This window comes from Magnolia sinica, chromosome 18 (assembly GCF_029962835.1).
Source record: "Magnolia sinica isolate HGM2019 chromosome 18, MsV1, whole genome shotgun sequence".
Classification (NCBI taxonomy): Eukaryota; Viridiplantae; Streptophyta; class Magnoliopsida; order Magnoliales; family Magnoliaceae; genus Magnolia; species Magnolia sinica.
The window spans coordinates 41310800-41454978 of record NC_080590.1 but is presented as its reverse complement, the minus strand read 5'-3'; the positions used below and the strand labels follow the sequence as shown (position 1 = coordinate 41454978).

General features: G+C 41.3%; 2 long non-coding RNA genes and 1 pseudogene across 3 annotated transcripts; 1 reads left to right on the top strand and 2 right to left on the bottom strand.

Moving 5' to 3' along the window:
* Window positions 1-32403: 32403 nt before the first annotated feature.
* LOC131232449 (uncharacterized) lies at window positions 32404-124029 on the bottom strand. Of its 2 annotated transcripts, none has more exons than XR_009164839.1 (3): window positions 123804-124029; window positions 123485-123718; window positions 32404-32425 (listed from the first exon to the last, which is right to left on the bottom strand). It is a non-coding gene; the product is annotated as an uncharacterized LOC131232449 (long non-coding RNA). The 2 variants fall into 2 exon arrangements; XR_009164840.1 differs by lacking the exon at window positions 32404-32425 and adding an exon at window positions 60097-60118.
* On the top strand, window positions 123969-127485 carry LOC131232451 (uncharacterized). The gene is made up of 2 exons (XR_009164842.1): window positions 123969-124073; window positions 126718-127485. It is a non-coding gene; the product is annotated as an uncharacterized LOC131232451 (long non-coding RNA).
* A 1664-nt stretch (window positions 127486-129149) lies between these two features.
* LOC131232448 (putative pentatricopeptide repeat-containing protein At5g40405) lies at window positions 129150-135321 on the bottom strand (annotated as a pseudogene).
* Window positions 135322-144179: the final 8858 nt, after the last annotated feature.

Below are 144179 nucleotides of genomic sequence, written 5' to 3'. Positions count from 1 at the left end.
TATGTATCCAAATGCACTCTTCAAGGCCTGTTTGCGAGGGAGGAAGCTAATTTCAGACCCTTTTCAGATACCAAGTCCCAAATGATTTAAATCTAGAAAAGACAAAAAAAGAGGCCGTTTGGTTCTTCCTAAAGTTTCCTGAAGGAAGCAACAAGATTCAGAACTTCCATAAAAATAAAAAAATAAAATAAAATGGCATGGTTTCATAAACAGATGAATCCTAATCAGACAATATCAATAACAGAAATAAAAACAGCACCAACTCCTATAACCGCTCCCTAATGCGGAGGTGGTGTCAAAGATGGAGTCTTTCCTTGCAAGATTCCAATCAAGGACTCTCTAAGACAAGAAGAGCACCATTGGATTGAAGTCACCAGCCCTGAAATAGAACAAAAAAAACTATTTTCATGTATTTCATTAATTAAAACCGGCCCGCCATCTTTACAATTCAAAATATGCTACATCATATATAGAGCCATGACAACCTACAACCATAAAACTATGTCAATAGCCCTGCTTGTAGACATAAAAAATCGAAGGCTGAGATGTGTTTGTTCCATCAAGGCTTGTAGACAAAAAAATAAAAATAAAATGAAGGCTGAGATGTGTTTGTCTAATATGTTCTGCAAAAGACTGTCGTGGCGGTTTACATCGCAAGTGATGCAAACAACACAAATTTCTGCTTTTAATTTCGATTATTCTTGAATAGTTGGATTGAAATTAGGATTCTAAGACTTCCGTAATCTTGATTGGATGATCTGGATTTATTTCTTAATGATTTTTACCAGCGTACATAGTTTTCAGTCATTGATCTAGAACCATATATAACTTATTCATCATGTTCCAATTAGTTATAACATTGCATATTGAGGCCAATCAAGTATGCATATTTGGGTCCTATTATGACTCAATCTAATGGGGTCTTGAAGAATAAAACCGATACATAACCCAAGTTAAAATCGTATTGGCACAATCAGGTCCAAGTTGTGCCCTAGGCCTGACCCACAAGAGCACTCAACCTAAAAAAGGAGACATAACCCTCATACACTATCAAATTCACCATACCAAAATTGAAAAAACTATAACAAAGGCACTAAATTCCCTTTTTTACTCCAAGACGATAATAACAATGTAAAGCAATGCAACCCAGCAAGGATACCCCAAAAGCAACTAAAAAACAAAAAGAATGCAAAGCAAAGGCAAGAACACCATCTAAATCCAAATGAAAATGAAAGCAAGGAAAAGAAAGTGGAGCAGAGATTCTTGCAAGAACACCATCCAGTCATGTAATGGAGAAGGAATGCAGGAATGGAGAAGGCATGGTGGGGCCCAAGTCTCAACTGCAACTCAGGTGATTCATCAGTTGCATTTTTAGAGAATCAGATATATTAGTTGTGTTTGTATGTGTGTTTTATTTTCAAGTCTTCGAAACAGTGTTATCCGAAATCAGATATGGTTGAGAGGAAAGCATCAGAAAGTAGGAAGATTATCAACAAGCAGCAGGATAACAAGTCTAATCACTGCAAACAACATTGTTTTATGTGGGACCGAGACTGGATTGATCAAGGTGAGTTTATCTGATATGCATCTAGTGTTAGGCTATGTTTGGATGCACTACCCAATTGAATTGCAATAACTAGTTCAATTACTGCATAAATCCAAGAAGTAGATTTGGAAAGGAAAACTCAACATATGAGGAAACTATGGAAAAGACTAGTTTTTTTTTTTAGTTTCTATGATTTCTAAGCATACCATCTACATGCCACCACATATTTCAGTGTGGCAAACAGGTACAATATCCAAGCTGTCAATTATGTGGGTCTCACCACATGGATGTTCTCACCCAAAAATAAATCCAGTGTGGCAAACAGGTGCAATATCCAAGCTATCCATCAGATGGGTCTAACCCAAAAATAAAGCCAGTCCACTCAACTGGTGCACCATGATGTTAGAATCAGGTAGATAGGATAGAAAACTTCAACCAAGTTCATTTCTCAGCTATTAGATCTCAAGCTTCTATTTTCCAAGCCGCACACACACGTGGGCATGTACATGAACTGCCTCATTAAGACTTACAATTCAGCATTGGAACTAGCTATCGCAATTCAATTCAATAGTTCTTCCAAACACAGTCTTAAGGTTGACAAATACCTATGTAGTTTTTTTTTTTATTTTGTTTTTTGGAGGAGATTTTTCCCATAGACCACTTGTAAAGGGGGAAGAGAGAGAGAGAGAGAGAGAGAGAGAGAGAGAGAGAGAGAGAGAGAGAGAGAGCATTTTCTTTTGTGACTAACATACTTCTTCTTATACATCAAGCAACCATCAAAAGAAGGTCCAACTGCCAAACGTGCACAAGCTGTTTTCATTGGAAAACAGAGTTATACATCTAAAACTCATCAAATAACCCCAAACATCACAGAAAAAAAAAAGAAAAAAAGAAACACACACCTAAAAATCATCAAGTAACCAAACGACCTACCTGCTTGTTGTGTTTCACCCTGACCTAGAAGCAGTGAATTGATCTTCAAGTTAAACTACGTTTTTCTGCCATTTCCTGCAATAACAGACATCCAAGAAGAGTAGGAAATGTCACTTATCAGAAAGCCATTTTCACATTTACAAGGGGTGTAAATCTATGCCATTGGTAAAATATAAAAAATACATGAGAAGGCCAACCGAAATTATAAAACATAATGTAATAACCATTAGACAGAACCCAACAGAACCGAACAAATGACAATAACAAATTAAGATTGAAAAGAAAACAGATCACTGCCACCTTTTCTTTTCTTTTTTTTGATCCAAAGGGCATCCCTTAGACACAATCATGTATATAAGTGAGTTTTAAGAAACGATGAATTACAAATCGTAAACAAAGCAAGGAAAACAAAAGAAAATGCACGTCTAACTACCCAATTGGAAGTCTCCAAAAATTGCAACTGTTTGTACAGTTTCAGTAGAACTAAACCCACTTGCGTTTGGGCTGGGTGGAAAACTGGAACCACACCCAGTCCATTGCAAATCATGGAACATCCAAATAGTCTCCTAACATAAAACGAGGTATCGATGCTTTAAATAAATTTTTTTTTTTAAAAAAAAAAAAACCCTCTCATGACATGGATCAATTTCTGCTCATATCAATTTCTGCTCATATCAAATAAGATCAGGTAGAAGTTTTTTTGTTGAGGACTCTATTTCTTCTTCTTTACTCTGGAGAGACACTGATGAATCCATCCGTGGCCCTTCCATTGAAATGCTATGAATTTGGTTGTCCTGAGAGAGCTTCTCAAAGGACTTAAACCTCCAACCGTCGCTCAATGAAGCAGGCTTCATGGTCGGGGCTTGGATGACAATTTGTCCCTCAAGCATGCTACCCACAGAAAACATAATGGGGACAGGATTCTGAAAACCAACCTTCCGATTGCAAGGATGGCTGATTGCCCAGGGTAAGTTCCTCCTCCATCTACGGCGAATCCTACTACGGGGGTTAAATAACCCATGCAATCCCGCCATTTCTACCCATTTCCTACAATTACGAGTAAGACAGATGCAGGTCTTTGCAGCAGGCAAGAAGATAGGCTGAAACCCAACGCGCTAGCTCTCGATGACGTATTGGGAAGGAAATGGTTGCGGCTCGAGGGTTTTCGATATCCCACCGACTCCATCGCACCAGTCAGACCACCTTAAATCGTGGAGAGACATACGCCATCCAAACACGCGTCCGTTCGTCTTCTCTGGGATTAACGGATTCCATCCACCCTAATACGCCTAACCGCGAATACCCAAACTGGCCCTTAATGTAATTCCGAGCTTTTCCATTCTTCCCAAACATGGAGTGGAATTGGCATAGGACCAGATGAATCCCATCCTGCCTAATCCTGTCTAATCCCACCGCCCAAACAGGCCCTAAGGCCATGTTGGGACGGGCCCATCCCATGATAGATTGTATTAGGGTGGATGGCAGATAATGATAACTGTGTCAGTGGATTGCTAGCAATCTCATGGGATTGTTATATCTAGGGAATCTACCGCCAAGTATGTTTGGCCCGCCTGGCCAATCCCTGGATTATGCCTGGACAATCCTTCCAATCCGTCCACCCAAACATGTCCCAGGCAAAATAGATGGGATTAGGAGGGATTGGGTGGATTTCAAGGTAATAATGGTGATGTCAGTGGATTGCCGGCAATCCCATGGGATTGCTCCAATCCAAGCAGAAGTTCAACGTGCCCGTTTGGCACGCCCGCCCAATCCTGGGATTGCTCCTTCCAATCCCTTCCAATACAATCTATTCCCATCCTGTCTGCCCGGCCAAACAGGCCCTAAACGGCTCTAATTGAACTAGTTTTTATAACTTGGGTAGTTAGGATTGCTCGAGCCATCTTATTTGGCAAATTTGAGTTAGAGACATTAGATTTCATAATTTAATTATTTTAATTTGAGTTCATGTATAACAGGTGTCACGCTCCAAACCCGAAAATCGGATTCACAGGAATCCCGATCGCCGAATCCGGTGCTGACAGCCTCTATAGTACCACATTCTCGACTCCCAGCGTCCATATGCCAGATTCCGATCATAGGATCCTACAAGGAAGATTTTTTTTTAAACTGGCAATAAGCATAACCACAAGATTACCCAATTCACAAAAGGCAACATCATCATCACATATCCACTAATATAATCAGTTGAGTACAATGCTGGAAAGAAATACATAAATAAAAACCAAGCTCCAGAAGACCGCCGCACGCTCCAAGCTCAACATTACTGCAACGTAACATCACCTGCACGCATCTATCGTGCATAAGCTTATAGAAAGCTTAGAGGGTGGTGTAAGTGTGTGTACAAGGTAAGTATCAAGTATTCAACATAATGACATCATCATATAATACCAGAAATACCGGTAAACCATAAATCATACAATATCGGAATAAGCAGAAATATTGATATGATCATGAATTATCAGAGTAAGCAGGAATATTGACAAGATCATACGATGACAGTAAGCGAAAATACAGACAAGTCCATGAGTCAATCAATGTCAGAATACGCAATATAGAACAAATATGCAAATGAGGGATCATAGATAGCCAAATATCAGATGCAGAGGATGCAATACAATATACATTCCTGATGAGTAACACAAATAGCGTCAGCCATACCTAGACCATATAAATGCAGAGACACAATAGCCCAAAATGCCGTATGCCACGAATATCATGCAATATGCGGTGTGAATGGAATGACCATATTGGAGTGCGAAGTCGGGATGATAGTACGTAGTATCGCAGGCTATGAGGTCTATCACAAGAGACTTCTATCCAAACTAGTCCCATACCTAAATTTGGATAGTCAAACTCAATGTGGTAAACTCCTGATCTCAGGTTAGTCGCGCACCCCAACCGAAATCCTGGCCATTGCGAAGGCACACGTAACAAATAGGTGCGCACCACCAACCCAAGTGGATAGTGAATGAATGAATGCATGAATGAGTATGCAACTCCTGCTCACTAAATCCACATATCAATACAGTTCATCTCTGGGATCATCACCGGGGTTTAGTACACTTCAAATGGCACTGTCGCTCTTCCAGCCGCACAGTCCAAGTGAGCGTAAGAAACTTCACTATCCGCCTGGCCAATAGTCTGCCAATACCTATCCGGCACATCGATAGCGGACCCATTCACGAGCTGGTCAAACTCAGCCTAGTAATGCCCCTACCCTCGGGCGGTGTAAGACCCGTGTCCTAATCCGTACCGTTCCGTTGGCTTCCGCGGTTCTTACGGTCAAATTTCGGCAACCTTCGCACCATATCCGACGTTTGCGCTATCTTAAGCCAGGTCCTGCACACCGACGTTGGCTCGATCCGAAACCTATGTCTTGGCGATCGCGTCGTCGCCGTGGTTCTAACGCCGCGACTTGCGCACCGAACCGATACCCAGGCAAGAAGATGTCGATCTGCGTTTATTCCGAAGAAACACCGCGTGTTGCGAATTTCGAGGGAATCTCTACACAATTAGTCCCATCAATCAACCATAAATGCAACCATACCTCAAGTACTTCAACCCATTCCCTCCTTTTTCAAAAGTCTACCCTCTTTCCACCTCACCACTCCTCTTTTTCCAAATTTCAACCTCAACCATACTACTTTTACAAATTTTCAACCCATCACCCATCACACCTCACCCATCCATATCACCTCTCTCTCTCTCTCTCATTTCTCAAATCTCCAAGCAACCCAAGCCTCACACGTCCAAGCTTCCCTCTCCCTCCCAAGTGTGGTCCACCTTCTCATCTCCCATCTACACCCTCTCATCTCTCATCCACACCATTAATCCCCCATCATCCACCATCCAAGGCATAAGCAAGGAGCATTTGAGGCCAAGGGAGCAAGGAGGAGGCTTAAAGGTGGGTGACCCACCGTTGAAATCTTGATCTTTAGGGCCCACTTGTTGTGGGACCCATTTTGATGTATATGTTGTATCAATGGAGGGCCCATAGTGGCGGGGTCCCTCCTCTCTATCTCACCGTATATTTCTCTCTCTCTCTCTCTCTCTCTCTCTCTCTCTCTCTCTCTCTCTTTCTTTGTGATGGTGTGGATCCCACCAATACGTGTTATATCTACCCCGTCCATCTACATCAGACGGTGTGGCCCACCCTATTACAGGTGATGATCCACACCATCCACTGTTTGGATGGGCCCAATGCATCTTTTTATATATATATGTATATATATATGTGTGTTATATTTTATATAATATATATATAATATATAATATAATATGTATTTTTTTTTATATATAATATAAGATATATATATTATATGTATATGCATATATATTGGTGGGCCACGTCCACGTGGGACCCACCACAATGATGTGATCATGTAATTCGTCCAGCATCCCTGGACGCTGGACGTTGGCAACGGTGAAGTGTTAACTGACGTGGGTGCGTACTATCAAAAAAGAGGGAAAAGTTACTTTTAGGGTGGACCATTCATGTAGGCCCCACCTTGATGTATAGACACAATCCAAGCCGTCCCTCCTCCTCAGATCACTTTAGACATTGAGCCAAATTTTGGGATCAATCCGACTCTTGGGCGGGCCATACCATAAGAAACAGCGGTAATACCGTTAAGAAAACATTTTGAATCTTCTATCCGCCGGGACTACATTACTTTTTTGTCTCATTTAGCCAATCAGAGGCCGTAGAATCCAATGAACGGATTGGATTTTTCAGATGTGGGCCATACGTCTGAAAAACTTCAGATTTTAAAAAAATAATAATAATGAAAACAGCATGCAGCAGCGCTGCTGCTGCTGTCAGAGCGCCACAGGCGCTGCCTGCGCCCGACGACTGACGGACCGACTGGGGCTCACGGCCCCAGCTGTGGGCCCCACAGTGATGCGTTTCGAACATCTGCTCCATGCATTTGATGGGTTCCCATGTACCACCCATCCATCTCAAAAATCAGCCGTAAACAGAACTCAGGCGGGCCATACCATCTAAAATCATGTGAAGACATGCCTAAAACATAGAAAATCGTTTGGTGGGGTCCACCTGAGTTTTGGATGTTATTGAAATTTGGTCTGGACCGTTAGTCCAGTGGGACACACAAAATGGGTGGGCTGGATCGTGTACCACATCACGGTGGGCCCCATATTTGGGTGGCTCCTCAACCATTTGAATGGCAAATAAACATTACCGTGGGCCACGTGACTCCCACGCCACCGTATTAACAGGTTGGGTGGAAAATAAATAGTATGGTGGGCCCCTGGTCCACGTGGTCCTATAAGCAGGTTGGGTAAAAACTAAACATTACAGTGGGACCCCCTGCCTAACCGTGTGACCCTGTTAATGGGTTGCATGGCAAATAAATGTTAAGGTGGGCCCTAGTTTCCCAAGGTCCACGTGACCTTATGAATAGATTGGATTGCAAATGAATATTACAGTGGGCCCTAGCTTGGTCCACGTGGCTTTATGATCAGTTGGGTGGGAAAATAAACATTTTATTGGGCCCTAGGCTGGGTGGAAAATAAGCATTATGGTGGGCCCCACTTATGTATGTATTGTAAACCACACCCTCCATTAGTGTGGGCTCCATCATGATGCATGTGTTTCATCCAACTGTCCAACCATTTTGGAGATAATTTAAGGCCCATTGAGGCCCACCTTGATTTGTATTAGGCCCATATTATGAGGCCCATTTGATGTACCCCACCTTGATTTGTATTAGGCCCATATTATGAGGCCCATTTGATGTACTGGAGGCCCATAGGTCAAGACCTAATAGGACGTACATAAGGCCCACTGATAGGCCCATGCTTGTAGTGTAATTCCACCATGGTATATGTGTTGATTTTGTAACGGGTCACGCCTAAGGAGCAATGCTGGTTTGACGTTCACATTGAATGGGTAATGTTGGTTAAATGTCCGCATTATAACTCTCCCTAAGGCCCACTGATAGGCCCATACTTGCGGTAAGTAGGCCGTCTAGGCCCATCTCCGTTATGCTCAGAGCCCATCTCTTTATATATATTTAGTATAGATCCATGATTCATGATCATTCGCATCATATGTATGCCTGATGTGAGGAGTGACCGATCATAGCATATGCCTTCGGGCGGACTGTTTATGGGCTCCCTGATAGGCGGAGTTGCCCCATATAAGTGCATGGTACACGCAATACTGTTGCATGACTGATAGTGTGATTCATGCACTTGCATTTGTGTGATTGTAGTTACTGTATGCCCTAGCCACATCAAGGCCATAGCCTCCACAGACACATCGTGGATGGCAGGATTGGATACCGAAAATATTTGGTTCTAGCATACGGGCGCCATAGATGTCCCTGGGTGAAAATCTCTAAACCCGATGGTATCAGAGGATGACTCCAATGTCGAGACCGAGTGGATATATGAGTGCACGAGGGCCGAATACCAGGAGGCCGCGTCTCCCACTGTGTCGTAGTCGGTTGGAAAGGAGTGTGGCTTTACTCGCCCGAGGGTAAGGGGCAATACTAGGCTGAGTTTGACCAGCTCATGAATGGGTCCGCTATCGACGTGCCAGATAGGTATTGGCAGACTATTGGCCAGGCGGATAGTGAGGTTTCTTACGCTCACTTGGACTGTGCGGCTAGGAGAGCGACAGTGCCATTTGGAGTGTATTGAACCCCGGTGATTACCCAGAATGAGAACTGTACTGATATATGATGAGGTTTGGCATGCTTGAGTTGCATCTCGCATCGCATGGCTGTGTTATGGCCGATAGCATTCATATCTTGCACTGCATAACCTTGGTACGGCTGATTGCATTCATGTGCTCATCATCATAATTCTGCATTACTCTGACCTTGCATTTTGAGCACGCTTATATTGCGCACACCACCCTCTAAGCTTTCTATAAGCTTATGCACGATTGATGCGTGCAGGTGACGCCAGGACGCAGTTGCAATCATAGTCTTGCCGTAGTTGGAGAGTGCAGCCGAGCTTCTGGAGTTTTGTTTCTTTCGTTACATTATATTTTCCCTTTCAGACGCATTGTACTCAAAAGTTTTTTATCATAGTGGATTTTGTAGTGGTGTTCTTTTGGTTATTATTTATAGGTTATGCTTTTGTTATGCTCATTATGAATCAAACTGATGATTTGAAATCCTCCTTGTAGTATCCCAGGATCGGAACCTGGTGAATGGGTGCCGGGATCCGAAAATGGGGTTCTACGGAGGCTGTCGGCGCCGGATTCGGCGATCGAAAATTTTGTGAGCCCGATTTCTGAGTTCAGGGCGTGACAGAAGTTGGTATCAAAGCATAACTCGGGAATAACCAAGAACAACATTACATATCTGCTATGAATGATTTAAGTCCTAAGTTCGGATAGCCTAGCGATCTTTTATTACAGATCCTTAACGTGCGTGCCTTCGCGAGCCTTTAAGTTGATAGGCACCTTCGCTCTTTCCTGTAGGACATGGCGCGCAGGAGAGTGACCCGATCGACTCCCGCACCACCACCGGATACTTCAGCTCCACCACCTGCGGCTCCCGCACTACCACCTACGATTCCTGCTCCACCACCAGAGATTCCTACTGCCCAGCCTGAGGATGTCGCTCCTCTACCAGAGATTCATACCGCCCATCCTGAGGATGCTGCTCCTCCACCAGAGACCGGTGCGGATCCGACCGTATCCGTGAGTGCTTCCCAGTTACAGCAGATGCTGCAGGCTGTGACGGCCGCACTTCAGGGGCAGAGCAGACACCCAGTTGTTTCACCGGCCCAGGCAGAGCAGGAGCGCGCGAGTGCCCTACTTCGAGAGTTCCGACAGTTTGATCCTCCTCGTTTCCAGGGCGAGCCAGATCCGACAGCAGCTGAGAGATGGCGCTCCGATATGGAGAAGATCTTCGATACCATGTCATGCACGACCGAGCAGCGAGTTCGGTTGGCAGTGTTTCTTTTTCAGGGCGAGGCCGAGCACTGGTGGACCTCGGTTACCCGCGTCGTAGGACCCGACTATGTCTGGACATGGGATGATTTTATAGACCGATTCGAGGAGCAGTATTTCTTTGACCATATTCGATGTCAGAGAGCACTAGAGTTCGAGACTCTGGTGCAGGGAGACATGACCGTGGCACAGTACGCAGCTTGTTTCGTGGCGCTATCGAGGTTCACGCCGTATATGGTTGATGATGAGGGGCGGAAGACCCGCCGTTTCGAAAACGGCTTACGTTACGGTCTTCGAGGCCGTGTGATTGGGCATGAGCTTCCGACCTTTCAGGTAGTAGTGTGGAGGGCTCAGATTTATGAGACTGAGAGGGCCGATGCGCAGGCCGACAGAGATCAGAGGAGGGGTCAGAAGAGGCAGACCCCCTCCAATAACTCCCAGCAGCAGCGACGACCACAGAGGTATAGGAGCCACCCACCTGCTAGAGCACTAGCAGCCCCAGCAGCACCTCCAGTGCCACCCCAGCAGCTATTTACAAGGACTTATTTTGGATGTGGTGAGATGGGGCACCGCTTGTCTGAGTGCCCTCGCTCTCATCTGCAGCTGCCGAGAGCACCACAGCAGCCTCATCTACATCCACCGCGAGCACCACAGCAGCCTCTAGCTCAGCAGCGACTTCAGCAATAGCCTCCAGCACAGCAGCGACCCCATCAGCAGCGACCACAGCCTCCGAGACCCCAGCAGCAGCAGAGGCAGCAGTATAGGCCGCCGCAGAGGCAGCAGCAGCACCAGGGACCTCAGAGGGGACAGGCACCTCCCCAGTCAGTTCAGGCTAGATTTTACGCGGCTCAGCAAGACCCGTAGTCATCCGGAGGAGTCGTTGAGGGTACACTTCCTGTCTCTTCATGCATCGCCTGAGTATTATTTGATTCTGGTGCTTCTCACTCATTCATGTCCGAGGATTTTTGTCGATCGACTGGATTGCTGACAGAGTCTTCTAGTGAGGGATTGACCGTATCGACGCCCTTGGGGAGGACCACAGTATTGGGCCGTTTCTGTTCATCTTGCCCTGTTCTGGTCGGAGATATCTTTTTGCCCGCTGACTTATTTCTGCTGCCGATGACAGATTTTGACGTTATCTTGGGCATGGATTGGCTTGCCGAGTACCATGCTATCTTGGACTATTCTGCGAGGACAGTCGCATTCTCATACCAGGCTTTCTGCAGTTTCAGTTCGTTGCAGAGCCTCAAGGAGAGCCGTTATCTTGCTTGATGTCCTGCGTCGTGGAGGAGCCTGTTGCCATTTGTATTGATCGATTGCCGGTGGTCTGCGACTTCCCCGACGTGTTCCAGGAGATTCCAGGATTGCCTCCGCGCTGTCATATTGAGTTTCAGATTGATCTTGTGCCCGGTACCGCGCCTATCTCGAAGGCCCTATACCGTATGGCATCGATGGAGTTGCGTGAGCTGCAGCGTCAGTTGGACGAGTTGCGTGAGTTGGGATTCATTCGTCCGAGCAGTTCGCCTTGGGGAGCACCGATACTCTTTGTTAGGAAGAAGGATGGCTCATTGAGGCTCTGCGTGGATTACCGCGAGCTCAACCTGGTCACGATTAAGAACAAGTACCCACTCCCAAAGATAGATGATTTATTTGATCAGCTGCAGGGTGCACAATTCTTTTCGAAGATTGACCTGCGTTCTGGTTATCATCAGATTCGTGTCCGAGAGGAGGACATTCCGAAGACAGCTTTCAGGATACGTTATGGTCATTTTGAGTTTCAAGTTATGTCCTTTGGACTGAGCAATGCACCTGCGGTCTTCATGCAGTTGATGAACGAGGTCTTTCGTCCATATCTCGATCAGTTTGTTGTGGTCTTCATTGACGATATTCTGATATATTCGAGGACCCGTGAGGACCATATGCAGCATCTAGAGATCACCTTGCAGACCCTTCGTGCCCACCAGCTATATGCGAAGCTGGAGAAGTGTGAGTTCTGGAAGGAGGAGGTGAGATTCCTCGGTCACGTGGTGACGAAGGAGGGTGTCGCAGTGGAACCCTCGAAGGTTGAGGCAGTGCGTCAGTGGGGCCAGCCCACGACTGCGTCCGAGATCCGCAGTTTCCTTGGTTTAGCGAGATATTATCGGCGTTTCATTGAGGGCTTCTCCCATATTGTAGCCCCGTTGACCAGGTTGACTCGAAAGGGCGCAGAGTTTATTTGGAGTGACGCCTGTGAGCAAGCATTTATGGAGCTGAAGGACCGTCTGACGTCCGCTCCTGTCTTCACTCTTCCCTCTGGGAGTAATGGATTCGTGGTATTTACTGATGCTTCGCGTATTGGATTGGGTGCTGTCCTGATGCAGCACGACAGACCTGTAGCATTTGCGTCTCGTCAGCTCAAGGTTCATGAGCTGAACTACCCCACGCATGACTTAGAGCTGGCAGCAGTCGTCTTCGCACTGAAGGTGTCGAGACACTATCTCTATGGGGTTAGGTTCGAGCTCTTCTCTGACCATAAGAGCTTGAAGTATCTATTTTCTCAGTCTGAGCTGAACATGAGACAGAGACGCTGGATGGAGCTTCTGAAGGATTATGATTTTGACCTCCAGTACCACCCAGGCAAGGCGAATGTAGTGGTAGATGCCCTTAACCGTCAGCCACGAGGCCTAGTGGCACATATGATGATTCAGGAGTGGAAGATGCTCGAGGATATAGCAGAGTACGACTTTGATTTTGGTCTGCGGTCTTCTATCGTTCAGTTATCGAGCCTGTCGATTCAACCCTCTCTTGTCGCAAGGGTGATCGAGGCTCAGCAGACAGATGAGTCGTTACAGGATTACCGAGCAGAGGCAACATCTGAGAGTCAGATAGATTGGCAGATTGGTGCTGATGGTGGACTTCACTTTAGAGGACGATTGTGTGTCCCGGATATTCCTGAGTTGCGCAGAGATCTTATGACCGAGGCACATCGATCGCGGTTTTCCATCCACCCTGGCTCAATGAAGATGTACCGTGATATGAGGAGGCAGTATTTTTGGGCGGGGATGAAGTGCCAGATTGCTAGTTTTGTGGCCAAGTGTGACATATGCCAGCGTGTCAAGGCTGATCATCAGAGACCCCTTGGTCTATTGCAGCCGTTGAGCGTCCCGACGTGGAAGTGGGAGCACGTATCTACAGATTTCATTATGGGTTTGCCGAGGACTCAGCGCGGTCATGACGCCATCTGGGTTGTCGTGGATCGCCTGACGAAGTCGGCACACTTTCTTGCGATTCGTGCGACTTGGCCCTTGGACCGGCTTGCGAGGTTATTTATTGAGGAGATTGTGAGACTGCACGGCGTCCCAGTCTCGATCGTTTCTGATCGAGATCCGAGGTTCACGTCTCAATTTTGGAGGAGCTTTCAGAGAGCTATGGGCACTGATTTGCAGCTCAGTACCGTGTATCATCCGTAGACCGATGGCCAGACCGAGAGGGTCAACCAGATCCTTGAGGATATGCTTCGGGCCTGCGTGATTGACTTCGGTGGTAGCTGGGATGAGCATCTACGATTGGCTAAGTTCGCATACAACAATAGCTATCAGGCGACCATTGGCATGGCTCCTTTTGAGGCATTATATGGCAAACCGTGCAGATCTCTGAGTTGTTGAACCGAAGTTGGAGAGCGGCGTCTCCTAGGTCCCGAGCTTGTACAGGAGACATCAGAGGTTTTTGATATCATCAAGCAGAGGATGCACACAGCTTAGAGCCGGCAGAAGAGTTTTGCTGATTGCCGGCGTCGTCCCTTGGAGTTTGATGTAGGGGACCACGTGTATCTCAAGGTCTCGCCCATGAAGGGCGTAGTTAGATTTGGAGCGAAGGGCAAGCTTGCCCCGAGATTCATAGGACCTTTTGAGATCACTGAGCGCATTGGCGCTGTGGCCTATCAGCTTACCTTACCATCTCAGTTGTCTGGCGTCCACAACATTTTTCATGTCTCTATGTTGAGGAAGTGTGGGTCAGACATAGTTCCTGTTATTGATTGGCAGCCATTGGAGGTTTGTGAGGGCGCTTCTTATATTGAGCAGCCAGTATGTATCCTTGATAGGAAGGAGTAGGTCCTCCGAACCAAGGTCATCCCCTTGGTAAAGGTTCAATGGGACCACCATTCTGTGGATGAGGCATCTTGGGAGCGCGAGGCTGAGATTCGAGAGCGCTATCCTCATCTCTTTGATGATTGATTGTATGTTGTATGTTGTATGCTGTCTCTGATATTTATATGGCGATGCCTTGCTTCCTCTTCTATTATGATTTATGTTTTCTTGTGATGATTATTTAAATTTTGAGGATGAAATTTTTATTGGAGGGGAGAGCTGTAAGACCCATGTCCTAATCCGTACCGTTCCGTTGGCTTCCGCGGTTCTTCCGGTCAAATTTCAGCAACCTTCGCACCATATCCGACGTTTGCGTGCGATCTTAAGCCAGGTCCCGCACACCGACGTTGGCTCGATCCGAAACCTATGTCTTGGCGATCGCGTCGTCGCCGTGGTTCTAACGCCGCGACTTGCGCACCGAACCGATACCCAGGCAAGAAGATGTCGATCTGCGTTTATTCCGAAGAAACACCGCGTGTTGCGAATTTCGAGGGAATCTCTACACAATTAGTCCCATCAATCAACCATAAATGCAACCATACCTCAAGTACTTCAACCCATTCCCTCCTTTTTCAAAAGTCTACCCTCTTTCCACCTCACCACTCCTCTTTTTCCAAATTTCAACCTCAACCATACTACTTTTACAAATTTTCAACCCAACCCATCACCCATCACACCTCACCCATCCATATCACCTCTCTCTCTCTCTCTCATTTCTCAAATCTCCAAGCAACCCAATCCTCACACGTCCAAGCTTCCCTCTCCCTCCCAAGTGTAGTCCACCTTCTCATCTCCCATCTACACCCTCTCATCTCTCATCCACACCATTAATCCCCCATCATCCACCATCCAAGGCATAAGCAAGGAGCATTTGAGGCCAAGGGAGCAAGGAGGAGGCTTAAAGGTGGGTGACCCACCGTTGAAATCTTGATCTTTAGGGCTCACTTGTTGTGGGACCCATTTTGATGTATGTGTTGTATCAATGGAGGGCCCATAGTGGAGGGGTCCCTCCTCTCTATCTAACCGTATATTTCTCTCTCTCTCTCTCTCTCTCTCTCTCTCTCTCTCTCTCTCTCTCTCTCTCTCTCTTTCTTTGTGATGGTGTGGATCCCACTAATACGTGTTATATCTACCCCGTCCAACTACATCAGACGGTGTGGCCCACCCTATTACAGGTGATGATCCACACTATCCACTGTTTGGATGGGCCCAATGCATCTTTTTATATATATATATATATATATATGTATGTATATATATATGTGTGTTATATTTTATATAATATATATATAATATATAATATAATATGTATTTTTTTAATATATAATATAAGATATATTTATTATATGTATATGCATATATATTGGTGGGCCACGTCCACGTGGGACCCTCCATAATGATGTGATCATGTAAGTCGTCCAGCGGCCCGGACGCTGGACGTTGGCAACGGTGAAGTGTTAACTGACGTGGGTGTGTACTATCAAAAAAGAGGAAAAAGTTACTTTTAGGGTGGACCATTCATGTAGGCCCCACCTTGATGTATAGACACAATCCAAGCCGTCCCTCCTTCTCCTCAGATCACTTTAGACATTGAGCCAAATTTTGGGATCAATCCGACTCTTGGGCGGGCCATACCATAAGAAACAGCGGTAATACCGTTTAGAAAACATTTTGAATCTTCTATCCGTCGGGACTACATTACTTTTTGGTCTCATTTAGCCAATCAGAGGTAGTAGAATCCAATGAACGGATTGGATTTTTCAGATGTGGGTCATACGTCTGAAAAACTTCAAATTTAAAAATAATAATAATAATAATGATGAAAACAGCATGCAGCAGCGCTGCTGCTGCTGTCAGAGCGCCACAGGTGCTGCCTGCGCCCGACGACTGATGGACCGGCTGGGGGTCACGGCCCCAGCTGTGGGCCCCACAGTGATGCGTTTCGAACATCTGCTCCATGCATTGGATGGGTTCCCACGCACCACCCATCCATCTCAAAAATCAGCCGTAAACAGAACTCAGGCGGGCCATACCATCTAAAATCATGTGAAGACATGCCTAAAACATAGAAAATCGTTTGGTGGGGCCCACCTGAGTTTTGGATGTTATTGAAATTTGGTCTGGACCGTTAGTCCAGTGGGACACACAAAATGGGTGGGCTGGATCGTGGACCACATCACGGTGGGCCCCATATTTGGGTGGCTCCTCAACCATTTGAATGGCAAATAAACATTACCGTGGGCCACGTGACTCCCACGCCACCGTATTAACAGGTTGGGTGGAAAATAAATAGTATGGTGGGCCCCTGGTCCACATGGTCCTATCAGCAGGTTGGGTGAAAAATAAACATTACAGTGGGACCCCCTGCCTAACCGTGTGACCCTGTTAATGGGTTGCATGGCAAATAAATGTTAAGGTGGGCCCCAGTTTCCCAAGATCCACGTGACCTTATGAATAGATTGGATTGCAAATGAATATTACAGTGGGCCCTAGCTTGGTCCACATGGCTTTATGATCAGTTGGGTGGGAAAATAAACATTTTATTGGGCCCTAGGCTGGGTGGAAAATAAGCATTATGGTGGGCCCCACTTATGTATGTATTGTAAACCACACCCTCCATTAGTGTGGGCTCCATCATGATGCATGTGTTTCATCCAACTGTCCAACCATTTTGGAGATAATTTAAGGCCCATTGAGGCCCACCTTGATTTGTATTAGGCCCATATTATGAGGCCCATTTGATGTACCCCACCTTGATTTGTATTAGGCCCATATTATGAGGCCCATTTGATGTACTGGAGGCCCATAGGTCAAGGCCCAATAGGACATACATAAGGCCCACTGATAGGCCCATGCTTGTAGTGTAATTCCACCATGGTATATGTGTTGATTTTGTAACGGGCCACGCCTAAGGAGCAATGCTGGTTTGACATTCACATTGAATGGGTAATGTTGGTTAAATGTCCGCATTATAACTCTCCCTAAGGCCCACTGATAGGCCCATACTTGCGGTAAGTAGGCCGTCTAGGCCCATCTCCGTTATGCTCAGAGCCCATCTCTTTATATATATTTAGTATAGATCCATGATTCATAATCATTCGCATCATATGTATGCCTGATGTGAGGAGTGACCGATCATAGCATATGCCTTCGGGCGGACTGTTTATGGGCTCCCTGATAGGCGGAGTTGCCCCATATAAGTGCATGGTACAGGCAATACTGTTGCATGACTGATAGTGTGATTCATGCACTTGCATTTGTGTGATTGTAGTTACTGTATGCCCTAGCCACATCACGGCCATAGCCTCCACAGACACATCGTGGATGGCAAGATTGGATACCGAAAATATTTAGTTCTAGCATACGGGCGCCATAGATGTCCCTGGGTGAAAATTCCTAAACCCGATGGTATCAGAGGATGACTCCAATGTCGAGACCGAGTGGATATATGAGCGCACGAGGGCTGAATACCAGGAGGCCGCGTCTCCCACTGTGTCGTGGTCGGTTAGAAAGGAGTGTGGCTTTACTCGCCCGAGGGTAGGGGCAATACTAGGCTGAGTTTGACCAGTTCGTGAATGGGTCCGCTATCGACGTGCCGGATAGGTATTGGCAGACTATTGGCCAGGCGGATAGTGAGGTTTCTTACGCTCACTTGGACTGTGCGGCTAGGAGAGCGACAGTGCCATTTGGAGTGTATTAAACCCCGGTGATTACCCAGAATGAGAACTGTACTGATATATGATGAGGTTTGGCATGCTTGAGTTGCATCTCGCATCGCATGGCTGTGTTATGGCCGATAACATTCATATCTTGCACTGCATAGCCTTGGTACGGCTGATTGCATTCATGTGCTCATCACCATAATTCTGCATTACTCTGACCTTGCATTTTGAGCACGCTTATGTTGCGCACACCACCCTCTAAGCTTTCTATAAGTTTATGCACGATTGATGCGTGCAGGTGACGCCAGGACGCAGTCGCAGCCATAGTCTTGCAGTAGTTGGAGTGTGCAGCCGAGCTTCTGAAGTTTTGTTTCTTTCGTTACATTATATTTTTCCTTTCAGACGCATTGTACTCAAAAGTTTTTGATCATAGTGGATTTTGTGGTGGTGTTCTTGTAGTTATTATTTGTGGGTTATGCTTTTGTTATGCTCATTATGAATCAAACTGATGATTTGAAATCCTCCTTGTAGTATCCCAGGATCGAAACCTGGTAAATGGGTGCCGGGATCTGAAAATGGGGTTCTACGGAGGCTGTCGGTGCCGGATTCGGCGATCGGAAATTTTGTGAGCCCGGTTTCCGAGTTCGGGGCGTGACAGGCGGGTAAGCCACACCCCCTCCCAACCAACCACGACACAGTGGGAGACGCGGCCTCCTGGTATTCGGCACTGGGCGCTCATGTATCCACTCGATCTCGACGTTGGGGCGTCTCCTGGCCTCGGAGGTTTAGGAATTTTCATCTAGGGATATCTATGACGCCCGTATGCTAGAACCAAATATTTCCGGTGTCTCATCTGGCCATCTACGATATGCCTATGGAGGCTACGGCCCTAATGTCGTTAGGGCACACAATGCAAGATGCATTAATCATACAATACAGTCATGCATCAATCCTGCGCATACCGTGCACTCATGTGAGATAACCTCAGCCTATCAGGGAGTCTCATAACAATCTGCCCAACGACATATGCAATGGTCAACCACAACTCATAACAAACATACAGATGATGCGTATGGGCATGTATGATGATGCTATGCTGTCACATACTCATAATCAGTATCAACAACTGGCCTCAATAATCGGCTTCGACAATGTGGACATTTAACCAACATTGCCCCCAAGGAATGACCCTCATAGATCCTTACATATAATGGGCCCATAACCTCACACAAGGGCTAAATATACAACACCATGGGCCTCACTCAAGAGCTTAATACATATCACGATGGGCCTAACATACATCACAATGGGCCTCAATTACGAGTCGCATATACACCATATAGGTCACGACAATCGGGATTGATCGATAATCAGAGTCGGCAAATCAATTACGACAATCAGATCGATCGATAATCAAATCGGCAAATCGGTCACGACAATCGGGATCGATCGATAATCAAAGTCAGCAAATCGGTCACGACAATCGGATCGATCGATAATCAGAGTTGGCAAATCGGTCACGACAATGGGATCGATCGATAATCAGAATCGGCAAATCGGTCACGACAATCGAGATCGATCGATAATCAAAGTCGGTAAATCGGTCACGACAATCGGATCGATCGATAATCAGAGTCGGCAAATCGATCATGACAATCGGATTGATCGATAATCAGAGTCGGCAAATCAAACACGGCAATCAGAATCGATCGATAATCAGAGTCGGCAAATCGATTACGACAATTTGATAATCGGCCTTGATCGTTAATCGGCAATTAGCCATGACAATCGGAATCTATCGATAATCAAAATCGATAAATCAGTCACGCCAATCGAAATCGATAATCGGTCATGATAATTGGCCATGATAATAGGAATCGATTGATAATTGAAATCGGCAAATCGGTCACATCAATCGGAATCCGCAATCGGTCATAATAATCAGCCTCGATCGCTAATTGGTAATCAGTCACGGCAATCGGAATCGATCGATAATCAGCCTCGACAATCGAGATCGGTAAGAATGGGCCTAACAAGGCGTAATGGAAGGTCACAATGTGGACATTCAACCATCATTGTCCATCAATGTGGTCATTTAACTAGCATTACTCCCAAGCAGTGGCCTATACAGAGCTAAACATATAGTGGGCCCATGACCTCACACAAGGGCCTAATGTACATCGCAATGGGCCTTGTATACATCAAGTCGACCACGTCAACGGGTCCCATGGATGGGCCATGAATACATCAAGGTGGGCCTCATGGATGGGCCACAAATATATCAAATGGGCTACATAGTTTACCGCATTAGGCCTCATACAAGGGCCTCGTAGTATGTGGGCCTACACAACCAGCAGGTGGGCCTGCACATTTCAAATGGGCCCATTAGATGAATAACATGGATGTGCAACACATCTATCAAGTGGCCACAAATCTAACGGATTGGACGGCGTGGCTAAAACACATGAATCAAGGTGGACCCGTCAGACGGAAGGTGTGTAAAAGGGACGGAGTGTGTATACAATACATACACCAAGGTGGGTCCCACTTGATTGGACCTTGCTGCGGCCCAAACAAGTGGATGGTTTGGATACTGCACACGTGCAGTGAATGGAGTCCACAGAACTCACTGGTGTCCAAGGCGGCAGTAGCTGCCTGCTGCGTGGGACCCAAACCAGATGGATGGTGTGGAGGGACAGATACATCAGAGATGGGTCCCACGGACCTGCTGCGTCAACACACTGCCATACAGCTGGTGTGTGTGGAAACCAACCAATCCATTTCATTTGGGGTGGATGGTGTGGATCAAAACACCCATCATGATCAAGGCCCACAGAACTTGTAGGTGTCGGCAGCAATGGGACACACTGGGATCAAATACAGCAGCTATGCTGCTAGGACCCACCGTTCCTTGGTCGGTCTGGATAAAACATTACATCACGGTGGAGTCCACAGCAGCCTCTAAGCAGTCCAGCACCGTCCAGATGGTCTGGACGGTGTTGATATAAGGCATACATCAAGGTGGAGGCCGCACGTGGATGATGTGGGTATACACATACCTCCATGATCAGACCCACACACTGCTGACATCATACGGCAGGTGGGGTCCACGTCCAGGTGATGGACGGTTTGGATGTAGCACATACATCAGTCGTGGGTGCCACATCTGCCAAAACGGACAGACGGTGTGGGACCACGTACATCTTGGTAACGCCACCACGGTAGCGTATAGTTGGTGCGGTAGACCAGCCAATCAACTTACATGGAAGGTGGGTCCCACGTGGGGCCCACCCCATACATTTGTATATCATATGTATATATAATATTATATTATATTATTTGTTTTTTTTTTTAATTTTATTTTAAACTGCTTCCAGAGTCCAGATACTCACCGTCTAGGATTGGACGGTGTGGATACAATGCAAACATCAATGTAGATCCCACCCCACACGTGCCATACGTGTGGGGTGGGCCCCACGCCTTCAAAACAGATGGATTGTAGTAGATAAAACACATACATCAATCTGGCATCCCACCGTCCCAATCTAGTGGACGGTGAGGATGGAATAAATACATCACAGTTGAGTCCCATGACACCGTCTCTGGACGGTGGGAATATAGAATTTATGCCTTAAGGTGGGCCCATCCCATACGTACGACACGTGTGGGTGAGTCCCACGCCTCAGGAAAAAGGGATGGAGGGTGTTAGATATAACACATGCCTCGTGTCAGCCCACAGAACTTGCATGACGACAATGCTGCTGCGTGTGACCCACGACAGATGAACGGTCCGATGAACCACATGCACTGAGGTGGGTCCAGACGTGTGGGACCCACCAGATCAGCTGATATTTGTTTTTCCCTTTCGTACAGTCCAGCAGCGTTGCTGCTGGATGCCTGAGCCTAGACGGTCAGGATCAGGTGGGCCGTGGCTTAGACAAAATGGATGGACGTGTGGATGTGAAACACACGTCACACTATGTCCAGCACAAGCACATCAAGGTGGGTCCACGCGGTGGCCCACCAAAGCTTTGGATCAACATGATATTTATATTTTCCTTCATATGTGCTGGTTCAAATGGATGGGCAGCAATGGTGGGTCCCGCAATCGGATGGTGTGGATCAAACTCATCATGGTGGGCCACACACCTCATTAACATCATCACCAAACAAAAGGAAAGGAGAGAGAGAGAGAGAGAGAGAGAGAGAGAGAGAGATGGCGTGCGATGGAGGGACCCCGACACTATGGGCCCTCCTTAGGTGGGCCATGCAAGTACATACATAAAAATGGGTCCCAAAAATTTTGTGGACCTTAAATCAAAAATCAAAATCTGACGCTATGGACACCCACCTCAAGATCTATTTTTCCTTCTTCCACCAACGCGTTCTATAGCTCCACAGAATACATTTCAACGGTTAAGATTGATTTTAGAGGGTGGGATTGAGTGGTAGGAAGGTGGGCCACAGCTAGCTTCTCTCCCATGGAGAGCTTGGAGATCCACTCACATGGGAGTTGCTTGGGAGAATGGAGAGAGAGAATGAGAGAGAGAGGAGTGGTGATGGATGGGGTGATGGGATGAGGGAGCATGGTGTATGTTGACTTTTGGGTAAAAAAGGAGTAGGTGTCATGCCTTGTTGGTGAAAAAGGGATGGCTAAGTAAGGTTATGTACTTAGACTTTGATTGATTGATGGATTGATGTGACGTTTAGGGTAGAGATTCTCTTGGAAATTGCAATGCTCGGTGTTTTTCTCGAACTGAATGCGAGCCCATATCTCCTGGCCTGGGTATCGCTTCGGCGCGTAATACGCGGCGTTGGAACCGCGGCGACGGCGCGGTCGCTAGGATACGAGTCTTGGGTCGAGTCGACTTTGATATATGAGACATGACTCAGGATCGCGCGCAAATGCCAACAGCAGATCGCAGGTCGTTGGAATTCGACTGGGAGGACTGCGGAGGCCTAAGGAATAGTACGGGATAGGATACGGGTCTTACAACAGGCATACAATTTATGATTGCTCGAGTATCAAGCACAATAAGCTCCCAGAGTATAAAATAACTCTCTTCACTTTGAGATTATAGGAGGCGTGGATAGGCCTATTTTTTATGGCGTCCAAACTTTAAGATTCTTCTGGACTGGTTAGATAGCCTAATATGCAGACCTTTTAAAATAAGCCTGTTCACCTCCCACACGCCACTGACGTACAGCCGTCCAGACAACTCAAATGGTGAGTACCACCATGGATAGATTGTAAATCCAAAATCAGACTTATCAAGCAATCGTAACTGTGATATTAGTTTCTATCAAATGGATGGTTAAAAGTAGAATGGTGAGTGGCCTAAATTTGAAATGGAAAATCCCAAGTTTGATACCGTCATCTAGGTGTAATTCTTCGGCTATCCTCCATCTACGATTGTATCAGCGATCTGACGGCTTGAATTGCCCACGGGGATGCCACGCGTGCGGTTGAAGCATCACCACCATTTACATTCTTGAATAAACTAACATAGAGATGTTTCACTTGGTGTGGCCCACCTGAATAAGGTATGGGCCTTGGGCCTGCATTTTAGTACGGTACTTTATGGTTGGAGTGGATTTAATATGATCATTATCATGGGCCCTAAAATAATCAAGGGTGAATGCCTATCTCCCTACCCTTTCTTTTTGAAGGTAGGATTCCACACAGGATGTCAGTAAAATTTTAAGTTGTAAATACTTTACACCTTAAAAGATTTTAAGTGTAAATGGTTTATATATATTATTGTGTTTTGGCTTTTAAGTCGTAAGATATTTATAAGTAAATAGGTTATGCGTTTAGCTAACTTTTAAAGTATTTACAATGTATAAAGTAAGCATTCACATCATGTAAAGCTTAAGGCAGTAAATCCTGTCAAAATTGGCAAATCACCTAAAAAGACCTTAATTTTTTGGGGTCATAGCAGAGGATCAAAGCATGTATGCTTTGGATGGACTGAATGTCCTCCACCTATCATGGTGGGCCCTAAATGCAATTTGAAAGTTTTTAATGGTGGACATCTCATCGTTCCGTCTCATGTGGTCCATTTAATAATCAATTAAGTAGATTTTTTTTTCGTAGGAGATCATTAAGAAAAGCACATAATGGACAAAATTGGATGTAAGATACACATTGCAATGGGCATCACACATCCCTGGTGTGTATCATCCATTGTGTTTTATTATGTATAATGTCTGTTTAGTTAGAAAGGTTTTAACTTTAATATGAAACATGAGTTATTTCCATGTTTTAGATTACAACTAACAATTGTAACGTTTTAACATTTATAGGCAGACGTAGCTATTGGTAAATATTCTGAAAATAAAGAATTTGGATGCTAAAAAATAAATTAAAAAATATTTCAAATCAGGATGAAAGCATGTATTAGATGTTGTCTTTAAACCGTAATTTGCCCCCTCCTCTCATATTAGAGATCGTTGACGGATTACTAGCGAATTGCTTCCATGATACGACAAGCCGTGTTTGGTCCTACATGCGACAATCACGAAGGGACCACCTTAGGAACTCTACTAATGCAGTCACTGTCATCTCTGGCAGGCTGAGTGAGTAATCAAACTTAGAACTCAGTGAATATGGATACTCATTGTGTATTGACTTGTTAAAAGAGTAGAGAGAGATACTGTGATCTAATAGAGGAGATCGATTTGATTCCTGTTGCTCTGGACTTAGAGATGTCTAGTTTATATAAATGGAGTGAGTGGACCGTTGCACCTGAGGCCATCATGATCAGAACGTTGTAAGAATGTTTATGATTGTTGGGTCATTAATGCATACATTTCAGACCGTTGCACCACTTGCACCGGGATTTCACCATCTCGTGATGGTTCACGAGGGAGTGCTTTTAATGCCACACTGCCTCACTGCCTACACTCTCACTCGTGCATGTGCATGCGTGTACTTCTTTTCTAAGTAAATTAGCTATTCTCAAAACCATTTATAAACCTACAAGATTTTCCATCTCTAAGTGATGCATGGAACAATGAAATCTAATTTTTTCTCAAATATTTTAAAAACAAATTGGAGGCAAATCAAATTTTAATTTTTAAAAAAATATTTTTTGCATTTATTTAATTTAACTAATATAAGATAAATTCACAACAACAGCTATCCACACAATCTATATAATCTAATTATCTATAATTGCTAGGGGTGTACACCGAGTCAAAGCTAACCCCAGCTCAGCTTGATCTTCGAGCCTTACTGGCCAGCTTGGCTCGGTTTGGTCAATAGTTTGAGCCAATTCAAGCCAAGTTCGAGCCAAAATTAAGCCTCTGTGGCATTTTTACAAACACATGTTGTGCGCTTGAGACAATAGCAATGGTTTTACAGGTATTTTATCAAACACCTAAGCAACATAAAAATCAAGAAAAAAAGGGTATTTGTTTTATATACATACCTTCCGGGCCACCAACCATGCTTTGCGGAGTCATTTCATCAAACACTTGGTGAGCAACATCAATATCAAAGTAACTGAGTCACTGAACTAGTTTGATCCGAGTTTGATTCGAGTTGAGGTTCGATTCGGGTCGAGTCAAGCTCAGGGAAGCTCGAAGTCAGTTCAAAATTTTTTTGAGCTCAAAAAAATCAGCTCGACTTGGCTCGAACTCAGCTTCGAATTGAGTCGAATCAAGCTTTTTTGAGTCGAGCTGAGCGAACTCAGTTCACGTACACTTTACAACTTGAAAATTTTACATACATTCAAACGACTCTAAAAGTTTGGCTTAATCCTGAGTTACTTGTTGGTACATTAAAATAAGTATTTTATGGAATGATTACCTTAATTTTTATCAGGCCCATCATGAACTGAGTGTGAGACTCCCTCCAATCATTAGATGTGTAATCCCATGTTATGCCCATGGCCAAAAAACCAAGGCTAATGTGGCCCATTAACAGCCCTATAAGCTAACCATGTATGGCCCATGTTTCATAAACTCCACCAATAGAATTTCCACCATTCACTCTGTTGGCATGAATTTTGTAATTTGGACCATGCCTGATGAGGCCTACTGGATGGAACATCCTGATTCATACGTACCAACAGCCACATTTATGGTAGTGAGGGGATCTACCATATTCCACTTCAACTGTATTGAAAGCTCCTGCGTGAAGGTTCTGCCTTACGTTTTAAAGTTAGGTAAGTCATCAATGTGATGAGCTTCAGTGGTACCGGACAGAAGTGGAGTCCACCAGACTCATTCACAACATTTAATCTCACAGATCAGCCCAAAAGAAAACTCAGGTGGGCCAAAACGGATGGTACAAATTATATGTAATCTAGACCATCGAAACCCTTCATCTATCCTGAATGAATGAATGAATAATTGGTCAGGACAAAAACAAGTTGTTCTGCAGCTCAGGTGGGCCCAGTGAGAATGTCGGAGTAACCCCCCACCTTGTTACCTATATTGTTGTCCATCAGATTTTTCGATCAGGCTGATTTTCAAGCCTTGGGGGTAACATAAGGGGGTGTATCCTACGGACGGTTTGGATGTGATACATTCCCCACATGGGATCCACATCTACCTGGTACCACTTCAGCCAAGCTCTCATCAATTGCACCCATTGCATACATCATGAATCACATATTAATTATTAGTTCATTGTATTATTGAATCCTGACCATCCCATCGATGCAGTTGCCATCTACTGGACAGTTTGGATTGTTTGATCGATATGATTTCGTGCTGGGCCCCTTCCTCAGTGGCCCACTCCCAGGATGGTCCAGATAACCATGCATACATGGTTCTGTGATCATTGATTGGGTGCAAAGCTGCAGTGGATCTAGATCTCCAAGTCCTCGACAACAAGATAAAAATATAAAATATCAAAGGTGGCCCATCAGCGGTGGCCCTCGTAGCCTCCCCTTGTCCCCCGTTCCAAGCAGACGCGGATAGTACTTGATCCACGTGCAAGAGCGTTGAAGTAGAATCGGAAGCTGATTGGCTGGTGTTACGTGTACTTGCCAAGACGAGCGCTGACGCTCCACAAGCTCCCCGTTGTAAGAACGGTTCAAAGGAAATGAAAGTTACATAGCTCTAAAATGATGTATCTATTATATCCACACTGTTCATCCATTTTCTGAGATCATTTTAAAATATAACCCCAAAAATGAATCATATTCAAAACTCAACTGGACCACACCACAAATAACAACGGTGATAATGACTTTTACTGTTAAAATATTCGTACGGTCCACTATAATGTTTATTTTCCATCCAATATTTTCATAAGGTTACAAAGGCCTGAATGAAGAGTAAAAACAAATATCATATTGATCCAAAACTTCTGTAATCCCCAAAAGGATTTCAATGATAAATGTTCAATCCTTCACTGCTTTTTGCAGTGGTTCACATGATCCTTAGATCTGTATTATTTTTTAGTTCAAGCCTTATGATGAGCTGGCCAAATGGATGGACGGCTTAGATATAACACAGCTTATGATGTGACCCACAGAACTTGCTGTTGTCAACTAATATAATTTGAATCCTCTTGCTTGCTACCATCAGAAAAAAAATTATCTGCTGTTGCAATATAATTAGACTACATTGTTAGTTCTTAATGCTGATTATTTCCAAGCAGAGGACCCAGATTCCGAGGCAAAGTAAAGATTCTAATTGTGCAAGAGTCCGAGGCAAAATAAAGATTCTATGGTGCAAAATGTCTAGGGCGAGTGAATTAGGGATCGGCACACACGTATTGCGTCATAAAGTAATGGAAACACGTGAAGCTCTGAAAGACAACGGGCTCTGTGAAAAAACAACCTTCATGCAAAAATCTCACGACCTGCAGTCCAAGCAAGGTCCAAGTCAAGGTACATTTTTTAAAAGGCAAAATCTCACGACCTGCAGTCCAACCAAGGTCCATGTCAAGGTACATTTTTTAAAAGGCCAAATCTCAACAGTAGAAAAAGAGGGTCGATGCCAAGGAACACCCTCTTATGCAAAAATCTCAATTGAAATGCAATTCAGTTTTGCAAAGGAATTGCTTTTCAAAAGAACCGTGCTAGCCTGTCACTGCAACAGTGTTTGCCCATTTCAGACGGACCCGCGCGGAAACACGCCCCGTCCATCACGTGCGCCGATTCATGTTCAAAAACTCACGCCTCATCAACCTAGAAGAATTGAGATGGGATGTAGGGCCCAAAATCAGCCACGTACAAACTGCCATTGGTCACTTGCTCCAATCATCCATTCTCTACAACATTTCAATAGACTTACTTTCTATTTTGAATGGGGAGGTAACTTCTTAGCGGGTGTTTTTTGTTCATCCCTTGTTAAGATGATAAATAGCAAATAAACATTACATTGGCCCTAGGCATTTTTCAATGGTCACATTGAATGATCATTGTTTCCTATGGTGTGGTCGACTTAAGATTTGCATTTGTTTTATTTTTAGTAGCATGCATTAAAATGAGCTCAAAAAACTGACGGATGGTATAGATGTACAACATATAAATTAAGGTGGACCCACAATTAGGAAAACACCCGCTGCAGTGGCACTCGATAACACCGATCTAGCTCCCAAAAATAAAAACTTTAGAAAGGGCAACGGATTTCGTCCGGCCTTTCATGAACGGACTCGGTCTAAGCAAGGCTTTGTGGTGCCCACCATGATATATGTGTTTTATTCCTTTCATTTATTCATTTTTCAATCATATTAAGGTATAAGCCCAAAAAATGAAGTAGATCTAAGGTTTATGAGAACTACAAAGTTAGGCTTAAATGCCCCCTCATCTAGGTCTGTATGACCTTATGAACATGTTGGATGGCAAATAAACATCATGGCAGGCTTCAAGAAGGTTTCAACGATGGACGCGATGGATGCCATTATTACTGTTGCTTCCTGTGGTATGGTCCATGGCGCCTTGGATTTGCCTCATTTGTTGGACTCATAAAAGATGCAAGTGCAACAATGTAGGGCCAATGTTAGCATGACAAAAAATATTTCTTCTGGTGGTTTATGGCACAAGTGATTGGATCACATGGGCTAGAATGGCCTATAAATCCTTGTCAAGAAGCATCTCCTCTAACATTTGGATCACAAGAAACATATGTTTTGAATTAGTTTATTCTAACGTTTTTGGTCCTATAAAAATGATAACTCTAGGTGATATATCTTATTTTCTTATATTCATAAACGATACTTCTATAAGGTGTAGTCATACGGCTTAAAGACAAAAGATCAAATCTTGGATGTGTTTAAACATTTTCATGCCATGGTGGGAAGGGAAATAAGTAAACTGTTGAAGTGTATTCATATAAATTATGGTAGTGAATATATTGGGCCATTTGAACAATATTACATCGATTATGGTAGCGAATATATTGGACCATTTGAATAATATTACAAAGGCCATGAAATTCGACATGCGCAATTCATTCCTAAGACTCCATAGCATAATGATGTAACAGAAAGAATGGATCACACTATTGTGGAGAGAGTTAGGTGTACATGCTAAATTGTCAATATCATTTTGGAGAAAGGCTATGTGAACCACATGTTACTTAAACTTTCTTCTTACGCTCTTCTTAATGAAGATATTGTAAAAATGGTATTGATAGGAAAAAAATATTTCTTACAAACATCGGAAAATGTTTGGTTGTAGAGTATTTATGTATGTTCCCAAAGATGAGTAGTCTAAACTTAATGACAAGGCAAAACAATATATTTTCTTGTACTATGCAGATAAAATTTTTGGCTAGAGGTTATGCAATCCAATTGATAAGAAAATGATCAAGTTAGGATGTAGTCTTTTTTAAAGACCAAATAATTGAAGATTTTGAGAAAGTTGAAAAGCCTCAGACTGGTGTTGATGATTTTATTGATGTAAATCCAGTTCTTCCTCCCATGGTATACGATGATGGAGAGATGCACATGGTTAATAAGAAATAGTTGGTGATATTGAACACGAAGAATATGGAGTAACAATCCCCTCAAGAACTATTAGCTGAACCTCAGTCCACTAGAGTAAGCCAATGGTCCAAAAGGCACTCACCTTATAAGTATGTCATACTTACAAATAGAGGTGAACCAGAAAATTATAAGAAATTCAAACTGATAAGCATAAAGGAAGGTGATTAGGAACTATGCAAGAGGAGATGAATTCTTTTTATAAGAACTACACCTATAACTTGTCAAACTGCCAAAGAATAAGAAAGCACTCAATAATAATGTCACATATCTGAAGGGACATACAAGTATAAGCTTGATTCAAAACTAAAATTTTTAATATTCAATCACTACTATAATGTAGTCTACTTGATATTTCAATCTATTACGGCTTATGCCCTAAAATTATCAGGCAAAACTTGTGAACAATGTGTATATAAGACAAGTGTGAATTCCCTGTGAAAGCCTTTCACAGGAACTTTCTGCGATGAAGAGCTAGGTGGGGCACACTGTAATGTTTATAGGAAATCCACCATGTTCATAAGTTTTACAAGATCATTTTAGGAGATGGGCTAAAAAATTATATAAATCCAAAACTCAACAGAGCCGTGTGTCAAGAAAACGTGTGTAGGTAAATTCCTACCGTCGAAACCTTCCTAGAGTCCATTGTGATGTTCATCTACCATTCATACTGTTCATAAAGTCATTCTTACTAGAATGAACTGAAAACATAAAAATTAGCCTGATTTAAAACTTATGTGGCGCCATGCATGTTTCATGCAGTGAATGTTCAATCCTTAGTCATATGGCCCACCTGAATGGGGATATTTGGCACCATAAAGGGGTTTCAAATGTTCAAAGTCGATGGTTAAAGATTGGATTACATCTATTTTTTTCTCCAAAAGTTGCATGTGTAACATGTGTATCACTAGACTATTAATCTATTAGGCACATGGCCCACTGATGATATCCACACATTTCGATTATCAATTACATCACTATAATTACTTTAATACATTGATCTCCATTGTCTAAACATGGTCCATGTAAATCAAGAGTCTAAAAATCATTGGTTAATCACTTGGGTGTGATTTTGTGCTTGTAACCCATATGTGACTTGGAATTTCATCATTTTTGGGTAAAATATATATTTCATTGGGCTTATTACAGCCATTGCGTGAAACGTTATATACTTACACTAATTAGAAATATTAAAGATAATTTAGTAATTAAATTTAAATCCTCTCTAAATATACTATGCATATAGCTACTTTTGCATCAAGGGTACTGTGAATTAGGGATGCAAACACAACAGGAAAATTTCAAATTCAGAGAAGGGGGTGGATTTCTAACCAACGACATGGAGGGCCCCATCTAGCTTCCTCTCTCTCTCTCTCTCTCTCTCTCTCTCTCTCTCTATATATATATATATATATATATATACCCGCATCCATTTTGCAAGCGGCGTCCATTGGTGCCCAGTATGCCGAAACCGTTTGCAAGACTCAAGACTCTAATTTGCAAAACTAGGATGGAATTCTAAAATACTCTGCATGATTAAGCAATCTCCGCAGAGCGTCCTAAAAATACGTTGCATGATTAACAATCGCCGCATAACTGGACACTGTGATCATATATACAAAACTTACTAGACAAAGGTATTAAAAAAAAAAATACACAACCAGCCTTGCGAAACCGGACGCGGATTGCGTCCTACCCCCATCCGTCCGGGCAGGGATCTGTGGGGCCCACCGTGATGTAAGTGTTTTATCCACACTGTTCATCGTTTTTCTTAGATCATTTTAATGTATGATCCAAAAAATTATGCAGGTCCAGGTCTTAAGTGGACCAGAAAGTTGGGATTTAACGTTCACCATTAAAAACTTCTTGGGAGCTGGAGAAGTTTTGGATCACGCTCATATTTGTGTTTTCACTTCATCCACGTCTTCATGACCTTATTAATAGGTTGGATAGTAAAAAAACATCACTGTGGCCCTTAGAAAGGTTTCAACGGTGAGTGTCATATCACTTCAGCTTCCTCTAATGTGATCCACCGGAGGTGTGGATGTGCTTCAATTTTTATCACATACTGTAAAATAATCTTATAAAAACGATGAACGGCGTGGATAAAACACTTACATCACTGTGGGCCCCACAGATCCCTGCCCGGACGGTAGAACGCAATCCGCGTCCTACTAAACCATCTATAAAAGAACAAATTGGTTGTAATCTTCTTGCACGGCACCTTCGCAGCTTCGCCTCCTGCATACATTTCAGCCGCTCATCGTGTCGGGCTCGTACTGTTGGACACGGTAAAACAGTTCCCCCCGCGACCAAAGTACCCCCACTCAAACCCTATTCAGGCACCTTCTCCGTCATGTCCATATTAGGATGCGGGCGCGGATTAGGTACTACATCCGCCAGTTCAGAGCTCGGGACAAGCGGAGGCTCCAAGGGCTACTGAGGGACAATCGTGATGTATGAATTTTATCCAAACCGTCCATCTATTTTTCAATATCATTTTAGATTATTAGATGAAACCTAAAGGCAAATCCAAAGTTCAAGTGGACCACACCACATGAGTTTTTCAACGGTAGCAATTTAATCCCCACCGTGTAGTTCATTTGAACCTTGGATCTTCTCTATTTTTGAGGTTATGATTTAAAATGATAAGAAGAAATGGATGGACGGTGTGATAAACACTCACCTATGACTGTGAGGTCCTTACCTTAGCGCCACTTTGATATATGTATTCCGTATTCATGCTGTCTATTTTTTATTATTTTATTATTATTATTATTAAGATAATGTTCCGTAGTGTATTCATGCCGTCTATACGTTTTATTCCAATAATAATAATAATAATAATAATAATCGGTTCAATCATTAGGTGGACCATACCATAGAAAACAGTGGTGATTAACCATTGATGAGCCACAGGAATTCTGTATCAAAGCTGATATTTATTTTTTCTCTTTATCAACAGATTGGATAGCAAATAAATACTAGGGAACTACCTAATAAGTTTTTAATGATAAGGGGTTTTCAATGACAACTGTTTCATGTGGTATGATCCACCGGATAATTTCGATCTGCTTCATTTTTGGAATACTGCCCTGAAATGACAAAGAAAAACGGATGGACGGTGTGGATACAGAATATACATAAATCAAGGTGGTCCCAAGATAAGGGTAACAGTAACACTGTTTCTAATGCCAAGTTCGTATTTGTCACGTAACACGGTGTAAGAGGAGACGTCATCACATCCCTTGTCTGCAAAATTCAGACTCCGTGTGTTCCGCAAATCCATCTTAATCAAATAATAGTGCATAAATAAATTAATCTGGTATGAATTTTTATTCAAAACTTATGCTCTTTCACGTGGTTGCATATGTGCATGCCACTATTTATATTTGATTGAAATCTGCATTTTTTTATAAAAAAAAAATTTATTTTTTTAATTTTTAATTTTTATATTTAAAACGTAAAAGATAAAATTACATAAATTCCATTATTCAACTTTGTTGCTACACTCGAACCATCATTGTCACAATTGTTAACTCTTGAAACTGCACCGGTAGAAAACATGTTAGCTTTTATGCAGCATTTTGTATATTCATTAATTGTAGAAATCAAGCCTAACAATGCCTATAATTCATGCCTGATCATGAGGATTTGTGGGTTCCTCAAAGATAAAATCCATCAAACTTGAGTTTGGACATAGCCCATTCATTAGCTAGCCCTAAAAATGAATATTAAAATAATATTCACAATAATAAGTTGAATGATTTCAAATTCATTAAAAAAAATAATAATAAAATAAAAATTAAAATAAGGTAAATCATCCCTCTTTGAATGATCTAGTTGTCAATTAATTAATTAATTAATTATATATAGATATATATATATATATATATATATATATATAGATATATATATATATATATATATATATAGATACGTGCAATGGGGATCAAGAACTATGCTGGTTAAACCCCGTGCCTGTCAAGAATGCATCCAAGCATTGGCACACATGCATTCCAACATGAAAGGCAATCATACAAAATTCAATCATACAACATATTGCCATTTGAGAATTGAGATTCAAAGAAGTTACATTTTAGAATTTAGCAATACATAATTGATTTGACCATGAAGATTACTATTGAGATATCCACAGCAGATTATAGCTTGTTGGAATTGTGGACTCCAATGAGGTGAACATGAACGGTTCAAATCATCAAACCATCTTAGCATGTGGGCTCTAATAGGGTGACATATCCTGCGTACCAACATAGGCAAAACACGCTCTTATCTAAATATCACTTCCTGTTTTTATTACTAGAATAATAGAGATTGAAGAAATTGCAACTGAAAAAACTACTTTTTTAAATTTGCATTTTATTAGAAATACACATGCTTGAAATGTTCTAAAAATACCTGTCCATATATTCAGTACTTTAAAGTGCCATTTAAGCTTGCAGTTGTACAACTAGAATCCATGGGCACATGGTTTTTGGTATATTGGTACCCTCACCTGCTGATGTGTGGGTCCCACCAACTACTAAAATTGTCTAGTTGTGGTGTTTTCTTCACAGTGGCATGTTAACTGTAGGTTCCAAAGCCAACCTGCATTTCACATATGAATTGTCCAATATCTCTATAAATGCACCTACACCCAAAGCCAACATGTATAGCAACTCTTTGTCACCAAGCAAATTTGTTTCAATGTATTGCTGGTAAGCCAGATAAGATAATCCTTGAGATGGGCTTGACTGTAGGTTTGGATTAGGGACAGTTCGTGGGGTGTTCTCAATCCACACCCCTTGTGCTGTTTTGATTGGAGGTGGAGAGGTTATTGCCAGAAGAAAATTTTTAAGGATATTCAGGTGCAACCAAGTGCACTTGCATTTGGTTGAACAGCTACCATGAATAAAATTCTTATTGGTAACCGTCTCAGCGGTGGCTTCTGTTTTGAGTACAGGTGAGTATCAAGTTGTGTTGTAGAAGAGACCATATATCATTTATTCCTCAGCTCACAATTGATTTAGCATTCTTTCATTGACCTGCTTTAGGTGACATGGATGAAACTGGATGGTATCTAATATATGTTGACAACCTGATCTAGCTGGCCTTATCAGTTAAGACTTGAATGACAAAATTTGTAGACACCATCTGCAGCAGTCTGATGGGAATACTGAAAGTAAGGAACAACAATACTTCTAGAAACAGAGTGAAAATATTAGCATTGGCATGGTGAGCCAGCAGATGTGGGACCTCTAATTGTAAGAGGATGTACTTTATGATTAAGGATATCACTTTGGAAGTAGATGTAATGTTAATAAAGTTATTGAGAGATCATTCTTAGTAATTGTCTTTCAAAAGAAAATGATCCATTATAAGAGGGCAAGTTCCCTGTTTGTAAGGAACAAGTAAGATCCCTATTCTGCCCTGTTTTTACATGTGCCGCACGCACGCATGCACACACACAAAAATTCCAAACTTGAAAAATCCTAGTCACTAAATTTTCAATCTTTCCTTTTATAGTTAGCGTACCATGAATATAGCTAAAATTAAATTAAATTGTACAAGGACAGCTGAAACTCCTTTTATAATGGTAAATGCTACAAGTGCAGTTCCTCAAAATTGTGGTAAGCCTCATTAAGGTCATTTTTCTCCAAAAAATTTAGATAATGTATGAAACACGTGATGAACTCTTCTTTAGAACATTTATAGGAGTGCAAGCATCAAGTCAGAGAGAATAACCTACAATTGATGGGCATTCAAGCTTATGGCTGTTGATGCTACTTTGGGTTATTGGGTCCAATTTGAATATCAACCTACACGTGATAAATAATCTACTCTTGCAAACAATCAAAATCCAAACAAACCACAGTTTCAATTCTAGTACAAGAAAATCTTGAGAATCGATACCGATGCAAACTTTGGGTTATTGGGTCCAATTTGAAGGTGTGTTCAAATATACAGTAACCATGCATTCGAATCGTGTGGACCCTGCCTAATATTTATGTGCAGCTTATGGGCTACTTCCTCATCGCCGATGCTACGAAAAATCATTAATTACCATATGCCCCTCGTTTTGCAATTCAATTCGCTTGTCAACCAAATGCATCCAAGTAAAAGCAACAATGATACATGCATGACTGAAATAAGACAAAACACATCAGAAGTTGACGCAGGGGAGGACGTGAGGTCGAGCACCATCTTCCTTAGGGGGATAACTATTCTGAATTTACGGAACTTCTCTGAACTCCTCACAGAGACTTCTTGAATTCATGAGAAAGAAAGCAAGCAAAATAGAAAATAAATTATATAAAATTTGAAATTGATTGATGAATGAATTAAACGAGTTCACAACCCTTTAAATAGGGATACTAAGCAATGAGAGAGAAATCGGAATCAAACTATAACTAAAACTCCTAGAATTTGCAACTTACTATAAATAGTAAAGTTACTATTTATAGACGGTCGTGATGTGTACTAGTGCGTAAGGCTTTCAACCAAAAATAGTTAGTGTCTTATTTGGCTTCACGAAGCTGTTCTCCTAATTATTCTAAGTACTTCTTGTGTTGGGCACAACTCCTAAGCCCAACAGATGAAGAGTTATAATCAAAGTAAAACTTATTATTTATAGTAAAAACAGAATTGAAATAGGAAAATGACCATCGATCTGGTGGTATTTCGTAAATCTGGCTTGCGCAACTTGGCATAGCAGGTTAGGTGGCTAAAGTAGTTCACTCTACCCCAAAATCATATATTTTACGACCAATAACTCATTCCGGATTACGAGATATGCCTAATTTAAGGTCTGATGCTCTGAATCACTTATGTTGTCGACCGGGCCTTTTCTGATCCATCTTGGCCATGAAACTGTCCGCGACCCACTTTACATCATTCCCCTCCACTTTAAAAGAACTTGTCCTCGAGTTCTCATCCTGCTCTAGTTCATGATACTCGGTCAGGTCCGCAACGTTAAAAGTCCATGAGATCGTTAGGTCATCTAGAAGACCAACAACGTAAGCGTTATCATTGATCTTTTGGATGATTGGTACCAGTCCAATCTTCTTATTCTTCAACTTGTTGTACGCCCCAGTTAGAAATCTTTCTTTGCATAGATGGACTATAACGTGGTTGTCCACCTCGAATATTTTTTGTCGCTAATGCTTGTCCACTTGCTCTTTGTACTTTTCGTTTGAGGCACGTAGTTTGGTTTGTACCTCCGCATGAATACCCATGATCCTGTCTGACATATGTTCTATTGTAATGCTCATGCTTGGGAGCTTGGGTAGAGGGACCAAGTCAAGTGTGTGGCGTAACACTCGTCCGTAAAAATCTAGAACGAGGATTTCCCTGTCGAGCAGTTCACCGTGTTGTTGAATGCAAACTCTGCTTGAGATAAGGCCAAATCCTACTGCTTCGATTTTTCTCCTGAAATACATCAAAGGAGGTTTCGTAACATGCAATTCACAATCTCAATCTGCCCATCAGTCTGTGGGTGGTAGGCACTATTGAACTAAAGTCACGTATCAAATCGAGTCCACAAAGTCCGCCAAAAGTAGCTAATAAACTTCGTGTCAGGATCGGAAGTAATTGTAACACCCCGATCTTTTCAATACTCGAGTATTAAAAGTTCTCGAGTGTTACCATGAAGTTTAACTTAGCATGTACATATGCACGATACCAATTTAGTTATCCTAACCTTACATCCATTCTCTAACGTGAATCTAACCGTTAGGAGTAATCTTCATTCTTAGATCAAGCCATTCGACCATTGATTTTAAGACAAGACTATCACATATCTAAGTATCCTCACCTGTTTATCATAACCAACCGTTCAATTAAATATTCACTGATAGACAGAGATATCTGATTGTCCAATTTGATTTTGAACCACCCGATCATAGTAAACTAGCTACTTGACCCCTACATCTGCCTATAAACTTATTAGATTGAGGTTCTGATCCATTTATCTTGTTCACCCCACATGAATATGCTTATCTCATCATTAAAATTACAATATGAGAAACTTACACTTGTGAATAAGACACTTGAACCTAACGATACACATGTTTCACCTGTTAATCACTCCAAAAACCCACTTTATGTCTATCTGCTTACGAAACTGACTGTACATCCACCTACATACATGATCAGAATACTAACCATCAAGTTCTCTTATTTTTAGCCAGTCATCTGACCATCCGTCATGTTTGGATCTGCCAAATGGGTCATCCAAATATTATGAAAATTCAATCATTATAAAGATCTTAGGATATAGGTCCAAACTACATGGTAATTTGTCAATTAGATGTACACAAATGTTATTTTGAATTACGGAGTGTGTTAGTCATAAAAAGAGTATCTTTGTTATCCTTGAGAGATCAAGGCCCAAACTTAATTAGTTGAAAGATCTTAAAAAATAACGATTGGTGGTGAGATTTCGTCTCATTTAGACAGTGCAATCAAGAGGTACGGATGACATAAGTCGTGACAATGGAGAAAGGCAAGATTGTAATTATAAGCTTAGAAATTATATACACAACAGCTTCCGTTTTTCACTTTCACGTAGATTTTTTTTTAGTGTGAGTGAAACTCACATGTTTTTGCAACGTGTGGCCCACCCACAGCTCAGATCTACTTCATATTTGGGCCCATGGCCCAACACGACCGGCTTAAGCTAATGAACGAATTGGATTTCATAACGAATGTCACAATGGACCCCACTTCCTACCATTGTAATTTGTAATTCAGATTGGGGCGTAGCCCGTTACCATGGCCCACTTGAGTTGTGGATTTACACCATACATGGTCCAATAGCCTAGCAGGACCTATAGAATAGGATAGATGGCACGATTCTCATTAACCATCATTATGGGCCCCACACTTGTCATGGGTGTTGAGGGTCAAATATTGCATATTGGACCCCATTTATTACTTGGTTTTATGCACATGAGAATGCCTAATGTTCTATTTTAATCATGTTTGTGTTGCAAGGTGAATTCAAGAGCTTGGATTGAAAAGGATGCTAAAAGCATGGATTTAACGCTCAATAATCACCAAAGCCAGTAGGGATCAGCTAAGAGCCATTGATTTGGGATGGAAGCATATCCAAGGATCGGTTTTCAACCGTTCAAATGCAGGACAAACGGCAGAAAAAAAGATCTCGTGGGCAGCATCAACGGACAGCCAAAACCGTCCATCTCCGACCGAAAATCCTACGCGAATCCAATGGACGGAGTGGATTTCCTTACCAACACCGATCATCATAGCGTAAGAATCTTTGCAAGATGTGCGTCTGAGAAAGTCGGACGATCTGACACTGTAAATGATCAGATCCAGGACCAAGAGGCTGACCCAAACCGTTCAAAATTCCAAGGAGGGGATTTTGACCCTTCCTATGTGGTCGAATTGCATAGATCAGGCAATCTCTTCTCTCAATCTCAGATCAAACACAACTGTCTATGCTTTTGTTTTTGCACAAGAACAGGGTGGCATAACACGATTTCCGCAAGAGGGCTAGCTGGAATAATCTAAAAAGAATATCACCATCTTATAAATAAGGGCTGCCCAACGCTGGAGGGAGGACGTGAGCAAGGGGGGGGGGGAGAGAGAGAGAGAGATAGAGAGAGAGAGAGAGAGACAACCGACCATCCCTAACTAGATGCACGAGGACAGTGTGGAGAAGCCATCGCCTGAGTTTTTTCTTCCCTTTTCTTATAGTTCTGTTTATGTTCTTTTGTAAGAGATTCTAGTTCAATCATGTCTATGATTGTCTAAACCTCTTAGTTAGAGCTAAGAGGTGAAGCTTGTAGCATGATGGCTGGTTTTCTATTGCTTTGATTCATGTTGATTGAACTCTCTATGATTTTAGTTTAATTATAAGAAATACTTTTAGTTTTTAATGATTTGTTGTGACTTTAATTACAATGAATTTGCGATAGCTTTGAGTACGTTCTTTTTATTGAGATTATGAATTTAAGAAATCCTATTGTTCACCATCATCCCCTGGGCATGGTTGGATGATGGAATCCTCCCTAACTATCACAGTTCTCTGAGATTGGTTGTGGATTGGTAAATTCTATTATTTGCTTTGTCTCATGGGGATAGTTTTGTGATGGAATCACTTCTAGTTCTAATACCTTTCATCCATTGAGAACTAGATCAAGGGAAGTTCAAATTTAATTTTTAATGAGATATCCTCCAATTGGATGACGATGGGACTCTGATTCCAGTTGTATTTGTGAATCAAGCATAGATCTCCCTGATCTCTACACGTGGATCCTTGGAAACCCTAGTTTACCACTTTTGAATTTCACAAGTTTTTCAATTATTCTCTCACATGTTTTAGATTAGGTTTTCATCTTCTTCTAGTTCTAGTTCTAGTTACTTTCAGAATACACACAAGATTAGTCCCTGTGGATTCGACCTCGGTCTTACCGAGATTATTACTGCATCGCGACCCTACACTTAGGGTTGTGAATAAGTTTTTAGTACCATTGCCGGGGGCTAACAGTTGCATTTTTCTAAGATTGACTAGTTTTGGAATTAGTTTAAGTTAGGGGATTTTTTTTTTTACTTCCTATTTTTAGGTTAGGATTTTTTCTAAATTATTTTAGAAATTAACTTAGCTTTCTATTTCTAGGTTTAAAACTTTCTTTTTTTGTTTTAAAAACTAATTTATTTTCTAATTCTAGGATTTCTTTTATTTTTAGAAACTAACTCACTTTCTAATTCTAGGTTTAGAACTTTCCTAATCAATTTTTAGAAACTAGGTTGTTTATTTTTCTTTTTTGAAACTTTTCTTTCTAGTTTTAAAAACTAACCCATCTTTCTAGTTTTATTTTTTATTTTTAGAAACTTTCTAATTTTAGAATTTCTATTTTAGAAACTAACTTGTTTTGTTTTATTTTGCAAGATCTTAATTTAGGAGCTTCTAATTTGGTAATTTCTTTCTAATTCCCCTTCTTTTTCTATTTTTAGATTTCTATTTCCTTTCTCTCTTTTAGGTTTAGGTTAGAATCTGCATTGGAAAGCTGAGTGTTTCATGCCTAAGTGGGTCCGTGACTCGACATCTTTTAAGTGAAGGAGGATTGGTTGAGGGGTTATCTATCTATCGCAGGATTAAACACCACTCGAGATCCTCAAAGTTAATTGAAGTGATGGCTACAAATCAACCAGTAAATCAACAACTTCAACTTACGGCCGAGGAAGTTCAGGATGAGAATGAGGTGTATCAAGCACCTCCGCCTCGTACTTTATGAGATTATTTACAACCGGCGGGGGTGAGTACACTCTCATGCATGATTTCTCCAAAAAATATGGAATATATGGATATCAAGCTAGGGGTGATCCAACTCCTTCCAAAATTTCATGGACTTAAATTTAAAAGTCCGTATTTACACTTAAAAGAGTTTGATGAGATCATAGCCACTTTATATTTTCCTAACGTGTCTGAGGACACGGTCAGATTGAAACTCTTTTCCTTTTCCTTGAAAGAGAAAGCTAAGACATGGCTGCATTTACTACGTAAAGAGGAAAATGTGTGATGTAACTATAATATTCATACATTGATATGAAATAATAAAGCAGAAATGATAGAAACTTACCTCAGAGTCGACCCATGAATTTAGGTCATAAACACTTTTCAACTAGATCGATGAGTGAACCTGACTCTCTGACAACTCTCAACTCGTCCTCTTCAGCATCGATTAGAGCTCGATGGGGTTCACTGAGCCCCTGTCGAGGCTCCGTTACAGTTAGAGCTCGGTTGGGATCCACTGTATCTTGACGTGGTCTCCCTTCCTCACTCAATTGTGAGGTAATGATGTTGAGCTGTAATAAAATGACATATTATCTATGGAGTTCATAATATAATGTCTAATTTAAACCACAATTCAAATGGAATTTCACGTACAATTGTCTTATTAACTTCATCCTTTAGCAGGTTTATCTCCTGCTTCATTTGCGCTCGTAGCGCAGCATTCTCATCTTTAAGATGGGTCATCCCAGCTTCAAAACTAGAGAGTTGGCTGATCCCAGCCTCAACATTGGAGTTGTTGTCCTGTTCTAAAATCATATACTAGAAGACACAACATACATAGTGACTTGTTAACTATTAAACAAATGACAAATCACGTACATATTTTATATGTAAATCCTATCTCGTCCACTTTGGGTCGTGGTCAACCACGACCCATGGTGGATGATAACATGACCAATCAAAAATGATAATAACGATCCAGCATTAACAATAACTATGATCCAAGGTGTAACACAACAATGACCAAATAAGATTTAGGAAAAGTTCAATTTTATATACCTTTATTCCTTGTATTTCCTCCCCAAGCTGCCCATCTGCTCCAGCAGTGAAGCATTCTCTACGATCAGAGGGCCGGTCGAAGGAACATTGTCCTATAATAAAAACGTATATCAGAAATGGTTATTACGGCCAATGGAGCTTGTTTGTCGTCCATAGTGGATTGTGGTTCACATCCTTGGAGATTCGTGGATGTTAACCACGATCTACTATGTATAATAATCACAATCCACATTGAATGAGAATAACGATCACGACGGATCATAATCACAATCCACATTGGACGATAATCACGATCCATATTCCGTAAAAACTACGACCCTTGTCTAGATAGATGAGTATGATGTTATATGGACGCGACTCATTCATGATCCAGTGTGCATGTCAACCACGACCCCTGGTGTATGATAACAACGATTCAGGATAGATTCAACTTCATATACCTTCATTGCCTGGATCTCCTCTCTGAGTTGCTTAACTTGCTCTTGCAGTGAAGCATTGATCTACTCTCTGAATTGCTTCACCTGCTCCTACAATGAAACATTCATCTCCTCTCTATATTGCTTCACCTGCTCCTGCTGTGAAGCATTGATCTCCTCTCTATATTGCTTCATCTACTCATGCAGTGAAGTATTTTCTCCTCAGAGAGGGCTGATCAAAGAGAGAATATCCTGTAATAAAATCATATATTATTATGTATTTCAATATGTCTTTTTATAAGGAACCCAACCACGGGTCTCATGTATGTGAACCACGACACACTGTGGATGACAACTACAATGAACTAAGGGTCGTGGTTATTACGAACATCGGATCGTGTTTATCGACCGTATTGGGTCGTGGTTCAACCACACAAACCATCGTGGATGAAAACTACGATCCACTATGTAAGATAACCATGATTCATATTTCATTGAAACCACAAACCATGTTACACGGAAAAATCACGACCCTTCCTTGATGATAACAACGATGTTGTATGGATGACAACCACGATCCATTTTTCATTTACCTTCACAATGAGCTATTAACAAATAGGATAGATAAAGCAAGGCAATTTCACGTATGTGTTTTGTATTAATATCATTTCTCGACTTCACTTCTTCGAATAAAGAAGCATAATCTTCCTTGAGGTGCTTTATTTCTACTCTAAACTCATCAATCCGCTTCAATTCACCCTTTATTCATTGCACTTCAGTGGCGAGGAACTCAATCCACTTATTACATTTCCTTATTATGAATCTTTTTATTATTATTATTTTTCATTTCCAAGAGGGAGGCTGTAAGATCAGCCTCAACTTTATTTCTTACGTCATCCTCAATTGTCTCTGCCTCGGGTGCTGACCACAGAGCCTTGTCCTTCGTATGAATGTCGTCGTCAGTTACACTCCTGACACACTCCTGACAACTTCAGTCTCTGTTTCTTCAACCGTTGGTTGAAGATCTAAAGCTAGCACCACTTGTAGAAGAAAAAATGATTTATTACTTATAAACATATTGCATGATTCAAATTACACTACTAATTGAATAAATCTTATTGGCATAGCTGTGAAGATGATGGATATGGTTTCATATCTGTCAGTTTTCTTAGGACCCCAATTTAGTATTCGAGGAATCCTTGTAAGCTGTCTTCTAACGACCCACCTACGGTCAGCAGTGAGTTTTGAGAACCGTTCGTAGGCCCAAATCTGTTTAAGAACCATTATCATGCATTACATATTGGTTGACATGTATGGAGAAAAAAATTTAAACTCAAAGTATGAATCAGGACAAGAATAACGTACTTGTAGGGCAAATGCGCATTCGCATATGTTGTATGATTTGGGGTACTGGTCACTCACCCTTTCCCCCCGAATAATGCCAGATGTAGCATTAACCTCATTCTTCAAATAATCATACCCCACACTGCCCCAGGAGTAGTTATTAAAATAATTCAAGTCATCAACCATGTCAATAAACGTATCAACACAGTTATTCTTTTGTGAAGATCCAACTAATAGACTCTCGACGCAAATTATTAGAGCCAGCTTCACCGCATCCATATTTTCTTCTTTATCGACGAGTTACTGATAGACTTCTTTTAATACTTGTCTGCTCACGCCACCTGCACTCAGGTAGGTCTCCCTAATGCCTTTTCCTGCCTCTGCTCTTCCGGCCTCGGCACGACCGCCACCATCTATTCTAAGTGGTCCCAACTTAAGACCCATTATTAGCGCAAAATTGAGCTCAGTAAATTTTATCTTGGTGCCCTGAACATCGAATTTTAGATCACCAACATGCCTTTGCATCAGGCAATGCATGATCTGCGATTGTGCCCTCCACTCAGCCAGTGGAAAGTCAAGTAGAAATCCAAAACAAACTGTCTCTAAATAGTTTCTTTCTATCAGGTTTCTTCTCCATATCTTCAACCAAGTCTTTTAGAAAACTGACGGAACACTTGGGAGAGACATGTGCCCTTTTGAAGTTTAAGCATGTAGCTATAATTGGCTTATTTTGACCTACATTCCAATATGGTCATGGATTGTTAATCAATAATAAGATGGTCTTACAAAATCTAACATGGGTTGTAATTGTACTACACTGTGGGTCGCGGTTGTAATCCACGAAGGGTCATGTTTATCACAAGTTCCAGAGGATTGTGGTTATCATGCTACACGGTTCATTATTGTCATCTATGTTGAATCGTGGTTGTCATATGTGCTGGGTCGTGATTGACAATTGTGCTACACGGTTTGTTGATGTCATCTATGTGCCTATCAATCATGATCCATTAGGCAAACCAACCATGATTGCAACAACGATCATAGTTGGTCATGCCATACAGATCGTTGTTGTCATCTACATTAAATTGTGATTTAGAGCCACGACCTACATAACATGTGAGCAACGATTCTCTTTGACTGTCAACCATGATCCATTATGTAACAAACCACAACCACGACCATGATCGTGGTTATCATACCATACATATCATTGATGTTATCTACATTGAGTCGTAGTTCACAGCCACGACCCACATAACATGTGGGCACGATATACTGACCCTGTCAACCACGATTCAGTCAACATATCAAAACCGATCACAACCACGATCATGATTATCATGCTATACATTTTGTTATAGTTATATGTATTGGGTCGTGGTTCACATTCATGACCCATATAACATGATAACCACCATACATCGTCCCTGTCAACCATTACCTTGTTTTGTCATTTATATTGACTAAGCTGCACTGAACTTGTAGATGTGCTTGCTAAGTGGAGATGGAGGGGCCCAGTGAAGAAGATTCAAAACCAGTATATAAAAAAAAAAAAAACAAGGGTTATGGATTAAAAATGAAGGGGTCCCAGAGAAGAAGCTCCAAGATATAGTCGGTGTTCCGTATGAGGACAAGCGATTGATATTCTGTATTTGGAATCATAAGCGTCTGTAAGCATCTAAGATATAGTCGGTGCTCTGTAAGTCACATCGAACTGCAGATATTCTCTGATCCGCACCGTCCATTTTATTTGTAACATCAAGAAATAGAATTACCCAAAGAATGGTCAAAAATTCGAATCCAATGGACCACAACAGTTCAACCAATAGTTTCCGTAAAAGCCTATAATTTGTCATCTTTACATAGTGTGGGCCACTGATGGCTCAATACGTGTCAGTAAAAAAAAATTTCGAAGGAATCCATCATCCATGAACAATTCTAATGGATTACATTCGATTTATGATGGGCCCATAGACTTGAACCAAATGATCGACAATTAATCTTCTGCATTTGGAATCATAAGCAAACTTCCCGTCTTTAGTACGCCATCTTTAATGTATGTACATGCGACATATTAATTCGATACAAACTAAGATATATGGGGTCCACAGTGATATATAAATGTCATCTAAACTGACCATCATATGTAATGTACGTGTATAAAGGAATAACATAAAAATAAATTTTATTAGGTGGATATACAGCACACGTAGTTCTCAACACCATATAACCATTTATTTCGGTGTGATTAACTACGCCTATCAGTAAGGTTCATATTTTTGGATAAAGATTAGTACATACTCTAACAACTAATAATTGGTGTAAATTGAAATTTTACATAAGATCTGTCCCACAACCGAGAGATAACCAACATCTTATGAGACATACCAGTATAGCACAAAAACGACGCCGACCTCATCTTTCATCATTACCTCTTTTTACGTGTCAAGGGCATACTAGTCTATAAAATTCGAATATAACGATCCATAACTGCGGCGATCCATATACAATGAAAACCACGATATATATCGTCATGTCAACTACAACCCATCGAACATTAACACCACGACCCATATAACATAATAACTACGATACAGAGTTGTGAGCTAAAGACTTAGGCTTCAAACTGGATATGGTGAGGGCTTTTGTTATCATAACTTGATCAAAGTCATCTCTACCTAGCACAATGACAAACACAACCCTTCAGATGACAACCACGATCCTTCACGTTGTCAATACACGACCCAGGCAAAGGATCGTTGTTGACTCTTTTTTTTTTTATCGTGGTTTTCATGTAAAATGGGTTGTGGTTGTTATGATATATGGATCGTGGTTGTCAACATATCATAGGTCATGGTATCGGTTGATATGAGTTATGGTTTTCATGTTTTATGGATTGTGGTTGTCATTTTATGTGGATCGCTATTGTCATGTTACAAAATATCTAGTTCGTTTGTCTGGAAGCCAGAATAGGCCATTTCACGTCAGTCTGGAACTCGAAAGAAGCCATTACAAACCTGATCACCAACTCCAAGTAGGTGCTAATCAGATTATATGGTCGGCTCGAACAGAGAGAAGCCATGTAATCACACTCGAGACACGATACATAGGTCGTGACTGTCATTGTACAGAGTTCGTAGTTGTGATGTTGTATAGGTCGTGATTGTCATGAAATATGGATCCTAAATGTCATGGTCTATGGGTCGTGGTTGATGTGAAGCACTGATCGTATTTGTCATTTGATATGGGTTCGTGATTCTAATTTTATACGGGTTGTGGTTGTCGTGTTGCATGGAACGTGGTTGACCATTTACATGCGTAGTGGTTGTCATATTTGTAATAGATCGTGGTTATCATCCGTACCTGATCGTTGTTGACAAGCACAGCACTGAGTAAAGCATGATTGATTAACATGATAACCACGATCCATATATCACGAAAACTACGACCTATGTTATGTACACTATTCCGATCTTTGGGTTCGTGGTTCATATGCATAACGGCTCTTGATTATCATCCACATTGGGTTGTGGTTAACATGATACATGAGTCCCCACATTGTATATGGGTCATGGTTGTGAGGTTGTATAGGTCATGGTTGTCATGATACATGCACCCTGACTGGAATGATATGTGGGTTGTTGTTGTCGTGTTATATGGGTCATGGTATACGTGAATCATTGGTCGTAGTTAATATGGGTCGTGGCTGTAATATTCAATAGGTCGTGGTTGACCATTGTAATGGATCGTGGTTGTTGTCTTTGTTGATCCGTTGTTGACAACAACGACCTTATGAGAAACACAACCCATATAAAATGACAATCACGATCCATTTGTCATGACAACCACGAACCGTTATTAAGTTCACGTTTTCCTATATGGGTCGTGGTTCAAATGCACAATGGATCGTGGTTAGAATCCACATTGGATAGTGGTTAACATGCACCAAAGTTCATAAATCAATAAGTATATTTACAGTTCACATTACATTATCACAAGCAATAAAAAAAAAGTCATCATTAGCCTCGGCCTCATCCTCATCCAATAGGGACGAAAGTGTATCGATGCCGATTGTGACTTATTCGTTTGCATCTCGAGCATCTGGGTGTTGGCCTATCTTCTTGTTGAGATGTAATTCTAACCATTTTGGGTCTCCCATCAGATCTTCTAGTTTCTGGAGGCTTCATATTCTCACATAAAACCTTCACTCTGTCTGGAATGTCTTGTTGTGTCTTGTTAAGTACTGTGTAAACTGACCGCATGTACACTTCATTTCTCTTAGCTTCACTACATCGATTATTCCACGTGCAGTCACTTGGAACTCATCCGCTGAAATCATAACACATTATGTCTTTCGCACTTCCGACTTGCATCACCGTACACAACTTTAATTATCAAATCGAATTCATTTGACGCAATCTTCGTAATCTTATGGTAATGAAGCACACTGGGTCGTAATCTTATGGTAATGAAGCACACTGGATTGTGGTTGTCATAAACGTTGGGTCGTGGTAATGAAACACACTGGGTCGTAGTTGTATCCTGTATCATATTACCTGACAAGAACGACCTATAGCAGCTAATATCCACGACCCGTGTCAGCTAAGGATGACAATCCATGTAACATGACAACCACAGTCGTGACAAGTGGCAGCCACGATCCAAAGACCGTCACAAACATGATGTCATGGTTGTTTACCATCCAATAGTGGAGGTTCGATCAAGGTGTGCCCTACATTACACTCCCTTTCACGTGACAACCGGAACCCTTAGCTTCTTGACTCTGTTCTTCCTTTATCTTGACAAATACCTATAATTAAAACAAAATAAAATACTAACCTCGTAGTGGAAGAAGCTTTAAGACAAGAGAAATGACAAGGAGAAACAACGTCGCTCTTTGACTGTTGGTCCCTAGATCTTTGCTTTTCTAGGAAAACAAAAGAAGAAGAAGAAGAGGGTTTTTCAAAGGTAAATAAATGCGACATTTGTCCCTTCTGAAGCTCGTGGTGTTGGTGATTGATGCTCTGTGGGCCCGACCATGATGTATGTGCTTCTTCCATGCCGTTTATCCACTTTTAAATGTCATTTTATGGCTAGAACCGAAAAATGAGAGTGATATAAATCTCAGGTGGACCACACTGCAGGAAAATTTAATGATTGGATTTCCACCATTAAAATCCTCATAAGGCCCACTGTGATTGGATTATCACTCGTTTTTGGACTCCTACCATAAAATGATCTAGAGAAATATATGGACGGCATGGATGAAACATATATGTAGTGGTGGGGCCCACAGAGTGCCGAGCACCAGCCATTGGCCAGTGTCCCGGAGAGTAGTCAATCCGTCCATTTCTCCAAGGTTGCAACAGCTAGTGACTTCTACTTCACTTTAGGATCGTACAAGTCCTAAACCAAGGTCAAGGGCATTTTCATCCGAAACAATCTCCAAAAGCTGTTTAGGTAATTTGCCCTTCTAAGAATATATGGAGTATCGTAGCTTTCTAGATAATTTGCCCAAACTACAGGGCAAGTACGGTCAATTTCCCATTCAAAATAAAAGTGTGGTTGTAGTTGCATGTGTTTACCAGTTCAACAACTAGCCTATCAAAAAATAACAACAACGTAGAAGTCGTGCTGGAAAATCAAAAGAAGGAAAGAAAGTAGAAGAGAAAACCACAAATTTGCAAAATAAGAACAACCCCCATTGTTTTGCAAGACTAACAATTCAAAAAATTTGAGAATACAACCTACTACTCTCTTTACTTTTCATACCTGCCACATAATTTTGAAAGAACAACTCAGCGGTCACCTTTCATAGAAACTCAGGCCGGGGTCGGAGACCTAGAGATGTACAGGGTTCCAGGGCAACCAACCTGATGGATGGGTTTTATATACTCTGGCTATTCAATTTTAAAAATCATTTTGGATGACAAAACCCAAAAATAAGGTAGATTGAATGCCCAAGTGAAACATATCATAGGAAACAGTGATGATTGAATGCCTATGGTTGAAAATCTCTTAGAGCCACTGAGTTTTAGATCAAAATGATATTTATATTTTCCCTTCATTCATGTCTTTGTGGCTTAATGAATAGGTTAGATGGCCAATAAAAATTACGGTGGGCCTAATAAGGTTTCAACAGTAGATACTTCCTGTGGTATGGCCCACTCAAGCCTCTTCCGGATGTTTTCCCTACTTGACCTCGGGGCTTTTGGATTACCAATTATGATACATTTAAATGTAATTTCGTTAATGTATGTTATGTCCGCACCATTTATCAATTTTATAATATTATTTTATGGTGTGTCTCTAAAAATGAAGAAGATTTAACACTTTCATGGACTTCAAAAAGTTTTCAATGGTTGGCGTTCAATTTCCACTGTTAGTTGTGGTGTGGATCATTTTCGCATTAGATGTATCTTATTTTTTTGTCTAATTCCATAAAATGATCATGTGATATGAATGAACAGTATAAATATAACACATATACCATGATGTAGCTTACAAAACTACGCCACATCAACACACCTCCGCCCTTATTTCTCCCAGCGACTTTACTCGTGTCAACCGATCTTCGTGGTAATGGCCTAAAAGGCGGTCAATTTCTTAAAAGAAAAAAAAAAGGAAAAAAAAAAAAAAAAAACGCAGGTTTTGACGAAGACAGCTCATTCACACGTCCATTTCACTTTGCACCGGTATTCCTAACTGTTTATACCAAGATGGGCCACAACTTTGCACCTTCCTCGTGTCCGTGCCATTTTGCGGATTAGGTGAGACCCGGATCCACCCAAGTGGGTGGGACCCCTGACTGTGGGCCCCACTGCTATGTATGTGACTACATCTACGCCAACCGTCCGCATTGAAAGCTCATTTTAGGGCATTATTCAAAAAATAAGTAGTTCCAAATATCAGGATGGACCATAGTACATGAAACAGTGGTGATTGACTAGTAAAAACTTACTGTGGGCCACAACAGCTTTGGATCAAGATGATATTTGTGTGGTCTCTTCTTCCTGGTGTTTGTGTCCATATGAACAGGTTGGATGGCAAATAAACATTCCCATGGAGACCATGAAGATTTTAATGGTGGGGGTTCAATAACGACTGTTTCCTGTGGTGTGGTCCACCTAAGATTTGAGTCAGGTTCATTTTTAAGATCATGCACTAAAATGAGCTTTGAAAATGGTTGGACAGTGTGGATTTAAGGCACATACATCAAGCCCCGTTGTCAAGCGTCCCACCCACCTAAGTGGATCCCGTGTCTCACCTACTCTGCTTCCTTTACTGAGCACACACGCATACATGTATGGCCATCTAGACCATCCTGAGAGTGGGCCACTGAGGAGGGGGCACAGCACGACATCATATTGATCGAACAATCCTATCTGTCCAGTAGATGACCACTGCATCAATTTTCAGGACTCGGAAATACCATGAACCAAGTAATTTGCGCTTCAGGTTCTACCCCATCCATGATTGACCCTACAATTTTTACTGTATGGATGGGATGGGTGCAATGGATGAGGAGGTGTGCTCCAGTGGTACTGTGTAGATGTGGGCCCCATGTGTATGTATCACATCTAAAGTGCCTGTCGGATACTTGGCCTTACGACTCCCAAATTTTGAAAATCAGCTTGATTAAAAAATCTGACGGGTCACAGCACAGGTAACAAGATGGGAGGGAACTCCCACCCTTGAAACTTACTGGTCCCACCCAAGGGTCTAGATAGTCTAGATTCCATAGGAACTGACAAAATGGCGGGTCCTAATGCGAATCATGGGTGGGCATCCCCTGTAAACTTGTTCCCTTTATTTTGGCCCACCTAAGTGTACTTTGGGGCTTATTTGTAAGTTATAGGGATAATGACTCTCGCCTATTCCGCTCTACTATCCAAGGACCCGCAAACAATCAGCAATCATCCACAGGATTTCTCTCATGACCACACCGTCAAGTAGTCAGGAATGAGACAACAAGAGGAGGAAGGGATTTTTACCTTCCCCTTTTGGCTGCGTAGACATACGGTGCACCGAGAGATCACCCAACAGCCATTAATCAGATAAGAGAGTAGATGGAAAGCAGGGAGAGGAATTCATAGGAACCGACAGAAACGCGGTCCCATTTTTTGAAGCGTGGATTACAGCTGGCCTTACGCATATCCAAACGTAGTCCGGATCCTCTGTTTGCCAAAACCACGACTTCCTCGTGATTGATACACCTCAGTCATTATTCAATGTATTACCCAATCAAACAGTTCAATTAGACTGCAACAACCAAAATTTCGCTGCTTGACGGAAACAGAGGTTCCGTATTCATCCAAACAAAGTTTTTTTTTTTTTTTAAGTAACACATGCTTTTACCGTACATTACGCCAGTACTTGACCTTCCAAACATGGCGTAGCTGTCACGATGAACGATCAGGCTCTACCCCATTTATGATCGAGCCTACAATTTTTAGGGGGCATTTGTATTAGATGAGATTAGGTAGGATAGAATTGCATTTTATCCCAACATTTAGAGAGGATGGGAAAGGTTAGAATTAAGTGGGATGGAATTGCATTTGGTCCATGCAGGATTTCCGTGAATTTTGAAATTTATTACACATTCAGCCCCACATTGATACATGCATGTATCCATGCCATTCATCCAGATACACCGTTTACAAGTGATGTTCTGATTATATATGTGTACAAGTGAACAGCATCCGTTGTGAATTTGATCCATTGATTACAATTCCATGATCCACCAAACAAGATTTTGCTAAATTTAGGATATTTTTGTAGCAAAATCTTTATCCCAAACATAGCATTGGATGACTATAATACCATGATATTTTCAGACATGCAATCATTGTACAATAATGATGTTAATCCCATCTAATACAATTCAATACCATTCAATTCCATGCACCAAACACACCTGTGGATGGGATGGGTGCAATGGATGAGGTGTGGTCCAATGATACCATGTAGATGTGGGGCCTATGTGGTGTATGTATTACATCTAAACCGTCCATAAGATGTATGGTTACCCCCAAGATTTGAAAATCATTTTTATTAAAAAATCTGGTGGGCCACAGCACAGGTAACCAGGTGGGAGGGAACTCCTACCCTTGCTACTCATGGGCACCACCTAAGCTTCAGAATAGTTTGAGTTTTGTCCTGACCACCCTAAGGGTCTAGACAGTCTAGATAACATGGAAACGGATTTGCTACTCCCCAGCCACCAGCCCGATGGCTGGTGGTCGGTGCTTTGTGGGCCCACCATGATGTATGTTTTTCATCTATTCCATTCATCCATTGTTACAGATTATTTTAGGACTTGATCCTAAAAATGAGAGGGATATAAATCCACACCACAGGAAAACAATAGTGATTGAATATTCACCATTATAATCCTCTTGGGGCCCACCGTACTATTTATTTGACATCTAATCTGTTAATTAGGTCATACAGAGACAGATGAATTCAAAACTTTTATGGCCCAAATATTTTTTGATGGTTGACGTTCATTCAATACTGTTTTCTATACTGTGGTCCACTTGAGATTGGGATATACCTCATTTTTCGTCTCATAATATAAAATAAAAATAGATAGACGGAATGAAACACATACATCTAGGTGGGCCCAAAGAGCACCGGCCAGCAGCCATTGGCTGGGGGCACAAGGAGTAGCTAATCCGTTTCCAGATTATATACACAAAATGGTGGGCCAATCAAGAGTGGGCATCCTCCCTAAACTTGTGCCCTTTGTTTTGGCTTTGTGAGTTGTTGAGATAATGTGAAGTTATGCATCCGATGGACAGATTGGATTTATGAATACATTCAGTGGGCTCCACTTCTGTCTGGTATGAAAGGAGCCCATGGCATGAATGAATACATCCGTATATTCAAAAAGAAATGGGAGAAGGAAGTCAAATAATGTAATGTATTATGACCGGAGATGTTTTAGAAAAAAGGAAAAAGTGGAAAAAGACTAATAAAAAAATTTAAAATAGTTGGGTGAGTGAATATATACATGTTGAGACTCAAATATTACATATTTAACCCTTTAATATTATATTAGTTTTCATGGCATTTAATAGATAATTTGATTTAATTATATGCATTTTTGTCATATGAGGTGATTCAGAAGATTATGATAAATATGTGGTTAAAATGATGGATTTAAAGCTCAAAAGAATATAATGAAGAATTGAAAATTTGGAAGTCATTAATGAAGAATTCACATGCTAAAGATCTAAGGAAACCAAGTGAATAATGAAGAAAATCGAAGATTTGAAGTGAAGAAAAGAAATCTTGAAAATTGTCTTTAAAAAATATATTCTGAAATTCCAGGGCTAGAAAAACATAGTCTGAAAAAGTTCTACAAAAGACTTCGATGTAATTGAAGACATTTAGATATCATCAAAGGTGAAATCGAAGCTGGTTCGTTGCAATCGAGAATTTCAGGATTTTTCAAGTCAAACTCTCTGGACAGTTCTGAACAAATTTTCGATGCAATCTAAGATACTTAGATAACATCGAAGGTGCAATCGAAAACACTTCGATAACATCGAAAGAGTTACACAGAGTTTACGTGGAGTGCGTAAATTTAAGGCAGTTTACGAATTTTTTCAACTCTGTGCAAAAGTCGGAGTTCCACAACTATAAATACGAGTCCTTAGGATATTCCAAAGTATCTTCTACGGTTTGGAAAGGGAGAGAATGCCTATACAGAGCGCCGAAAATGTTCTTCTACTTCGATAATTTCTTCACTGGTTATAGTTGATCTTTTTGTTTTTCTTCTAAGATGTTAGTCTTCTTAGGTTAATCTCTTAGTTAAGGCTAATGGATGAAACCTATAGTTTATTTTGATGTTTAGTTTGCTTTGATTCAAGTATATGTTAAACTTCCATTAAGTTTTGGTTTGAATTAAGATATATTTTCAATTTTCTATAATTTATTGTTACTGAAATTACAGTAGATGTTGTGAAGGCTTTTGATATGATCTTATTGACTTTGGAATTGTGAGATGTGTAGAAGTCGTTGTTCACCATCGTCTCCTGGGCATGGTATAATAATTGAATTCCCTACCATCATTGTAATTAGATGAATATTTGGAAACTAAATTAATGGAATATTCAGATTACATTTTAACCACTCTATTATTCGATTGGATAGGATATGACTACGATTCCATTTAAGATTGTTTTATCTTTATTATTTCAAAACTTTTTTCTAAATCGCTAAATTAAAAACCCAAACAACCTAGTTAGACTTGAATTAAATCTAGACTGTGTTCCCTATTCCTTATGAATTCGACCTCGTTCTCACCGAGTTATTACTACATTACGACCCTACACTTAGGGTCGTGAACAAGTTTTTGGTGCCATTGCTGGGGAGTGGCGTTGAACACGATTAGGTTTAAGTTTTTCCTAGATTTGATTTTTATTTTAGGTTAGATTTTTTCTTGTTTTCTAAATTTTTCTAAGCTAGGGTTTTTAGGATTTTTCGATTTTTAGAATTTTGTTTTTAGGATTCACTTTATGTTTTTATTTCCTTTCTTTTTTCTTTCTTCTTCTAATATTGCTAACATAGTTGGATTGTTTTGATATTGTATGATCTTCAATTCTAATTCTTCTTCTTTGGTAAATTCTTTCCTCTACGTACTTTGCATTTTGCTATAGGAATTTTTTTTTTTAAAGGAATAAATTCAGAATTAAGGTTTCAATATGTACATGCAAGAGTGGACACGTAAGTATGCTAATATACTTCTAGAAGATGAGAGGTACCGTGATGGGCTATTAGATGATTATGTTAGGAAAAAACATGTCTCAAAAATTTTTTGAAACTATTATCGAGAATCGACCGGGATATAATGCTCAACCGATTAAGAAGTCTATATGCGATCATAATGACTTTGAAACAGTAGAAGTCTTTGTCGATGATAAATGTTATCTTCTGGTTGTCGTGCGAGTGCATAGTGATCTGGTTTTAACTTGAGTAGACATCCATGAATATGAGGAGCTTGTGCCCTACCATGCTATGAAAATCTAGTCAATTCTTGAGAGAAGAAAACTGTCTTTAGGGCACCCCTTATTCAGGTCCTTGTGGTCGACACACCCACTACTTTCTACTCGACTTCTTTACTAGTATAACGTTTTCTATCCAATTAAGATAGCAAATTTCTTCGATGAACCCTGCTTCTAGAAGTTTGCAGACCTCCTCTCCAATGATGGCAGATTGTTCTGGTTCAAATGCTTATGGCTTGTGCCTCACTGTTAAGTGGTCGGGATTGACGTTCAACTTGTCATTGATCGGCCTTTTCTGGTCCTATCTTAGCCGTGAAATTATCACCCATGCTTTAAAATAAGTTGGCAACCCGGAGGAAATAAAAGACATACATCATGCTGGAACCCATGGTCCGCTACCAGCGAGTGGATGAACACAGTTCAACATAATGCTTTTTCATTAGCATATCTATTTTTTTTACACGTGCTCCGTATGTCAGAAATGACCACTTTTCCACCACACTCATGTTTCCGTGTCAGAAATGACCACTTTTCCACCACGCACCGCATGAAAATCCAGACCGTCCAAATTGTATGCTGCAGAACTCAGGGCACATTAATTATTTAATTTCCTAGCCATTTTATTTAGGCTGTTGGATTAGGGGCCCATCCATTTGATGGCCTTCTATTAAATGGTTGGAATTGTTTTATCTACACGATAACACGCTATGCCTCGTCACCAGTGGTCCACTATTCTGGACAGCCCGGCGAGTCGATCACGGACGGATTAAAAAAAAAAAGAAAATAAAAAGATTATCCAAGCACATGTCAAATTGGGTGCGGAGAAGAACAGGAGGTTCGGCAAAGAAAATCAAACGAAGGGATTTTGTTATGCAAAGAATACCTGATTTTGCAAAAGACTGGTAATACACGAGAAGTAACGCGGCAAAATAGTGATTCCAATTCTGCAAAAATAAGCCCCGTGAATGAATATACTGTTTAGTTCATGTAAAGAACAATTTGGAATGAATATACTTTTCTAGGTTTGAGGCCCACAGAGCTTTTCCTGTATCGTTACTGGAGTGTTCACCACCGAAGCCGAGTCCTATGTACATTACTTTTAATCACAACCATTGGTACTGGCACTAACGCCACGGTAGATAAAGAGGAAGTAGAACCCAAACAAGCTACCACACCCAGCCATGGCCCACACCAAGCACTGCATCGGTGGATTCAGGAGCATTGAAACTCGGTGCCCGAACACAACGTTAACGGTTGTAGCTAGTACCCATATCGGAAGCTTCAGCCTCTCCTTGCTCGTTGAAGTCTCCGGTAATCGACTGTACAGGCGCAAACACCAGAACAGAAGCATCAGACAAACGTACACAGAGAAAACACGCTTGGAAGGCCGTTCGTGCAGTTGTGAAGGTTAGCAAGCAGAGGCTGAGTGTTGGTAGGGATGGTAACCACTCGTTCGGGTCTCGAATCATCCTGATGGGATAAGACGATTTGTAAAAGGCAGAATTGAAAAAAAAAAAAAAAAAAAGTCCACGGAAGCTTCGTAGTGGACACATGGGAAAATGATAATAAGATACAGCAGTTGTAACATTAGTTACGATACATCCATTTTTTCAGACCAACTTCTCATACATATAGTATTCTCAAACCTAAAAAACGGTGGACCAACTCACAATGATCATTTGATATGAAAATTACAAAGATATCTTCAGTTGGGCTACATCATCAAAATAAACGGACAGCCATTGTTACGAGTTAGTGTACACGTGTGGCTCATATAGTGATTGGATAAGCCTGATTTTTATTTAACAATGTAATCATGCAGCGTTCCACCTAATCCATTGATTGGATTTCTTAAACATATGACACGTTCGCATTAACACAATGGCGGTACCGTACATCTGTCTGCTGCATCCTGTCACTATCGCTTTGCGTTAGTTGTACGCAGCTGTCTTTATAAGGTCTTTATCTGAAATTGTAAACTGAGCTGCGACTACGGATCCATCCAGGTGGGTGCGACCCATCTGATTGGGTCTAATAGTGGAGTCCACCGTAGATAAGTCATCTGATTTTTGGATTGACCTTAAATTATTGTTCTTCTTATTTACGAAATTTGTACCATTGGACTTTTCTTCCCCACCATCCAATAAATGTAAAACGTTAAACTATTGAATTTAGAGTACTATTATTCTTTATTTATGATCCATCTAAACTGTTACAAAACATTTGAACAATCTGATTTGGGTTATTTGTATGCCACATGTATAATCTCTTAGTGCCTGCGTTTTAACAACCGCACGCTCAACCTATGATTGGGAGGTCTTTACCTTCGCACCACCTTGATACACGTGCTGTGTTCTGAATTAAAGCCGTCTATCCGTATTTTCCGATAATGTTCTTTTCTGATTGTTCCGTAGTGTATTCATGCCGTCTATACAATTTATTCAAAAAATAATGAATCAGATCAATCATCAGTGGACCATACAATAGGAAACCATAGTGATTAACTATTAATGAGCCACAAGAGAGTAGTTCTGGGTCAAGCTGATATTTGTTTTGACATTATCAATATATTGGATAGCAAATAAATACTACGGCTAACAAGTTTTTAATGATAGCAGGTTTTTAATGGCCACTATTTCACGTGGTATGATCTACCGATAATTTGGATCTGCTTCAGTCTTGAAATACAGCCCTGAAATGATACTGAAAAAATGGATGAACGGTCGATACAGAATAAATAAATCAAGGTGGTCCCAAGGTAAGGGTATATTTATTTAAAAAAAGTAAATATCAGCACGATCCGGAGCTTCTATAGCCTACAATAATCTTTTAATGGTCATCCACCACTGATTTCTTAGGTGTGGTCCATCTGAGATTTAGATAACTTCATTTGCTGGCGTGTGCCTAAAATGATTTGGAAAAAGGGATGAACGGTGTGGATACACAATACATAGATTAAGGTGGGCCCCAAGTCGCGCCGTACCGTGTTTCGTTACGCTTGTGCCGCACCTAATCCACTCTGTCCAAGGACGACTAGGGCAATAAAGAATGTTTCGAGGACGCCGATTGCTTGAACGTAACACTCTCAAGCAACGTGGTGTAAGGAATAAGTGGGGCTCACCCGTGATGTTCTTTTTTAATCCACACTGTCCATCCAGTTTTCCAAACGATTCACTAGCATAATCCAAAAATTTAAGCATATATAAGGCTCTATTTGACCACACCACAAGAAACAGTGGATATTGAACGTTTGCCGTTAAAAACATCTTGGAACCACAGAAGTTTTGGATCAAGATTATATCTGTATTTTCCCTTCGTCAAGGTCTTTGTAACCTTACGAACAGGTAAGATGGCATATAATATTACCGTGGGCTCCAAGAAGGTTTCAACAGTAGATGTCATTATCTTTATAGTTCTTGTAGTGGTGTGGTCTACTTTAGATTTCACTTTAATTATTTGATTATGCCTTAAACTGAAGTGTAAAAACATATGGACGGCATGGATAAAGCACATACATCAAGGTGGGCCCTGCAGAGTCCTGCAATAGTGGAGTTTGCTTGTGAAACGCTCACCCCGCGAATAACAACCAGCAATGCGTTGCCCATGCCACGACGGTTTGCCTATCAAAAACACACTTCCGTGGACCACAATGTTTCTTTTCTAATGCTATGACAACAGTCAGGGTTACCTGGGATGAGAATCTAAACTTCCGCAAGATTGGATGCTCTGATCATCTCTGCAAAACACAAACCACTCTATAAAAGAAGAAATTGGTTATAATCTTCTTCCACCGGTCTGTCGCAACTTTGCCGGCCCCCTGCATCCATTTAAGCAACTTTACCTCCGGCATACATTTCAGCCGCTCATCATGTCAAACCCCGTAAAACAGCCTCTTCCCTCACCCAAAGAACCCCCATCACCCAAATCCAATTCAGGCCCTAGAAATCGGGGGTCGTTTATATACTCGACTCCCAAGTTTTCGGGTATCACTTATAACCAATTTTTACTAATTTATGTTTAATCAGGTTTAGATGCGCAGTATGAAATATCTTGAAACATGAAGCACAATCGCAATTAGTCTACTGGATTGAAAGAGGCTAAACATATACAAGTCCAAAATAATATCAGTGGATTACACAAGGTGTTGCACAACAAAAATCACAAAAAGAATGATATGTCCAAAAAGAATAGCGTTAAGCCCACTGCTCAGTGATCCTAATCTTGCTTATCAAGCCGATGGAAAGCCGCCCATCAGCTGGAAGTAGGACAGCTCGTCTTCCTCATCAAGACTCGCACCGTCAGACTCCTTATACTCTACGTCACCTGCATCTACGGGAAAGTCTGGTTGGTGTTTTAAAACACTGTCCCAGAGTGAGAGTGAGTGATCAACTTAGTGGGTACTATTAGTCTTAAGTTACAACAGGCATCAATTGAATTATGGATTTAATGAAAGGTAATATATTCATAAGCACCTAACGAATCTTATTAATGCGTGTGCATGATGGATGATATGATGCATGCCCTCGCCACAACACTCCCTCGAATGACTCTATCTAATGATCACGTATGACCAACACTCCCTCAGAGTGACTTCGACTGCCGAGTCGCCACCCTAACTAGTGCGATGCAATGATTGTGTTAGCCGAGTTTTTAGTTAAGTCCATTCATCCAGCAGGTTGGGGATACTGGTACACCCACGTATCAATGCCCTAAACCGGTTGCAAGGCCAAGGCTCCTCAACAGGTGAGGCCGAGACCCCGCAATCCTTGATCCCGTCGAATTTTTCCCATCCCCGACTTCAAGCACATAGGGAGTGCTGAAATGTGGGATCGCTCACGGTCACTACGGGGAGGCACATCACCCCAGCGTAGGCCGACAGCTCGACACAGTGTTCCACTCCACCATGCCCGGCTCTCGAGTCAGTAAATCGATTTCAAATGGTTGGCAATGGGCTCCAATGGTTGAAGGGTGTTCCATGTTCCATACAGGTATGGGCAAACATGGTTAACAAATAAGGTTGGTTAGTAAGTAGGCTAGACCGCACGAGTTTAGGTGTACGGGACAGACGACATCGGATACGAGCGACCCATGTAACCTAACTACTGTCGCCCACACGCACCCGCCCAAATCCATGGGTTTAACCTCAGGGCAATCCTACCAACAGGACCACCTTCACTCTCCTCATATTCCTGACCAACCCAAGGATTTGATGGTAATCTATAGCATGCCAACTAACAGGGTTATCATATAGCATACAACAATATCATGTTTCATATTTTCTCAACATACAATTTAGATTTTTCTATCAAGCAAAACTACTAATATCATGAATCAAGAGTGCATGTGCTTTGTGTGGGTTAGTGAGGAAGCTAAACACTTCTTATACCTAATAGAACAAAATTACACAAGAGTTAATGGATCATACATGCTATGAGGCAACATCATATGAGAACCAAATAAGACAAGTACATACAATCATCCATTCAAACCAAATCATACGAAAGGTAACAACATTCCATAACCATTCCATGTGAATCGATATGATCAAGGGTAGAGTCTTCCCTAGGTTCGTCTAGATTCTCCAAATGCATCATCCAAGCAAGCAAAATCATTAAACTCATACTAAAATTAGTGCTAGGTCACCTATGAACAATAGTCCGCACCTATGAATCGTTGAGATTTTGGAAACGACCGAGGAGGGTGGATTTGGGGTCGATCGGTCGGAATCCCTAAAGCACACATTTGCATGTTAGAAATCTATGTCAATCCCTTCTCAACACAGGTTTTAAGAAAAAAAGGATGAAGGATCTTACCTAGATGATCGACGGAACGATTCTTGTAGTTGTGGTGTAGGGTTTTCCTTTAGAGAAGGGATAGGGAGTTGCAAGATTGAGTTCTTTTTGGCCCACCTCGATCTATTTGGTCCACCCTTGCTCTCCTTCACTCTCTCTTTCTCTCCTTACTCTCTCTCTTCTCTCTTTACTCTCTCCGTCTTTCTCTCTTTCCCCCCTTTGAAGATGGAAAATCGTATGGGAAGAGGGGTACCCCAAATGAGGCCCTTTTATAATGTTAGATTTGGTGCAAATGGCCCTAAGTGTTGGGTTTTTATTATACTAACCCTATGAATGATTTTTCTAGCCTCTACGGCCCACTATGGGGTATACAATTCGATATACACCACAGGATAGTTAGCATTAATGATGATCATAATCTATATATAGATAAGATCGGCCCGCCATTTGGATGCACCAATCGACAGATATGATTAGAAATCTGTTCAACGGTCACTGATGATCGATTGGGGCCGCGACTATACGGATATGAAAAGGAAAATATCCTTACTCCACGTGTGAAGTTTGGTCACAAACCGACGATCCGAAATCCTCAACTTTGCATAAGAGTGGACGACCCAATTCACTTAAGTTTCAACTCCTTTCTTTAGGGTATATGGACTTCTCATGCACTCGTCCTTTGGCTCAAGTTGAGCAGTTCTGGACAGTACCCAGGTCCGACTCCCGTGATAGACGTCAAGCCCAGTAAGATAAACATTACTCTATAATTTTGTAACTAGTGGCCCACCAACAAGCAGTATAGAGCTTGTTCGAAAAATCGGGGCATTTCTAGAATGAATTAGGTATTGAGATTTGTCGTGGGCGATGATAAAGGTTTGGATTAACTATGTTCATAGTGTGACCTATTTATAACTAGTGAAAGTGGAGATTTAGTCATGATTACTCTAAACTGTCAGTTTTAGGCTAAAAGAGAGACGACGTTGATTTGGTCTATTAGTTAAGATCCGGGCCTTATCTAACTCGGCTTCGGTTAGATATTTAATTTGGTTATTCTTGTCTTGATTAGTTAGCGATGGGTCGATTAGATTTGGACCCTATGTGAATAAATCATGGGGCTACACCCGATGTTTAAGTGATCGGGCGGATTCGTTGGCTTCCTACGACTGATTAATTGAACTTGTGCAGTTCTTTACTAGTACCACCCCTGTATAAACTAACATTGAGTGCTAATGGTCATTGAAATGATATTATAAGTTAATTAATGAAAAAAATTTCAACGATTTTTTTGAAAATCCAAAACAGTGAAAATCCAGGATGTTACAATAAGGCAAATCCAAAGCTCAAGTGGGCCACACCACTGGCAGCAGCTGTGCTAAGATGCCCACCATTGAAACCTTCTTAGGGTCACCTTGTTTTTTTTATTTACCATCCAACCAATTGATACGGTCACATACACCTAGGTGACTTGAAAATTACAAATATCTTGATCCAAAACTTCCGTGATCCCCAATAAAATTTCAACGATATCAATTTAATCCCCACCATGTGGTCTATGTGAGCCTTGGATCTATTCTATTTTTAAGGTCATAATTTAAAATGATACGGAGAAATGGATGAACAGTGTTATAAAATTCAAACATCACGGTGGCCAAACAGGCGTTATATACTTGGCGTATCTACGCCGTCCATCCATTCTTCGGGATCATTTTAGTGGTAGAGCCCAAATTTGCAGCATATCCAAACCTTAAGTTAACCATACCACAAGAAACAGTGGTAATAATGGTTTCCATAGTTGAAGGCTTCTTACATATTAATCCATGCATGAAGAGAAAACACAAAGACACGTTGAAGAGAAAACACAAATATTAGCTTGAACCAGGACTTCTGTGGCCTATAACTAAGAATTTTGCAGGATTGGCCCACGTGATCTTTTTTTATGCTTTATTTTTTGTTCTCATGCAATAAAATTATTTATTAAAACGAATGGACGGAGCATATATAATTACATAAATATGGAAACGGATTATGTGAAACGCTCAACCTGTGACTGGGAGGTCCTTACCTTCGCGCCATCTTGATATATGAATTGTGTTCTGTTCTGTGTTCATGATGTCTATCCGTTTTTTCTGATAATGTTGTGTATTCATGCTGTTTATAGGTTTTATTCAAAAAAATAATGAATCAGATCAATCATCAGTGGACCACACCATAGGAAACCATGGTGATTAACCATTAATGAGCCACAAGAGTAGTTCCGGGTCAAGCTGATATTTATTTTTTGTCATCATCTATGATTATAGAACATTATCAACAGATTGGATAGTATATTAATACTACCGAACTACCTAACAAGTTTTTAATGATAGCGGGTTTTTAATGGCTACTATTTCACGTGGTATGATCTACCAGATAATTTGGATCTGCTTCAGTTTTGGAATACTGCCCTGAAATGATTAGAAAAAACGGATGAACGGTGCGGATATAGAATAAATAAATCAAGGTAATCCCAAGGTAAGGGTGTCCACAGCTTCTATAGCTTACAATAATCTTTTAATGGTCATCCACCGCTGATTTCATAGGTGTGGTCCATGAGATTTGGATCAACTTCATTTGAGGGCGCGTGCCTAAAATGATTTGGAAAAAAGAATGAACGGTGTGAATACACAATACATGGACGCGGATTTCCTGCGAAAGCCTTTCGCAGGAAGTTCCTGCGCAAGAATGCTGTGTGGGGCCCACCATCATGTTTTTGGGAAATGTACTCCGTTCATCCGTTTGGTAAGCTCATTTTAGGAAAATTAACCAAAAACCAAGTGGATCCAAAACTAAAGTGGGCCACACGAGAGGAAACAGTAGGGATTCAGTTAGAACCGTTGAAGCATTCCCATGACCAAAAAAACTTTGTTTCAGGCTAATTTTTTTAGTATTTTCACTTCATCCTTGTGTTAATAACCTTATAAACGGTTTGGATGGCATATAAACATCAAGGTGGAGCCTAGGAAGCTTTCAACGGTAGGTATTTCTTTCCCTCTCGTGTGGCCCACTTTAGTTTTGGATCCACTTTGTTTTTGGTCAATTTTCTTAAAATGAGTTTAACAAACGGATGAACGGAGTACATTTCCCAAAAACATGATGGTGGGCCCCACACAGCATTCTTGCACAGGAACTTCCTGCAAAAGGCTTTCGCAGGAAATCCGCGTCCACAATACATAGATGAAGGTGGGCCTCAAGTCGCCAAGGACGACTAGGGCAATAAAGTTGGATTGGAAGACGCGGATTGCGCGGTGAACGTAACACTCTCAAGCAACGTGGTGTAAGGAGTAAGTGGGGCTCACCTGTGATGTTCTTTTTTTATCCACACCGTCCATCCATTTTTTCAAACCATTTACTGGCATGATCCAAAAATTTAAGCATATCTAAGCCTCTATTTGACCACACCACAAGAAAAAGTGGATATTGATCGTTTGCCATTAAAAACATCCTGGAACCACAGAAGTTTTGGATCAAGATTATATTTGTGTTTTCCCGTCATCGATGTCTTTGTAACCTTACGAACAGGTTAGATGGCATATAATATTACCCTCGGCTCTAAGAAGGTTTCAACGGTAGATGGCATTATCTCTATAGTTCTTGTAGTGGTGTGGTCTACTCTAACTTTCGAAGTGCTTTAATTATTTGATTATGCTTTAAACTGAAGTGTAAAAACGGATGGACAGCACGGATAAAGCATATACATAACGGTGGTCCCTGCAGAGTCAGTGGTAAAGGTTGCTTGTGAAAAGCTCACCCCGCGAATAACAAACAGCAATGTATTGCCCGTGCCATTATCACGACGGTTCGCCTACTAATAAAAGCTTCCGTGGACCACAATGTTTGTTTTCTAATACTTGGACAAGATCACCATATCCCGAGGAAGAAATAAATATCATTGATAGTTTTGGCCTACACAAGTTTTTAACGGTGGCCATTTAATCACTACTGTTTTCTATGGTTGAGATTTGGATCTGCGTTATTATTTTTAGCTCATGTCCTAAAATGAGCTGAAAAGACGGTCTGGATGTATAACACACGTCAAGGTGGGCCCATGGTTCGGCCTGATCGAATCCGTTCTCCTGATATGAACATCGTGGTGAGTAGGATCACTGGTGCAAAATAGGTAATTTGGTAGTCGTCATCTGCACCGTCATTTTCTTCAACAAAGCACGCGTGTGCGCATATTCAATTGCTACGTGGGACCCGGACGCCGGATACGGCACGATTTCGCTGGCAGAGCCTTCCTCCCACCTCGGTAGCCCAGCAGACGCGGCAAGATGCGATTCGCAGGGCCGTATTCTTTCAGAGATGCCGCCAACAAACCTTTTAAAATCAGCTTGTTCTCTTCACACGTGTCATTGGTGAGTACTGCTGTAGATGGATCGTAAGTCCAAAACCAGGTCTATCAACCAATCGTAACCGTTATATCAGTTTCTACCAAAGGGATGATCCTTCGGCTATGCTCTATCGATTGATTCCAGGGATGCCACGCGTACGGTTGAAGCATTAGCATCATTTTCATTCTACATCGAGCGGAAGCCACCAACCATCCGTCTCCACCTAGTTGTCACGATAGCAGGATTGAAAATTGAAATTGATCGCAGAGAGGGGTGTTTTGCGCATGGTATTGGGAAGGATAACGTGGGATGAGATTCAGAAAATATAATTATTAAATGGGAGAGGGATTGTCCCCGTTATCCGGGATAAGCTTAATTCCATGCTATGTTGGTCATAAGGTTGTACATTGAATAGATATACTTATCCTCATTTGAAATTATTGAAAGTAACACATGTGATGCATCCAAATTGTTTATCTGTTTTGTAAACTCGTTTTATAGCATGGGCCTAAAAATGAGGCAGATCCAAAATTTATGTGGCCCCAGAGGAAGTTTTCAACAATAGATATTCAATTTCTGCTACTTTCTATGGCGGGGACCACTTGAGCTTTAGATCTAGCTGTTTTTTTGGCCCATGTTCTAAAATGATCTCAAAAAATAGGTGGACGGTGTGGATATAGCCCACACATCATGGTGGGATGTACACAACTTACTAACATTGAATGAAAGTGGCACAAGACCCAATGCAATTCCATCAATCTAATTCCAAGCTTTTCCTGTCTTTCAATTGGCATGGGATCGAATGCAATTCCATCCCAAATAATTCCATCTAATACCATGCGCAGAACGCCCCCTCAAGGGCCTGTTTGATTTCTAAACAGGTAATAATTATTTACTTAAATAATTATCACATCTTTCTCTGTGTGAATGTGACAACTTACCTTTCCAACACTTAAATTGAAAATTTTACAGCATCAATGTAGGGCCATTGTGATGAATGTTACCTATCCATCTCGCTCATTTATCATGCCAGCCAAATTCGTAGCATGAGCAAAAGAATACGCATCTTGCCGCGTCTGTTGGGCTACCGAGGTGGGAGGAAGGCTCTCCAGCGAAATCGTGCCGTATCCGGCGTCCGGGTCCCACGTAGCAATTGCATACGCGTACACGCGTGCTTTGTTGAAGAAAATGACGGTGCAGATGACGACTACCAAATTATCTATTTTGCATCAGTGATTCTACTCACCACGATGTTCATATCAGGAGAACGGATTCGATCAGGCCGAACCATGGGCCCACCTTGACGTGTGTTATATATCCATACCGTCGTTCCAGCTTTCTCAGCTCATTTTACGACACGAGCTAAAAATAATAACGCAGATCCAAATCTCAACCATAGAAAATAGTAGTGATTAAATGCCCACCGTAAAAAACTTGTGTGGGCCAAAACTATCATGGATATTTATTTCCTCCTCGAGATCCCTGTGATCTTGTCAAAGGAGAAATTTGCGACTGTGGACCCCACCTTTTATACAGCCTCTTTTATAAAGCAATACAAACTTAACTTCGGAACTCAGGCCTGATCGTACGGACAGCGAATTTGAGGACGAAAATACACCTCCCATCCTTTCCGAGACGAGCGCTGACGCTCCTCCACGTGAGAGTTGTACGAACGGCTCAAAAGAGATCAAAGTTACGTTGCCCCGCAGCTATGTATTTATTATATCCACGACGTTCATCCATATTTCGAGTTCATTTCGGAGCATTATCCAAAAAAGAAAAATCGTATCCAAAGATCAACGGGACCATACCACAAAGAGCAGCGGGAAAACTGATTTTCACTGTTAAAAATTTTGTAGGCCCACCATAACATTTATTTTCCATCCAATTTATTCATAAGGTCACAAAGGTCTAGATGAAGAGAAAAAAAAATATATCATAATGATCAAAACTTCTGTAACCCCTAAAAGGGTTTCAATGGTAGACGTTCAATTCCCCACTGCCTTTTACCGTGTGATCCACTTGATAGTTAGATCTGTCCTATTTTTTGTCTCAAGCTTAATATGAGCTCACCAAATAGATGGATGGTTTGGATATAACATAGACCTCATGAGGGGACCTACAAAAGGTGATGGGAATTACAACAGCAAAAATAAATAAATAAATAAATAAATAAATAACTATGGCAACATGTTTTTTATGGCCACGGATTATAACCATGGCAATAACCGTAGCCCCTACTTTTTCAATATGACCTTTGATATGCATCGAAGGTCTTTCAATATGATTGAAAAAGGTCCAAAACTATCCAAGGAGTTTGCGTCAAAATTCCTAAAATTTTCTATACATATAGAACAGTATTCAATATGTATCCAAGGTGATTTTACCTATAGTTATGGATTATAACCGTAGTCATAACTGTAGTCCATGCCAGTCTATACAAATTTTTTATTTTTATTTTTATTGTTTTTACATGGAGAACTTTATTCTACTTACAATTTTCTCTAATACATATTTATATAAATATGTATATATAAGCATATAATTTTTTTTTCTCTCTTTTAATTCATTTCTTTGTCTATTTATTCAACAAGCATATCTCCTAAACTAGAATGATTTACTTGACGTACCACATATGATTTTAGGGTAGGAGAAGCTAATTTAGCCAACAAACCTACTTATTTTCCAAGATTCCATCGGGTCAATGGTCGAAAATTCATTTCATTCACTTCGTGGTCAATTTCAATCACTTCACAGTCAAACTGGAAATTGAGCGAGGCAAAAATGAAATTGAGCGGGCAAACATGAAATTCAGTGGGGTAAACATTAAATTGAGCGGAGCAAACTAGAAATTGAGCGGGACAGACATGAAATTGAGCAGGGCGAACTAGAAATTTAGCGAGGCAAACATGAATTTCAGCGGGGCAAACATGAAATTGAGCAAGGCAAACTAGAAATTTAGCGGGGCAAACATAAAATTGAGCGGGGCAAACATGATATCTGTGTTAGGGACCGAATGCATTTTATATAGGACAGTGGCTATGGGAGAGAGTCCACCTATTGTAAAACTTGAATCAGCGGTTAAATCTTAATTTACTGAAATGCGTATGCCAACTTAATATTTGTAATCGCACTGAACATGAGCATCTTATAATATAATTATCAAATAGGGTTTACAAACAATATTTGACGATAACAGATCATCTTTCTTTAAAAGAACCTTAGTGTATGCTCATTTGCACTGCATTACCGATTCAAAGACCCATGAGAAAAACCTTATCTTTTTCTTTCTTCAAAAATCCTATTAAACCCTCTTCTTTTTTTTTCTTTTTTTTTTTTTGGGAGGGGTGGGTTAGCTTATTAGTATAATTCACTGTCAGTGCACACTCCACTATTAGCCACCCCTACTAGGGAATCGATACCAAGACCTTAATGTTGAAACAAGGTATCTTCACTTAGTTTACTACTTGAGATATGGTCCAGGGTGTAATCCTTTCAAACCTTTAAGCATGTCTGACAGTAACCCTAATATCGATTACACCAGTATATATAATCAAAACTAGAAATATAAACAAATTGCATGAAAACACTCAAAATTGCGTAACCTATCTATACATCGAGTCAATCGGTCGAAACGCTTTGATTGATCGGGTTGACATGTTAACTAAAGTTTTCGATAAGTCGAAAACTCCAAAAATTGTCTAAATTTTTTTTATCAAAAATTTAAATTTCTTTGATAACCTTCAACCTTCATGTTTGCCCCGTTGAATTTCATGTTTATCCTGCTCAATTTCTTGTTTGTTCCGGTGAATTTCTAGTTTACCCCGCTCAATTTCATGTTTGCCCTAATGAATTTCATGTTTTCCCTACTGAATTTCTAGTTTGCCCCACTCAAATTCATGTTTACCCCGCTAAATTTCTAGTTTGCCTCGCTAAATTTCTAGTTTGCTAGTTCAATTTTTGTTTGACTGTGAAATAAAGGGAATTGACTGTGAAATGCACGGAATTGACCATGAAGTGAAGGGAATTGACCGTGAAATGCATGGAATTGACCATGAAGTGAAGGGGAATCGCTGGGATTGACCGTGAAATGTATGAAATTGATTGCGAAGTAAATGAAATAAATGAAATTGACCGCGAACTTATTGAAATTGACCGCGAAGTGAATGAAATGGATTTTCAACCATCGACCTGATGGAATCTTAAAAATTAACTAGGTTGGTTGGCTAAAGTAGCTTCTCCTACCCCAAAATCATATAGGGTACGTTAAGTAACTAATTTTGGTTTAAAAAATATTCATGTTAAATGAATAAAGAAATAAATGAAAAAAAGAGAGAAAAAATTTTATATGCTTATATATACATATTTATATAAATATGTATTAGAGAAAATTGTAGGTAGAATAAAGCTTTCCATGTAAAAATAAATTAAAATAAATTTTAAAAAGAATAAATTTGCATAGATTGGCACAGACTACAATTATGGCTACGGTTATACTCCGTAGCTATAGGTAAAATCACCTTCGATATATATCGAAGACTCTTCGATATGTATTGAAAATTGCAGGATTTTTGAGGCAAACTCGCTGGACAGTTCTAGACCTTTTTCGATAATATCGAAAGACCTTCGATACATATCGAAATACTTTCGATATATATCAAAGGACGTATCGAAAAGGCAGAGGCTACAGTTATGGCTACAGTTATTCATGAGGTCTGTGTTATATCCAAACCGTCCATCTATTTGGCGAGCTCATATTAAGGCTTGAGATGAAAAATAAGATAAATCTAACTATCCATTAGACCACACTGTAAAAGGCAATGGAAATTTGAGCGTCTACCATTGAAACCCTTTTAGGGGTTATAGAAGTTTTGGATCATTATGAAATTTGTTTTTCCTTTTCATCCAGGTCTTTGTGACCCTATGAATGAACTTGGATGGGGAGGATTTCTCACAAACATCACAGTGGGCCCCCAAAAAGTTTTTAATGGTCGACGCTCATTCAACACGGTTTCTTGTAATGTGGTACACTTGAGATTTGGATATACCTCATTTTTTGTCTCATATCATAAAATGATGTAGGAAAATATATTGGCGGCACGGATGAAAAGCATATATCATGGTGGGGCCCACGGACCACCGACCATCCGCCATTAGCGGGTGGCAAGGGGAGTACTCAATCCGTTTCCGTGAAAGCAGGGGTATTTTCGTACACAAATTTCTGTCCGTACGAGTAGGTCTAAGTTTCAAAACTAAGTTCGTATTGCTTCATAAAAACTGCTGGATAAAAGGTGGCGTCCACAGTCGCAAATTTCTCCTGGTCACGGTGTTGGAAAACAAACATGGTGGTCCTACGGAAGCTTTTATTGACATGCGAGCCGTCGTGAGAATGGCATGGGCAATACATTGCTGTTTGTTGTTCGCGAGGTGAGCTTTTCACAAGCAACCTCCACCATTGCAGGACTCTGCAGGTCCCACCGTGATGTATGTTCTTTATCCGAGCCATCCATCCGTTTTCACACTTCAGTTTAAGGCATAATCAAATAATTAAAGCATATCTAAAGCTAAAGTAGACCACACCACTTCAAGAACTATAGAGATAATGACATGTACCGTTGAAACCTTCTTGGAGCCCACGGTAATATTTATATGCCATCTTACCTGTTCGTAAGGTTACAAAGACCTCGATGAAGGGTAAATACAAACATAATCTTGATCCAAAATTTCTGTGGTTCCAAGATGTTTTTAACGGTAAACGTTCAATATCCACTGTTTCTCGTGGTGTGGTCAACTAGAGCTTAGATATATGCTTAAGTTTTTGGATCATGCAGTTGAATGATTTGAAAAAATGGATGGACGGTGTGGATGAAACAAGAACATCACAGGTGAGCCCCACTGATTCCTTACACCACGTTGCTTGAGAGTGTTACGTTCACCGCGCAATCCGCGTACTCGAATCATACTTTATTGCCCCAGTCGTCCTTCCACAGAGTGGATTAGGTGCGGCACAGGCCTAACCAAACACGGTACGGCGCAACTTGGGGCCCACGTTGATCTTTGTATTTTGTATCCACGCCGTCCATCCCTTTTTCCAAATTATTTTAGGCACGCACCCCTAAATGAAGTAGATCCAAATCTTAGGTGGACTACACCTAAGAAATCAGTGGTGGATGACCACTAAAAGATTATTTTAGGCTGTAAAAGCTGTGGATCATGCTGATATTTACCTTTTCCCTTCATGCAGCTATGTGTGAGCTTATTAACAGGTTGGATGGGAAATAAAATTAAATTGGGCATTAAGGAAGTTTTTTAACGGTGGGCATTCAATTACCACTGTTTCCATATGGCATGGTCCACCTGAGATTTGAATCTGTATGATTTTTAATGCCAATCTGTTAAAACGGACGGACGGCGGGGATATATAAAAAATACATAAAGGTGGGCCACGAATAGGGCCGCACTGTGTTAAGTGAGGCAGGCGCCGTACCTAATCCGTATCTAGGTGGGAAGCTTCCGGGCACCAACTTAACGTTTTTTTCTAGGAAACCAGCCCACAGTTTTCTTTAACGTGGTTTTGCCTTTCGTGGCGGCCAGTGTAATACAGAGGATCCGGACTCCGTTAGAAAACTTTCTTTCGGCAGAGATGCGGAATATGTTCTCCACCGATAAACTTTAATAAATGTCTTGACGATATTGACAGCGTGGCCCCACTAACGGAAAGCGGATTAGCTGGCGTACCACACATCAGGGCTGCTGTATCGATGTTAGTAAGTTCCCTGGGTCCCATTACGAGGTATGCCTTATATCCAAACCATCTATCATTTGCGAGCTCGTCCAGACGCTTGGGCAAAAAAAAAAGTAAGACATATCTTAAGATCAAGTGGACCATACTGAAAAAAGTAGTAAGAGATGGGATGACTATCATTGAAAACCTTGTGGGAGTCAAGTTAAGTACTGGATTAATATGATATTTATTTTTCCTGTTAATTTAGATCTTTGTAACTTTACGAAGAAATTGGATGGAAAATAAACGTTATCTTTGTAACTTTACGAAGAAATTGGATGGAAAATAAACGTCACGGTGTGACCTACGAATGTTGATGAAAACTATTATCCTAGCTGCTATATGTCCATTTGAGCTTTGGATAAGATCTTTTTTTTACCTCATGCTCAGGCCCATGTAATTTTGATCTCCTTTCAACTGATGGTGAACTCAGTGCTCGAGGAGTGCCAGCGCTCATCTTCCCAGGACACGTACTCACAGCAGCTACATTCCTGTGTGTCACGCCCCAAACTCGGAAAACGGACTCACAAGAATCCTGATTATCGAATTCGATGCCGACAGCCTCCGTAGTACCCCATTATCAGCGTTCATACGCCAGATTTCGATCCTGAAATCCTATAAGGAGATTTTTTTTTTTTTTTTTGACAATTTGACTCATAATAAGCACAACCACAAGATTACCCAATTCACAAAAGTAACATTATCATCATATATCCACTAATATAATCATTTGAGTACAATGTTGAAAGGGAAATACATAAATCTAAAATCAAGCACCAGAAGACCACCGTACGCTCCAAGCTCAACACTGCTGCAATCTAACATCACCTGCATGCATCTATCGTGCATAAGCTTATAGAAAGCTTAGAGGGTAGTGTGAGTGTGTGCACAAGGTAAGTGCCAAGTATTCAATATCAGAGTAATTAGATTAAGCGGAAGTATTAACAAGTCCATGGATCATACAATATCAGGGTACACAATACAAATCAACTATGCAAATGAGGAGTCAAAACGAGCCAAATATTAGATGCCGAGGATACAATGCCATGAATCACACAATATCGAAAGTACTGGTAATCCATAAATTGTATAATGTCGAAATAAGCAGAAATATTGACAGGAGCATGAATTATCATAGTAAACGGAATATTGACAAGATCATAAATCATACGATAACAGAGTAAGTGAAAATATGGACAAGTCCATGAATCAATCAATGTCAGAATATACAATGTAGAACAACTATGCAGATGATGAATCATATATAGCCAAATATCAGATGCAATACAACATACATTCCTGATGAGTAACACAATAGCGTCAGTCGTACCTAGGCCATATAAATACAGAGACATAATAACCCAAAATGTCGTATGCCGCGGATGTTATGCAATATGCGGTGCGAATGGAATGATCATACTGGAGTGTGAAGTCGGGATGATAGTACGTAGTATCGCAGGCTATAGGGTCCATCATAAGGGACTTCTATCCAAACCAGTCCCATACCTAAATTTAGATAGTCAGACTCAATGTGGTAAACTCCTGATCTCAGGTTAGTCGTGCGCCCCAACCGAAATCCTGGCCATTACGAAGGCACACGTAACAAATAGTTGCGCACCACCAACCCGAGTAGATAGTGAATGAATGAATGCATGAATGAGTATGCAACTCCTGCTCACTAAATCCACATATCAGTACAGTTCATCTCTGGGATCATCACCAGGGTCTATTACACTCTACGCCAGCTTGCCGCCCCTATCCGAGCGCACAACTGGGTAAGTGGAAGAGACCTCACTATCCGCTTGCGAATATTGGGCCCGGCTTGTCATTAGCGGACCCATACCTCAAGCTGGTCAACCTCAACCTAGACATTGCCTCCTCACTCAGGTGGGTAAGGTCACACACTTTCCCAACCGACCACGACACAGTGGGAGACGCGGTCTACCTGTATACGGCCCTCATGCGCTCATATATCCACTTGGTCTCCACGTTGGGGCATCTCCTGGCCACAAAGGTTTAGGAATTTTCACCCAGGGACATCTATGGCGCCCGTATGCTAGAACCAAACATTTTCGGTGTCCCATTTGGCCATCTACGATATGCTTGTGGAGGCTACGGCCCTGATGTCGCTAGGGCATACAGTAATCATAATGTGAGACGCATGAGTCATACAATCTAGCCATGCATCAATCCTGCGCATACCGCGTGCTCAGGTGAGATAACCTCCGCCTATCAGGGAGTCTCATAACAACATGCTCAGTGACATATGCAATGATCAATCACATCTCATAACCAACATGCAGATGATGCGTATGGGCATGTATCATGATGTTATGCTGTCACATACTCATAATCGGTATCAATAACCGACATCGACTATCAATCACAACAATGTGGACATTTAACCAACATTGTCCCCCAAGAAATGGCCCACATAAAGCCAAACATATAATGGGCCCACAGCCTTACATAAATGCCTAATATACAACACAATGAGCATTACTCAAGGGTCACATATACGCAATAAGTGGGCCCTGCTCATGGGCCTCAAATACATGATATATGGGCCCTGCACATGAGTCTCGAATACATCAAATAGGCCATGCATCATGGGCCTAATACACATAACAATGGTCCTTATTACATAGACCTCCTATTCATATTAGGCCTTAAACATGGGCTGCATATACATTACGCAGACCGAATACACATCTCATTGGGCCTCAACTACGGGTCGCATATACATCATATAGGTCTCGACAAATGAAATCGGCCTTAATAATTGGATTCGACACTCGGAACCGGCCTCGATACTCGGCCTTGGCAATCAGAATCGGCCTCAATAAATCGGCTTATATAATAGGTATCGATGAGGATGGGTCTAAGTAGGCTTAAGGAAAGGTCACCATGTGGGCGTTTAACCATCATTACCCAAAAATGTGGACATTCAACCAATACTGCTCCCAAGCAATGGTCCGCATAGAGTCGAACATAAGGTGGGCCTAAATATCTAATAAGTGGCCTTAATTAGTCATCACAAGTGGGCCTTACACATGAAGCACATGGGCCTACACATCACGGCGGGTCGATACATTGGGCCGTTCCAATGGGCCTCATATACAACAAGTGGGCCGCATCAATGAGCCGCACTAATGGGCCTCATATCCAACAAGTGGGTCGCATCATTGAGTCGCACAAATGCACAATAGGTAGGCCTTGCACATGCAGCAGATAGGCCCCACCAGATGGTTAGTGAGGACATAGAATGCATACATCTAGTGGGTCACACATCCCACGGACGGTGTGAATAAAACATACATCGAGGCTAGACCTATATGACCTGGACGGTTAGGGTGGAATATATGAGGTGGACTCAGATCAAAACGAATATGGGCCTAGACGGACTATATGCTACAGGTACGGGCCTATTAATGGGCCCTATGGAGAGAGTGACAATGCGGATATTAAACCAACATCATCCTTACAATGTGGACATCAAACCATCATTGCTCCCAAGGTATAGTCCACTATAAAATCAACATAAATACTATGGTAGAATCACACTACAATGGGCCTTATGTACGTCTTATTGGGCCTTGACCCATGGGCCTCCAGTACATCAAATGGGCCTCATACATGGGTCTCGTATATACTTATCAAGGTGGCCTCATTATATGGGCCGCACCAAAATCATTTCAATAGTTGTAGGTATAACATGTGTATTACTCCACTCATGGCCTACGTATGATGATCAGCACTGTCCAAACATATCCATGTAAATCGGCGCCAATCAAACATTGTCCCGCACTATCCCAACATTATGGACGGTGTGGATACAAAATACGTACATCTAGGCGGGCCGCACAAGTGGATGGTATGGGTGAAGTACACACAGCATGGTGGGCCTGTACAGTGGAGGCGCGCCCAGCACATGCAGCAAGCGGGCCCTACGCCATCAAGACGGGTATATAGTGCGGATATAAAATACATACATCGGGGGAAAGTCCCACCATCCAGCGGGCTAAATGGTGCGGGTATTCAATACATTTATCATGGCGAAATCGCACATTGAAATGGGCCTTATATACATCATATTGGGCCTCGAACCATGGGCCCTAAATACATCTAATGGGCCGCATCACACGGGCCTCAAATACATAACAAGGTGGGCCTTAATAATGGGCCATAAATATGGTAAGTGGGCCACACCACATGGGCCACATGAATATCGAATGAGCCACACTTAAATATAAGTGGTGATAACGATTTCCACTACTAAAATTTCCAAGGCCCGCCATAACATTTATTTCCCATCCAATCAAATCATAAGATCTCAAGGATTTCGAAGGTAGCCGTTCAATCCTCACCGTGCACTATGGTCCACTTGATAAATGAATCTGTCTTATTTTCGTCCCAAACCTTAAAATCATTTTTAAAAAATGGTTGGACGGTTGGATGAAACACATGTATCATGGTGGGTCCCATAGGGATGGAAGGTATAGATAAGTCACATATTCTGTGATGAAGGTCCACAATTGTGGACACAACATATACATAAATGAGTCTTAAGTAAGACCCACCAAAATGTTTACTTTCGACCCAACCTAGGGCCCAACATACTGTCCATCCAAACTGGGGCCAACATGATGTTTATTTTCCATCCAAATTGGTCATAAGGTCACATGGGCCTAGGGCTCACTGTAATATTTGTTTGCATCCAACCTATTGATAAGGTCATATAGACGTGGGGCCCACCGTAATGTCTATTTCCATTCAAACCTGTTGATAAGGTCATACAGACCTGGGGCCCACTATAGTATTTATTTTTCTCCCAACCTGTTGGTAGGGTCACACGATCATGGGACCCACTGAAATGTTTACTTGCATCCTATCTGTTGATAAAGTCGCAGGGGCCAGGGGCCCACTGCAATGTTTACTTGCCATACAACCTGTTTATAAGGTCACGTGGGCCTTGGGCCCACTGTAATATTTATTTTTCACCCAACATGTTGATTGGGTCACAAGGACAGGGAGCTCACTGTGATGTGGTCCACAAATCCAGTCCACCCATTATGTGTGTCCCACCTGTCTGAGGGTACAGACCAAGTTTCAGTCGCATCCAAATTTCAGGTAGGCCCCACCAAGTGTTTTTGTATGTTTAGGCATGTCTTCACATGATTTTAAATGGCGTGGCCCACCTGAGTTCCGTATACGGCTGATTTTTGGGGTGGCCTCCTGGTCCGAGGGGGGCCATCCAATGCATGGAGTTGATAGTCGAAACGCATCAGGGTGGGGCCCACAACTGGGGCCGTGAGGCCCTGCCAGAACGTCCGCCCACCAGCCGCAAGCGCTGCCTGCGCGTACTGACAGTGGCAGCGCTGCTGCTGCTGCTTTGCTGTTTGTTTTTTTTTTTTAAATACCGTTTTCTCACGGTTTTTCACAGGTGGGGCCCTCATCAGAAAAATCCGCCCCACTCATTGGCTTCCATATCCCAAGACCATCCAAACAAGCCCGATATGTAGCATATTTTTGGCGAATAAAAACATCTAGGCGGGTTTTAACGGTAAACATTATTATTTCCTATGGTATGGCCCGCTTGATTGTCAGATCAGCCTCATCTTTTAGCTCAACGCCTAAAATGGGCTGAGAAGTGAAATGAACGGCGTGGATTTTATACATACATCAAGGTGGGGCCTGCATGAGTGGTCCACCCCAAAGCACTATTCTTCTTTCTTTTTTTTTAGCTTGTTAGTACACCACCATGTCAGTATACGCACTCCACGATAGCCGCTCCCTGTCTAGTGTCCCCTGGACGCTGGACAGCATGGATATAACACAATCATCATGGTGGGTCCCACGTGCAGGTGGCCCACGTGTCATCAGGGTGGGTCCCACATGAACGTGGCCCACCGTTCTTAAATCAATCTGACGTTTGTGTGTTTCCACCACCATAAGGTAGGGTCCACATGACTTGGACGGTTTGGATGAAACATACCTCAAGGTGAGGTCCATCCAAGTGGGCCACACATCACATAAAAAAAAGAGAAGGAGAAAGAAAGGAGCACCACCTCAAGATCTCTTCGTCCTTCTTCCGCCAACATGATCTAGAGCTCCAAGGGGATAATTTCAACGGTCGAGATGAACTTTGGAGGGTGGGGATGAGAGATAGGAAGGTGGGCCACACCAAGGTTCTCCATGGAAGCCATGGACGTTGGAGTTGCTTGTCTTTGGAGAATGAGAGAGAGAGAGTGAGAAAGAGATGGATGATGGGAGAGAGGGATGGTGGAGTGACATGAGAGGTAAGGTGCTTGTTGACTTTTTAGGGTTGCTTTGTACTTGGGCATGGGGGAGTAATGGGTTGAGTGATGGGTGTACTTTTGACAAATGATGTGATTGATGTGATGGATTTGATAGATTCTCTTGAAATTTACAACGTGCGGTGTTTTCCTCAAACTGAACGCGGGCCCACACTTCCTGGCACGGGTATCGCCTCGGCGAGTGAGACGCGGCATCGGAACCGCGGCGACGACGCGGTTGCAAGGGTATAGGTCTCGGGTCGAGCCGACTTTGGAAAATGGGATACGAGTTAGGGTCGCGCGCAACTGCCGATTATAGGTCGCAAGCTGCCGGAATTCGAACGAGAGGACCGCGGAAGCGTACAGAACAGTACGAGCTAGGATATGGGTCTTACATGGTGTGTTGGTACACCAGCTGATCCGCTTATCTCTAGGCTAGTGTACTACGCTATTGTGGGTCCGTATCATATGAACACGAGCGCCGACGCACCTCGACTTTCAAGTTACACAAATAATTTAATATTAAAGTTACATGGCCTCACAATGATTTATTTATTATATCTATACTGTTCATTTATTTTTTTAAAATTATTTTATAGCATTAGACAAAAATTAATCATATTAAAAGCTCAAAAGGAACACACCAAAAATAATAGCAGAGGATAATGATTTTTTACTATTAAAAAGTTCGTAGTGCCCACCGTAATGTTTATTTTCCATCCAATCTATTAATACATTTGAAAATACATGAATGAAGACGAAAAACAAATTTTATATTAATCTGAAATTGTTGTGACCCGAGTTTTAATGGTAAATGTTCAATCCCCCACTAGTTTTTGCAGTGTGGTCCGATTGATCTTTAGATTTATTTTAGTTTTCTACTCAAGCCTTATGATGAGCTCGCCAAATGGGTGGACGGTTTGGATATAACACATATCTCATGATTTGACCTACAGAACTTGCTAACGTCAATACACCAGCTATATAGTTGGTGTGTGGTGCACCAGGCAGTCTGCTTCCCCACTAACGAAGTAAGTCCATCTCGATGGGAAATGGATTGGCTACTCCCCCAGCCACTAGCCAATGGCTGATAGTATGTGGACCCCACTATGATGTATGTGTTTCATCCATCCCTTCATTTTCTAAATCATTTTAGGGCTTGTTTGATTTTCCAGTACAGTGGTAAATACTATGAAAATATGTAATAATTATTTCCCCTGTATTTATCTCGTTTTTTTCAATGTTTGATTTGATGACCTGTATCTTTGACACAAAAAATCAAGAACGCCACAACATATTTGTGGGTCCTACCATGGTGCGTATCGCTTATCCACACCGTGATCTATTATGCCTGATGAATTTATGGCATGAGCCAAAAAATGAGGCATATCGAAAGCTTAAGTGGACCACGCCACTAGAAAAAGGGAGTCAAACACTTACCATTAAAAACCTCTTAGGCCCACTGGTTCTTTTGGTGTGGGCCATTTGAGTGTTCAATTTGCCTTATTTTTTGGCTCATGCCTTAAAATATTGTGTTAAAACGATTGGACGGAATGGATTTATCATATACATCACCTTGGGGTCCAAAATTTTAAAATAACTCTTTTAAACCGGTTTTCGAGGTAAAAAGTATGGTGGATTTTCATATAATTTTCAAACAGGTGAAATGGTAATTATTACTCATTTCACGATATTTACACAACCACGGAAAATCAAACACGCCCTTAGAGTATGAGACCAAAAATGAGGTATATCCCAATCTCAAGTTGACCACGTTGTAGGAAACAGTGTTGAATGGTCGACAAAATTTTAGGGCCCATAAAAGTTTTGGATCAAGCTGATCTTTGTTTTTTCCTTTCATTTAGGTCTATATGACCTAATCAATAGATTGGATGTTAAATAAACAGTATAGTGTGTAAGGCCTGTGTCCTAGTCTGTATCGTTCCATTGGCTTCCGCGGTCCTTTCGGTCGAATTTCGGCAATTCTTGACCTGTATCCAACGTTTGCGCGTAAACCTAAGCCGGGTCCCGCACACCGACGTCGGCTCGATCTTAAACTTATATCATAGCGACCACGCCATCGCCGCGGTTCCAACGCCGTAACTCGTGCATCAAACCGATGCCTAGGCCAAGAGATGTGGGCCAGCATTCTTTCCAAAGAAAACGTCACGTGTTGTGAATATCGAAGGAATCTCTACGATATGTCTCATCAATCAATCAATTAATCAATGTCAAGTACAACCATACCTCAAGTACAACACCCATCCCTCATTTTCCATAAGTCAACTCTCTCTCTCCCCTCATCATGCCTCTTTAACCAAAATTTCACCCTAACCCATACCTCTCCTTACAACCACCACTCCACCCATCCCTTCATCCATTAATTCTCCATTTCTCTTATTTATTAAAAACTCTCTCCCAAGTAACAACATTCCATACGTCCAAGCTTTTCCCTCCCAAATGCCAAGTGTGGCCCACTTTCCCTACTCTCTCACCTCCCATCTCAACTGTTGATCCATCATCTACCACCATTAAAAGTAAAGGCAAGGAGCTAAGGAGGCTAAGGGGAGCGAGAAGGAGACCGATAGGTGGGTGATCAATCGTTGAATTCTATTTTTTTGGGCACACATGTTGTGGGACACACTTGATATTTGTATTGCATTTGGGAGGGCCCAATAGTGGCGGGGTCCCACCCCTTCTCGTGTCATCTTCTCTCTCTCTTTCTCTTTATCCTTCCCCTTGAATGAAGTGGGCCTCACCAATTCATGTTAAATCTACTCCATCCATTAAACGGTGTGGCCCACCACATTTCAGGCGAGATGATATATAATATATTATAGTATAATATAATATATTAATATTATATGTGTATATATATACATACATGCATGGTGGGCCACGTCCCTGTGGGACCCACCATGATGCTTGTATTGTATCCACTTGGATGTTGGACGTGGGTCCAAGTGAAGTGTGAACTAACATGGAGTGCGTGTACTGTCGTGGGTACGTACTTACATGCAAAAAAAGAGAGAGAGAGAGAGTTTTTGGGTGGACCACTTAGGTAGGCCCCACCTTGATTCATGTACTTAATCCAGGCCATCCATCCTCTTCCTTAGATCATTTTAGGCGTTGAGCAAAAAAATGAGGTTGATTTGGTTTCCTGGCGGGCCATGGTATAGGAAACAGTGATCCTACGATTGATATACTCCCTGATGCTCCTGTACATAAAAAACAACCCAATATTGGACTCGATGGGATTGTATCGAGCTACAGGGACCAATGGCTGGGATGGATTCGTCTGAGGTGGGCCCCACCTATCAAAAACTACCAGATTTTTGGTTTTCAAAAAAGAAAAGAAAAGAAAAGAAGGCAGCAGCACCTGCTGCTGCCGCTGTCAGTGGGTGGGCAGATGGACGGATGGGCTGACGCTCACGGCCCAGTTGTGGGCCCCACTATGATGGGTTTCGAACATCAACACCATGCATTTGATAAGTTCCCTCGGACTAGGAGGCCACCCCAAAAATCAGCCGTATAAGGAACTCAGGTGGGCCACACCATCTAAAATCATGTGAAGACATGCCTAAAACATATAAAATCACTTGGTAGGGCCTACCTGAAATTTGGATGCGGCTGAAACTTGGTCTGAACCCTCAGCCAAGTGGGACACACATACTGAGTGGACTGGATTTGTGAACCACATTATAGTGGGCCCCAGGCCCACCCCCAGGTCCACGTGACCTTATAAATAGGTTGAATGATAAATAAATATTACGGTGGGCCCCCTCCCTGACCGTGTGACCCTATCAACAAGTTGTATGGCAAATAAACGTTACGGTGGCCCCAGTCCCACCTAGGTCCACATGACCTTATGAATAGATTGGATGATAAATAAATATTACAGTAGGCCCTACCAAGGTTCACGAGACCTTATGAACAGTTGGATGGCAAATAAACAGCATAGTGGGCCCAAGGTCTAAGTGACCTTATGAACAATTTGGATGTCGCATAAACATTATGTTAGGCCCTAGGTTGGGTGGAAAATAAACGTTATGTTGGGCCCTAGGTTGGGTGGAAAATAAACATTATGTTGGGCCCTAGGCTGGTTGAAAAATAAACATTATGTTGGGCCCTAGGATGGGTGGAAAATAAACATTATGGTGAGTCCTACTTAGAACCCACTTATGTACGTATTGTGTCCACACCTTTCATCAGTGTAGACCTCCACTATGAAGTATGTGATTTATCTATGCCTTCCATCCCTATGGGACCTACCATGATGCATGAGTTTCATCCAAACTGTCCAACCATTTTGGAGATTATTTTAAGGCCATGTGTTGAGGCCCATCTTGGTGTAATTGTGGGTCGTCCATTGAGGCCCACTTTGATTTGTATAAGGCCATTTGTTGAGGCCCATCTTAATGTATTTGTGGCCACCCACTAAGGCTCACTTGAGATATATGAGTCCATGGTTTGAGGCTCATTTGATGTATTTGGGCTCTTGGGTCGAGGCCCAACAAGATCTATATAAGGCCCATTGCAATAGGTGATTCATAGCACGCCGTGCCTTGGGAATAATGATGGTTTGGTGTCCACATTGTAAGGATGATGTTGGTTAAATGTCCGCATTATCTCTCTCTCCCTAGGGCCAATTAATAGGCCCATACCTGTAGCATATGGGCCGTCTAGGCCCATCTTCGTTTTGATCAGAGCCTATCACCACATAACATGTATAGTATAGATCCATGATTCATGATCATACGCATCATATGTATGCCTGATATGAGAAGTGACTAATCATAGCATATGCCTTCGGGCAGATCATTTATGGGCTCCTTGACAGGTGGAGTTACCCCACATGAGCACTTGGTACGTGCATGATTGTTGCATGTCTGATAGTATGATTCATGCACTTGTATTAGTGTGATTGTGATTACTGTATGCCCTAGTGACATTAAGGTCATAGCCTCCACAGACACATCGTGGGTGGCTGGATTGGATACCAAAAATATTGTTACTAAGCATCGGGCGCCATAAATGTCCCTGGGTGAAAATTCCTAAACCCGATATACCAGAGGATGACTCCAATGTCGAGACTGAGTGGATATATGAGCGCATGAGGGCCGAATACCAGGAGGCCGCGTCTCCCACTGTGTCGTGGTCGGTTGGAAAGGGGTGTGGCCTTACTCTCCCGAGGGTAGGGGGCAATACTAAGCTAAGTTTGACCAGCTCATGAATGGGTCCGCTATCGACATGCCGGATAGGTATTGGCAGACTATTGGCCAGGCGGATAGTGAGGTTTCTTACGCTCACTTGGACTGTGGGCTAGGAGAGCGGTAGTGCCACTTGGAATGTACTAAACTCCGGTGATTATCCAGAATGAGAACTGTACTGATATATGATGAGGATTGACATGCTTGAGTAGCATCTCGCATCGCACGGCCGTGTTATGGCCGATGACATTCATATCTTGCTTCGTATAGCCTTGGTACGGCTGATTACATTCATGTATCCACTAGCATGATTCCGCATTACTTTGACCTTGCATTCTGAGCACGCTTATACTGTGCACACACTTATACCACCCTCTAAGATTTCTATAAGCTTATGCATGATTGATGCGTGCAGGTGACGCCAGGACGCAGCCGTAGCATAGTAGCAGCAGGAGTGTACAGACGAGCTTTTGGAGTTTCTATCTTTTACATTATCTGTATTCCCTTCAGATGCATTGTACTTAAAAGTTTTTTATCATAGTGAATTTTATGATGGTGTTCTTATGGTTATTGTTCATGGGTTATGCTTATGGTTATGCTCATTACAATTAAACTGATGATTTGAAATCCTCCTTATAGCATCCCAGGATCGGAACCTGGCGTATGGGTGCCGGGAGCCGAGAATGGGGTACTACGGAGGCTGTCGGCGCCGGATTCGGCGATCGAAAATTTTGTGAGCCTGGTTTCCGAGTTCGGGGCGTGACATAGTGGGCCTTAGGAGGATTTTAATATATGGTGGACATTCAATCACTATTGTTTTCCTGTGGTCTGGTTCGCCTGATATTTATATCCCTCTTATTTTTGGAATAAAGCCCTAAAATGACAAGTAAAAATGGATGAACGAACATCATGGTAAGGCCCATAGAGCACCGACCACTAGCCACTGAGCTAGTGGCGGGGGGAGTAGCAAATCCGTTTCCATCTTGATGGCCTCGTTCTATCTGAAAGCAGATTGCGTGGTAACTCACTACGGTCACCGTAGTGGGTAAACTTTGTGAGGTCCATTATGATTTATGTATTTTATCTGCTCAGTCCATTCATTTTACCAAATAATTTTAGGGTTTGAGCCCAAAAAATAAAGCATATACAATGTTCAAATGGACCACACCACAGGAAACAGTTGAATTGAACGTCTACTGTTGAAAATTTATTAAGACCACAAAAATATGATATTATGAGTAGGTTGGATGACAAGGAAACATCACTGTGGTACCTAGCAAGGTTTCAATAGTTGAAATCATTACCCACGTTGTTTCCAGTGGTATGATCCACTTGATCTTTTGATATGCTTCACCACCATGAGGTTTGCACCGGCCTTGAATATGCTTATTATTATTATTATTATTATTATTATTATTATTATTATTATTATTCATATTTTAAAATGATATGAAAAAAATAATAATGCAAAACATGGATAAAGCCCATGCATCAGGGCTTCAGAGGGCTCCAACTTGGACCAATTCTATCCATGTTGAAATTTAGTTTTTGAAAAATTAAAAATATTTAAATTTTTTGTTTTCCCACTAAATCAATTCGAAATTTTTAAATGAAAAGGTGCGATTTTTCTTTTAAGGCATGTTTGATTTTTCAAAGTAATTGTAGATGTATTGCAAATATGTAATAATTACTTTTTAGGGTAATTACCTCATCGTTCCCGATGATTGATTTAACTCTTACTTTTTTCAACACTAAAATCGAGGTTGCCCACAAATATATATGGCCTATCATGATATATATGAATTATTCACACCATCCATCCATTATGTCAACTGAATTTAGGACATGAGTCAAAAAATGAGGTAGATTCAAAGTTCAAGTGAACGACATTATAGGAAAAAGAGAATTAAACACTCACCATTAAAAACTTCTCAAGGCTACTATTTATTTTGGTGTGGGCCACTTGAATGTTGAATTTGCCTTATTTTTTGGCTCATGCCTCAAAATGTTGTGGTAAAACGAATGGATGGAACGGATATATCATATATGTCATAGTGGGGTCTAGAAATTTAAATTAGAACTTTTAAATCGGTTTCCAAGACAGAAACCCAATGGATTTTTAAACGGGTGAAATAGTAATAATTACCCATTTATAGGGTATTTACACTTTCTTTAAAAAATCAAACAGGCCCTCAGTCTCACATCAAAAATGAGAAAACAAATTTTGTGGTTTATAAGTGGAGGTGTGTGTAGCATTCTTACTTAGAGTCTTGGAGGTTGAGATGCTCGGGTTGCGTGTTCCAGTGCATAGTATTGGAATGGACGCACACACGCGTGCACACGCTCAGGCTCGGCACGAGCAAGGGCATGAGCAGTGTTGCTGTAGTGATGCTAGTTGGCACACTTTGCATCGTGGTGCGAGTGGTCTGAGATAAGCCTGGGTTTTATAGGCTATAAAGAATGGTCGAATTATTGATCTAAAATGGTCAACCATTTTGAGAACGACTAGCAACCTTAAAAGCTACAACGGTCAGAAAACAGACAAGCTTTAATGATCCAATGGTCAGATCTTTTTATCCAACGATCTGAAATGGCCCAAATTCATTATCAAGTGTCAAAAATATTTTTCAAATGCTTTGAACCATTGATGGCCACCTAGCAATGGCCCACTACCCTGGTGCCTATATAAATTGGACTATTCTAGTCCAAAATCCAATCAACTCCAACAGATCTCTTCCCATCTATCAAATCTCACTAAAATCCACCTCTTTCTAAGAATACTGCAAATACCTCTACTAATTGAGTCTGCCATAAGATTAGCTGTGTTGAAAAGTTCCTAAGTGGACCCTTCGTGATTACTGCATGCAGGATCTAAATAGGTCTGTCTTATCCTGGAAGCAACTTGCCTATAACCCATCAGTTATTGATAAGGGGGCGAAGCACACTTTAATGACAACATATTTTTACATAATTGAGGCTAGTGAAAAAAATGAGAATACTTTTCTTTAATTGTTTTTTTTTTTTTTCAGTATTTCCAACATATTTCACAACACATGTAAGGCTAGAGATGAAATTGGCTTCCAATCAAATCTCATCATGTCATTATTCTACGGATGAAGGTGGTGAGCTCCTCATGCCTTAGTGGAAGACTTACAGGAGTTTTAACACCAAGTCATGGGCTCTAGTATTCATTACGGTGAAACCCTAACTATGATGGGAGTGCATGGGTGCACCGGGAAAGTTAAGAGGTACAATCATGCTAATGTGACGGCTTGCCATGCATGGCCATATTTCATAAACTGAATCAATTGGATATCCTAACTATCATTTTCATGTGAACTTTGTCCAATTCCAATAAAATCTAGACCATTCACTATATTGGCATGATTTTATTTATTTACTTATTTATTTTTACCATTAAAGTTCCTGATTTATACTTACTCCCACCACATGTGTGTTGGTGAAGGGTTCTACCAATACTTTAATTGTTAAAGATCACCCATGGAAGCTAAGAGTCTTATGCACGACCATAATCTTATTAAAGCCTATAAAAGTAAAACAGAAAGAAAATGTAACGTCTCAAAAAAATCCGTACAAAGACCCGAGTCCACCTCAGGAAGAAATCACCCAGGACCAAATCCTTTAGAAATTAGGTTAATATTAGCAAGTGGTAGACTAGAATGCTTATGAAATTAGCACTAATCAATTTAAATATGATCTGCAAGACCCAAAACATGCAGAATCATTGACGCTACATTACCCTGAAATCTAGAATCCATCCTTAAACTCGGTTGCTCTCTGGAGCATCTTGAAACTCCGTATCGGACCTGGACCGCACGACGAAAGTCCGATTACCCCGAAACTATATAGTTATGACCGCATTACTGGACTTGATAACTCCCTTAAAAATCAAGTCCAAACTATGTCTAGAAGTGCACAACTTGAGCCTAGAGCAAAGAGTGTGAGAAACGTGAAACTATTTAGAAATAAAATTCAAATTTAAGTAATCTGAGTCATGTCGCTTGCGAACCAAATATAGGGATTCAGACCATCAGAATCTGACCCAAATATACCCTCGGATAAGGAGAAATGTCCCTCACATGTCGGTGTACTTGTGACCCTGATTGAGTTTCAGTGATCGTTGAATTGAAATTAGTCCGCCATGAGCGATTTGGAAACCCGATCGGACTGAAAACTTAACTTGCTTAAGATCCGATGTTAGTGAGCTTAAGTCCGACCGCATGTGGAAAAGGGGCCACTAGAAGTGCTCCATTAGACCGGAACGGCCCATATTTGGTTATAACCTAAGTATACCTTGGCCCTGGGGCCATTTCCATCAAACCTAGGCCTATATAAAGACCTTAAACCCTCACTCTCAAATTCCATGCGAATTTTTCAAACCCTAACTAAGAGAGAGAGAGGAAAAGAGAGAGGAAGTGAGAGAGAAGTTGGTGAATCATCTTGGAATTCTTTCCAGTTACCCTGCGTACCTAATCCATCGCATCTAAATCGTTATTCTGGCGATTTTATCTCATTTTTGGGTAAGTCAATTAAACCCTAACCTATTTTGGAACTTAGAATAGTTTAAGTGTTGATGTAGCTAATCTAATTCATGCCTTAGGTTACTTATTCGTCCTTGACGAAGACTTATCGTCTAAATCGAATTCCGTTACGTAATTTCTGGTTTGAGGTGCGGACTATATTCGTATATGTTATGGTTTTTAAGGCTTTCAATGTCGGTTAATGGTTTATTATTGTTGTGGGTGCAATTTCACATGCCAAATGCAATGTTTGTATTGCGTTTCTGATATATATGAACTATATTGAGATTTGTGTATTCCATGTATATGTAGAAAGTATCGTATACGTATGAAATATGAACATGTGTTTGCCATGATTAATTGTCGCGTGTTGTGCTAGTTGTATATGTAACAACTCCTTGGCGAAAGGATTTATCCTAATATGTGCTATCACCAACATACGTCATGTATGTTGGAATATGTAGTCTAAGTGTTTGTAGAAATGTCCGAATGAATAAGTGTGTAATATGTTGTACTTTTTATGGGTGTTGAGAAAAGATTCTCAACTATCTTAATGATGTGCATGATTTCCTCTATGCAACTTACATTCTTTGTCTACTTAACTTAGACTATGTGTGAATTCATGTTAAGTTGAAATCCATCAAATGCTCACATGCTTGTATGATTGGAATTATTGATCCATTACTGTTCTGAATTGCTTGTATGAGTATCTGTTATAATTGAATGTGTTTGGGACTATGAAATAGTCCAGGGAATCGGTAACAAGCTTTGAGTTTGTGGTTGAGGTCGCTTTCGTCACGTAGGACGTGTTTGGCGAAATCGAGTCGTATTAGGGTTGTCGGCAGTGGTTTGGCCACACGGAGTGTTTGCGCACTTCATGTCATTCAACTCAACATGTGCGCGTGCTAGTCGAGCCCGTCAAGCAACCCGATTGTTCCGATGGATGTTCACCATGTATGGACACTACTGTTTGAATCTAGGATACCAAACTTACCAGTGCAATCCCGTTAACTATGGTACCTCGATCCGCTAAGACTCATGAGCCGGGCATGGTGGTATGAGATACTGTGGTCGAGCTGTCGGCCTACGCTGGGGTGACGAGCCTCCCCGTAGTGACCAATGAGCAATCCAGACTCGTGAACCGATTATGGTGGTATGGGACACTATATTCGTGCTGTCGGCCTACATTGATTGGTGACGAGCCCTTTGTAGTGACCTCGAGCATACCTTGATACTGCATTGAGGCGACGAGCCTTATTGTAGCAACTAAGGTATGATTAGGCATGCATTGATTGGTAACGAGCCCTTTGCAGCGACCTAGAACCATAATATCGTATGAGATTGCCTAGGATTGACGACCCTAGAATGGATCACCATTTAAGAATTGATATAAGGAAGGTATCTTAGCTTCTCAATCTTGCTGTATGAAAAAGACTAATAACAACTTGATAATCATGTTCATGCACCGCATTGCATGTGCCTTAGTGTTGTGGAGCACTGGGGGGGGGGGGGGGGGGGGGTTGTCATGCATACCGTAAGATGAAGACGCTAAGGGAGTGCAGGCGAGGGCAAGCATCATTTCTACAGACATCCTCGCATTAACAAGAGTAATTAGGATATGTTTGATTGTATTGCTTTATCATTAACTACTTGATTGAATTGATAACATGTTAACTTTTACCGTATAGTTCCACTGAGTTGATCACTCACTCCCACGTTTTGGGACGGTGTTTAAACACCAACCAAACTCTGTCTTAGATGCAAATGATGATGCGACCCATGAGGCAGAGCAAGAGTATGTGGATGACGAGGAGGTGTTTTCCTTTATGCAGTTCTCAGGCGGGTTCATGTGAGCCGTGTCTTGAGCTACGGGGACTCAGGGTTATTGTTATAAAGGTGCATTTCATTTTGATACTTGTATTTTGAAACAAATACTTGTAATTATGACCTGACAGAGGATACATATCTCAGGGACTTATATATATATATATATATATATATATATATATGTTTCTTCAGTCTTCCGCTTGCATATTTCACCTGTCCCTTGATTATGTTTGCAGTTTGACTTAATCTACTCTATGTTTTATGCACTAATACAGACAACATACATTCATCATTACATATGTTGCATAAGTGATGTTTTGAAACTCGGGAGCTGAGTTATGCTCGACCCCTGAATTTCAGGGCATTACAGAAAAGCTCGAGACTTCATGCCAACACAATTACACAACCTTTTCAGCTCTACATTACTTATACTTGTTGGCTGCTTGAATTGTTTTTAATTATGTGGGTGTACGATAATTAATATACCGGCTTGATCCAAACCAATTAACTTTGACCCCAAGCGCAAAATAAGCAGATATCTCCAATGTGAACGTATATGACCAGATTTTGATAAGATCGATCGCTTACTCAGACACTTGCATAATTTGATAACGATCATGCGATAATCGGAGGGTGGAGTTCTTCCTCCAAATATGGGTAACTTTGTGCTTTCCACAAAAAAAAAGGACTTTCAAAATACCAATGCAATCAAATAAAAGAAAAAACTCACAATTAGGCACTACAAGCAACTGCGAGAATGCGTCTCTTAAAAGAACTATTTGATATTGGATAAAGAGAAAATCCAGCGTATGAGTGTAGAGTTAGATTCAAACTAAATATTATAACTAAAAATTACTATTATTGGATTATCATTACTCCTAAGATAAGTGAATATAAATGAAATTGATAAGATAAGTTTGATTATTGATTTGTTAACTTCGAGATTTGATTGGTTTTTCTGTCACATTCCTCTATTATTTATAGAGTTTTATTGTAGCTTATTCTTCCATATCCTACTTCCATTAATGCAATGATTACAGTAGTACAAAAGCCTCTCTCTAGATCCTTTTTTCTGTTACATTTCTTCGTCCTAGCTGTTTCTCTTCTCTTTATTACGTTTCTTCTTCCTAACAGTTCCTTTGATATTTGTTATGTTTAACTGTTCCTCTTCTCTCGCCTACGCTCCACACAACCGCTCTCCGCATCATTCTGTTTTGACCGATCGACCAAGCTTCTCAGCCGCATTCCATTTCCTAGCTTCCCTCGACGCTCGGTCTGCTTTTGGATAACTCTTGGCCTCTTGATCTTCTTCTGGACCCATATCAGCTACTCTTTCCGCTTTCGTACGCCTATCGACTGCTTACTTCACTTTGTCAGCTAAGGTTTTGTTTTGGTTTCCCTTTCAGTCGACCTCGTGGATGCCTCTTCGCCACTTTGTTTATTTTTTAATACATTTCAATTGCTCTATGTCTTGTCATATTGTTAGTTGTCATTCCGTAAAAAGCACTCCAAACATCCTTGAATATCTTTAGCATGTTATATCTTTCCTTTACTGTAACATGTGTCTTTTCCAATTAGATTTTTTAAGAACGGTTAGAAATAGGGTACAACATTGGCCCCCACATCGCTTCAGCTTTGGTAAAAGGTGAATTCAATATTAATTCATTGTTTAGTGTAATAAATGTGATTGTTCGGCTGTATAAAAACGTCAGTTTCGTCCATGTTGGTACAACTCGACTATCTTAATTGGAAAACATTAAAGTCAGTCGACTTGGCTGAACTTGGTCATCTTGGTCGAAAATACAGAAAATTTGGCCATCTTAGTCGAATTTAGCAGTCTCGGTCGAAAAACATCAAATTTGTCCGTATTGGTCAAACTCGGCCATCTTAGTCGAAAAATAGTAAATTTGAACATTTTGGTCAAACTTGGCCATCTTGGTACAAAAAACATCAAATTTGGCCATCTTTGTCGAACACGGCCGTCATGGTCGAAAAATGAGAAATTCAACCATTTTCATCGAATTTAGCCATATTGGTCTAAAATAACAAATTCGCCCGTCTTGGTCAAACTCAGCCATCTTGGTCGAAAAATGATAAATTTAACCAATTTACTCAAACTCAACCATCTTTGTTGAAAAAATATTAAATTTAGTAATCTTGGTCAAACTCGGTCGTCTTAGTCGAAAAATGGCAAATTCGCCCATTTTGGTCGAATTCTACCATATTGGTAATAATAATTTAAAAAAAAACAAATTCAGTCACCTTAGTTGAACTGGACTTTCTTGGTCAAAAATGACAAATTCGAATTCAACCGTCTTGGTCGAATTCGGCCATCTTAATTGAGAAAACGGCAAATTAAGTCATCTTAGTCGAACTCGGCTATCCTGATAAAAAAATGGCAAAGTCAATCGTGACAATGAAGATTGTCATTCAATCTATTCTGAATGGGGCTTATGGTTGATTGATTAGTAATACGACCAAGAACTTGACCTACCACCTCCTGAACCATTTACATGCTTCAATTACGATCTAGATGGTGTGATTTAGCCACCAGTGGTAGTTCGGGACCTACCTAGTTTTGTTTTCCATAATACGGTGAATTCCTGAGGAAAGGCTGCCCCCCAAGTATACCATAATTTCCTTCCTCGAGAACAATATTCTTAGCTTCCTATTCCGTTCACCTAAACTTAGTAGGTGGAGGAAGATTCCATACTTCCTATACTGAAAGAGGCGTATTCGGTTGTGGAAGAGGTACCTGTAGTATCGACTATAATGTTGGCACCATTGGTGCTTTTCTGGCAAAGAAAGCCATCATTTGATTCATGTTTTCAGTATTACTAGCCATCCATCTACTTAAAGTTTCAGCTTAAACTCGTGACTATTTAGCGATATATTGAATTCCTCATTACACATCGAGTATTCTAGCCGACATAGTCTCAATACGATCTGTTGGGCATGTTGCTTCCACCTAACTTTCATACTTGCTCGTGTTATACTAGTATAAATGTTCATTCTAGCGCATCTTATAATCCCATCGGGCGTGCTAAAAAAGATGGAAGCTCGATTTATATTTAATTATGCGGGGCGTTCTAGAATCGATACAACGACTCAATACAAACTGATTAACTTTGACCCCAAGTGCCAAAATAAGCAGATACGTCCAATATGAACATATATGACTAGATTATGAGAAGATCGGTCGCTTATTCAGCCAATACGATTAGGCGATAACTAGAGGATGAGGTTCTTCCTCTGAAGTTGGGTTACTTTGTATCTTTCATAAGAAAGGACTTTTAAAATACCAGTACAATCAAACAAAAGGAAAAACTCATAATCGGTCACTAAGAGCAATGGTAAGAATATATCTCTTGAAAGAATTATTTGATATTAGATAAAAGAGAAAATTTAGTGTATGACTGTAGATTTGGATTACAACTAAATTTTATAGCTAAGAATTACCGCTACTATATTATCGTTACTCTTAAGATAATTCGATATAAAGGAAATTGATCATATTGATTTAATTGTTGATTTGTTAGTATTGAGATTTGATTGTCTTTTGATTGATTTTTCTGTCACATTCCTCTGATATTTATAAATTTCTGATGTAGCCTGTTCTTCCAGATCCTACTTCCATTAATGCAATGGTTATAGTAGTCGAAAAGCCTCTCTTTAGATCTTTTTTTTCTGTTATGTTTCTTCTTCCTGATTGTTCCTCTTCTCTCTGTTGCGTTTCTTCTTTATTATTATTCATCTTCTTTCGACCAAGCTCTACTTTTGGTCGTTAATCGATCATCGACCATACATTGGCCGTATCTCTTTTGTCGGTCACTCGTTGAAATCCACTAGACCGCTCTCCGTATCTTTCTATTTTGACTGCTCGACTAAGCCTCTTAGACGCATTCCATTTCCTGACTTTTCTTGGCCACTTAGTCTGCTTTTGAATACCTCTCAACTGCTCAATCTGCTTATAGAAGCCTATCGGCCACTCTTTCCACTTCCATAAGCATATCGACTGCTTACTTCACTTTGTTGGGCAAGGTTTTGTTTTGGTTGCCCTCTCGGTCAACTTCTTGGATGTCTCTCAGCTACTTGCTTTGCCTTTTGAATATCTTTCAATTGCTCTCTATCTTGTCATCCTATCAATTGTAATTCCATAAAAAACACTCCAAGTATCTTTGAAGATATTTAGCATACTATATATTTTCTTTGGTATAACATATGCTCTTTCCAATTGGGTTTTTCAAAAATAGTCAGAAATAGGGTACAACAACACTATCCTTCATTCTTCATGAACATCTATCGCCATTAGTTTAATTCAAAATCCCTCTACTTCTATCTATTGTTATACTGCAGCAAGATCAGAGTCTTTAGCTTAATATTAGTTTAGTTTTCATTCTGTCCACCATACTACTGCAGCAGGCCAAATAGTTTAGTCTAAATGTTCGTGAACTCATCATCGAATCCACTAAATTGTTGAGTTCTTAGTAATTCTTCGGTTACTACCTACTAACCAAACTCTATGACCCCATTTCACCGGCTTAGCATCACAGACGTAAGAAAAGTCTTTGTTTTGAAGGCAAAAATTATTTATTTATTTATTATTATTATTATTATTATTATTATTATTATTATTATTTTTTGGTTAGCTTGTTAGTACACACCCCATTACACACACTCCATGTTAGCCACCCTCACTACGGATCAATACCAAGACCTCGAGTGTTGAAATAAGGTATCCACTTAGTCTGCTAGTTGAGCTATGGATCTGGGTGTGTTTTGAAGGAAAAATGAATCCATCAAAAGAAGTAACCCTCTCTTCATAAACTATCTTAATTACTTTACCAATTAGCTAGTGGCTGCAAAGATGACCAATATTCACAAACTTAGTCCTAATTAGTATATTTCAGCACACAGAGTCATACGGTTTTTAGGTTGATCCAAGTTAAATACATACTTGACATTGAACATATTTGCACACTTTTAACTAAAATTGAATTATTCGTTACATATGTGACTAGTTACATATATGGCTATGCATCCAAATTAAATAGCAACGCTACGTACAATCTAAGGAGTTTTTAACGGTGACTGTCCCTACCCAATTATTCCTTGTGCCCAACTTAGGGCCTGTTTGGCCGGGCAAATCCCATGGGATTAGGAGGGATGGGATGCATTTTAAGGTAATGATGGTGGTGTCAGTGGATTGGTTTAAGATCCATGGGATTGCTATATCCCGGGACAAGTTCACCAGGTCTGTTTGGCTCGTCATGCATATCCCGGGATATCACGATCCCATCCCTCCTAATACCGTGGGATCGGTCCGGCCAAACAGGCTTACGCTGGAATTTTGGAAGACGGGCAGAATATCGGCAGGCGAAGTTGAAGAAGATGCTTGGTGAAAAATGTCGACCTTGTCCAGTGAGTCTCTCACAAGCCAAAGCTCTGTCATTTCCTTCCGTGGGTCAAACCCCTTTCTTTCTAGTCTTCACCTCCTCTTTTCATTCTGGCTTTGGGCGCGTCTGGGCAGTGGGATTAGAAGGGATTAGGTGGGATGGGATTCATCTGGTCCTGTGCCAATTCCACTCCATCTTTGCGAAGAACGGAAAAGCTTGGAATTGCATTGGGTCTCACGCCAATTTCACTCAATGTTAGTAAGTATAGTAAGTCACACCATGATGTGTGGGCTATATCCACACCGTCCACCCATTTTTTGAGATTATTTTAGAGGATGGCCAAAAAATAGGTAAATCTAAAGCACAAGTGGACCCCACCATAGAAAGCAATGGGGATTGAATACTTACCATTGAAAACTTCTTTGGGGCCACATAAGTTTTGGATCGATCTTATTTTTAGGCCCATGCTATAAAATGAGGTTACAAAACAAATGAACGGTTTAGATATAACACATGTATGTTATTCTCAATAATTTTAAATGATGGTGGCATATCCATTCAATGTACCACTATATTACCAACAAAGCACGACATTAATCTTATCCCGTGGCAAGATAATCCCTGCGCCATGGGGTAATAATTATGTTTTTTAATCCCATCCCACTTGATCCTTCCGAATGCAACAGGCCAAATAGGCCCTTAACTGGCACACATTGGTTAGACGGTTAAGAATGAAAATATAAAGGGCCTGTTTGGGCGGTGGGATTAGAAGGGATTAGGTGGGATGAGATTCAAAAAACATAATTATTACTCATGGCAGGGATTGTCCCCTGCTGGATAAGATTAATCCCATGCTTTGTTGATAATATGGTGGTACATTGAATGGATATACCCACCATCATTTGAAATGACTGAGAATAACACACGTGTTATATCTAAATTGTTCATTTGTTTTGTAATGTCATTTTATGGCATGGGCTTAAAAATGAGGTATATCCAAAACTTATGTGGCCCCAAAGAAGTTTTTAATGATAAGTATTCAATACCCGTTGCTTTCTATGGTGGGGTTTATTTGAGCTTTAGATTTATCTGATTTTTTAGCTCATGCTCTAAAATAATCTCGATAAATGGGTGGACGGTGTGGATATAGCCCACACATCATAGTGGGACCTACACAACTTACTAACATTGAGTGAAATTGGCATGGACCAAATGCAATTCCAAGCTTTTCTGTTCTTCCCAAACATGGAGTGGAATTGGTGTAGGACCAGATGAATCCCATCCCGCCTAATCCCTTCTAATCCCACTGCCTAAGGGCCTGTTTGGACGGGCCCATCCTATGGGATTAGATTGTATTAGGGTGGATGGTAGGTAATGTTGGCTGCGACTGTGGATTGCTGGCAACCCCGATTGCCATATCGGGGTTACCACCAAGTATGTTTGGTCCGCCTAGCCAATCTTGGGATTACACCCGACCAATCCCTTCTAATCCGTCCACCCAAACATGTCGCAGGCAAAATAGATTGGATGAGGAGGGATTGGGTGGATTTCAAGGTAATGATGGTGATGTCAGTGGATTGCAGCAATCCCATGGGATTGCTCCAATCCAGACAGTGTTTGGCATGCCCGCCCAATCCTAGGATTGCTCCTTCCAATCCCTTCCAATACAATCTAATCCCCAGTCTGCCCTGGCCAAACAGGCCCTAAACGGCTCTAATTGAACTAGTTTTCATAACTTGGGTGGTTAGGATTGCTCGAGCCATCTTATTTGGCAAATTTGAGTTAGCGACATTAGATTTCATAATTTAATCATTTTAATTTGAGTTAATGTATAACAGGCGTACAATTTATGAGTGCTCGAGTATCAAGCACAATAAGCTGCCAGAGAATAAAATACTCGGCGTGGATAGGCCTATTTTTTATGGCGTCCAAACTTTTAAGATTCTTTTAGACTGGTTGATGGCCTAATATGCAGACCTTTTAAAATAAGCCTGTTCACCTCACACACGTCACTGATGTACAGCCGTCCAGACAACTCAAATGGTGAGTACCACCATGGATAGATTGTAAATCCAAAATCAGACTTATCAAGCAATCGTAACTGTGATATTAGTTTCTATCAAATAGATGGTTACAAGTAGAATGGTAACTGGCCTAAATTTGAAATGGAAAATCCCAAGTTTGATACCTTCATCTAGGTGTAATTCTTCGGCTATCCTCCATCTACGATTGTATCAGCGATCTGACGGCTTGAATTGCCCACGGGGATGCCACGCGTGCGGTTGAAGCATCACCACCATTTACATTCTTGAATAAACTAACATAGAGATGTTTCACTTGGTGTGGTCCACCTGAATAAGGTATGGCCCTTGGGCCTGCATTTTAGTATGGTACTTTATGGTTGGAGTGGATTTAATATGATCATTACCGTGGGCCCTAAAATAATCAAGGGTGAATGCCTGTCTCCCTACCATTTCTTTTCAAAGGTAGGATTACACAAAGTATGCAAGTAAAATTTTAAGTTGTAAATACTTTACACTTCAAAAGATTTTAGGTGTAAATGGTTTACATATGTTATTGTGTTTTGGCTTTTAAGTTGTAATATATTTATAAGTAAATAGATTATGCGTTTAGCTAACTTGTAAAGCATTTACAATGTATAAAGTAAGCATTCACATCACATAAAGCTTAAGGCGGTAAATCCTGTCAAAATTGGCAAATCACCTAAGAAGACCTTAATTTTTTGGGGTCATAGCAGAGGATCAAAGCTTGTTTGCTTTGGATGGATTGAATGTCCTCCACCTATCATGGTAGGCCCTGAATGCAATTTGAAAGTTTTTAATGGTGGACATCTCATCCTTCCGTCTCATGTGGTCCATTTAATAATCAGTTAAGTAGATTTTTTTTTATTATTATAAGAGATTGTTAAGAAAAGCACATGATTGACAAATTGGATGTAAGGTACACATTGCAATGGGCCTCACACATCCCTGGTGTGTATCATCCATTGTGTTTTATTATGTATAATGTTTGTTTAGTTAGAAAGGTTTTACCTTTAATATGAAACATGGGTTATTTCCATGTTTTAGATTACAACTAACAATTGTAATGTTTTAACATTTATAGGCAGATGTAGCTATTGGTAAATATTCTGAAAATAAAGAATTTGGATACTAAAAAATAAATTAAAAAAATATTTCAAATCAGGATGAAAGCATGTATTAGATGTTGTCTTTAAACCGTAATTTGCCTCCTCTCTCAGATCGTTCGGATTACTAGTGAATTGCTTCCATGATATGACAAGCTGTGTTTGGTCCTACATGCGACAATCATGAAGGGACCACCTTAGGAACTCTACTAACACAGTCACTGTCATCTCTGGCAAGTTGAGTGAGTAATCAAACTTAGAACTCAGTGAATATGGATACTCAGTGTGTATTGACTTGTTAAAAGAGTATAGAGAGATTTTGTGTTCTTATAGAGGAGATCGTTTTGATTCCTGTTGCTCTGGACATGGAGATGTCTAGTTTATATAGATGGAGTGAGTGGACCATTGCACTTGAAGCCATCAAGATCAGAACGTTGTAAAAATGTCTATGATTGTCAGGTCATTAATGCATACATTTCAAACCGTTGCACCACTTGCACCGGGATTTCACCATCTCGCGATGGTTCACGAGGGAGTGCTTTTAACGCCACACTGCCTCACTGCCTACACTCTCGCTCGTGCATATGCATGCGTGTACTTCTTTTCTAAGTAAATAAGCTATTCTCAAAACCATTTATAAACCTACAAGATTTTCTATCTCTAAGTAATGTGGGACAATGAAATCTAATTTTTTTCTCAAATATTTTAAAAACAAATTGGAGGCAAATCAAATTTTAATTTTTTTTTTAAATTTGCATTTATTTAATTTAACTAATATAAGATAAATTCCCAACAATAGCTATCTACACAATCTATATAATCTAATTATCTATAATTGCTAGGGGTGTACACTGAGTCAAAGCTAACCCTAGCTCGAACTCGGCTCGGCTTGATCTTCGAGCCTTACTAGCCAGCTCGGCTCGATTTGGTCAGCAGCTCGGGCCAGTTTGAGCCCAATTCGAGCCAAAATCAAGCCTCTATGGCATTTTTACAAACACATGTTGTGCACTTTCAATTTCTCAGTGTGTAAAATAGTAGCAGCTGTTTACAAGTATTTTCATCAAACACCTTCTAGACAACATTAAAATCAAGTCAAAATGATATTTGTTTCATATACATACCTTGCCACTAGCTGACACTTCATTGAGTCATTTCATCAAACACTTGGTGAGCAACATCAATATCAAAGTAACCAAGTCACCGAACTAGTTTGATCCGAGTTCGATTCGAGTTGGGGTTCGATTCGAGTCGAGTCAAGCTTGAACTCGGTTCAAATTTTTTTTGAGCTCAAAAAAATCAGCTCGACTTGGCTCGAACTCAGCTTCAAACTGAGTCGAATTGAGCTTTTTCGAGTCGAGTCGAATTGAGCGAGCTAAGTGAGCGAACTCGGTTCATGTACACTTAACAACTTGAAAATTTTACATACATTCAAACGACTCTAAAAGTTTGGCTTAATCTTGAGTTACTTGTTGGTACATTAAAATGAGTATTTTATGGAATGTCTACCTTAATTTTTATTAGGCCCATCAGGAACTGAATGTGAGACTCCCTCCAATCATTAGATGTGTAATCCCATGTTATGCCCACGGCCAAAAAACCAAGGCTGCTGTGGCCCATTAACAGCCCTATAAGCTAACCATGTATGGCCCATGTTTGCCTGATGAGGCCTACGGATGTAACACCCTGATTCATACGTACTAACGGCCACATTTATGGTACTGAGGGGATCTACCATATTCCACTTCAACTGTATTGAGAGCTCCTGCGTGAAGGTTCTGCCCTACGTTTTAAAGTTAGGTAAGTCATCAATGTGATGAGCTTCAGTGGTACCAGACAGAAGTGGAGTCCACGTGACTCATTCACAACATTTAATCTCAAAGATCAGCCCAAAAGAAACTCAGGTGGGCCAAAACGGATGGTACAAATTATATGTAATCTAGACCATCCAGACCCTTCATCTATCCCGAATGAATGAATGAATAATTGGTCAGGACAAAAACAAGTTGTTCTGCAGCTCAGGTGGGCCCAGTGAGAATGTCGGAATAGCCTCCCACCTTGTTACCTATATTGTGACCCATCAGATTTTTAGATCAAGCTGGATGTTCAAGCCTTGGGGGTAACATAAGGGGTCGTATCCTACGGACGGTTTGGATGCGATACATTCCCCACATGGGCTCCACATCTACCTGGTACCACTTCAGCCCAGCTCTCATCAATTGCACCCACTGCATTCATCATGAATCACATATTAATTATTAGTTCATTGTATTATTGAATCCTGACCATCCCATCGATGCAGTTGCCATCTACTGGATAGTTTGGATTGTTTGATCGATATGATTTCGTGCCGGGCCCTTTCCTCAGTGGCCCACTCCCAGGATGGTCCAGATAACCATACATACATGGTTCTGTGATCATTGATTGGGTGCAAAGCTGCAGTGGATCTAGATCTCCAAGTCCTCGACAACAAGAGAAAAATATAAAATATCAACGGTGGCCCTCGTAGCCTCCCCTTGTCCCCCGTTCCAAGCAGACGGGGGTAGTTCTTGATCCACGCGCAAGAGCGTTGAAGTAGAATCCGAAGCTGATTGGCTGTTGTTACGTGTACTTGCCAAGACGAGCGCTGACGCTCCTCAAGCTCCCAGTTGTAAGAACGGTTCAAAGGAAATGAAAGTTACGTAGCCCTAAAATGATGTATTTATTATATCCACACTGTTCATCCATTTTCTGAGATCATTTTAAAATATAAACCCAAAAATGAATCATATTCAAAACTCAACTGGACCACACCACAAATAACAGCGGTGACAATGACTTTCACTATTAAAATATTCGTACGGCCCACCATAATGTTTATTTTCCATCCAATATTTTCATAAGGTCACAAAGGCTTGTATGAAGAGTAAATACAAATATCATATTGATCCAAAACTTCAAAACTTCTGTAAAAGGGTTTCAATGATAGACGTTCAATCCTGGATTGTTACTTTTTATTACTTTTTGCAGTGTGGTTCACATGATCTTTAGATCTGTACTATTTTTTAGTTCAAGCCTTATGACGAACTCGCCAAATGGATGGACGGCTTAGATATAACACAGCTTATGATGTGACCCACAGAACTTGCTATTGTCAACTAATATAATTTGAATCCTCTTGCTTGCTACCATCAGAACAAAAATTATTTGCTGTTGCAATATAATTAGACCACATTGTTAGTTGTTAATGCTGATTATTTCCAACCACAGGACCTGGATTCCGAGGCAAAATAAAGATTCTAATAGTGCAAAAGTCCAGGGCGAGTGAATTAAGGAACTGGGTCAAGGCACACACCTACTGTGAAAACGTGTTGGGAATTTGCAAACGCGTCATAAAGTAATGAAACACGTTATGCTCTGAAAGACAACGGGCTCTGTCAAAAAACTGCCTTCATGCAAAAAATCTCACGACCTGCAGTGCAAGCAAGGTCCAAGTCAAGGTACATTTTTTAAAAGGCAAAATCTCATTAGTAGAAAAGAGAGGGTCGATGCCAAGGAACACCTTCTTATGCAAAAATCTCAATTGAAATGCAATTCAGTTTTGCAAAGGAGGTTGCTTTTCAAAAGAACCGTGCTAGCCCGTCACTGCAACAGTGTTTTCCCATTTCAGACGGACCCGCGCGGAAACACGCCCCGTCCATCACGTGCGCCGATTCATGTTCAAAAACTCACGCCTCATCAACCTAGAAGAATGGAGATGGGATGTAGGGCCCAAAATCAGCCACGTGCAAACTGCCATTGGTCACTTGCTCCAATCATCCATTCTCTACAACATTTCAATAGACTTACTTTCTATTTTGAATGGGGAGGTAACTTCTTAGCGGGTGTTTTTTTTTTCATCCATGTGTTGTATTACCTTGTTAAGATGTTAAATAGCAAATAAACATTTCATTGGCCCTAGGCATTTTTCAATGGTCACATTGAATGATCATTGTTTCCTATGGTGTGGTCAACATAAGTTTTGCATTTGTTTTATTTTTAGTAGCATGCATTAAAATGAGTTCGAAAAACTGACGGATGGTACAGATGTACAACATATAAATTAAGGTGGACCCCACACTCAGGAAAACACCCCCTACAGTGGCACTCGATAATACCGATCTAGCTCCGAAAAATAAAAAACTTTAGAAAGGGCAACGGATTTCGTCCAGCCTTTCATGTATGGACTCGGTCTAAGCAAGGCTTTATGGTGCCCACTATGATGTATGTGTTTTATTCCATTCATTTATTCATTTTTCAATCATGTTAAGGTATGAGCCCAAAAAATGAAGTAGATCTAACGTCTAAGAGAACTACAAAGTTAGGATTAAATGCCCTTCGTCTAGGTCTATATGACCTTATGAACATGTTGGATGGCAAATAAACATCATGGCAGGCTTTGAGAAGATTTCAATGATGGACACCATTATTACTGTTGCTTCCTGTGGTATTGTCACGCCCCAAACTCGGAAACCAGGCTTGCAAAATTTCTGATTGCCGAATCCGGCACCGATAGCCTCCGTAGTACTCCATTCTCGGCTCCTGGCACCTATATACTAGGTTCCGATCCTAGGATCTTAAAAAGAGAATTTTTAACGTCAATTTGATTCGTAATGAGCATAACCAAAAGCATAACTCATGAACAATAACCACAAGAACACCATCACAAAATCCACTATGATAAAAAAACTTTAAAGTACAATGCGCATGAAGGGAAATACAGGATAATGATAACGGAAACTCCTGAAGCTCGACTGCACACTCCCACTACGCCGAAGCTACAGCTGCGACCTGCCGTCACCTGCACGCATCAATGGTGCATAAGCTTATAGAAAGCTTAGAGGGTAGTGTAAGTGTGTGCACAATAAGAGCCTGCTCAGAAGACAATGTTAGAGTAATGCAAAATCATGCTGATGAGTACATGAATGTAATCAGTCGTACCAAGGCTATGCGGTGCAAAACATGAATGCTATCGGCCATATCAAGGCTATGTGATGTGAAATGCAACTCATGCATGCCAATCTTCATCCACATGTCAATGCAGCTCCTCACTAGAGTATTAAATATCAGTATAGTTCTCACTCTGGATAATCACCGGGGTTTAGTACACTCCAAATGGTACTGCCCCTTTCCCAGGCGCGTAATCCAGGTGAGCGTAAGAAACCTCACTATCCGCTTGGCCAATAGTTTACCAATATCTATCCAGTACGTCGATAGCGGACCTATTCGCGAGCTGGTCAAACTCAGCCTAGCATTGCCCCCTACCCTCGGGCAAGTAAGGCCACACCCCTTTCCAAGGGACCACGACACAGTAGGAGACGCGGCCTCCTGGTATTCGACCCTCGTGCGATCATATATTCACTTGGTCTCGACATTGGAGTCATCCTCTAGTACCATCAGGTTTAGTGATTTTCACCTAGGGACATTTATGGCGCCCCGATACTTAATAATAATATTTTCGGTATCCGATCTTGCCATCCACAATGTGCCTGTGGAAGCCACAGCCCTGATGTCGCTAGGCGTACAGTAATCACAATCACACAAATGTAAAGTGCATGAGTTATGTAGTCTAATCATGCATCAATCATGCGCATACCATGCGCTCATGTAGGATAACTTTGCCTATCAGGGAGTCCCATAAACCACTTGTATTGTGGCATATGCAATGGTCAATCACATCACATAACAAACATACAGATGATGCGTATGGGCATGTATCATAATGCTATACCGTCACAAACTCATAATCGGCAATGGTAGTCGGTATCGACAATCGGCACCAATAATCAACCTCGACGCAAGGCAGGGTCCATAGATGGACGGCCGATGATGGATCAATTAAAATCAATGGGGTCCAAGTGTTTGGGTTAACCCAAGAGAGAATGATGAGGAAAGGCCTAACAAGGCCTAAGGGAAGGTCACAATGTGAACGTCCAACCATCATTGCCCATCAATGTGGACCTTTAACCAACATTGCTCTCAAGGAATGACGATCATAGGGTCAATCGTATAATGGGACCATGGTATCATACAAGGGTCTAATACACATCATCAAGGGCCTCGCTTATGGGGCATATACGCATTACATTGGGCCTTACTCATGGGCCAATATAACATCGGGCAGTATCAAATGGGCCGAATCACATGGGCCAATTCAAATGGGCAGATTCAAATGGGCCAAATCACATGGGCCGATTCAGATGGGCCAATTCAAACGGGCCGAATCAGATGGGCCGATTCAAATTGGCCGAATTAGATGGGCCGATTCAAATGGGCTGAATCAATGGGCAGATTCAAATGGGCCGAATCAGATGGGCCAATTCAGATGGGCCAATTCAAACGGGCCGAATCAATGGGCCGATTCAAATGAGCTGAATCAATGGGCCGAATCAGATGGGCCGATTCAAATTGGCCGAATTAGATGGGCTGAATTAGATGGGCCGATTCAAATTGGCCGAATTAGATGGGCCGAATCAGATGGGCCGATTCAAATGGGCCGAATCAGATGGGCCAATTCAAATGGGCCGAATCACATCACCATTCATCTATTGTTAGAGATCATGTTAGAGCATTATCACAAAAAAAAAATGAATCATATCCAATGGATCATCTGGACCATACCACAAATGGCAGTGGTAATAATGACTTCCACAGTTAAATTCCAATAGGCCACACCAAAGTATTTATTTCCCATCCATGCTGTTCATAAGGTCACAAGGACCTGAACAGGGGAGGAAAACAAATATTATATTGATTCAAAACTTGTGTAACCCAAAAGGGGTTTCAATGGTGGGCGTTCATCCCACTGTTTTTTGCAGTGTGGTCCACTTGATATTAGATATGTCTTATTTTTCTTCTCAAGCCTTAGAACAATCTCACCAAATGGGATGGGCGGTCTGGATATTGCACATACATCAGATGGTGGGGTCCACGTCCCTGGACAGTGGACAGTGCTGGTTGCAGCACATCAGCAGGGTGAGTATTATCGTCTTACGTACAGGCAATGTGGACAGAACACCCACATCACGTGGGCCACACCGTCCTCAGCTGGACGGTGTGAATGAAACACATGCATCGTGGTGGTCCCACGTGATGGGTGCAGTACGGTGGGCTCCACCTGAACTTGGATTAGCCTCATGGCGGTACATACGTACATCCAAGTGGGGTCCATGGTAGTGTGGCCCACCTTATCTGCTAACACTCACCACAGCAATAAGGTGGCTGGTATGCGATTGCCAGCCAATCATCATCAAATAAGGTGGGTCCCACGTGGGAGTGGCCTACCATAGTGTGTGTGTGTGTGTGTGTGTGTGTGTGTGTGTGTATCAGCATCCAAGGAGTCTGGACGCTAGATGGACAGTTTGGGTGAAGCAGGGTGGATCCACGTGGTGTGGCCCATCATATATTTGAAATCAAATTAATATTTGTGTTTTGCCAACGTGCAACACATATATGGTGTGGTCCGCACTAGTGGACTGCCTCATTGAGCAAGCTGATATTCGTTTATTCCTTCATTTGGGTCTGTCCAAATGGACTTCTATGTGGGCCACTCGGTGGACGGCATGGATAAAATACATACTTCAGGGTGGACCACACAAACACCATCCATACAAGAGAGAGAGGAAGAGAGAGAGAGAGAGAGAGAGAGAGAGAGAGAGAGAGAGAGAGAGAGAGAGGGACCCCGCCACTATGGGCTCCTCTCTACATTGCATACATCAATGTAGGTCCCACAACAAGTGGGACCTTAAAAAATGAAATTTAACGGTGGATCACCCACCTATTGCTCTCCTCCTTGATCCCTTAGACTCCTATGCTCCTTGCCTTCAATTTTGATGGAGGTAGATGATGAATGAATGGTTGAGATGGGAGATGAGAGAGTGGGAAAGTGGGCCACACTTGTTTTGGGAGGGAGAGCTTGGACATTGGAATTTTTTTTGTTGCTTGAAAGGTTTGAGAAATGAGAGAGAGAGAGAGAGAGAGAGAGAGAGAGAGAGAAGTGATGGGATGATATGAGATGGGTGTTGTAAGGAATGGGAATGGAAAAGCATATGTTTGTTTGAATTTTTAGTAAAAGAGGGATGGGTAGGGAGAGAGAGAGAGAGGTTACTTGTGGAAAAGAGGGAATGAGCATTTGTACTTGGGATACGGTGAGGTGGCAAGGTGGCATTGAGGTAAGGGTGGTGTACTTGACTTAATTTAATATGACATGTAGTAGAGATTCTCTCGAAATTCACCACGCGCGGCATTTCTTTGGAATGAACACGGGCTCACATCTCCTGACCCGGGTATTGGATCGGTGCGCGAGTCGCGACGTTGGACCCGCGGCGATGGCGTTGTCGCTAAGGTATAAGTTTAGGATCGAGCCAGCTTTGGTATGTAGGACTCGGCTTAGGATCGCACGCAAACGTCGGATATAGGTTGAGGGTTGCCGGAATTCGACTTGGAGGACTGCGGAAGCCTACGAAATGGTATGGTGTAGGGTACGGGTCTTACAACTCTTCCCTACAATAAAAATTTTATCTTCAAAATTTATACAATCGTTGCAAGTAAACATAACTCATAATAGAAGAGGAAACAAGACATTGTCATATAAAATCAGAGACAACATACATGATACAACATATAATCAATCATCAAAGAGATGGGGATAACGCTCTCGAATCTCGGCCTCGTGCTCTCAAGACGCCTCATCAACAAAATAGTAACCCCACTAAACTTTTACAAAGGGAATGCCCTTAGTCCGGAGGACTTACTCCTTCTGATCAAGGATACGAACTGGCTGCTCAATGTAAGAAGCGTCCTCACGAACCTCCAACGGTTGCCAATTAATAACAGGAACGATGTCTGACCCACACTTCCTCAGCATAGAGACATGAAAAATGTTATGGACGCCAAACAACTGAGATGGTAGGGCAAGCCGATAGGCCATGGCGCCAACACGCCCAGTGATCTCGAAGGGTCCTATGAATCTCAGGGGCAAGTTTGCCCTTCGCTCCAAATCGAAGCACGTCCTTCATGGGCGAGACCTTGAGATACACTATGTCTCCAACAGTGAACTCTAAAGGACGGCGCTGACGATTAGCAAAACTCTTCTGTTGGCTCTGAGCTATGCGCATCTTCTGTCTGATGATATCGATAGCCTCTGACATCTGCTGCACAAGCTTGGGACCTAGGAGATGCCGCTCTCCGACATCAGTCCAACAACTCAGAGATTTGCACGGTCTGCCATATAATGCCTCAAAAGGAGCCATACCAATGGTCACATGATAGCTATTGTTGTATGCGAACTCAGCCAATTGCAGGTGCTCATCCCGGCTACCCCCAAAATCAATCGCACAGGCCCGAAGCATATCCTCAAGGATCTGGTTGACCTTCTCAGTCTGACCATCGGTCTGCAGATGATACGCGGTGCTGAGCTGCAAATCAGTGCCCATCGCTCTCTAAAAGCTCTCCCAAAACTGTGATGTGAACTTCAGATCTCAGTAGAAAACCATCGAGACAAGAACACCATGCAATCTTACGATCTCATCAACAAATAGCCTGGCGAGCTAGTCCGAATGCCAAGTCTCACGAATCGCAAGAAAATGTGCCGACTTCGTCAGACGGTCCACGACAACCCAGATGGCGTCATGAACGCGCTGAGTCCTTGGCAAACCCATGATAAAATCAGTAAATACGTGCTCCCACTTCCACATCGGGACGCTCAACAGCTGCAATGGACCAGGGTGTCTCTGATGATCAGTTTTGACATACTGGCATGTATCATACTCGACCACAAAACTGGCGATATGATGCTTCATCCCTACCCAAAAATACTGTCTCCTCATATCACAATAGATCTTCCTTGAGCCAGGGTGGATCGAAAACCGCGATCGATGTACCTCGGTCATAAGATCTCTGTACAACTTAAGAATATCCAGGACACATAATCGGCCTCTGAAGCGAACTCCACCATCAGAACTAATCTACCAATCTATCTGACTCCCAGATGCTGCCTCTGCGCTGTAATCCTGTAACGACTCGTTTGTCTACTAAGTCTCGATCACCATCAGAACCAATCTGACAAACTCAATAGCTGAACAATAGAAGACTGCAAACCAAACTCGAAGTCGTACTCAGTTATATCCTTGAGCATCCTCCACTCCTGAATCATCATGTGTGCCACCAGGCCTCGTGGCTGACAGCTGAGGGCATCCGTCACCACATTCACCTTGCCTGAATGGTACTGGAGGTTGAAATCATAGTCCTTTAGGAACTCTATCTAGCGTCTCTGTCTCATGTTCAACTCAGACCGAAAGAATAAATACTTCAAGCTCTTGTGGTTAGAAAAGAGCTCAAACCTGACCGTATAGAGATAGTGTTTCCACACCTTCAGTGCAAAGACGACTGCTGCCAGCTCCAAATCATGTATGGGATAGTTCAGCTCATGGACCTTGAGCTGGCGAGATGCATAAGTCACTGGTCTCCCGTGCTGCATCAAGACAACACCTAAGCCAATACGCAAAGCATCGATAAATACAACAAATCCATCACTCCTAAAGGGAAGAGTGAGAACAGGGGCGGACGTCAAACGGTCCTTCAGCTCCTTGAATGCCTGCTCACATCCGTCAGTCCAAACAAAATCTGCACCCTCCGAGTCAACCTGTTTAACGGGGCTACAATACGAGAGAAGCCCTCAATGAAATGCCGATAGTATCCTGTTAAACCAAGAAAACTATGAATCTCGGATGCAGTCGTGGGCTAGTCCCACTGACGCACTGTCTCAACCTTCGAGGGGGCCACTGCGACACCCTCCCTCGTTAACACATGACGGAGGAACTTCACCTCTTCCTGCTAGAACTCGCACTTCTCCAGCTTCGCATATAGTTGGTGGGCACAGAGGGTCTACAATGCGATCTCTAGATGCTGTATATGGTCTTCACGAGTCCACGAATATATTAGAATATCGTCGATGAAGACCACAACAAACTGATCGAGATATGGATGGAAGACCTCGTTCATTAACTGCATGAAGACCGCGGGTGCATTGGTCAGTCCAAAAGACATGACTTGAAACTCAAAATAACCATAATGTATCTTGAAAGCCGTCTTCGGGATGTCCTCCTCTCGGACTCGAATCTGATGATAATTAGAACGTAGGTCAATCTTCGAAAAGAACTGTGCACCCTGCAGCTGATCAAACAAATCTTCTATCCTTGGGAGAGGATACTTGTTCTTGATCGTAACCCGGTTAAGCTCGCGATAATCCACGCAAAGCCTTAACAAGCCACCGTTCTTCTTGATGAAGAGTACCAGTGCTCCCACGGAGAACTAATTGGATGAATGAATCTCAATTCACGTAACTCGTCCAACTATTGCTGCAGCTCCCTCAACTCCATCAGTGCCATACAATATGGGGCCTTCGAGATAGGTGCAGTATCGGGCACAAGATCGATCTAGAACTCAATATGTCGACGAGGCGGTAACCCCGGAATCTCCTGGAACATATCGAGGAAATCACAAACAATCGACAACTGATCAATACATGCGGCAATAGGCTCCTCAACGGCGAAGGACATCAAATAAGACAACAGCTCTCCTCTAGGCTCGGCAATGAACTGAAACTGCGACAAGCCTAGTATGCAGAATGTGACTATCCTCGCGAAATAGTCCAAGATGGCGTGGTACTCGACAAGCCAATTCATGACCAAGATAACATTAAAATCTGACATCGGTAACATATACAAGTCGGCGGGTAAGAAAATCTCTCCCACTAATATTGGGCAAGACGAACAGAAGTGGCCTAATATTGTAGTCTTTTACAAGGCCGTTGATACGATCAACCCCTCACGAGTAGACTCTGTCAGCAATCTAGTCGAATGACAGAATCCCTCAAACATAAATGAGTGCCAAGCATCGGAATCAAATAAAACTCGGGCGATGCATGCAGAGACTAGAAGTATACCCTCGATAACTTCTCCGGAGGACTATGGGTCCTGTTGAGCCACGTAGAACCTAACCTGAGCTGGCTAGGGAGGTGTCTATCCCCTTTGGGGTCCCTAGTGCTGTTGTTACCTCCGCGGTAACCTGTACTGCTATCTCTACTGCTATTGGGGCCTCGACGGCTGAGGTGGCTGCGGTCGCTGCAGCTATGGTCACTGCTGCGCTGGAGGCTACTATGGCCCTCTCAGTTGTTGCAGATGAGGGCGGGGGTACTTATACACGTGGTGCCCTGTCCCACCACATCCAAAATAAGTCCCTATATACGGCTGTTGGGGTGGTACTGGAGGTGCTGCTGGTGCTCTAGCAGATGGGTGGCTCCTATCCTCTGTGGTCGTCGATGCTGTTGAGAGCTAATGGAGGGGGCCTACCTCTTCCGGCTTCTCCTCTGATCTCGATCACTCAGCATGTCAGCCCACTTAGTCTCATAAATCTGAGCCCTCTGCACTACCACCTAAAAAGTCGGGAGCTTATGCCCAATAACGCAGCTTCGAAGACCGTAACGCAAGCCGTTCTCGAAACGGTGGGCCTTTCGCCCCTCATCATCAACCAAATATGGCACGAACCTCAATAGCGCCACAAAATAGGCCGCATACTATGCCACAGACATGTCCCCCTACACCAGAGTCTCGAACTCTAACGCTCTCTGACGACGAATGTGTTCGAGGAATTACTTCTGCTCAAATCGATCAATAAAATCCTCTTATGTCCAGATAAAATCAGGCCCTGCAACACGGGTAACAGAGGTCCACCAGTGCTCGACCTCACCCTGGAGGGAAAATACTGTTAACTGGACTCATTGCTAGGTCATACATGCCATAGTATTAAAAATCTTCTCCACATTGGAGCTTCATTTCTCGGCTATTGTCGGATCGGCTCGCCTTGGAAACGCGGAGGATCGAGCTGTTTAAACTCTCGTAGAAGGGTACTCGCGCGCTCCTTCTCTGCTTGGGCTGGCGAAATAACAGGGTGCCTGCCCTATCCTTGAAGTGCAGTCGTTACAGCCTGCAACATCTGCTGTAACTGGGATGCACTCACAGGTACGGTCGGATCCACACTGGTCTCAGGTGGAGGAACGACATCTTCAAGTTGGGGAGCAGGGATCTCTGGGGGTGGAGCGGGAGTTGTAGGTGGTAAAGTGGGAGTCTCATGTGGTGGAGCGGGTGTAAGGCCCGTGTCTTAGTCCATACCGTTCCGTTGGCTTCCGCGGTCCTTCCGATCGAGTTCTGGTAATCCTTGACCCATATTCGACGTTTACACGCGATCCTAAATTAGGTCTCGCATACCGATGTCGGTTCGAGCCTAAACTTATATCTTAGTGACCGCGTCATCGCCGCGGTTCCAACGCCACGACTCGCGCACCGAACTGATACCTAGGCCAGGAGATGTGGGCCTGTGTTCATTCTGAAGAAACGCTGTGTGTTGCGATTATCGAGAGAATCTCTACGATATGTCCCATCAATCAATGTCAAGTACAACCCATACCCCAAGTATAACAACCCATCCCTACCTTTTCTCTCTCTCTCCCCCACCATTTCTCCTTTTTCCATTTTCAACCACAACCATACCCCCCATCACCCTTTCCTTACAACCATCACATCACCCCATCTCTTAAGCCACTACTTCTCTTTCTCTCTCTCATTTCATCTCTTCACTTCCCAAGCAACACACCATCCCACGTCCAAGCTCTTCCCCTCCCAAACAACAAGTGCGGCCCACTTTCCCTACCCTTTTATCTTTCATCTCAACCGTTCATTCATTATCTACCACCATCAAACTTGAAGGCAATGAGCTAAGGTAGCTAGGGGAGCAAGGAGAAGGCCTAGAGGTGGGTGATCCACCATTGATTTCAACTTTTGGGCCCACTTGTTGGTGGGGCCCATTATGATGTATGTATTGTGTTCATGAGGGGCCCATAGTGGCGGGGCCCCCCTCTATCACCGTCTCTCTCTCTCTCTCCCTCTCTCTCTCTCTCCCCCTCCCTCCCTCTCTCTCTTTCTTTGAATGATGATGATGATGATGATGAAGGGGTGACTGTGGCCCACCATGAATCACATATTTCATGTGGGACCCATCGGATGAATGTGTTTGGATCTACACCATCCAGCCCATTGGTGGGCCCAGATGGAAGGAAAACATAAATATCAAGTGGTCCAAACCGATGGGCCACGTGCATGTGGGACCCACCATGATGTCCCTGTTTATCCTCGCCGTCCAGCTTCTCTGGACGCTGGACGTGATAAGGATGGCTAATATGGAGTGCGTGTACTAACATGGGAGTGTACTAACGAGCTAACCAAAAAAAAAGGGAAGGGAAGGAAATTGTGGGCCGCTCATGTAGGCCCCACCTTGATGTATGTATACAATCCACGCCGTCCATTTCATTGCTCAGCCTATTTTAGGCGTTGAGCCAAAAAATGGAGTCAATCTGATAATCAAGCGAGCCATACCATAGGAAATAGTGGGGTTAACCGTTAAAACCCACCTTGATGCCTTTATCCGCCAAAACACGCTGCATATCGGGCTTGATGGGTCTGTCCTGAGCTATGGAATTCAATGGCTAGGTTAGATTTGTCCGAAGCGGGCCCCACCTACCAAAAATCACAGAAAAATAATAAAAAAAATTTAAAAAAATAAGGTGCAGCAGCTAACACTGCTGCTGTCAGAACGCACGCAGGTACTGCTTGCGCGCTGGCAGACGGACGACCTGGCAAGGACCCACGGTCCTAGTCGTGGGCCCCACCTTGATGTGTCCCAATCATCCACACAGTGCATTTTGATGGGGCCCCTTAGGGCTGTAATCCCTCCAAAGATCAAGCTGATCTGACGCTCAGGTGGCCCACATCACAGGAAATAGTGGAGATTTAACGTCTGCCATTGGAACCCTTTTTAGGTCAGCAGAGGTTTTGAATTAATATGAAATTTGTTTTTACTCTTCATCCAGGTCTACGTGACCTTATGAACGGATTGGATGGCTTGTAAACATTATGGTGGGCCCCATGTGGAGCCCATAGTGTTGTCCGTGTTTTATTCACACTGTCCACTGCCGTGGATGGTGGAGCCCACCTAGATGTATGTGTTTTATCTATGTTGTCTAGCCATCTTAGGTGGCTGCTGGACGACGAGGGACCCCACCATGAGGAATATGTTTCATCCATGCCATCCATCTATATGGGACCCACCCCACATGTGGGGGCTGCACCTTGTGTGTGTGCATGTATATATATATATATATGTATATATATATTATATTATATTATATTATATTATATATATATATATATACATATATATGATGGTGGGCCTTTATGGGCCCTACCATGATGCATGTGTTGCATCCCAACCATCCAACCATTTGAAAGCCCATCTCACGGTTTGAGACTAAAAATGAGACAGATATAGGATCAAGTGGACCACCCAGTACAAAGGCAGTGAGGATTGAACTTCTACCATTAAAATACTTTTGTAGTCACGAAAGTTTGGATTGTTAGGAAATTATTTTTTTTCCTTAGTCCAAGTTTGTGTGGCCCCATGACTAGATTAGGTAAAAAACAAATGCTATGGTGGGCCTTAAGAATTTTAATGGTAGAAATCATTATCACCACTATTATTTGGAGCGTGGTCTAGTTAATCTTTTGATATGATTCATGATATATATGAGGCCCATGTGACTAGGCCCATCTTGATGTAATTGTGGCTCGTTATCGAGGCCTACTTTGATATATATGAGGCCCATGGGTCAAGGCCTAATAGGATGTACATAAGGCCCATTGTAGTGTGATTCCACCATGGTGTATGTGTTGACCTTTATAACGGGTTATGCCTCGGGAGCAATGATGGTTTGACATCCACATTGTAAGAATAATGTTGGTTAAATGTCCGCATTATGACTCTCCCTAGGGCCTATTAATAGGCCTATACTTGTAGCACGTAAGCCGTCTAGGCCCGTCTTTGTTATGACAGAGCTCATCACCACATAACATATTTAGTATAGATCCATGCTTCATGATCATACGCATTATATGTATGCTTGATATGAGGAGTGACTGATCATAGCATATGCCATCGGACAGATTGTTTATGGGCTCCCTGATAGGCGGAGTTACCCTTCATGAGCACGCAGTACGCGCAAAATTGATGCATGAATAGTAGTGTGATTCATGCACTTTGCATTTGTATGGCATGATTTTTATATGCCCTAGCGACATCAGGGTTATGACCTCCACAGACACATCATGGATGGCAGGATCGGATACCGAAAATATAGTTACTAAGCATCGGGGCGTCATAGATGTCCCTGGGTGAAAATTCGTAAACTCGATAGTACCAGAGGATAACTCCAACATCGAGACCGAGTGGATATATGAGTGCACGAGGGCCAAATACTAGGAGGCCGCGTCTCCCACTATGTCGTGGTCGGTTTGAAAGGGGTTTGGCCTTACTCGCCCGAGAGTAGGGGGAAATACTAGGCTGAGTTTGACCAGCTCATGAATGGGTCTGCTATCGACGTGCCGGATAGATATTGGCAGACTATTGGCTAGGCGAATAGTGAGGTTTCTTACGCTTACTAGACCGTGCGGCTAGGAGAGCGGCAATACCATTTGAAGTGTACTGAACCTCGGTGATTATCCAGAATGAGAACTGTACTGATATATGATGAGGATTGGCATGCTTGAGTTGCATCTTGCATCGCATGGCAGGATTATGGCCAATAGCATTCATATCTTGCACCGCATAGCCTTGGTATGACTGATTGTATTCATGTACTCATCACCATGATTCTGCATTACTCTGACCTTGCATTCTGAGCACACTTATATTGCGCACACACTTACACCACCCTCTAAGACTTCTATAAGCTTATGTATGATCGATGCATGCAGGTGACGCCAGGATGCAACCGTAGTCTTATCGCAGTTGGAGTGTGCAGCCGAGCTTCTGGAGTTTCTGTTATTATCATTATCTTGTATTTCCCTTCATTCATTCTGTATTCAAAGTTTTTGATCATAGTGGATTTGTGACGGTATTCTTGTGGTTATTGTTCGTGGGTTATAGTTATGCTCATTATGGATCAAATTGATATTAGAAATCCTTCTTTTAGGATCCCAGGATCAGAACCTGGTAAATGGGTGCCGGGAGCCGAGAATGGGGTTCTACGGAGGCTGTCGACACCGGATTCGGCCATCGAAAATTTTGTGAGCCCGGTTTTCAAGTTTAGGGCGTGACAGCCAGAGTTGCTCGGGTCGTTATCCTTGGTGGCATGTCCTATACAAATAAACAAAGGCACCTGTCAATCCTTGAAAACTCTCGAAGGTACGTTAGGAGACTAAATCGGAAGGTTATGCATTCGGAACCTAATTAACTTAAACTCATACTAGATATGTGATGTTGTTCTCGGTTATTCTTAAGTTATGCTCTGATACCAACTTTTGTCACGCCCCAAACTCAAAAATCGCGCTCACAAAATTTTCGATTGCCGAATCCGGCACCGACGGCCTCCGTAGTACCTCATTCTCGACTCTCGGCACCCATACACCAAGTTTCGATTCTGGGATCCTACAAGGAGGATTTTTAACATCAATTTGATTCGTAATGAGTATAACCAAAAGTATAACCCACGAACAATAACCATAAGAACACATTACAAAATCCACTATGATAAAAAACTTTAAAGTGCAATACGCATGAAGAGAAATACAAGATAATATAACGAAAACTCCTGAAGCTTGACTGCACACTCCCACTGCGGTGAAGCTACGACTGCGACCTGGCATCACCTGCAGGCATCAATCGTGCATAAGCTTATGGAAAGCTTAGAGGGTGGTGTAAGTGTGTGCGCAATAAGAGCGTTCTCAGAAGACAATGTTAAAGTAATGCGAAATCATGCTGATGAGTATATGAATGCAATTAGCCGCACCAAGGCTATGCGGTACAAAATATGAATGTTATCAGCCATATCAAGGCCATGCGATGCGAAATGCAACTCACGTATGCCAATCCTCATCCACATGCCAATGCAGCTCCTCACTAGAGCATCAAATATCAGTATGGTTTTCACTCTGTATAATCACCGGGGTTTAATACACTCCAAATGACACTGCCCCTTTCCCAAGCACGCAGTCCAAGTGAGTATAAGAAACCTCATTATCAACCTAGCCAATAGTCTGCCAATATCTATCTGGCACGTCGATAGCGGACCCATTCACGAGCTAGTCAAATTCAGCCTAGCATTGCCCCCCTCGGGCGAGTAAGGCCACACCCCTTTCCAACCGACCACAATATAGTGGGAGACACGGCCTCCTAGTATTCAGCCATCGTGTACTCATATATCCACTTGGTCTTGACGTTGGAGTCATCCTTTGGTACCATCGGGTTTAGGGATTTTCACCCAGGGACATTTGTGGCACCCCGATGCTTAGTAACAATATTTTCAGTGTCCGATCTTACCATCCACGATGTGCCTGTGGAGGCCATAGCCCTGATGTCGCTAGGACATACAGTAATCACAATCACACAAATGCAAAGTGCATGAGTCACGCAGTCTAATCATACATCAATCAATCATACGCATACCGTGCACTCATGTGGGATAACTCCGCCTATCAGGAAGTCCCACAAACCACCTGTATTATGACATATGCAATGGCCAATCACATCACATAACAAACATACCGATGATGCGTATAGGCATGTATCATAATGACATATTGTCACAAACTCATAATCAGCAATGGCAGTCAGTATCGGCAATCAGCATCGGTAATCAACCTCGACGCAAGGCGGGGTCCATAGATGGACGGCCGATGATGGATTAATTAAAATCAATGGGGCCGAAGCGTTTGGGTTAACCCACGAGAGAATGATGAGGAAGGGCCTAATAAGGCCTAAAGGAATGTCACAATGTGGACGTCTAACCATCATTGCCCATCAATGTGGACCTTTAACCAACATTACTCCCAAGGAATGGGACCATGGTCTCATACAGGGGTCTAATACACATCATCAAGGGCCTCGCTTATAGGGCATATACGCATCACATTGGGCCTCACTCATGGGCCAATATAACATCGAGCCATATCAAATGGGTCGAATCAGATGGGCTGAATCAGATGGGCCGATTCAAATGGGTCGAATTAGATAGGCCCATTCAGATCGGCCGATTCAAATAGGCCGAATCAATGGGCTGAATCAGTTAGGCTAATTCAAATGGGCCAAATCAGATGGGCCGATTCCAATGGGCTGAATCAGATGGGCCGATTTAAATGGGCCGATTCAAATGAGCCAAATCAATGGGCCGAATCACATCACCATTCATCTATTGTTAGAGATCATGTTAGAGCATTATCACAAAAAAAAAAAAAAAAATGAATCATATCCAATGGATCATCTTGACCATATCACAAATGGCAGTGGTAATAATGACTTCCACAGTTAAATCCCAATGGGCCAAACCAAAGTATTTATTTCCCATCCATACTATTCATAAGGTCACAAGGACTTAAACAGGGAAGGAAAACAAATATTATATTGATTCAAAACTTGTGTAAGCCAAAAGGGGTTTCAATGGTGGGCGTTCATCCCACCGTTTTCTGCAGTGTGGTCCATTTGATATTAGATCTGTCTTACTTTTCTTCTCAAACCTTAGAACGTTCTCACCAAATGGGATGGACGGTCTGGATATTGCACATACATCAGATGGTGGGGTCCACGTCCACGTCCACGTCCACGTCCCTGGACAGTGGACAGTGCTAGTTGCAGCACATCAGCAGGGTGGGTACTACCGTCCTACGGATGGGCAACGTGGACAAAACACCCACTTCACATGGGCCACACCGTCCTCAGCTGGACGGTGTGAATGAAACACATGCATTGTGGTGGTCCCACGTGATGGGTGCAGTACCGTGGGCTCCACCTGAACTTGGATTAGCCTCATGGTTATACATACGTACATCCAAGTGGGGTCCACGATAGTGTGGCCCACCTTGTCTGCTGACGCTCACCACAGCAATAAGGGGGCTGGTATGCGGTGGCTAGCCAATCATCATCAAATAAGGTGGGTCCCACGTGGGAGTGGCCTACCTAGTATATACAATATATATATATCAAGGCTTGGTCCAGCGTCCAGGGAGTCTGGACCTGGATGCACAGTTTGGGTGAAGCAGGGTGGGTCCACGTGGTGTGGCCCACCATATATTTGAAATCAAATTAATATTTGTGTTTTGCCAACGTGCAACACATATATGGTGTGGTCCGCACCAATGGACTACCCCATTGACCAAGTTGATATTCGTGTCTTCCTTCATTTGGGTCCATCCAAACGGGCTGCCATGTGGGCCACTCTGTGGATGGCATGGATAAAATACATACTTCATGGTGGACCATCCATACAAGAGAGAGAGGAAGAGAGAGAGAGGAAGCGAGAGAGAGAGAGAGAGAGAGACCTCGCCACTATGGGCCCCTCTCTACATTGCATACATCAATGTGGGTCCCACAACAAGTGGGCCTTAAAAAATGAAATTTAATGGTGGATCACCCACCTATTGCACTCCTCCTTGATCCCTTAGACTCATATGCTGCTTGCCTTCAATTTTGATGGAGGTAGATGATGAATGGATGATTGAGATAGGAGATGAGAGAGTGGAAAAGTGAGCCAGACTTGTTTTGGGAGGGAGAGCTTGGAGGTTGGAATTTTTTTGTTGCTTGGGAGGTTTGAGGAAATGAGAGAGAGAGAGAGAGAGAGAGAGAGAGAGAGAGAGAGAGAGAGAGAGAGAGAGGTGATGAGATGATATGGGATGGGTGTTGTAAGGAATGGGAATGTGAAAGCATGGGTTTGTTTGAATTTTTGGTAAAAGAGGGATGGGTAGGGAGAGAGAGAGTTAACTTGTGGAAAAGAGGGAATGGGCATTTGTACTTGGAATAGGGTGAGGTGGCATTGAGGTAAGGGTGGTGTACATGACTTGATTTGATGTGACATGTAGTAGAGATTTTTTCGAAATTCGCAACATGCAGCGTTTCTTTAAAATGAACGTAGGCCCACGTCTCCTGGCTCGGGTATCGAATCGGTGCGCGAGTCGCAACGATGACGCGGTTGCTAAGGTACAAGTTTAGGGTCGAGCCAGCTTTGGTATGCAGGACTCGGCTTAGGATCACGCGCAAACGTCGGATACAGGTCGAGGGTTGCCGGAATTCGACCGGGAGGACCGCGGAAGCCTACGGAATGGTACGATCTAGGGTACGGGTCTTACAAGTATAGTCCATGGCGCCTTGGATTTGCCTCATTTGTTGGATGCATACAAGATGTAAGTGCAACAATGTAGGGCCAATGTTAGCATGACAAAAATGTTTCTTCTAGTGGTTTATTACACAAGTGATTGGATCACATGGGCTAGAATGGCCTATAAATCCTTGTCAAGAAGCATCTCCTCTAACATTTGGATCACAAGAAACATATGTTTTGAATTAGTTTATTCTAACGTTTTTGCTCCTATAAAAATGATAACTCTAGGTGATATATCTTATTTTCTTACATTCATAAACGATACTTCTAGAAGTTGTAGTCATACGGCTTAAAGACAAAAGATCAAATCTTGGATGTGTTTAAACATTTTCATGCCATGGTGGGAAGGGAAATAAGTAAACCATTGAAGTGTATTCACATAGATTACAGTAGCGAATATATTGGGCCATTTGAACAATATTACATAGATTATGGTAGCGAATATATTGGACCATTTGAACAATATTACAAAGGCCATGAAATTCGACATGCACAATTCGTTCCTAAGACTCCATAGCATAATGATGTAGCAGAGAGAATGGATCACACTATTGTGGAGAGAGTTAGGTGTACATGCTAAATTGTCAATATCATTTTGGAGAAAGGCTATGTGAACCACATGTTAATTAATCTTTCTGCTTACGCTCTTCTTAATGAAGATGTTGTAAAAATGGTATTGATAGGAAAAAATATTTCTTACGAACATCAAAAAATGTTTGGTTGTAGAGTATTTATGTATGTTCCCAAAGATGAGTAGTCTAAACTTGATGACAAGGCAAAACAATATATTTTCTTGTACTACGCAGATAAAATTTTTGGCTAGAGGTTATGCAATCCAATTGATAAGAAAATGATCAAGCTAGGATGTAGTCTTTTTTAAAGACCAAATAATTGAAGATTTTGACAAAGTTGAAAAGCCTCAAGCTGGTGTTGATGATTTTATTGATGTAGATCCAGTTCCTCCTCCCATGGTATATGATGATGGGGAGATGCGCATGGCCAATAAGAAATAGTTTGTGATATTGAACATGAAGAACATGGAGTAACAATCCCCTCAAGAACTATTAGCTGAACCTCAGTCCACTAGAGTAAGCCAATGGTCCAAAAGGTACTCACCTCATAAGTATGTCATACCTATAAATAGAGGTGAACCAGAAAATTATAAGAAATTCAAACTGATGAACATAAAGGAATGTGATTAGGAACTATGCAAGAGGAGATGGATGCTTTTTATAAGAACCACACCTATGACTTGTGAAACTGCCAAAGAATAAGAAAGCACTCAATAATAATAAGGTCACACATATATGAAGGGACATACAAGTATAAGCTTGATTCAAAATTACAAATTTTAACATTCAATCACTACTATAATGTAGTCTACTTGATATTTCAATCTACTACGCTTTTGGGCTTATGCTCTAAAATTATCAGGCAAAACTTGTGAACAATGTATACGTAAGACAAGCGTGAATTCCTTGTGAAAGCCTTTCGCAGAAACTTTCTGCGATGAAGAACTAGGTGGGGCACACTGTAATGTTTATAGGAAATCCACCATGTCCATTAGTTTTATAAGATCAATTTAAGAGATGGGCTAAAAATTATATAAATCCAAAACTCAACTGAGCCGTGTGTCAAGAAAACGTGTAGGTAAATTCCTACCGTGGAAACCTCCTTAGAGTCCACCGTGATGCTCATCTACCATTCATACTGTTCATAAAGTCATTCTTACTAGAATGAACCGAAAACATAAAAATTAGCCAGATTTAAAACTTATGTGGCCCCATGCATGTTTCAACAGTGAATGTTCAATCCTCAGCCAATTCGATGGTTAAAGATTGGATTACATCTATTTTTTTTTCTCCAAAAGTTGTATGTGTAACATGTGTATCACTAGACTATTAATCTATTGGGCACATGGCCCACTGATGATATCCCACAAATTTCGATTATCAATTGCATCACTATAATTACTTTAATACATTGATCTCCATTGTCTAAACATTGTCCATGTAAATCAAGAGTTAATTGCCATTGGTTAATCACTTGGGTGTGATTTTGTGCTTGTAACCCATATGTGATTTGGAATTTCATCATTTTTGGGCAAAATATATATTTCATTGGGCTTATTACCATTGCATGAAACATTATATACTTACACTAACTGGAGATATTAAAGATAATTTAGTAATTAAATTTAAATCCTTTCTAAATATACTATGCATATAGCTACTTTTGGATCAAGGGTACTATGAATTAGGGATGCAAACACAACAGGAAAATTTTAAATTCAGGGAAGGGGGTGGAATTCTAACCAACAACATGGAGGGGCCCCATCTAGCTTCCTTCTCGGAGGAAATTCAAGTCCATATCAAGGTGTCCCCACATAGCCCCGCATCCATTTTGCAAGAGGTCGTCCGGGGTGCCCGGAATTGCAAAATATTAGTAAACCGGAATTGCAACCCCCCAGGGCAAATCAGTAAAATTACATAACCACAAGCCCACTATAAAGAACACAAGCACCATGTTAAAGATCCTGCGCTAAGCCTTGCGCCCGCCCCCCCGCCCGACTTCCTGCATACATTTCAGCCACTCATAATGTCGGACACCGTAAAATAGTTTCCCCCGGCGACCAAAGAACCCCCACCCAAACCCTATTCAGGTGCCTTCTCCGTCATGTCCATATTAGCCATCTGTTTTCTACCTATCAATACAGCCATCTCAGCCGTTCGATCGTTAGATGATCCTTGGACATTTGCATTCGTCGTTTCGGTGTATGTCCTACTCATGCTTTTATTTCTGTTCCTCCATCTCTACGATAGAGCACCTGAAAACTCAGACAGAGGAGAAAAGTTGAACATCCCTATCTGGGCTTTTCGCATATCGTGTTGCAACTAATGAGCGTAGAGCACCTGAAAACTCAGACAGGAGAGAAAAATTGAAGATCCCTATCTGGGCCGTCGCTTCTGCACCAACATTGTTTTCGCATATCGTGTTGCAACTATAATGAATGTTGCAATGAAATGTATCGTATGGGGAATGGCCGCCTTCGGCACCGTTTCTGGGTTTTACTTCTTTTTCATCTTCCCCGAAAACTTCAATAATTTTTATGGCGCATGCAAATCTTGCTATCGGCAGTCTGTCCTTGATGAAAAAGTCTAGAATGACTTTCCCTTGTGGTGGTGATTATTATTATTATTTTTTTCCCCATATTATTATATCTTCGTTGTTGTTATTTCTGTTTGGATGATCCTTGGACATCGTCTCGGTGTATGTCCTCCTCATGCTTTTATTTTTGTTCCTCCATCTCTATGATAGAGCACCTGAAAACTCAGACAGGAAAGAAAAATTTAAGATCCCTATCTAGGCCGTCGATTTTGCACTCAATATTGTCTTCGCATATCGTGTTACAACTATACTGAATGTTGCGATGAAATGTATCATCTGGGAAATGGCCGCATTCAGCACCGTATCTGAGTTTTACTTCTTTTTCATCTTCCCCAAAAACTCCAACAACTTTTATGGCGCGTGCAAATCTTGCGATGGGCCGTCTGTCCTTGATGAAAAATCAAAGAAAATTTTAATAGGATCCCATCAGCCGCACAGAGCCCATAGGGTATCTTGTCTATTTAGTTCAGCCGCAACTAAAACAAGTACATGAGGAAACTTGAGCCGGTCTTCGGTTTTGGGTTTACATCCGTATATTGAACAATTCCAACTATCAAACGCGATAAATGACTTTTCTCATGGCGAGGATGGTTCTTCCCCTCCCACTTGGTGACCATCAATCCTCAAAATTCAGGTGATATTGCGGAAACGGAGATTGCTTGTGACATCTAAGCACAGGAAGTTCCTACCCTCAGAAGCTAGGAGGGGCCACATGATGTTTACAAGAAATGGACTTTCTCATTATACTAGCTCATATTTGGATGCTAAACTAAAACAAGGCTAATTCAAAACTCTGAGCCACATGGCAAAGAAGGGTGGGGATTGAATGCCTATCATTGAAACTTTTGTGTTGCTACAGAAGTTTGAAGGTTTAGATGGCACCTGAGCTTAAAAGTGGTAGTAAAACAAATTAGACTTTTTGCAACCACATTTTTAGCAATGAATTTAATTTCATAGTTAAAAGTTAATTTTTCACATTGAAATTTTAAGTCGTCGCAAGAAATCAACTATTTACTAGTTGATTTGTTGCAAAAAGTTTGAATTATTATCACGTGGACTCAAAAAGGTTTCAACCGTAAGCATTTCTCCGTTGTTTCATTTGGTGTGGCCTACTCATTTTTTTTTGTCTCATGTCCTGATATGAGCCTGTAAAATGGATGAACAGATGAATTTCTCACGATCATTACAATGGGCCCTACCTAGCTTCCGACTGTAAGAATTCCAGCCGTATGGTCCCCTGTTATGCGTCAGTTCCATCCACTGTCCATTAGATGTACATTGCTCCATGTGGTGTGTCCCACCTAAGTTTTGGACCAGGATGATTATTGGGATCTACCGAAAACATGAGGAAAGGCCTCAGATCCACGGTTTGGATTTCACTTACACATCAAGCGTGCTTTGTACAGCTCAAACGTATGGTAATTACCATACCAAGCTCTGTGAGGCCCACCAGACGTATATGAAAAATTCACCTGTCCATCAGGTTCCATCCTCAATTCTAGAACCTTCCGTAGAAAATTAGCCAGATCAACAACTAAGGTGGGCCACACCACAGGGGAAAATGGGAATGAATACCAACCATAGGTTTTTGTTTGTGTGTGGGGCCACCATGGATTGTATCCTTCATCAAACCCATTAATCAGGTGTAAATCATTAGCATGAATTGAAGATACAAAAATCAGCCTAATCCAAATCTCAGATGGTGTATGAATTCAAAGGTCATAGAAGCAATTTTACATTGTTAAAATCGGTGTGGCCCATTAGAGTTATTTATTTATTTATTTTAAAAAATTAATATTTACGGTTCAAAAAAGGGTTCTCACCTAATGGATGGAGTGGATTTAAATATAGACGATTCCGGTTCATTTGACCATTCCTCATTTCATATGTAGGAGTCCCACTACTTAAACCGTATCTCTTTCTCTATCATGGAAAATTACCCAATCCCATTTCTCTCTGGGCGTGGGGATACGTACATTAGTTGTTGTTCTTGATATCACACGTGTGGATTAGGTACTACCCTCGCCTATTCAATGGTCCGGACAGACGGAGGCCCTGCGGGCCACTGAGGGGCAACCGTGATGTATTTATTGGATCCAAACCGTCCATCTATTTTTCCATATCATTTTAGGCTAAAAATTAAGCAAATCCGAAGCTCAAGTCGACCACATCACATGAAGCAGCTGTGCTAAGGATGCTCACCATTGAAAACTTCTTAAGGTCCACCTTGTTTTTTTATTTACCATCCAACCTTTAGATAAGGCCATATACACCTGGGTGAATTGAAAAATACAAATATCATCTTGATCCAAAATTTCTGTGATCCCCAATAAATTTTCAACGGTAGCAATTTAATCCCCACCGTGTGGTCCATTTGAGCCTTGGATCTTCTCTATTTTTGAGGTCATCATTTAAAATGATATGGAGAAATGGATGGACGGTGTGATAAAATTCAAACATCACGGTTGGCCTCGACGAGCTCTGAACAGGAGGGGTTAGTAACTAATCCGCCTCCGTTTCCGGAGGATTCGGATTGCGTACTGAGTTGAACTCAGTACGCTCTTGGATATGGTTGTTATGGTATTAACTCAGTACGCGCTTGGATATGGTTGTTATGGTATTACTTTCTTAAGCTTTATGATATGGTTGTGGTTGCAGCTGATGATGCGAAAGTAACATGTTGCTCGGATGGACAGCTCCAACGATGCATGATGGACAGCTCCAAGAGGAAGTCATTCTAGACTTTTTCATCAAGGACAGACTGCCCATCGCAAGATTTGCCTGCGCCGTAAAAATTGTTGGAGTTTTTGGGGAAGATGAAAAAGAAGTAAAACCCAGAAACGGTGCTGAAGGCGGCCATTCCCCATACGATACATTTCATTGCAACATTCATTATAGTTGCAACACGATATGCGAAAACAATATCAAGTGCAGAAGCGACGGCCCAGATAGGAATCTACAATTTTTCTCTCCTGTTTAAGTTTTCAGGTGCTCTATCATAGAGATGGAGGAACAAAAATCAAAGCATGAGTAGGACATACACCGAAACGACGAATGCAAATGTCCAAGGATCATCTAACGATCGAACGGCTGAGATGGCTGTATTGACAGTTAGAAAACAGATGGCTAATATGGACATGACGGAGAAGGCGCCGGAATAGGGTTTGTGTGGGGGTTCTTTGGTCGTGGGGGAAAACTATTTTACTGTGTCCGACATGATGAGCGGCTGAAATGTATGCAGGAGGCCAAGTTGCAAATGAAAGGAGCGGTGGAATATCCGTACCCATTTTAGATTTTTATAGGCTGCTTTTGTAAAACTGGTAGTGTTATTAATAAAATTTACTGCTTCAAACTTTTGTAAAGATGATCAGAGCGTCCAGTTATGCAGAGATTGTTAATCATGCAAAGTATTTTATATTCCCATCACATTTTTGCAAAGTGGAGATGAAGCACTTCTGCTTCTTTTGGAAGAGGACAGGCGCCAAGCTCTCCATGGCTGTTAGCATGATCTCGTACAGGACCGAGCATGCCCTGCTCGGAGACTTACGAGAGAGTCTCTGTACTGTAGGATAAGATGAAGAGGATGGTCATTCCCAATTTCGCTTATATTCTACTAAAGAAGGGAGCTCGGTCTCAGTCAACCTTCACGAGCAAATCCGTAACCTACTCAAATGTTAAGGAGAAACTCGACCATAGCCCACTAGAGAGCCCAGGTCAAGGAACTCCTCAGGACGGCTGTGTAGGTCAACTCGGATGCTCGACCTCGGTCCCCTACTACATGTGTCTTCTAACCCCAACCACTTGATCTTATCATCACCGATGATCTTGCAAAACGGTTAAGAAGCGGCTGCTTAACACACACCTATGATTCAGGAAGCATGTCTCTCCATGTAATTGACTCGTGGCTTATAAATAGAGGCCTTATCTATTATGAAAGTTGTGCACCAGTAAACCTTCAACTCTACTGGACCCAATTCAAACTTAAGCATCGGAGGGTCCCCCTACTATAGACAGGGTCTCCTTTGTCTACTTTGTGTGCAAGTACTCGGAAGTCCAACAAGGGTTAACCAGATTTCTACATCAACAATTCTCATGGCAAACATGTTGTTTCTACATATATCTCTCAATTGTTTCTACAAATAGCTTTAGATCAAGATCAAAATACAGTTTTTGTTTTATTTGTTGTATTTGATTTTTTTGAAGTTTATTAATTTGATTTTATCTTTCCTCTGAGCTTGTCTTTGATTTTTTTGAGACTAAATTCAAATCTTATTTCAAGTAATTCGTTAAAAACTCAGGGGTTTGCTGGCTGGTTTCGAAGCTTAGGATTTAAATACATTAATCATTTCAAATTATTCAATGCAAACTACCCAAATTTTATTTCTTGATCAAACTTTGTTTACACGTTAGTTTGAATATCAAACACAGAAAAACCAACATAGCTTCTTCTTTCTTTCTTTTTCTTTTTACTGTAATTTTTTTTTAAAAATACATATGGGATTGAGTGGATGGTTTGGAGTTAGAAGGGCCAACAGTATTTCCTGTAACAGTGCTGTTTGCAGCTCCAAAAGAAGTATGTTGTCTCCATTGCTGATGAACTGAAGGGCTGCAGTTGTTGCAGTTGAATCTGGTTGGGTGATCTGTTCATTCATCAAGAGCCCTTAGAAAAAAAAAAAAAAGGATATTATTTTTGAGAAAATGATAAGAGCCCTCAATGTAGGACACTCAATCCCAACTCTAAACAAACTCAAATAAGAAAAGACCCGTCAATGAAATGTTACCCCAAAATAATAAAAAAAAATCCCAAACTCAAACCACCACAATCGAGCAAAAGAAGCATATTGAGATGGTTCAAATCTTGACGAGGATTGTTCATGGGACAAACAAGTAATTTGTAATCATCAATCAAATGCAAATGTATCGAGGAGACAGGTAAAGGAATTCCAAAATTTCAAAATTCTAACCGTGATGTCCAAACAACTCTCTTTCCCAATACTAAATCTGAAAATTGTAAAATTACAAAACATCAATTAAATTGTAATTTTGTTGTGTCCAAACAGCTCTTTTTCCAATCCTAAGTTTGAAACATGTAAAACTACAGAACCACAATTAAACTGCAATTTTGCTACTGTCCCAACAAACCCTGAAAGTCCTTTCAAACTGGTAACATTAATAAGAGCAATCTTGATGTTCCACATTGATAGAGTACTACCCAATCAAAAAAGAGAGAGTTCCAGATTTGGTGCAGTTTATAGGCAAGTTTATCTCTGTTTCCTTGCCAACAATAGACAATTAGGAAAAGAGAAATTTGGTCGCAGCTACCCAAACGAAGAATTATAAAAAGTTAATGATGTCCAATTTGCTTCTTGTTTGGCATCTGCATCTTTCAGGAAGCATTGCATCTGCTTAAATTCTTCCTCGAGCCAATCAATTTGGTGGCGAATCCCATGCAAGAAAATGGCTTCTTGAATGAGTGGGTCAGCGAGTTTAGGACTATTTCAGCCTTCCTCACCCTTTTCATCCTTCAAATATATCAATGCAAATTTTAATCAAGGCCACCAGGAAGCCAACTGAATTTTGGTTTTGAAGTACCTAAAAGATAATCAAGGAGAAGAAACAACAAATCAAAAGTGGCAGATCACTCACCAGTCAGAGCACAAAAAGCTAGAGCAAAAACACAGCTCCTACAAAGTTCTAATCCTGATTCAACAGCACAAAGTGTAAAATCCCAGAAAAAAATGTCAACCTTCAATCCATCTCTATATTCTCAAATTTCCTACAGACATCAGCCAATGATACCAAAAGATCTCAGACTTCATTCTTAGTAATTTTATAACACAACTTACCTTCTAGCTTCTAAATAATCCCCGCAATGTCATAAAATAGCAGGTTTTGGAAACTACCCAAAAATGGCCCCACTAATTGAAATTAATGACCCCTATCTTTCATGAAAAGTATGTTAAACAACTAAAAGTTTCATAAACAATCCCCAATTTAGAAGAGCTTAGAAAGTCCCTAACTAATGAAATTTTCAAGTCTTGTAGGATTTTTAAAGTGCCTAAAATACCTCTCCAGAATTCAAACTAGGAAACCTTAAATTTCCATTTGATCTTTGCTTCTAGTTGTCCTCCAGTCAAGAATTGATCCCTGCATCAAGCACATTCTTTTTTAGCCCACTACAAGAATTGCTGAATTCAAAATCCTCCCATACAAGGAACTTCCATTGTTACGAATATATCACAAATTTCAAGTTTAAACCAATAGGATTCAACTTCAAATTGAGGTAGAGACATTAAAATATAATTGAGATGCAGTAAAAAATAAATAAATAAATAAATCTAAACAATCAAGTCAATCACCAAACTAGAATAAAAACAGCTCTACTAAGTTTCAATCGTAAGTCAATACTACAACCTGTAAATTACCAACAACAGTCAACCTCAAGCATCAGCCTTCATAACCGAGAGTTTAACACAATTTCAATGCATTTGATCGACATGATTTTTAAGTGGGCCATGATGCCCAATTAGATGAGAAAATCTTCAGTTTCAAAATCAACGGAAGTTACTGGATGGCCGGAGATGTGCATCTCGGATTATCACGGATTAATTAGAAAAATTATCTACATACCCAGCATTGTAACCATTAAATTAGAGAGTTAGGACTTATTTGCTCCTATTTTCTGCCATATATGACAACCATGCAGTAATTGAGAGGGGAGAACCAAGGAAGAAGGAGATAACCTGGGGAAGGGTTTCTTCTTCTTCTTCTTTTTCCCCCTTCCCAAATTTCCCTTTGTTAAAAAAAATAAAAATAAAAAAAAAATGCCAAATATATCCATCCTAACAAAAACTGCAGTGACTGAATAATGTTTTTGGTGGATAGTTGTTAAGAATTGTAAGTTCCAAAGAGCCAAGGTGTTAACAAGGTAAGGCATTCACCACTCAAATTTGCAAAAATAAATTTAAAGCTTTGTTATAGCTTCATGGAACTCACAGTAGCAAGTAAGCCTAACTTTAAAAAGATAACATATAATGCCGGCTTGAACTAGGGGCCGGTTTTTGCTCCTGATAGCATTCTGTACATGTAGGGTCCACTTTTAACCAATCCAGATTGTTCGTTTGGTGGGCCATAGTGTATGCCAGATTGTTCGTTTGGTGGGCCATAGTGTATGCACATGGTGATCCTTATATACGCCAGCGATACATGTTGGCCGCCAAGAAAAATGCACCAGGAATGTTACCCTTTCTTATAGTGTGTGGATGTATAAAGCCGGTCCGGTACAAGTCCTCATTAATAAGCTCACCTCCTGATAAACAGCTATTCATCTTAGTGTAAAACATTTCAAAAGATGCAATATTGAATTAATCAAATAGCCAGTTCCTGAAATGAGTTACAGGTATTTAGACTGATTTTTCTAGAATTACCTTGCCAGATTGAACTGCCAGGAAAAGGTCTCAGAAAACCTGAACATCTCGAAGGCAATCCACTTCCAGACATCCAAATGATCTACACGACAAGAAGCTATCAACAGTAAAGTTAGGTTATCAGTTTTCTGACAAGTGGATCCAGTTTCTGGCACTCCAGGCCGCTGGTCTGCTGCATTTGACCATGGATGTACGAATCCCCAAAAAATCACCTCAATAAGAAAAAAATTAACCTTTCCATTGTTGGCAATAATATGGAAGTATACGCTACTATTGATAAAATCAGCAAACATTTTCAGAACAGTGGGATGCAGTGCAAAAGCATCAAATTTCACAACACTTCAACAAAACTCAACACCCATGAAGACTTTTCTATGAAAAAAAAAAAATCTATTCTTCATTTCTTGTCGCCAACAGTCAACAGATCATGCACTGTTTAGAAAATAGTATCTATTTCCTTCTACAGATGAACTGGCATATGCTTGGAGAATAAAACAGAGAACCAACATAAACCATCCATTCCATTTCATTCACATCATTTGGGGCATGGGAAAAAAGAAAAAATGAAATTTAAATAAAGAAAATTTTGAATAAATATCAATTAAAAAGGAAAATCACTTGTTCAAAAAGGCTGCAAGGACATAAGTAAAATGGACACAAGTTCTTAGATCAATGGCTAGGATCATATAACAAGCAAAAAGCATATGAATATACACCGTCCTAGTCACAAAACCATGGGCCCACTTCGATTTTTGTGTTGTAGAACTGGGAAAAAGGGAAAACACAAAATATCAACTTGATCTAAAACTTTTGTGGCCCACAAGATTTTTTTAATGGACGGCATTCAGTCAAAGTTGTTTCCTGTGGTGTGTTCCACTTGAGTTTTGGATCAGCTTCATATTTTCGCCGTCTTCATAGGGCCTTCACATTTCTCCTTGTGGAGCTCCATGTCCTTCTCTTCCGCACAAAAAGAAGCAACTGTTCTTATACTCCCAACTGCATCACTAGCAACTTGACTTGCTTCCTCATACATAATCTACAACCATTTTCAGATTTGAACATGAAAATGGCATGTTGAAGTATTTTAAGCACTACATGTGACTATGATGTACTACAGATACAGCATAAAAGGGAGTGTGGACTCACTATCGAATTGAATTGCAATAATTTGTTTCAGGTGCATTTGGTTGCACCAAATATCATGAAGCTTCACAATTAATCAGTCTAATTGGTGAAAATTTCATGATTTACATAAAAGTTGGTGCAACTAGAATAGATCGACCCCTGTTCTCTTTCGGTGCACTCACTTTGTATCTCCGACACACAAGAAAGGACGTAGTGGGAAGGAAGCAGCCCTAGCCTCTGTCCAGCCGATCATTCCACTGGCATCTTGCATTGTACCCTCAAAGCAAGTGCTAATGGAGAATGTGTGGATTCAAACTGCTGTTGTGCAGCAGTAGTGTATTCATCATCCATCCTCATTTCAGATTATTCAACAATCACAAGAAAACATTCCAAACTCGTGTATTAAAAGGCGTCCAGATTTCCAGATCAGATTATTCAACAATCTGCGGATTAAGTAATGAATTATTAAATGGTGCTGCCCCAGCCAAACTCCCCATCCTTAAGACACCTATCTTTTAATAGACATGCCACCCCAGCCAAACTCCCGACCTGACAATGCATTCCACCTAGATCAGCCTGCGGAGGCTAGCCTTGGTACTAATGACTGGCATTGTAATATGATGCCGACAAAATCACATGCAACAATACCATTGACGATGCATCGGATGCAAACTTCCCTTCAAAGAATGAATGGTAAAAAAATGGTATTATCATCAAATCGAACACCCTATCACCAATAATCCATACAAGAACACTCCCCATCCTTGAAATGGTGAAACCTATTCCTATCCCTCACAACAATCTCCCTATTGAAAACCTTCGAAATCATCTTTGTAGCAGCATGGCAATCCCTGCACACCCTAAGTTTCTTCACAATCCTTACGGCCACACCTTCATCCAAACTAACCAACCCAAAGGCAATGGTTACCTTCTCACTATGCCTATACAAAGCATCCTCCTTCTCCTCTTCTTCTATATCAAACAGGACTTGCTCTGTATTGGCCACATACCCAGCCAACCTCAACTTCCTATACATCTCTAACAATATCATCTCAATATCTCCAATCTCCTTATCTCGGGTGTGTTTTATTCCCCACAAAGAACTCATGAATCTCACCACCAACCTCTATAACACTACAGCCAGGATCTTTTCTTACCCCACCTTCATCAGCTTCCTCACATTGCTGATTCCATCCCATTTCCTAGTATCAGCATACAAATTCGACAGAAGTACATATGCTGCGTGTCATTTCCGCGCTCTAACTCAACAATCTTACTCAATGCAAATTCGCCCAATTTAAGATTCCTATGAATTCTATAAGCATTGAGCAAAGCCCCCCAAGCACCCACATGAGGCTTGACAGGCATGTTGTTGATGAAGTCAACCGCTTCGGTTAACCGTCCAGCTCGACCATACAAGTCAACCATGCACACATAGTGCTCAAGCCTGGGTTCGAGTCCATACACACAGCTCATCGAGTCAAAGTGTTCATAGCCCTTGTCAACCAGTTCAGCCACACTGCAGCCGCAAAGAATAGAGATGAAAGTGATTTCGTTCAGTGAGATTCTTTCTTCTTGCATTAGAGAGAATATCTCAAGGCATCTCTCGCCAGCACCATTCATGGCTAATCCACTCATGACACTGCTCCACCTATAGACATTCCTATCTCTCATCCCTCAAAAGACTTCTATAGCTCTGGTCATGTGGCCACACTTTGAGTACATGTCTATGAGTGCCGTACCCAGAGTCACTATCATTTGGAGTCTGTTTCTCTCTATGTAGATGTGAGCCCACCTGCCCTGATCTAAAGCCCCCAAGTATGCGCACGCCGAAAGGACTGAAACCAGCGTTGCCTCGTTGTCCTTCACGCCCTCCAATTGCATCAAATTGAAAAAATGCAGGGCCTCCCTCGACTTCCCACGATGAACATACCCCGTGATCATTGCGTTCCACGCTATGGGGTCTTTGTGCGGTATTTCATCAAACAGCTCCCTTGCAAATTCAATATCCCCAGAGACTGCACAGGCACCCACCATCGCTATCTGGGTCACCAAATCCGGATGGGCGATCTCCAAAAAGAGCAGTCGGGCAGAGCCGAAGGAACCCAATTCGGCATCCATGTGAATCAGTCCGCTCTGGACATGCGCATCGGCCTTGAAGCCACGACGCATAACAACACCATGTACCATGGGGCCGGCGCCATGTGAGGAGTCCGTGGCGCACGTGCGGACGAGGAAGGTGAAGGTGTAATTGTCAGGGGGAGGTTTGAATGGAGGATTTGGCGGTAGAAATGGAAGCTATGGTGGGGAGCAGGGCCCTTGGAGTGGGCCCTGATCATGGTGTTTAAGATGAAAAGGTTAGGTGGGGTTTGGGAATGGATGAGGAGTTGATGGGAAGAGTAGAGGTTTTGAGGGGGTTTTTGGGAAATGGAAGCAATGAATTTCCCAAGGAATAGAAGATTGCTGAGAAGGCCAATTATGAGCATTTGGGTGTGGATATGTTTGATTTGGTTGAGAGAGTTGCATGTTTCTAGGAATTCTATCACTTTTGGGTTTTGTTGGGAAATGATATTTGTGAGAGATGGCATTTTTCAGAGACGAGAAGAAGAGGGAATGCGTTTTATTTTCCTGCCACTGCATTGAACCTGTTTGCTCATTTTCTACTTGCTGGTGGACTTAATGGAAGTGATTTGATACTCTGGCTGTCTGAAGGTTGATGCTCTTGGTTCACGGATTAGCTACTCATGGCTTCAGTAGTTATCTGCCGTTGCTGAAGTGACGCCACCAAGTTCTGTGAGCCCATCATGATCTATGTATGTATCCACAGCGTTAATCCATTTTGTGAGATTATTTTAACACATGAGCCCAAAAAATAAGCAAATCCAAAGCTCAATGATGCAGAGCGAATCACGGATAATTTCATGGCCAAGATGGACCAGAAAAGGTCCGATCGGAGGCAAAAGTGATCTGTCAGGCCAAAAAGATTGCCGACTGGATGCTCCTACCCCACCATGCCTGGCCCTTTACCTTAAGAAGAGGGTATGAAGCATGGGAAACAATGCAAGAAGTGTATGGTACAATAAGTACGTTAGAAGAGTCCCTTAACCAATTTACCTTTGGATCGCACTACACCATATGGTCAAGTCACCCTTCCCCGGGTTGCTATAAGCTCATTCGTATATACTTCATCCAAATGCGGAGGAACTTTCACCCGCCTCAGCAAGGAATTGGCTTGACAAGGTGTCCATTCTTTGAAAAAAGTGTAGAGTTCTTACGGAGGTTTTTCGAGGGAATGGATTTAAGTAAATTTACTAATTGGACTGAGGCCTCGGCAGCAAGCCCAGCAAGCAGCAAGTTACGACTGACTAGTGATGGTGTGAGGTAAGCAAAAGAAAGTCTTATCTTTTGGTATACACAGAATAGACCGGGAGGATAAACTCCTGGACGCTGTGTGGGCCTTTAGGACCACTTGGAAAACCACTACCGGCCTTCAGACCATCAAGACATTAAAACGGACATATCTCGGCAATGAGTTATCCGACGTGCCATATGTGATTTTGAGATAGGACGAGCTACTTTAGCCACCCAACCTGGCTATGCCATGTCGCGCACGCCAAAGTTGCGAGATTCCATGTATCGACAGTTGAATTTTTGTTTTATTTTCATTTTTACTATTTATTGTAAGTTTTAGTTTGATTATAACTGTCTTTTGAGTATTAGAAGTTGCGTCCAACAGGAAAAGCTCTTTGAAAATTAGTAGAATAGCACGGTTAAGCCAAATAGGACACTTATTATTTTTGGCCGAAAACCATGATGACAGGAGTAGGGTGTGTAGGCACTATTATCTCTCCCCCTCTTCTTCTCATTCCAATCGTTCATCTCTACAGCCCTTCTTCAAATTCACGATCTTAAGTTTCTCCCCAATGGAGAAGAAGCCCGCGGCAGAGAAGCCGACGGAAGAGAAAAAGGCGGAGAAAGCTCCTGCAGAAAAGAAGCCAAAAGCAGAGAAGAGGCTTCAAAGGAAGGAGGATCGACTGGAGAATCTTCGAGGCTGGCCTGCTACAACAAGAAACCCACCATCACGTCGAGGGAGATCCAGACGTCCGTTCGTCTCGTCCTCCCGGCGAACTCGCCCAGCACGCCTCCCACCCAGCCCCTGTCAAAATCCCAATCTCCCTCCCATCTACTTTCAAAACCTCAAACCCTTCTCTGTTAAAACCCCGTCAACGTCCGCACCCAACTCCTCCTTTCTTGATATAGAAAAGCTTGTGAAATGACGATTTCACATGTACAGGTAGCATTTGAAATTGATTTTTTTTATTTTTTTTTAATTCCCTTTAGGAATTGATGGATCTGATGAAGAATCGGATTCCTATGCCAGGACTGAAAGCTGGCTGCTGCAGAACACGTTGCTGTATAATCTCTTGAGCCCCATTTGTGCAGACCGGGCTTTTGAATTTGTATGCAAAATGCGAAGTGATTGGGTGTGCATGTGGGGTGTTCGATGAAATTCCTAAGAGGAATTTGATATGATGGGTCTCACCGTGGATGGCCTATGCACTGAGAGTCCCCCATATTTTCTATAGAATATTTGGCCTTTTTGGTTGAATATGAACTGTTGTTGTACTTGCCTTCCTAACCATCTATTTGTATGCTACTTGAAGAGCAATGATTTTTTTTTTTTATTTATTTTTTTTTTTTTATTTTTTTTTAATTTTTTGTTTTCAATGTTTCGGTTTGGGATGCAGACGTTTGATACTGCTGGCATGGCACTCACCTCACAATCAACAAGGGAGTATGTCCAGGGATCAGCACCAGAATGGCTGCAAATGCAGGTCGGTAGCGGCTTTGAAAGTGCAATGTAACTCTGTGTGTGTGTGTGTGTGTGTGTGTGTGTGTGGTCAATCTGTTTCATACATTTTCTCAGTTGCATTGTAGTAAGCTTGAATCCACTAATACTCTCTACACATGAGGCGATCGTAAACATATTTGGGTCCATTTGCCCTCATCAAACATTGGCAATTGCAACCTAGGGCTAGAAGTCAGTCAGATCGACTGCCTTAGTTCCACCTTTCTTTTCTGCATAAGTTTTAAGTGTGTTTATGGACAGACCTGAAAATTCCGCATCCTACAGAACCCATTGTAACCAAACCACAATCCAAAATCAGATTGGTTCAACAACCCTAACCTCTGCTTTGTGGATACTTATCTGTTGAAATAGAACAATTGGATATTTTCCATTTCAACCGTTTCATAAATGTCCACTGATCCTATAGATAATCAAATAAGCAAAATTTTTGTTTAAGATGTATCTAAAACTGGGACCCATAATTTGGACAGTTCAATTTGAACTACTTGTATTCCACATGTAAATTTTATTAATGCTTGTGTATCATCCATCACAATCTGCCATAGGTATCAAAGTTTTCCTCAAAAAGAATTTACTGGTCAAACAAGCAATATATTGATAAAAGCATGGTCATAGCTCATTCATTTCATATTTTATTGGGCTTTCATGACTCCGTCAAGAGATCCTTTGATACTATGTAACTATATATTACCTAGAATCCATATAAACGATCTATTGGAAAAACAATGAGAGCTCTTAGCTATCATTGTTTTTCCAATAGAGAGTGACTTCTCCAAGCCAACTAACACATGTGGAATTTAAGGTTAGAGAGTGACTTCTCCATATGCAATTACTCAAGAAACATTTCACTGTCAATTCGTTTAATCCAAGAAGAACTATATAGGATACTCAACTAAAGGCTTTGCAGAGTGTACTCACATTTTCAGCTCTGACTAGTGGGTCGATTGATGCAGGGACATGTGATAACCTAACCCTAGATGCATGTATAATCAGGTTAAAGAATATTCAAATAAATACACTAATTAACTAACTATTTTCAAACAAAGGAATTACGTAAATCTCAACACAAAGATGAGGTTATTCCATCAGGATCATGCCCCTAGCATAAGATCACATAAACGGTAAAAAGGGAGGACCTCGGGATATGAGGATATCCCAGATCTAGCATAAGTCAGTCCACGAGTAAGCTTGGATCTGATTCTACTGACTAACTATCCCTCTTTCTTGTTCGAACTAGAAATAGGCATCTAGAGAGAAACGAAAGGGGTGAAGGATGAGGGGTTCGAGATGAAGAAGGTATAGGTCCTTTGTTGTCAAAAGAAAAGGAGAATGATGATTCTTACCTTTTCCTGCACCTCGAAGACCTTAAAAAGAGGGAAACCCTGAAATCGGGGTGGAATCTTCAGCACCCAAGGGTCAATCCTGAAACTCTAATATCTTGAATAAAGAGAAAGAAAATAGATGAATTCTTATTCATTCAATAATAATGAAAATAGGGTTCCTCACAACGTATATATAAGCTATGGAAAAGGTAAAAGTGCACTAAAGCCCCTGGAAACAAGAAAAATAACAAAAAGACGAAAAATAAAGAAAGTTGCAATAAAGCCTCTGAAACAAGAAAAATAACAAAAAAGTCCAAAAGTAAAACACTCATGTGGTAGGGTGTGAAATCCGACCCATGGATGGGGTGACCACCCGTGTTGTAGGGTGTGAAATCCAACCCATGGATCTATGGTCGGGGTGCAATCATGCTGCTCCTGCACTCGTAGTGTCAGAAAGTGGGTCCGATAATCCTGTCGTCCATTCACATCAACTCCTCCGCTCTGGTACTCTGTCGGCGACGCCTCCTCCTCTGGTACACTCTAAAGGGCGCACTACTGATGTCCGCATCATCGATGGTTTATTAAATCTACATCATTGGTCAGTGTGCAGCTTGTGCCTAACAAGGATGGAGCACTCCCCTTCTAGAATGGAAGACCTTAGCGACCAATCTTGGGACTTCGCTCAGTTGAATGTAGTCCATTTCTGTATTTTTCGTCTCAACCTTCTATTTGCAGACAACAAACTGAACTGTTATTTGACAAAAAGAAGTGGAATGAATTGAGTTTACTTGATTAGTAAACTTGCTGGAATCCAGTATAAAATCTGAATCCTTGCTGGAATCCAATCGAGTCGAATGAAGAATCTGAGTCCTTGACTTCAGGCCACTTCAATATCTTTGTTGGCGACCTAAGTCCTGAAGTCACTGATGCGACTCTGTTTGCATGCTTTTCAGTGTATTCCAGCTGTTCATGAGTTCCTTACTGCTTTTCAGAGTACTGCATTTGATAGTTTATATTGTTGAATTAATATCTAAGAATATTCTTTTGAATTAATGTTATTTTTTTAATATGACTGATCAGAAAAATGTCCTTTGAAGCCTTCTTTTATGTTACTTCCTCTATTAATATTCTCTCAAGTAGATATGGCTCTTATATATCTAGCAGATTGTAAGAAGTTGCCTCTGCAATGAATGTTATTGATAAAGAAAATTAAGGTTGCATTTGGGTGCAGAAGTGAAATGAATTGTGAACATTTAGTTCAATAAAATGAACCAAACTGTATGATGACTCAAACTAGGCATTCTGTTGGACCTTTTCTTAGCTGAACTTGTCTTTTAGTGTCCATTTGTATGCCACTGATAGGTCTTGGAATGTCCCAAACTGATTTTCAGAATTTTTTGAGTTCCAATTTATTTTTTGAGTTCATTCCTTTCTTGTTCATACTGTTAGTGGACTTAACCTGCCATACAGTCCTATATCGGCAATTAGACATCGATATTTGTCATTATTTTGATCATTGGGCTCCTGGAAGAAATTTCTTTCAGAGACCCAATTTGGTTTTCTAAATTCTGCTTGCACTTGCTGTCAGACTCCTCCACTAGATTTGGAGCTTGCTTGCTTGGTCTCAACGCAAACTCTCCAATGGATTTTGTAGAAGACCAAGACTAGGACTGAAGTTACCAAATCTGTTGACAGCTATCGCCAACCCAACGGTAGCTGAAGCATAGGAAACGAGGCGGAAGCCCATTCTATTACAAAAAGTTCAACCAACTGAATAAAATTCTACGTAAAAGTACAGTCACTTGTTACAGTTTTTCAGTAAAATATGAAATTAGTACCAACAACATGAAAAACTGAAATTAGTACAAACAAGGAAAGAAACATGCTGAAACACAAGCTTACTTGAAGGAATTACAAACAAAAATATACTATTCTGTGGACTTTTAGCAGTGGACACAATTTCATGCTCATGCATAAATCTGTTGGAATATATCTACATGCTACATGAAGGGAAGAACCTCTCTCTACATATATCTAATCTCTTCTAAAATCTACCTTTCATTTGTAGGGATATGAAGATATCAAGTGAAGAGGAATGCCAGAGCTTGTGCTGAGGCTACAATGCCAGAGCTGCAAACACGTCTCCCAATGCCCAATTGAGGTTGGTTTCTTAGTGTCTTTTTTTTTTTCAGGCAAGCATTCAGCATTCCATGCTAGGCGTCACTTTAGGTGGTCCCCTCATTGTAAGGATTTTATTAGACTTTTGGCATGCAACTGGATGATTAAGAGCATGACTGTAACTCGGAACCAACAATGTGAGTGAGACTCTAAGAAGGCTCACCTTTGATGTACTACAATACAATATGTCTGGACTTTAGCCTTTGAATCCAGGTCATCTTTCAATTTCAATAGGGTCCTTACTCTTACTCCGGTGGTAGACTCTTAGGAGTTTCATCACCTGGTTGAGGGTTCGAGTACCCGTAGGTGGTGAAATCCCACCATGGCGTGAGTGTGTGGTGGTGTGTGTGCATGTGTAAAAAAAAAAAGAAAAAAAGTTCATCTTTCAATTATACAAACTGTATCAATGACGGTTATCTTTTTGTGTGGTGGAAAAACAATGAATAAAAGCTCTCAATTGGATTGTTTCAACCTTTTGATAATTTGGCTCTTTTGCTTGAACATGAATGGACACCATGGGGCCCAATAGGCAGGATATTGTGGAAAGCTCTTTTGAAGGCAATGTTGTTGTGCATTTGGGCTGAAAGGGACTCACAAATTTTTCAGGACCTTGTAAAGATGGAAGTGGATGTGTTTCTACTCATCCAGGACTATGCCAAAACATGGAGCATGCAAGTCAGAGATGTTAACAGGTATCCCTAAATCTGTATCTTCTAACTGGAAAGAAATCATTAGGTTTGGTGGCCCCTGAGGAAGAGAGTAAATGTTGGCAGGCCCCTCAGCTGGACCAGAGTAAAACAAACTCTACAGGTAAATGGTAAGGCTGCAACCTGCAATTTAACTGGAGAGAGAAAGAGAGAGTACATTTCATTGCCAGTCATCAAATTAGCTGAACTTACCTCTAGCTGAACATATCAAGTCTGAGATATTAACTGTTATGCTTATTACAATTAATCAAATGGGTTTTATGTGCTATACGTATGTTCAGGGAATTGATCTGCCATTGTATTTTACTGTTTGGTTGTGTATCGCTCCATTTACTTTCTTGTTCATACCCGAAATTTTACAATGCCAAACAGCTTGTTAGTTAGGTACATAAAAGGCCATCACATTGTGGAGCTCATCTGCTTGACGGACTTCATTGAATTGTAGTATGTCTTTCTATTTTGAAGTCTTTCATTGCAGATTTTGGTTTTCACTGTCAGGTTTGCAGGTCAGATAAATAATGTTTTAGATTACATCATGGTTGTTTTTGCTCTCTTGATTCTTAAATGAATATGGCTTCAAATATATTTGTTTCTTTTTTTAAAAAATTTTTTATACATCAAAAGAATAATTTCCATTCTTGATATCATTCTGTTTTTTTTTTTTTTTAAAAAAATTTAAATTCTTTTGCTGAGACTGATCAGAGATTATTCATTTCTTTGTTTAATTGGGACTTTCAATACATGGTTTCAACTTTGGCATTCCCAGTTGTTTCTTGTGAGAAATTAGCAAAGTTAATTTTCCTTTCCTAATTCCGTTGTTGTTCCAAAAAGGCAAAAGCTTTCGTCTGCAGGAAGGCCGGTGTCAACTTCTTTTTCTGTAATTTGGGGATTTTTCTCTGTTCCTTTTGCCCTTTTGTAGGGTTTTGTAGGATTCGATCATTTTTAGAAGCGTTTGTTTTTTTGGGTATTATTATGTCTGGATTTTTTGATTTGATAAATGTGATATGCTGTGCACAAGGGTAGACTGTAGATGTGATTTGCTACATGTGGGAGATCAGTGCCATTCATCAGCTGGGATTTATTTTGAACGTGCTGGCCCAAGAAACAGGGTGGTAGGCAAGATATGTATTCTAAATGCAAGCCATTGGTGGTTATTATTATTATTATTATTATTATTATTTTTCCTAACCGTCCACCTTTTTGTTTGTTAGCATGTGTGGCCTACCTGAGCACTACCCCTGTAGCTAAAGTTAAACCCAACATTGAGATATCATGTTGCAGCCCAGATTACCCCTGGATGCTCAATTTTGATTAGTTTCTTTCCTAGAACAGAAATGAGGAATCTCCAAGAAGAAAATCTCATGTAAATATTAATGTTGCTTTACATGGTTTGTTAGAACATAGGATAATATAAGAATTCAATTGCTGCAAAGAATCTCTCTTATGATTTCTTTTGATTTCATTTGGCTGCTTCTTTTCTTAGAAACGAAACAATGCCTCTCTTGCATTGAAGACAAATAACTGGACATGATTTGTACATGATCAGTCCTGAATGATATTTGCTTCTTACCAGAGTGTATTCAATGATCTGTTGATAAGATATCCGAATTCACTATTCTTTTGGTATTTTCATATTGTTTCAAGTCGAATTCCATCCAGAATAGTTGCAGAAGCAATCCAGGACTTAAGTCTACTCTTGAGATGAGAAAGGCTCACCATTGAATTAAAAACAATCTGGTTATGGATTTGTTTCTTAATCCTTTGTGATTATGAGAATGGAATTTTGTTTAAAAACTTTAACATTGTGCAAATTTGCGCATAATACATGTAACATACAGCAGTTGTACCAATTCTGTTATTTCCCTCAACTTTGTTTTTGCAGCCAACTGTTGATATCAAAACAGTGTTATCTCAACTAATGGAGAGGTGGTCAAATTATGCTGTGTCAAGTTCAGAAGTGAGTTATCCGCATGAATGTTTCCTGGCTCCAAATCTGGTGATTTTGTTCCTAACGATTTTATGATGCAGGTTTTGCCAGAATTCTTGCAAGTAGAGGCCTTTGCGAAATTAAGTAATGCCATTGGAAAGGTAAACTTCATGATTATGTTTTTAAATGCTTGTGAGTATTAAATTTAGCTGATTTTTTCGATGCCTACTTATCATTGTTAGCTTGTTATATAAAAACTGTAGGGTGAATTTTTGGCTATGTTTTAGTTTAATCAGAGTGACACAAATCTATATAATCTAATCTGAGTATCTCCACCATATACTGATAGATTTAGATGATAATACACCGCCGTTTCAAAATTTGTCATGAGTATTTCACTATACATGGCATAATTCTACAATAATCCAGAGTTGCTGGACCAATTTGGACACAGCATGATGAACATTACACTGGGAAGATGATAGTAACCATCTTATGTTGCCTCTGAAAATTGAACCACCGATTGTTTTTCTTTTAACCATCAATTGGATGGTTAGGATTGGT